We start from the raw sequence: 144,179 nt of genomic DNA on the forward strand, positions 1-144,179 counted from the left end.
TGTTCCATTTCAATGCAGTTCAGGATTTTACAGTTTTTCAGTCTAATCTGACCCCTGCTAAAAACACACTGACCAAACTGTGCCTGTGCATTTAACCGCATGTTGGAAAGCACTGCGTGTATACCAATCACTATTGATTTCAAGGTGATTTTTAGAGGATGTCAGTTCCCTTCCAGTTCACACAAGTGTCAGATTACCCCTCAGGTTGCATTCGGGTCATTTTGACCCGGGGAGAGTTTTCTTTCTCCCTGAAAATATAATGTTATCACATTAGACTAAGATTAACTGACTTTGTTCACACAGGGCATTAAGTACTTCCATCACAAAATGTTTGACATTTTTTTAAAACATGTTTTATGTTATTTTAACCTTGTTACACTTGTGGTGTTCCCAGTCAAAAATGACCGGCCTTCAAAAAAATATCTTATAAATCTCTTGTTATGCAGTATTATCACCTAATATTGGTATCAATCTTTCTGTCAGCCTGTTTTCTTTCAATTAGGACTGGTTTGGGGTTTATATTTGGAACTTATTCATCATAGGCCTCATTAATCTGAATTGAAAAAAGAATTATTTGTGGATAATTTTGTCAATATATATATATAAAAAAATGAACAAAGAAATTGCACTGTTCTTCCAAAAATTGCACTGTTTAATGTTTAATCAAGAAATTTGTTTTGAAAGGCTTATATCTTGTAACAAATATATAAAAAATAAAAGCACAAAGAACATGTGGTGTTCCTGGTCAAAAATTACCATCCTACAAAAAATTGCTTATAAATCTGTTGTTGTTCTATATTATCCCCAGAAACAGGATTCATCTTTTTGTCAACTAGTTTCCTTTCAATAAGGATGGTTGCGTATTAAATTTTGATACTGACTGATTGCAGGCCTAATTGATCTTAGCTTTATTGGTCAAAAATGACTGTCCATTGAAAATGAATACGAGTGATTGGAAATCTGAGAAATATTTAGTGTTCAAAAGCTTATTGATCATGTTCATATTCACATATGTATTTGTGCCTCCAAAATGATTGAAATTATCTTTTGTATATGATTGTATATATCTTTATTTATATACAATCTATATGTGATAACAGATCAACACACTGAGGGCTGGATTCAAAATCTAAAGTTACAGGCTGATCCAACTAGCATGAAGTTCATCACAGCAGCATCGGATGCTCCAATACAAGACGTTCTCAACTGGATTCAAATCTGGGGAATGTGAGGGCTACTCAATGGCATCAGTGCTATTGTCTTCTAAAAACTGCACACTCTACACATTGAGGCCAGGCATTATCATGCACCAGGAGGAACCCAGGACCCACTGTATCAGTGTAAGGTCTGACAGTGGCTCAGAGGATTTCATCCGGTACCTAACAGCAGTAAGCAAACCATTGCCTGACATGGAGGTCTGTGCAATCCTCCACGGATATTCCTCCCCAGACCATTACTGACCCACCGCCAAACCAGTCATGTTGGATGATGTTGCATGCAAAATAATGTTCCCCATGGCATCTCCAAAATCTTTCACATCTGACACTTGCTCAGTATGAACCTGCTCTCATCTATGAAGAGAACAGGACTGCTGAGAACATGGCTGACCTACCAGATCTGGTGTTCTTTGGAAAATGCCAATCGATATTACAATTTCAAAGAACTGTTTTCTATTTAAATATAACATTTTAATATACTCCTGTGATGTTAAAAATGAATTTTAAATGGCCATTTTTTGCCTTCAATGTAGCATAATCAAATGTAAAAGTTTTGACCAATTTAATAAATCCTCACTGAAGAAAAGTATTAACTAACTTTTGAACTTTTGGTGTTCATTATATGTATCTAATAGTGATCATATATGCTTACCATAATCTATCAATATTTTACATTGTAAATAATATATAATATCAATTAAATTAATGTAAGGTTGCTTAAGATGCAACCAGAAAGGTCTAATTTACATCTTAAGCACACACACCCTTCTCACATTGATACACAAGCACACTGAATCTCACCCCCTCCATCTGAATTATCTGCTCAGCCTCTCCTGATTTTAGACTGAGCTTTTAGATTGTCTCTGAGGGAATGACGCGCTCCCTCAGCCAACTTGATATTAAAAGCTCAACCATCCCCGCAGGCGTGTATCCAGAGAGAAACCCCACTATGGCAGAGCTGTTTGCTATCCCTGGCACGTGCTTCTCTCACAACACAAATCTAGAAGTCATCCCCTGGCATTACCAAAAACAGACCCTCCCTAGCTTGAGAACATTTGTCTCTGTTTTCCGCTTTCAATTATCACAGAATTATGACGGGGCGTATCTCATGCAACGTTAAGCAAATTTCCACCTTGGTTTTCATTACCATATAGCAAAAAAAAAAAAAAAAAAAAAATACAATACATATATACTGTGAAGTAAAAAAAAAAAAAATGACATTTAATATGTAAAATGGTATCATTCCTTGTATTACCATGTACTGCTTTGAATAATAGAATACAATAACTGTATTATATATTTTTTTCTGTAAAGCAGTCACAGTTCAGTTAAAATCAGAATTGTGGCATGATGCAAAAAGTTGAAATTATCAGGGTAGAGGGATGAGGCAAGTAGTCCATACTGAAGAGAGAAGGGCTCTTTATTAATAATAAAATAAAATAGACTAAACTACCCCATAGGGGAAACAGACAGGAACTTGACTGACAAGGCAGGCTATGAGGAGCACAGACATACATTGGACAACGAACTCACACAAGACTGCAAACACAAGGAGAATAAATAGGGAGCTAATGAGGGAACACACGTGGGGCAAATTAAATCAATAATCAGGTAACACGATGGGTGGTGTCAAGACAATTGGCATGAGAGCACATGGCACACAGTAACTAAGACAAAAGCCATGTGCTCACACAAAACAAAAACACAAGCACATGGTCAGCAAACCAATCACAAGCCATGTGCTTGAACAAGACACAAGCATGCAGCTAATTGAGCAGTCTCGAAGCCACGTGCTAACATGAAAACAATGACATGACGGGAGTGTCAGGGCTCTGTCACAAAACCATGAATAACACTAGACTGAAGTGACAGAACCCTGACACTAATATTATATTATATTATATTATATTATATTATATTATATTATATTATATTATATTATATTATATTATATTATATTATATTATATTATATTAATTATATTATAAAGTTTGGGCTCTGTAAGATTTTTTTTATGTTTTATGTTATTGTAATGAATTAAAACTTCCTAATCATCGGGAAGAAGGAGGCGGGAACTGGCGGACAATCAAAATGAAACATTAATTACAAAATAAACACAAAACAGCGCACCAGCCCCTCACGGACGACTGATGCGCACAAAATAAAACCAAAACCTAAAATAACGGCCAGGCCTGGTCCTCTCTCGTCCTTCACTGTCGTCGCTCCAGTTTTATATCCTTTGATCTGACTGGGAGATTTTTGCAAACAGAGTAGTGTTTGATTTTTGGTTTTGGGCCATCACTTCTGGGACATTAGGCCATCTTCTTCTGTTAATAAAACTTTTTTTTTCAGCCTTATCCGCTCTTGGGTCCTTATCTATCCTGACACGGAGTCTCTTGTGCTCAACTGCATTTCTTTTATCAACACAGTAAAAACAATAATGATGTTAAATATTATTACAATTTAGAATAGCTATGTTATTTATTTTTGCGATAGAAAAGCTTATTTTAGCAGATTTGGTGCTCTAGTAATATTTCTTGTTATTATCAATGTTAAAAAACACTTTAAATATAATTTTTTTTTGTTGATTTTAGGACAAACTGTGATGTTTTCTTGTAAGACAGTTTTCTTGTATATCAGCTGAAATACATAATACAATTTGTTAATTGGTTTTAAATAAGCAAATAAACTTCAGTCAGGTTAGAACTCAAACTGTTGAGTTTTTTTCTACTGAAATTTATTGTCCGTTATCTCTTTCTCTCTCTCACTCATTGAAAAACGTTTATTCAGCTGAATAATTGGCATATTGGTGAACAATAGTATGATCCACTGAACACATTGTATTTCTACCAATAAAGACTCAGAAAGCAGCAAATGTTTGCAATGATTTTATTATGACTAAAATAATTAAATCAAGATCCTCGATTAGGGTTATAACGATTCTTTGGCATAGGCCCCGTCCATCGTCTAAGTCTTTCTGGCAGGTCCTGCCTGGTGACGCAGGCTGGGGTTGAGCCTACCCGCTAGACAAAAGGATAGGAATCAAACCTGGTGGTGGCGGGGAGGATGGAGGGGAACTTTGTCTACAAAACCAACAGATAGTGAAATGAGAGAGGTCAGTCTTTATATTTAGGTCAGGATGTGATTGGTTAAGTAGATCATTGAAAATGGGCCACGTGGCATTTGGGTCTGTCTGGTAGTATTTACGCTTCCACTTTGATTTCTGCCCATTAAAGCCTTGTTATCATTCCTGTCAAAAATTTAATATTTTACAACCCTGACATAGCAGGGAAACCTTCAAGGTGGAAATGAGAATTGCACCTAGCTCAACTTTTCCAGTTTCCAAGTTAAAAACACTCTCACTCTCTTTTTCAATGTTGAAATGGCAATTTTAAATTAACAAGACAAATACAATTCACAAATGCAATACCAGTGCACCTTGGGTTTTTTTGGTAGTAGCGTTCCTTAAGCACACAAAAGTGAGGCTGTCAGTTGTCCTTTGTGATAATTGTGTTCCAGCCCAATGCTCAGCCTCCATTCCTCTGTGCCTCCGCATATGAGCCCTGGAGACTCTGCTTTGATCTTTTCATGTTGTGGCTGTTACACATGGGAGCAAACCTTTAATTCATCATTTAAACTGAGCGTTGATGACTGAAACTTTACTGTGAGGAAAGACAGAAAGAAAATTTGGTATAAGCAATACCAAAGAACTTGGACCTGTAAGTGAATCTGTTAAGTGTTGCAATTCAAAGTTTTTTAAGTTGCTGCATTTTTTGGGTTATCATCACCAAGTTTTCCTGGTTGCTTTTCTTTATCACATGACTTAAAGTGAAATACTGTGTGTTTTGTTCTTGGGAGCATAAAGGTACTTCTAGCATTAGGTTAAAGAGGGAAACGTATTTGACCCCTTTAACCTCTTAAAAGTAAAAAACTGTTTAATGTTTTCAAACAACTGAAATAATTTAATAACAATTATAAAATTTTCAGTTGTTTCATTAAGTATGAGCAGATTAATTAAAAGTATGTTCAGGTTCTGATGACTGAATCATAAAATCAACTGTAGAAATTCGCAAAAGGCTGAAGAGAAAATAGCTGTTTATCACAGCCAGCTCTGGGGGTGGAGAGTAGGGATGCTGATTATGTGGGTTGAGCTGACACAGAAGAGAAAAAGTGCAAATGTCAGTGAAACTGTCTGCTTCATTTACCCTGAACCAAAAAAAGTGGCTCATTACAAAAGACTGATTGAGGATTGAGCATTCAGGAGACCTTGAGGATCTGCAATGAATACAACAGGACTTCATACCCATAGAATAATCTCTTTTTTCTTTTTTCTTTATTTCTTTAATTTTTTTGACCTAAAGCTTAGTGGTACTGAAGAAAATAACGGATATAAAGGGCAGATATTAAATGACTAGTTCACAAAAAGAAAGAAAGAAAGAAAGAAAGAAAGAAAGAAAGAAAGAAAGAAAGAAAGAAAGAAAGAAAAGAAAGATCATGACACATGACGCCTTTCCTGTATGTCATCATTCTGTATGACTACGTTATGTCATATGAATCAGTAAATAGACTGAAATCTCACAAACGTAAAATAAACACCACAGTAACAGTTCTTGGGTTTGGTTTAAATCGGACATAACTGAAAAATGATTTACATGACTCTCTTGCTGTAACATCATTCTACGACTCCTTTCATGCTGTGTACTCTGTTATAGCTCTGAATGATGCACTGACTGAGTGAGGCTGATTCAAACATCAAACTCACAAACAAGTTTGAGAACAAATTGTGAATAATTTTTCAAATAATTTTAATCAGTGTGCCAGCGGCAGGTAAATACACTTGCGTCATGTGTGGACCGGCTCACTCGGTTGCCTAGGAAATCAATATCACTCCGCTGCTGCTGTCGACAAGGCTTATGATTACAGGGAACAAATTATAACTAATGCAATGTGATGAAAGGTAAGTTTGATTTCTAACATTGTTCTATCAACGGACATTTGCATCGATAGTCTAGTGTTATAATTGATTTGCGTTTGGTGCACTGTGGAGCGGGTAAAACGTTTTTTAATGGCTGGCTAACATATACCCATTGACTCGCGCTAGCCTAGCATCGGCTATCTATCCAAATATAAAGACTGGATCATTTTTAAAAAAAAAATGTCTCCACTGATGAATAACAACCAGGCTGACTTAAAAATGAGGTCCGATGTCAAAAATCCCGAACCACCCCTTTAATCTACCTAAATATTCATCTACAATGGAAAAATCTTCAAACCAAATTATACCTGTGAGAAACCTGCATGTGCCATTATGGATCTCCCAACAGTTTTAGGAGTTTGCAACAGATGTGGACCAACAGTGTACTTAGGCTTTCCTCAGACATAAACCCTTCTTGGTGGAGAAAAGATGATGCATCACACCATATTGGGCAATGTGATTTTGCACTTTGGATTTGAATGTAAGCAATTTGTTGAATGGTAGCACTGCCACAAATTCCCCAACTCCATGATGTTGACAGTGACAGTTTGAGATTTGGATGATTAGGATCACAAAACAGCTGGGTCTGTGAATTTGAAAGTATCTGAAAACTTCTGTGGAAATACAACATCAGTCCTATGACATGGGTGTGTTTTGTTTATGTATGTGAGCTTCAACTTGAGACCTGCATTCTTTCTTTTTCACTTAATTTATTTATTGCCATAAATAATTTCATTTAATTTATTTTTATTTATTTACTTTTTTTTTTCTTTTTTTTTTTGTATGTGCTTTTCATGTGTTGTTTTGTAACTGATGCAACTACTGTACAGTTTTAGCATCACCTTTTTGCCTCTGGTCCTTCATGTGGTTTTGAAAACTCATGTCATTGTGCTAATTGTCACACCTCTTCCATTGCTCACAAACACTACTAATTGGCATTTTGACTTAACTTTGCTTGCCAGGTTACAGATATCAAATCTCTGAATTTTTATACTGTTTTATTACAGCCATTTGGAGCAAGTAAATACATACATTAGAAGAGCTGTGTATTCCACTTTTGTGTGTTGCCTGTTGAACAGTATTACTTTTAGATGAACACAATTTACTGACTACAACATCTACATATATTTTCCACTATTTCTTTCTTTTCTTTTTTCTTTTTTTTATGTGTTTTGTACATTCGTGGGTATCAAGTAGCCATACATTTAAGAAATTTCACACTCACAATTCTGTAAACAAGAAGTCAACATTGAATAACTTACATTTTAGACCCAATATTGCCAGTATATTACATTGTTACAACGCCAACGAAAACAAAACCAAAGTGTGACGGATGGGTCAATGTGTCTGCAAAACATATTATTGGTGTTTCATGAATTAATCAGTGTTTTAATTGAATTAGTTGAACGATTAATTCAATGACTCACTCATAAACTCTGTAGCTTGTTTCAGTGATGAATGAATCAGTGTTTTGAACTAGCCAGTTGAGTGAGTGATTCAATGAAATGATTCATCATTGATGAATAAGTTCATATTTTATAAGTCATTTGAATGAATGGTTCAGTTAGAAGGGCAGTTATTTGTAGTCACCTACTGCTGTAGTAATGTTACCTGCAGAGAAAACCCCTACCAATTATACAATCTGTCTGGAACGTGCAGTCAAAAGGAGTATTCCAAATTCCCAGAGCTGTCTGCGGACTGACTATTAATGCTGAAAGAAGAAAAGTGCTACCTGAAGGAGTGACATTAGTTGTTATTCTAATTGTTCTGGGCATTAACAAAGAGGTTGTAAGTTCAGTCCCAAATTGGTGTGAACCCAGGACTTAAGTTAATGAGATCACAATCCTTCTCCATCACGACTGTGCCCTTCGCACTCATTTAACCCCAGGTTACTCCAAGAAGACTGCCAGTGAAATCAGTATACTGCCAATGTCAACATAGCCAGAAATAGAACAATAGCTACACATTTGTGTATCAAAAGATAGAAAAATTCAAACCTTAACAATTTTGTAACACATATAGTATATCAAAGGCCGAAGGTTTTTTTTTTTTCAGACGATACTAACTAAGAACCAAGACAGAATATACTTACAAGCCACAATTAGATTATGTTAAGTTAGTTTATGTTTCCATGGACTTTTAGGTTCTATTCTTTAACTCCTTTATTCCTTTGTTTGATTTTCCCGATTGTCCTTGTGTTTCTGTGGTTACAGTTATAAGTTTGTCCGGTTCAGCTGTGTTTCAATAATTACCTTATTTGCTTTATCACGGTTCATTAGTTCGAGGTCTGGTCTACATTTGAGTTGCATGTGTTTGCTGCAACATCTCCTCCAACCAATACCCCCTCATAGGTTGTCTGTCAAAATCCTTGAAATATGACCCATCAGAGCGTATACTACAATTGCACCCCTATCAACAACAAGACACTTTGAAATGAATGCTTTTTACTCTTTTATTTGTGTCATGATTAGGCTTTTGTATAGCTTAGTTGGTAGAGCATTGCGTTTCAAGACAATAAGCAATCATGTGATCATGGGTTTAATCCCAGAAAACGCATGTGCTCAAAAAATTAATATCCATTGTAAATCGTGATTTTGCATGATTTCTTAAAAGGGTAGGTTTAGGGGCGGTGTTAGGTGTTGTCATTCATACAAATTCATATGAATTTGCAATGTAGTAAAATATCTAAAAATTGTCGTGAGATCGGGTTGGACCATGTAAAAAACTTTGCAAATTGCATTTTGATTGGTAATTATAGTCATACGTAATTTCATGATGACAGTTGCAACACAACACTGTCCTTATTTTTACACCCGCTAGAGAGCACTAAACTTTAAGACGTAAATCTAGGTCGTAATAAGGTGTTTGCACAACCTATACACAGCAAAAAACGTTGGGTTGTTTTTTTAACCCAACTGTTGGGTTACACATATTGGGTCAATGTGTTGGGTTATCTTAAAATTTGTTGGGTAATTTTTTTTTCGTCATTGCGTTATTTTTAGTTATAACCCAACTGTTGGGTTAAATATGTTTCCCGCTTCACTCCTGTTCAAATTTTAACGGTCCAGTCAGAGACTCGTGGACATCAGTGGCAGTCTGCCTGATTATGAAGGGTAAGTAACTGTTAATATAATCGTATGATGTATATAACTGTCATAACATTAAGTAATGTGTCTGATACGTTAATTCTTGTTTTTTTATACGTTAAAAAAGTTTTAATTCCCTTTAGTCTGTTTGTTTCCCCCAGATAATCAGATCGACTGTAAATGAATGCTATTCCTGTTTGTTCGCCAGTATTAATACACTAAAAGATTAGCTGCAAAAAAATGTTTAGACAAGTATTATTAAAGTTAATAAAAATGTTAGAAAAGCCGCACGGACCATTTATCGGATCGGACCAGTGAAAGAAGCTGCTCGAGCTGAGCTCACACATCAGTCATGTGACAGACAGCAGACTCTGCGAGAATTGTTTGAATGAACCTGCAATTTTCTGTTATAAAAGTTCAAAACCCAGACGAAAGAAAAGCGCGTCGTGAGGTAATCCGCTCTTTCAGCGAAAATTTATACCAGTGCCCCAAATTTACATAACGTTAACGTTACTCCTACAACAAACCTTTAAGAAGGGAGTGTAAAACAGAAGCCATATTCGTCTTAGCGCACCAGCACTAATTAATTGTACTGTAAAAGTGTTTTTATGATTTATTCATATTGAATGTTGTTATGCATCTATTGGAATACCCTATAATTACAGCAGTTTCTCTTATGAAGCTAGATTGATTGACATGTTTTTTAAATGTGTTGTACTAAATGTGTTTATACTTATGTTTTAGACAATGGACTTTTTCGTGAAGGAAAAAATGCAACAATAGAATTTCTGCCTGTTAACTGAAATATTTCAAGGTTAGTAACCTATTTAAATTAATGATACATAGGCCTACGTTTTCAATTTTACTTAGACCTATTACTTCCAAAAATTATGAAAAAGGACAAATGAGGTGAAATAAGTGTATTGTTGCATTCTGTCCAACAAAGCTTCCTTTCATTTACAGTGTACTTTTGTTCCTCCCTACAAGTCCAAATCAGTCAAAGGGTAAAGGGTGGGAAAATTAACTCACATTAGCCGCAAATATAGCCAAATTTTCTGGAGGGAGTGAAAACTGGTTTAGTCGGTCTCTTAGTGCACATGACGAAAAAAAAAAATGATGACAGAATTTTCATTTTTGGGTGAATTATCACTTTAACCAATTTAAATTCGCTATAGCTTTTAACTCACTCATTTGTAAAGTGAGTGTATCAATGAAATATCATCACAATGCATGTTAACTGAACTTTTTTTTTTAAAATTCTTTTAAGGTTGGCACTAATTAGTGCTGTACTTGAATCATGAGACAAGCCAGAATCCACATGTCCTGGTGCTTGGTGACAAGAAAAACTCCTCCCAAGTTTTTATTATTTTAAACAGGGAGGTGATGGAACAGGAGACGATACTACAAGCAGTCAATTTGTGTTTCAAACATTTCTTTGTATATGAAATCTACTACCCAAAGCCCTCTGCTCATATTTGAGAGTTTTTGTAACACACAGTCTTTAATAGTTTCTTCTGCACACTGTCTCCTCCTTAAAAACTTTGTATTTAGTAATCAGTAAAAAACTTTTTTATTTTATTGATCATCAGTAGGTCCAGCAGTATATTTTTTATTATTATTACTTGATTTTATGATTATTTTTGTTTTATTATATGTTATGTTCATTTTATTTGAAAGTAGTCATATTTGCCAAGTGTGGTAACCCATATTCGGAATTGGTGCTCTGCATTTAACCCGTCCAAGTGCACACACACAGCAGTGAGAAGTGAATACACACCTGGAGCAGGGGGCAACTATATATCCAGCACCCAGGGAGCAACTGGGGGTTCAGTACCTTGCTCAAGGGCACTTCAGCCATGAGTATTGAGGGTGGAAGAGAGCGCTGTTCATTCACTCCCTCCACCTACAACTCCTGCCAGCACCGAGACTCAAACCTGTGACTTTTGGGTTACAGGTCCAACTCTAACCATTAGGCTACAGCTATGAACTGTATTAGCACATTTGTGTGTTTTGATATGAATATAAATTGACACATTTGTACATCTTGAAAATGTCAGTTGTATTTTTACATGTTCTTGTACATTTAAATAAAATATTTTAAAATATATTTGTAAATGTGTTACTTGCATATTAAAATAAAAGCTGTAAGTTACAACAAAGTAGTTTCAAAATATGGTTGTATTAAGTAATTTTTAATAAAAATACTGATGTTAATTAATATAAATAATTAACTCACCTGTTGGGTAACTTTTAACCCAACAGGATTTTGACCCAATGGGTTGGGTTGAAATAACCCACAGATGGGAAGGTGCTATACCAACCCATAGTTGGGTTACAGGTTGGGTTATTTTTAACCCAACATTTTTTAGTGTGCAGGGTCTTTTTTTGTTGGAGGACAGTCTGGTTTGCTGCTCTCTTATGTGTTTGTTTTATTTGGATTCTTGTTAAATAAGAATCCAAAGAATCCTTTGGAACATCATTCATCTGCCTTAACTTCAGTCTGTGCTCACACGTGTGACAGAAGACCTGGACAATAAATTGAATATGCAGCCAAGTTTACTGCTGTGGCTCAAATCAGCCACAAATTACTGGACTATAAGGAGTACATTTGCTGTCTCACTGCCAACTGCCCCTACGATGACGAGATCCTTGTTCTGGATCAGGGCAAACTATCACCATTCCGTTGACCTCCCAGACACCTCAGGACTTGACTGGAGGGAGACTGTCATCAGGTGTCTGGAAAGCGTCTATCCCCAGTCCAGAACACAGCCAGACCCAAAGCCTAGCACATCAACACTCTTGACCGCAGAGACTGCTAGAGCCCCCCACAGACAGATAGTGACCGCCCTCCATGCTGAGTGAGCCAGATCCCGAGGAGAAGAGGACAGTGCCGGCCATTTCCCCAGAACCAAAGCCCCAGAGTAAGTCTGACCACGGGTATGAGCCAGTGACATCAGCAGCCGAGGGAATCTTGATTTTGAATTGGTTACTTAGGACTGGCTGATAGATCTGGACATGTACTAAAGTACTACCTCACACCCTATCCCACCCGGAATTATATGTCTGTTTGTCTTCATCGCTGTTTCTATACATCAATGAACCTGGCAGCAGGAATTACCATTATGGATCACATTAGATTTCCCTCTGTCACCCTCTCCACAGTGTTAAACCAGTCTTCCACCCCTGCCTCTGCTGGATGCTTGCAGCTCTTCATCTTCCCCAACTTTCTGTGATGTGAAGCCTCAGGTCCTGCAACCACCAGCCTCGTCTGAGCAAGAGACCTGTACAGCTGTCAGCTCCACCTTGGTTCCCTCCACCCTCGTCTCTACTCTAGCTTGGCTCATCGGCTCCTTCTTGGTTAGTCGTAACTCTTCCTTCCCTTCAGCTGTCTCCTGGGTCACACCAGCTCCGCCTCAGTCTTCGGGCACCTGAGCTCCAACTCAAATGCTTGTCACCGTGTCTCCACCTCGGTCTCCAGTGCCAGCAGTGTCGCTCTGTACCATTGGCTTTCTGTATGCACCCTGGAATCCATTGGCTCCTTCTCTATAGGTCATATCCAGGATGCCATCAGCCACAGCGACTACACCTTGGCTGCTCCCTACTTCAAGAAGAGGGCTGCAGCCAAGGTGGGCTGTAATCCCTGCTTTGCTCTGGGTCTGTGTCAACGCTGGGGGTTTTGTTGTCCCCCTGTCACCATCCCTTTGCCTGCTTCTCTTGCCATCCCTTTCCCATCATCTCTGCATCCACTTCCAAAGCCCCCATCTTCCCTCCCACATCTGATTTTTTTGTTTTGTTTTGTTTTTTGTTATCGCTCGAGGTCACACTTTCAAAGGGAGGATTTAATACTTGTAAAAAAGTATTAAAGTGATCCATTAAAAGTTTAAATGTTAGTATTTTCCCAATGTCAAGTAAAACATTTCAAGGTTCATTGTTATATACTGACTAAAGCTGAGTTCAGACTGCACGATTTTAGCCCAGTTTTTGGCTCGCCGACAGGTTTTGAGAAATCACCGACAAATGCCCCAAATCACAGGCAAATCTGTGCTCGTTCACGTGAGTGACAATCACGCAGTTTGAATGAGCAAAGATGCTATCTGAGAGAATCGCAGATGAGTCGCCGATGCCCGTGAGATATTTGGCATGCTAAATATCTGGACCTGTCGGCGATACAAAATCATGCTGTCTGAAAAGTGTTCTGACTGAAAACTACATCGGCGATGACCGACAGCCAATGAGAGAGCAAGATACAGAAAAGCGGGGAGTTCGGCGAGGAGTTATAGACCACAATATCAGCAAGCATGGCTTCATTTCAGAAAAAGGCTTTCTTCTCTGTCTATTTGGACCGATGAAATGGAAGATAAATTAGTACAAATTTAGCAGGAGCATCCGTGTTTGTTTAACGTTTCATCTGAGCTATCGCAGTCTCACGTGAAAACTCCGGTTGCACGTGCGATATCGCGTTGTTTCCTTGTCACATCTCGCGGGTGTTTGGTTGTGAAACGTAGTTTGCGTGCCAGACAGACAGTGTTGGGAAAGTTCACTTTCTACATGAACTAGTTCAAAGTTCAATTCACAAATTTTAAAATGAACTAGTTCAGTTCATAGTTCAAACTACAAAATTTTGAACTAAGTTCACTAAGTTCCAAAAATGAACTAGTTCATAGTTCTTTTTTTTCCATATGTTGCCGCGAGCTATTATTTTTCAAAATTATTGCCACAGCCCATATAGAATCACAGACAGCAATTATTTTATCAGTTTTAACAATGATATATGCGTCAGATTTAATCTTCATATCCAATTTTAAATCCTTATCCAACCAGGGTTTACATTAGCATTGAGGGGACAGCATTTCCCCATTGTTGCTTTAATGCTTTGTCTCCCATTCTCACCGACCTTGTCATAAAAATCATAAAATTATTTTAAATGATCATACGCCTTCTTGCTACATGCTGCTGTCACCTCCGTTTTTTTTTTTTTTTTTTGATGACGCGTCACGCATGCGGCGGACGGCGGTGCGACACTGGTGGTGTTGCCAGATTGGGTGTTTTTCCGCTACATATCAAGACCCGTTTACGGTGTGTTTTAGCCGGGTTTTCGCCTGGAAGGCTCTATAGAAATCTGGCACCCTATTGAACGAAGTTAACCTGAGAGAGCGTGCCGTTCACAGACACCAGATTGAACGAGATGACAGTAACGTTCATCAGGCAGTAATACAGCAAGTTCAGTTCACATTCGCCCAAAATATGAACGAGTTCATGAACTATCGTTCAATGAACGCGTTCAGGCACAACACAGAGTTGTCGGCGATTCTTCCTATTGTAAAGTCATGCAGTGTGAAACCTTCTGTCGCCGATCCATCGTGCAGTGTGAACACAGCAGTGACTGAATGCTGGCTAAGATAGTCATGCAGTGTGAAAAGAACAGTGACCCCGACTACTTTGAAAATCGTGCAGTCTGAACTCGGCTTAAGCAGTATACCAGCAAACTATAAATGCGGGGAAAAAAAGGATAGTCTCAGAACAGCACTTGGATCCGGCTTTGATTAAAATGAATTTTGCATAAGCTGCCCCATTTTTAAGTGACGTGACATTCAGCCAAGTATGGTGACCCATACTCAGAATTCGTGCTCTGCATTTAACCCATCCAGAGTGCACACACACAGAGCAGTGAACACACACACACACACACACACACACACACTGTGAACACACACCCAGAGCAGTGGGCAGCCATTTATGCAGCGGCGCCCGGGGAGCAGTTGGGTGTTTGATGCCTTGCTCAAGGGCACCTAAGGGTGGAGAGAGTACTGTACATGCACTCCCCCCACCCACAATTCCTGCCGGCCCGGGACTCGAACTCACAACCCTTCGATTAGGAGTCCGACTCTATAACCATTAGGTCACGACTTCCCCACTATTCATTAAATGAATAAAAATGAATGTTTAAAAATGAGACCCTTTTTTGTGGATGTTTCCCACGTCCTTTTACCCTTTCTGGAGCATGATGAAGATAAAGTTAGAGAGCGGAAGAAGAAAATTGCAAATTATTGCTGCAGAGTCACTGATGAACGTGCGGCTGCATGTCTGCTGATATCCCACTGGAGAAATATACATCCAAGCACCATTAATGGAGGAATTGTGCCAATAGCCAAGTCATTTAATGATTTACACAGCAGTATAATGTTTAAAAATGAGACCCTGGATAGTTGTTCATATTTATGGTTACATTGTGTAAACATCACAGACATATACAGATCTCATAAACCTAAAAATATTCGAGACATTACACACTGTGTCATCTGAATAGCTGCACAAGCAAAAGTGACAGACAGTTTAATTAAGTTGTATTTTTCATACTCAACACAGAGACATTCAAAATGACACAGATCTGTCTTGCATTTGCAGGTTGCTGAAAAGTTTGTGTAGCTGAAAAATATTCTGTTGAGGCTAATGACAGTAAAAAAAAGAACAAAACAGATTAGTTATAGAGAATAGTTTTTAATCTAACGATGTGGTAAATTCATCATGCATCAGAATTCATCCAACAGCAGTACTATGAAAAGAATATGTTTCATGGACAACAGCACAGTTCTCTGGGATCTTCAGCTCTGACTAATTTTGAACTATCCAAAGGAATATCACATTTCTTTAACATTTGTCTTTATGTAGCTCAGGAGAATTAATACAATCTCAATTACGTGTCTTTAAAATATCAACTTTTTCTGAGATGTTTAGACCTGTTTTTATACAGTCTATGGTTTAGACTCAAATAAGACAATTGTTGACATACAGTAAGACTATAGAGCTGATTATGTATTAGACGAATCTGATGAGAAGCGTAGTACCTTTTGATAACAGTTTCAGTATCTTGGCAAACCAGAGCTCAATGTGAGACAATATTGATCTTCTCTCTAACTCTAAAGGTGAGTCTTTTTCTCAGGAGAAAAGTATGAGAGGCAGATTTATGCAAATCATTTGTTCCACTTCCACTTGTACTCTATTTAATCTAACTGCTGGTGCATTAGAGAAATAAGATATTTCATTGGTGATTTTTATTCCCTAAGGGTTCAGCTTACTGAATCGTTTAAAATGAGAGAATATTTTGTATATCTGTCAATTGTGCAATTGTAAGTCCATGGACCATTTTCCTCCATGCATATAAGAAGCCATTCATAAAGAACATATTTTTGTGTTTTGTTTTAAACACATTTCTTTATATTGTTTTGACTTGTTTGCCACATTATACGAACACAGTGTCATGCAAGATGCAATGGTCAAGCGTGACTGTCTTCTGCTGGTTTACATAGAAGAACAATAGTGCAAAACAGTGGAATAACACAAAAATGCCAATAAACACAGAGTTAACATTTCTCAGCAAAGCATAATGTACAGAGTTTGAGACAAAGGGGGTCTACATGAAGAATTCATGATTAATTCGATGAATTTGATTATAATTCATCTCCCATTCATCTCAATGTCTCAATGGCAGTTGCTTGGCTGATGCAGCCTTTTAGAAGTATGCAGTCTGCAGATGTCTGTATCAAGTATCATCGTATTTATTAAAGTAGTAATTAAGAGTGGGGAATGTTCTTTAAGCCCAGAGTTTCTGATTTGGGGGTGCGTGAGCAAGAAAACATATCTGTATTGACAGTAAATTTGTTGAAATTAATTTTAAAAAAAAAATCATTTACAATAAAATTAATTTGCATATACAAAATGCCATAATATTTGACAGTGAATACAGAACATATAAAGATTTAGTTGACAAAACCGTCATAAATTGAATAAAAACATAACAAAAACACTCTGATGTGCATTCTTTATTCATCATTTTGTACTAGTAAGAAAATCCAGCATATTTTTATTTTTATTTTTATTTTTTTATAAATACATTGTCATCTTGCTTGATCAAAGTGGTTTGAATGCACCTGACATCGTTATAATGACTTCCAACTTGTAAATGTGATCTTATCAATACTTGAAGGCACTATCTGTTCTAAGCAGGTTTATAAACCAATCACCTGAGGTTTAAATGTAATGTGACTAATCACCCAGATCAATGACATCATAACAAATCGATTGGCTGATGGCACAGCAAGTCCCATGTTTCCTCAATAGAAACTATAGGTGTGATGTGGAAAATATACATTTTATACAAGTCCATTTTCATTTTTAGAATCAGTCTGGCACTAGTAAAATAAATATTATAATAAAATATATGTAATGCATAAAATATGTTGCTCTTTTTTTTTTTTTTCGGAACAGCCATCAATGGATTCTTCTGTCCCCTTAATGATTTATTTATCGGCACAGGTTGACTGGTCCAGGCTAACCATGTAAATCTAGCCCATGAATGCATACTGAAATGTTATAACATGTTATGCAATTTTAAATTGCATTCTCCTCAAACAGCAAATGTAACCCTAGCAAACAGGAGAAATTCTCTCTCTGTACCAAGAAAAGTGGAGAGATCTTTAGAAGCTGACTCCTGAAATCCAAGGCTCAAGTGATATTGCCAGTGCTAGTGCTGCATTTTTGTGTTAAACCCTGCTGTAGGCAACCATACAAAAACTCAATGCCAGTCTCTAACACCTGGCCGTCAGACAGAATTTAAGTTTAAAGCTGTATCCATGCCAAATAAAGGTCATGTAACCTGTAAAGTCAATGTTACTGTGCTTGAAATGGGATTAGCTACCACAGCTCAGACAGATAAAACCTTTAAAGAAGAACACAAAATGTTTTTTTTAGTGTGTAGTTAAGTTTTAAGAGTAATATTTAGCATTCTCAATATAGTTTTTAGGAAACCGTGAATGGCTGGGTTTATTTGTGTACACATGCCTTGATTCAAGATGCTTTCCAGTGTGGAATAAATAGTACAACGAACAGTCATAAACCAAAAGTCACACACCACCATCTGCTGTTCATGTTTTGGTACTTCAGGTAGGTCTAATACAATGACCGAAACCCTGTGCTCAATCCTTCCAAAAAAATAAAAATAAAAAATAAATCTGAAAGTGAACAAGTGCATTAATGTCTTCGAGTGACTCTATTATTAGATGAGAGAATGACAAAGTGTAGCTGACAAAGCAATTTCTCTCTCCTTTAACACAGACCTCCCATCTGAATGAGATGACAAGACAATTATGGCGCCAAGATTGATCTTTCAAAAGGCTCTTCACTTCTTCGGTAATTACATACTTGATATAAGGTCTAATGAAGATGGTGTCAAGTTTGCAATGTAGTTAACATGGGAAAAGAAGGAAGAAAGAAACTCTTCTCACAATTTCTTTGAACTATCCCTTTAACATATATATATATATATATATATATATATATATATATATATATATATTTTTTTTTTTTTTTTTTTTTTTTGTAATCTACAGAAGATTCTATTGAATCTTTTGTGCAGTGAAAAGGTTTGATGCATGTTAAAGGTTCTTCATGGAACCATTGGTGCTGATTCAGTGCAAGTGCATTTGTTGTCATTGTCAATGAATAAGAGCCTTCTGTCTCGCATCTGTGAGCTTCGCATTCATTACACAGCATTCTTTCGTAATTCAGAGGGGATTTTTTTCCTCTCTACCGCTTCTGTGATTTTACATATGGGATCGTTCGAGAGATTAATACGCATACACTGGCTTTATGTGTGAAAATGTCAGCTGCGACTGCAGACCTGACTGAACAAATAAGTCACATTTCCATATTTCATCAGTGTGTGGTGTAGCCTACCTGCAGTGGCGTCAGGCATTATTGGAATTTTATGTCTCTGGCTTTAAAAAAAATTAAAAAATAAAAATTCTGATGCCACATACAGCATCACTGCCAGAGTCACATTAGGAGTGAATGCAAATGCACTTCCAACCTGTTACAGCTTTGTTGGTGGGAGTTGGATGGGCTCTAATGAAGTACAGCGTAGGAGAGGCACTTTCATTGACTACATGAATGGCACTTTATGTCTTTATCTCATTCATCTTTAACCAAAAAACATGGGAAAATAATGACAATTTACCACATATATACGCAGAGAAATCCGCTATGATGGACGAGGGAAGTATGAGAGCTGGTCCGAGGAGTTATTGCACTGCCAGGTAGATTAATGACCGTGGATGAAAACAAATCAGGTAGCTGTGGTATCAGCTGGATAAAGGTTCAGCGTCATGGTGTCCTGTCAGCTGTACCCATAAGCTCAGGGTCATTATGTTAAGTTATTAAGTTATTAAGGCAAAATCAATAGAGGATGAAAACAAAAGTAACCAAAAACAAAACTAGCAAGAAAAAAAAGGGTGTGGAGATGGTTCATTTTGAATGCTACTTGTTACTTTGAACATTATTTATGAACAAAAAGTAACAGATCTTATTTGAAAGCCTCAAAATTCTCAACATCATGGTCAAAACATGGTACAAAAAACCTGTTGTACACAGTCATCTGACAGATAGATCTGATAGTATTTTTTCAGCAAATTAAGTAATTATATAAATGTATCTTAGGTAGTAAATAAAATAACTATGTAACTGAAGCAACATAGGTTTACTTGATCCATATACTTTTTTCATGCAAAAATGTGTTAATCAAATATGATACACTGATCTCAAAATCATCAATGTACTGCATTGCATTGTATGTTTTCACCTTATTTTTGGGGTTTAATAAACCTTTTTTTTTTTTTTAAATAAACTTTCTGACTATTATTGCACATATCAGGTTTTGCAGTTCCTTCATGATGATTTATTAGCAATAGGCCCTGAGTATGGGCTGAAGTCTCATTTGTATTTGCAGGTTGCCATTTATTTATTTATGAAAATAGTATCTTCATTTTATTTTTACAGTAATATAGTAATGGTTATTTCCCAAGTCAAGAAAGAGTGTGAGGGATTCAATTTATACTCCCGTTTCAAGGTATATTACATTTATATTACAAAAGGTTAAATAAAGCTAAATCCAGTTTCTAAAAAGTGAAAGTGGAATCAAATGATTAATGTAGGATAGGTGGCATTCATTGTACTGCACTCTACAACAGTGTGATTGTCAGTAGATTAGGCTACATACATTTATCAATGTACAAGACCTTACAGCTAAAAAAAATAAATAATACTTTATTCCAAAACATCTTTACATACAAGTATGGCTTCTACTTTCAGTTTAATGACACCTGAACTAAAATCAATCGATGCATTTTGAAGGCTTACAGCGCCTCCTTTAGGAAGTACATTGCAATGTATCACGTATATTCTCATAATTTCAAATTTGTGTATCTCACAATTGTGACCCTTTCTATTAGATTTAAGATTTGATATTTTTAATTGACATTAATAGACTTATAAATACACAATATATAATCGATATTACAACCTCACACGCGTCAGTCACCAATCACCATTCACAATAATAAAAGTGAAAGGTGACTGGAAACTTTACCGTATAATTTTACTAAGGCACCTTATTATTTTGCATGCAGCGGGCACTGTATGACAGAATGATCACTATATGACATCAAATTACCGCGAGAGCGATTCGAATGCTATGGATCCTATGGATGCTATGTGCTCTCTTATCGCTCTCGCGGTACTTTGATGTAATGAGGTGATCATTCTGTGCAGCGCTGCTTCAAAGTCGAACGCGCCTAAAAACACAGCATTCGAAAAATAGAACACTGCTTTCATTATGTTGATAGATTAAAAACAAGAACACTGACAGTTTTTAGGTAGTGCTTTTTGAAAGTGAATCAGAATTATAATGTGTGCGTGTTTTCATTATTATGACGGAGTTTTAAAGGTTTGCGTCATATACAGGGAAAAACGAAGGATTTGTTTGATTTTTTTTTTTATCTTGATTTCAGAGCAGTTCCACAATGTACTTAAGATATAAAAATGCTAATAGGGTTGCTGAATGACGATTATTGTTGGTGAAATTGAAGTGCCTCATCCAGTGCTGGGAAAGCAGTGTCACTGGCTGATGCAAGTCATTTAAAAGATCTGTCTGAACCTGTCTACCTCACACCTGTCTTTGACCAGCAGGATTTGTGTATTCATTTAATGGGCCCATATAAAGGAGTAAAATTAGAAATGAAGTGGCATCGCTTATTGGAAAAAAAAAAAAAACAGGGGGAAGGTATTACTGACTGGTTTTATGCAGTGATTGAGTGTCTCAGAAATTGTAATTGTCAAACCTCTAATTGAAATTCTGTGAACTTGCATGCATGCGGGCAGGCATAAAGCAATGGAAAACGGCACTTTAAGACACTGAGAATGTTAATTTAATGTCAAATAAATTGTATTTAATTATATCAAATTCAAAATAAACATTCAATGTGAAGCCTTAAACACGTGGAACATGCATATAAAAAAGAATAAGACATTTAAATGTTGGAGTAAAAATAAAATTGATTAAATAAATGGATAAAACCCAATAAAAGCTGATTACTGGATAAACTTTAAACATATGATGAGAACGGTTGACACTCATTAAAACTGTTATGCACATAATATGTCTTTACAAGACTCAGTGGTTCATGTAGATTGTCTGCAAACCGGAAGGTTGGTGGTTCGATCCCCGGCTCCACCTGACCAAGTGTCGAGGTGTCCTTGAGCAAGACACCTAACCCCAGCTGCTCCCGACGAGCTGGATGGCGCCTTGAATGGCTGACACCGCAGTCGGTGTGTGAATGTGAGGCAAATTGTAAAGCGCTTTGGATGGCCAGGTGGTCTGTTGAAAGCGCTATATAAATGCAGTCCATTTTGTGGGAAGTCGTGGCCTAATGGTTAGAGAGTCGGACTCCCAATCGAAAGGTTGTGAGTTTGAGTCCCGGGCCGGCAGGAATTGTGGGTGGGGGGAGTGCATGTACAGTTCTCTCTCCACCCTCAATACCACGACTTAGGTGCCCTTGAGCAAGGCATCGAACCCCCAACTGCTCCCCGGGCGCCGCAGCATAAATGGCTGCCCACTGCTCTGGGTTTGTGCTCACAGTGTGTGTGTGTGTTCACTGCTCTGTGTGTGTGCATTTCGGATGGGTTAAATGCAGAGCACAAATTCTGAGTATGGGTCACCATACTTGGCTGAATGTCACTTCACTTTCAAATAACTTTTTCAAGGGAAAATGCACCACACATTTTTGGGTAAGTGCAGAAAATATACATTTTTATGTATATATAATTGACTTCTGCATTAAGTTGACTAAAAATAAGATAAATATTTTTAATGAAGGTTTCTTGGCAGTGAACTAGATAAACCACATAAATGCTTTGCAAAGCAAGCAAGCAAGCACAGAATCTAGATGGACCTGTTTGATCAGTTTGTTTTCGTTTTAGTATCTCATAATTTAACATTAAAATGAAAGCATGTCTGTTTCTGTTTCCTTTGAAACTGTACTCTTTTATGTTTTCAGCTCACTCAACCTCACGCCTGATCACGATTAAAAAATAATTAAAAGTGCATGCTATTATGACAGTTTGGTTACATCAGTTTAAGGAAACGATTGTTGGCATAAATATGTTGTTCACAAATCATTTAATTTTTGTAGTGTATTTGTATGTATGTGCACAATAATATTGGTTAAAAAAGGGGGATTTGGAAATCAGTGATCGAATGCAGGAACGTGCCATTTTCATTTTAGAGTTGAATAAGATTTGCATTGAAGGGTTTCTCTGTAATTCACCTCTCTGCCTGTAGGGGCGCTGTTGACTGCTGAGCATGTGAAGAACAGCGTCAATCTCTCTATAGAGGGCAAAGACACCATGCTCACCATTCAGCTCAGTGGGCAGCAAATGGGCAAGCAAGATCTCTGCCATCAAAGCCACTGTGAGTATATTACTTAGTTAGAATTTTAAAGTTTGAGTCAACGTGGCAAAACATTGAACATGGATCTTTATATTACTGAACCTTATATTAACATGGACCTTATATGAATTAAGTTGTTAATTTGTCCCAAACTATGTTTTTAGCCTGTGGAGAAGGAAAAAAGCAGGATTTGGGAAAGTTTGTGGAGCTCCCTGGTACTGAGTTGGGCAAAGTAGTGGTGCGTTTCCCCCCTGAGGCTAGTGGTAAAGTAGAGTTGTCTATACAATGTACCTCAGTCACAATAAATATAGTACTTTTGCTCACCAAGACTGCGTTTATTTGATGAAAATAAAGTAATTTAAAGTATTTATCATTCCAACTCCTCAGATACCTGCACATCGGTCATGCCAAGGCAGCTCTACTCAGTCAGCACTACCAGCTCAATTTCAAGGGCAAGCTCATCCTGCGAAATTCATATAGGTCTGGAACAACAGAATTTTCATTTTTCAGAATTTAATTTTGATGGAACTATCCCTGTAATGGCTTTTGAATATTCAGCTTAATTACCTCAGTTATTGCATTTTAAAAGATGTAAAAAAAATAAATGCATACTTTTTACTGTGGATAATTGGAATGACATAATATAATGTTATATTTGGACTAGGGCTGGGACAACGCATCGAGGTTATCGATGACGTCGTCGACGCAAAAAATACGTCGACGCAAAATATGCGCATCGATTCGTTGACCTGTTTTTATTTCTCTAAAAAACGTTTGCAAAACGTTTACCTTATGTGCGCTGAATATACGCGATGGCCGGATCAATATTCTGTCCAACGTTATATAACCAATCCAGGGGTTTTTCTACATTGATCTTTTTTTTTTAGCCTTTTTGATCGGTGAGTGATGTGAATGACTGCTGCGCCTGACAGGCAGTGTTGCCAGATTCAGATTGGGCGGCTTTTAATTTGATTGTGCGGGTAAAAATTGTCTTGGGCGGGTGGACAAAATTTGGGCTGGTTTGGGGTCAGTTTGGCGGTTTTCAAAAATATAAATTGTATAGGCTAATTGGCTAACAAACAAGCTCAAGTGTGCATATACTGCATCCGAACAGTCATCACGTTGTTATAAACTGCAGTGCAGAGGTGCTGATGAGGACATCGCGGCCGTACTTTTAGCCAATCACTAGTTATCTACAGACACACGTCATGATTCATGAGCAATAACAGATCTAATTTTAAATGTATGAACTGTATGAGTGATCATAATGCCTAAATATATGTTACATGGATGGTAAAGAGTGGGAGAGTGTTTTAACACTCAAAACGTGAATTACACCTATTGAGGGAAAGATGACACCAAGACTCTAATATTACTGCAACTCCTAAAATAGAGCATAGTTAAATTATTTAATTTATAACATCATCTATTTATATCTAATCTATATCTAAACGATCTTGTCTTTTATCTTTTAAACAGTACAGATTGGTATATCTTCTTAGTTTTGACTGTGCAAATGTAATGTTCTACAATATGAACTTCACAAAAGACTAAAGCCCCTATTAGGGCAGTATCGTTTCTCATGTGGACCGCTGTGAAAATAAATTTACATATCACCTCAGTGATAAACTCATGGATTCGGATGGCGATTATTATTGTTGTTGTTAATTTTCATACAGTATTTATCAATGAATGACAACACAGTTTTGACTGTTATATGTGTGCATAAACAAGTGTGAAATACGTAATTACGTTGCTTTTTCCTATCACTTATACTGGACACTTATGCATTTAAATTCTGACTGTTGACATTGAAAATGATGCATATGTTTTTTCGAGGGTATCGGTAAATCAATTGTAAATCAATCAAATGTTTTGACGGTGACTGCTTGCATAACCTATTTTAATCATATTCCATAATTGTCTTTAATGTAGCTATTTGCCACCATTTGATCCATGGGAAATTTATCTAACGTTACTATTTATTATTTAGTTTTAAGGAGTTAAAATGGCTCTTAACACCTTTGACTGACATGTTGTATCACATTATTTTGTTAGTTAAAGTTTTGGGTGGTTTTTTGTTGGAGTGGGCGGGTTTTTGTGAGCTTTTGGGCTGGAAATCGTCCATCCAATCTGGCAACACTGCTGACAGGGCGCGTATGAGAGAGAGCCCCGGCTGTGCGCGCACACTCACAGTCTTCAAACAACACCAGCGCTTCTTGCTCTCTCTCTCCCTCGTGCATATTAATCAAAATCATTAAACACGATAGAAAAAGAAACACCAAAGTTTCACGCGCGCTTGCGCACTCACAGTCTTCAAACTACACGAGCACTGTCTTGCTCTCTTTCTCTCTCTCTCTCTCTCTCTCCCTCGTGCATATTAACCAAAATCATTAGACACGATAGAAAAAGGGCGGAACTCCAAAGTTTCACGTGGAGCATTCGGCGATTTTTTTTTTCTCCATGACAGGCTGCTTGCACCCACTGTAAATTTTTTTTTTTTTTTTGGAAAAGCACTCTCTGTATTAGCTTAAAGCCCTCAAGTTTACATTGGTTACTGTATTCTTTCAATTGCTCTAAACAAGTATTTTGGGTGACCTTTTTTATTGAATGCTAGACATCAAGTTGTTGTTATTCTCATCTGTAAGGAGAACTTTTTTTCAGTAAGCTAGGCCCTATGTGTTCAGTAAGCTTGTTTCAGTAAGCTATGTGTTTTCAAGGCTTCAAGGTTTTATTGAATGCTATCTCTATACAAGTGCAAAGTTATGCATTCTTAGTCTTTTATTTTGTAATTTTAAGAGCAATAAACATATTGGTGACCAGCTGCAGCTGTATCTTAAATAGACTTTATCTTCATCTGTTTAATGAATTCAATTTCTTCTTTTATTGATGCAGTGATGTATCCTGCCTATGCCAAGTGGGTCACACAGAGATCTTCCAATCAAACTCAACCAGTGGTGCAACGTTGTGGTCCGTTTAAGCCTCAGATGTAAACTTTTGCAGACACCTCTAAATTAAGAGCCCCTGTCTTCATTCTGCTTTTTGCTTTTCTTAGCGTTGGGAGTTCAAACACCCCCAGCCCTTCCTGAGGACCAGAGAGTTCCTTTGGCAGGAGGGACACACAGCATTTGCCACTAAAGAGGAAGCTACAGAGAAGGTCAGATCTGATCCATCACACCTCACTCACAACTTACTATTTACACCCAAATCCAGAAGTAATTTGTACCATGTTCTGACCCTCCCGCTCTGTCATGTGTGCAGGTTCTGCAGATTCTGGACCTGTATGCTCGGGTGTACGAGGAGCTGATGGCCATCCCTGTGGTCAAGGGCAAGAAAACGGAGAAGGAGAAGTTTGCAGGAGGAGACTACACTACCACTGTTGAGGCTTACATCTCAGCAAGCGGCCAAGTCTTTGGTTTGCAAAACATCCAGATAATCTTATTTTTACAGTCTTTGTTTGGTGTGCTTAACTGCTTAAAATTATTAATTAATTATATGAGGTCACTTTAAAATAAGAAACAGAGTAGAGCTGGGTAATGTTTAATGTGCATCTCAGAAAATGCTTTATTTAAAACCCCAACCGAATGGCACTTAAATGCACTTAATTCATCTGTCAACTTTGTCATTGTTCACAGTACAAGTACAGACAGAGAAACAATGGGTAATAGTTAAGTTTATTTTTGATGTATGCATTGCATTCTATGCATTTAAAAAAAAAAAAATCTAAAGAAGGAAACTTAGTTGTTCATTTTAAGAGACGCAGGAGTCTTATTTTCTCTTGCATAATTAATATTGCACTTATTAAGCAAAAACACATATCCGATTACTCGATTAATCGATGGAATTTTTGGTAGAATACTTGATTACTAAAATATTCGATAGCTACAGCCCTACTGAATACACAAAACACTCTCACACACAGATATCCCTACCGTAGATGTGATTTCCATTAACACTGTTGTTTTCTGTGTCCTCAGGGATCAAGACCTGGAGCCTGGTGCATCTTCAATGGGAGCCAAGAGTCTGTGTATCCCCTTCGAGCCCTTGAAGAAACTGCAGGCCGGTCAGATGTGTGTCAGCGGCAAAGAGCCTGCGCAGTTCTACACGCTGTTTGGTCGCAGCTACTGAGACTGTTTATCATGCCTAAAATAAAGACTGCCCTTGTCAAATGCAGAATAACAGAATAACGAAGACTTCTGTCATCTCTTCTATTTACTCAAAATACTGCTTTTTACTGTATTTTAGAGGAATCCCCTCTATTTTTCTTGTCACAGGTTTACTAGCTGACAGGCAGAGTTTTAGGGTGAAATTAGATGTTCTATGCAGCTATACTTAACCTTTGCACATCATTGTCCTAAATAAATGTCTAAACCATTAACTAAATAAATATTATCTGTAATAAATGGATTCTTAATTTCTATCATTTTTTTTGAGCTTGTCATGTCTTTTGTATCGTTTTGTATTTGGATTGTGTTCATGGGGATCGGAGATTAAGATGTTTTCTGAAAAAAATCTAACACATACAAAGGTATTTTACTAGATACTGTAGATATATATATATATATATATATATATATATATATATATATATATATATATATATATAGATTTCCTATATTTAGAGTATCAAATATGAATACTGACTTTATGCAGTCGTACTTCAGTAAACAATGTTGGGATATAACATGCATGAATCGGAAATCTATTCTCTACGTTTCATTCTGTTACTGCGCGATTAAAATCCCGATGATTCTCGCGAGAGTGTCGCACCATGACGGTAAACTTCTAGACACGTGCTGGGCGTGCTGTCAAACGCACAGGTGTCACCGCTAGCTCCTCCTTCTCGTGGCACGTCAGATTTCCGACAGAAAATTGCGGAAGGAATACGTGGATAAACTGGTTTAGGTTATCAGCGTTTCATCACACCTGTCGAGGTTTGTTTATGACGGTATAAGTGGGATATTGTCGTTTTATTGCCTTACAAGTCTATTTAAACACGACGTTTATTGCGGTTCAGAGTATGTATGTAAGTAAAAAGGTTTATTTACATCCAGTTTTCTGTTATTATGACCTCTACATCGTTGAAAAGGCAAAGCAACGTACATTTCTTTAGATCTGCTATACCTGTTCGTTTAAAAAGGCTTATATGTTTGTCATATATTTGTGTCAAGAGACAACTTTTTGTAATGCATGATCTTATACATTTGTACTGAATACTCTAACAATTGTACTGAATATAATTACTGCTATAAAAGATTATGAATAAAATGGTGTTTATGTAAAATTGGAATGTTAGAAAATAGATTAAAATTTAAATGTATGACTTTTAGCTGTAGATGACAGAATATAAATTCAAACTACAAACTGCATATCTAAATAGTTTTGTTTACGTTTACTTAATGTAATTTTTACTTTTCTATTATTTTCATACTTTTTCCCCTCAATTCTTCCTGTCTGTAACTACAAATATCTCATTTGTCATTTTCCTATAGGGCATAAAGTCTTAATAAAATATAATGTTTATGTAAAATGTAATATTTCTCATGTTTCTCCCTCTCTTCAGATTCCCTGGTCCTCTTCCTGGTAATCGAAGTAAAGCAACAGAGGAAATGTCTTTGGAAGGAAGTATGTATGTGTGTCATGTAACCTGCCTCTGAAACACAATGGAAACTCCCTGCCTCCTGTGGGACACCAGAGAACAAACTGTTAACTGCAAAAAGTGTAGCTACAACAACATCATTTAGGTCAATAGGGATAAAAACATGGTAACCCTGCTGATCGTGCTATAGTTTTATAAAACGAATAGATGTACGGTAGACAGGACAATAGTAGACTCTCGGGTGTAATTGGATAACGTTACTGTGTGTAATGGGGGAGTGTATGCTCGACCGTTATGGTGAAGATGGCTTTCCAAGTTGTGAAGGGTTTGACGATTGGTCCACGTTCAGTTCTGCCAACTGGACAGAACCCCAGCAAGATGGCAATGGGTTTTCAGACTGGGGTGCATTCCAGGACAGACCCAGAGAAGAGGAATCATCAACCCTATCTGTGGCAGGAGCAGGAACTTCTGAGTTTCCTGAAAACGTATGTTTTGACCTACCTTCAAACTGTTAGGTCTGTGTTGAAGTGTTATTGTAGTATTTAATGCTGTTGTTTCACAGACAGAAAATGGTGATAAAGGGAATCCCTGGTTTATTTTTAATGACTGCTTTCAAGTTGAGGATGCCGAGAAAGATCCTGTCATGATGGAAATCCCTACATTGTCTCTGCTACAGCAGAGCACATTAGACAAGCCCTCTCAGTCTTCAGCGATATCAAGGTATAGTCTATGGCTTTTCTATTGTTCATTATGAAATAATGAACCCGGTTTGGCGGTATGATGCTTTGGATATAGTCAACTAGTTCTTACTGGAGTAGCTAGGTCATTAATCAGCCATCCTGGTAATGACTTTCTTTGCTCAATCTATGATTATTATTATTATTTTTCATAAAATCAATTATGAATGATTTTCATACATACAATGACTTGAATATTACTTTTCTAACTTTCTCTAATGAATTATTATTACAATTATTTTTTAGGAAAAAAACAAACAAACAGGTGAAGTAGTTTTTGTTAATGCATTATAAATAATGATTATTTATTTTTATTTAGTAGTAGCAGTAGTGTTCATACACCTGTACTCTCAAAGTTAAGGTGTGTGTGTATATGTATATATATATATATTAATTGATTATCAATTAACAATAACTGAAATAAAATATACAAATAACTAAACTAAAACTAAGAAATAAAAAGACTTATTACTTATTTAAAATAAGTAATAAAAATGAAAAAAAAAAAACACTTGAAAGTGAAAACAGAAAATCTTGAGAATCTTGAAAAAAAACTTGAAAGTGAAATCTAACCTCGTATAGTTGCCTTACATTATTTATTTTTAATTAAATGTAAACTTTTATTTGGAACAACCTGAATGCATGGGATATGTTTCTAAAAACACCAGATTAGTATATTGTCCCTCTTTCTTTATCTTAGTAACTTTTATTAATGATTGACTCTGAACAGGACAGTAAAAGACTGAAATCTCCAGTGTGTGTACATTGTCAATATATATGATTACAATGTGCTCAAACAACGTTACACAGTAAAATTGTTTGGTTTTTTTATTCAAAAAACTGCACAATTCCATTTGAATTGATGGAGTGTAAATGAAGTGTCCATCATTTTCAGAAGTTCCTCTCCTGCTCTCTCTCTCTCTCATTAGTGAAGCTGCAAATTTCTGGTGTCATCTACAGTCTGGGTCCAAAATTCTCAGACTGTCAGGTCCCAAACCCAAACTACACTCCCATGAAGGACTGCTCAAATCCCTCCAGCTCAGACAGACTGATGCAAGCGCTGACTCACAGGTGAGTACAGACTGAGTTTTAGAATTTGGCACATCACACACCATTTGAGCTACAGACATTGTTACCTCATTGTTACTTTTTTATTTTTATTTTTTTAGACCACTACTCTTTTAGATCTTGACCCAGAAGATCTGGAAGATCATCCTGGAGCACTTATTCAAACCAAGGTTTGTGTATGTGTGTTCTCAAACTGTGGTACATGTAGGATTCCAAGTTTGACTATACAGTGTGTGTATTGTATGTAAACAAACATTGTTTGATGGTTTATTTATATAGCACAGTTTAATACAACTCTATTGTGTGTGTGTGTGTGTGTGAATATATATATATACTGTACATATACAGTACAGACCAAAAGTTTGGAAACATTACTATTTTTAATGTTTTTGAAAAGTTTCTTCTGCTCATCATTCAAAAAGTTTGCTGCTAAACTGCTTTTAGATCTTTGTTTCAATTGTTTCTGTGATGTACTGAAAAATAATTACAAGCACTTCATACGTTTCAAAGGCTTTTATCGACAATTACATGACATTTCTGCAAAGAGTCAGTTTTTGCAGTGTTGGCCCTTCTTTTTCAGGACCTCTGCAATTCGACTGGGCATGCTCTCAATCAACTTCTGGGCCAAATCCTTACTGATAGCAACCCATTCTTTCATAATCACTTCTTGCAGTTTGTCAGAATTAGTGGGTTTTTGTTTGTCCACCCGCCTCTTGAGGATTGACCACAAGTTCTCAACGGGATTAAGATCTGGGGAGTTTCAAGGCCATGGACCCAAAATTTCAACATTCTGGTCCCCGAGCCACTTAGTTCTCACTTTTGCCTTATGGCACGGTGCTCCATCGTGCTGGAAAATGCATTGTTCTTCACCAAACTGTTGTTGGATTGTTGGAAGAAGTTGCTGTTGGAGGGTGTTTTGGTACCATTCTTTATCCATGACTGTGTTTTTGGGCAGAATTGTGAGTGAGCCCACTCCCTTGGATGAGAAGCAACCCCACACATGAATGGTGTCAGGATGCTTTACTGTTGGCATGACACAGGACTGATGGTAGCGCTCACCTTTTCTTCTCCGGACAAGCCTTTTTCCAGATGCCCCAAACAATCGGAAAGGGGCTTCATCGGAGAATATGACTTTGCCCCAGTCCTCAGCGGTCCATTCACTATACTTTCTGCAGAAGATCAATCTGTCCCTGATGTTTTTTTTTGGAGAGAAGTGGCTTCTTTGCTGCCCTTCTTGACACCAGGCCATCTTCCAAAAGTCTTCGCCTCACTGTGCGTGCAGATGCGCTCACACCTGCCTGCTGCCATTCCTGAGCAAGCTCTGCACTGGTGGCACTCCGATCCCGCAGCTGAATCCTCTTTAGGAGACGATCCTGGCGCTTGCTGGACTTTCTTGGACACCCTGAAGCCTTCTTTACAAGAATTGAACCTCTTTCCTTGAAGTTCTTGATGATCCTATAAATTGTTGATTTAGGTGCAATCTTAGTAGCCACAATATCCTTGCCTGTGAAGCCATTTTTATGCAACGCAATGATGGCTGCACGCGTTTCTTTGCTGGTCACCATGGTTAACAATGGAGGAACAATGATTTCAAGCATCACCCTCCTTTTAACATGTCAAGTCTGCCATTCTAACCCAATCAGCCTGACATAATGATCTCCAGCCTTGTGCTCGTCAACATTCTCACCTGAGTTAACAAGACGATTACTGAAATGATCTCAGCAGGTCCTTTAATGACAGCAATGAAATGCAGTGGAAAGATTTTTTTTGGGATTAAGTTAATTTTCATGGCAAAGAAGGACTATGCAATTCATCTGATCACTCTTCATATCATTCTGGAGTATATGCAAATTGCTATTATAAAAACTTAAGCAGCAACTTTTCCAATTTTCAATATTTATGTAATTCTCAAAACTTTTGGCCACGACTGTATATATTCCTGCCGGCCCAGAGACTCAAAGCCACAACCTTCGGGTTACAAGTCTGACTCTCTAACCATTGAGCCATGACTGCCCTTTCTTATTTTTAGGTTTTACTTTAGATATACAGCAGGATATATACCAAAGAGGATTTATACACTCCTAGAAATGTTCACCCCATATTGAAAACTGTCATTATTTACTCAGCCCCATGTTTTTCAAACTGTGAATGCCTAACCCTAACCTAAGTGGGTTCACTGACCTCTTTGTTTTGTTTTTTTTGCCAGCTGATGCCATCATCGCAGTGTCGGAATGCACCAGGATTCTTTTATCAGATCTCACGCCAGTGGCTCAGCCAGTACAACTTGAACCTGCTGCCCTACCAGAACAAGAAAGATCCTCTGCAATAATCAACATCACATGTGTACACACACACACACACACACACACACACACTCTTACAGTTGCACTGACACACATTATTTCAGAAAACCAATCCTGCAAGGTTTGTAATTTATTCGTAAATTTTTTTTTTTTTTCATCATTTTCTCAGCTGGTTGTTCCAAACACATTATAAATGCACTGAATTGAGCTACTAGTGCATTCTTCAGAACATCTCAGAAAATCATACAGGTTTGGAAGTAACCAAAATGATGACTTAATACTACTGCTTGCATTCATGAATGTGTATGGAAACAAGCACAGGCAATGTTTTCCATGCACGTTCACAAATACATCCAAGTCTGTTACAAAGCATGCTTGCCAAAAGTTCCTGTATGCACACTAGCTCAGGATGGAATTCCTAACTTACTTGATTTACACACTTTGCCACTGATCTAACATTAAAAGGGAGGCTTTTAACATAAGCAGAACAAAACTAATAAGTGCCTAAAAAGAACAAAACCACTGTAAACTTCAAGTACAGGAAGTTAATGCAGCCATATACTTATAAATTCCACTGTCTGCTGCTGCTGCCTAAGCTCACGCCTTACTGTTCTTAAAGCTACATTGTTTTTATTGTGAACTGACAACTGAAATCTTTGAATGCATTTGGTATATTTATGTTGGAAATATTTAAATGATAGTATTTGAATAATATATGAATATACAGCTAAAGGTTTGTGTCCTGCAGTTTTTTTTTTAATTCCAAAAAAAAGGTAATTCAAAATCTAATAAAAGGAGAAGTTCAAAGCTCTCCAAAAGCATACCACTATTGCTTTATTTGTTTGTTTGGCCCTTATGGCTTCTAGGGTACACTGTAAACAATGTGGAGTAGGATTTACTTGAAAAAAGCTTGGAAAGTTTTTTCACTCAGAAAAGGCTAGTAAATTTACAAACATTTGCCAAGTTAAAGCCTAAACATAATTATTATTAGGTTTAATTAGACATTTTTAAGTGAAGTTTACTTGGAAATTCCCAGTTTATTTTGTTGATGTTCACATTATGTAATGCTTATCACTATAAAAAAAAGTTTTAAAAAAATTTCATTCTTTTGCTAATTTTGCACTCACATATTTTAAGTAAAACTTTAGCATTGATTTAATAAAATGTGTGAGTTTATACAAGTTACTTTAACAAGGTAACAGTGGTAAACCACCATGCTATTACAGCATGTGGTTCACTTGCAAACATGCAAGTAAGCATGTAGACAGGCTGTTATCCTTTTAAGATAATATGCCCACTCAAAATAAAATGAATAGTCAAATGAACACAGACACCTCAATACTTGGTACACCATACACAATGACAGTAACAATCAGTTTGAGTATGAATGGGTCATTTTGAGTAGAAAATAAACTCCAGGTGTCACAAAACAGTATGTTACTAACAACTAAACTAAACAACTAACACCAAAAGCAATCATAAAACATTTTTAATTATTCATGCCCCATTGCATGATGGGAAATATGGGATCATTACTTTGATATTTACTTAAAGAACCTTTGTAAACATAACAAACGATTCCAAGTAAAATATACTTATGAGTTTTAACTTTAATTTCTGCTTGGGCAGTTCCATTTGAATTAACTTATGTATTTAAGTACAATAAATGAAAACGAAACCTCAAGTAGCTTATTGAATTAAACTTGACATTTTGAAGTAAAAAGACAAAATAGTATTTAAGTATTTTAGTATTTTGTTATAAATGTACTTAACTGATGCTATCTTTATTTACAAGTAAAAAAAAAAAATAACTTTTTACAGTGTAAATGCAATTACAAAAAAATAAATGAATACATAAAATAAATACGTGTAAAAAAAAAGCAGCAGGATCAGTAATAACTAATTGAACTATTTATTTATTAAATTTTTTTGATAGAAAGTGTAAAGTAATCTTATAAGGCAATTTAAGGGGTTAATTTGATATCAAGACCATTTAATTATATCAACATAATTTTTCTGCAAATTTTGCCTGATTTAGTTTGCTAGACACCTTCAGCTTGACTTAAAAATGTAAAGATTGGTACATATAGCTTTATGTGTCAGTCTTGGGTTATGTGAACAAACGTTGATTCTGTCAAACTTCCTGTCATTTAGTGTGAGCGCGTTCAAACTAAAAACAGAACTATTCTACATTTTATTACAACCTAGCAAACAGGAAGTTCACCATTTAAGGTCATGGAAAGTTCAAGTTACAAACACACATTTTAGCATCCGTTCTCATGCTCAAAGTCCTCACCACAACTAAACATTTTAAGCTCTAAGATCTATTCAGAGAGAACTGCTTATGTTCATACTTTACTTTTTCATCTGTATGAGCTAACAATGGCAAGGTCATGGTTTCATTTCTCAGGGAACATAAAGAACTGATCAAATATATTGCAAATGCTCTGTAACCTGCTTTGGATAAAACTATCTGCCAAATGCATAAAATTCTAATAATAAGATTTCATTTAATGGTAATGGTATGGTTTTTTTTTTTTTATTATCATCAGTGTTGCATTCCTAGAGAAACCTGAGAAAATGGTTGTGGCCAAAAATGAAAAATCTTCAAAACCCTTATTGCTGTCTGTGGGTAGTGGTGAGTAGAGGTACAGAAATGCAAAAGGTAACACATTGTTCATTTATGTGTACCAACATTGTAACAATAAAAAGCTGGTTTAAAATCAGTGAACTTACCCTTTAAATGATAATAATAATATTAATAATAATAATAATCCTATATCAAGCACATTTGTATGTAACTACGTGTCCTTATGCAGGCACAATATATGAACTTGTCTAGACTGTCAACTGCAAGCAGAAAAACAACCGTTTTCACACCTCGTTTAGCCTCTAACCATTTCCTCTATACGTTTTTGTGGCTTCTTGCATCAATTTCACATCAAACTCAAAAACGTCTCCTGATTTCACACATGGACTTTGCTAAGATATAATATAAAATAGCAAATAGTACTCCTGAAAAAAAAAATACAATTTAGTTTAAAATGTTTCTTGTTTTCGTAAAGTTTTGTTTGTGTTATGACCGTTTAATTTGATATTTTAACAAAGCTCTGTACTTTATGTAATGAATTAAAAATGTTTTCCCTATTTTCATTATTTCCACCAAAAAAAAGTTAAGTGTATTTATTAATTTAATAAAGAAATAGCATGCATTAATTCCATTAAGTAATAAATAGTTTAAGTTGCACCACATTACATTTTACACTTCAATAAAAAAAGATCCAATTAACTTGCATTTCAAGAGATCTTAACCCATGAGGGTCTTTTTCTGTTATATAATTTCCTGTTTTATGTAAAAAAATAAAAAACATTGTATACAAAAAGTATCATAACGATTGCTTTTATATTATCAGTAATAGTAAGGCAAATATTATTATACTTTCTCGTTGGGCGTCAGCATTGAGCAAATATGCATTTATATCATTTAAACAAATCTTTGAATGACTAATGGACCTTTAATTTCACAAACCTTGCAAATTTAGTGGAATCCAGCTGTGAGATCTTGTGACATGTGCATTTTTATCCACCATGATCGCGTGTTCTCTGCATGACGGTCGTTCCATCTGAATTAAATGCTTTAAACTTTAAACTCATGATTTCAAATAGTGCTGCAATTTATGCATTTGCCCACTGTCATATTCATGTCATTTTTCACTGTGTGCTGTATGTAAAATGAGGGTTACCCTTGTTTTATTTGAAAAATATGATTCTCAACGCACACAAACTTCCCAGAAAACTGAGTGCCCTGTTGGTTACAATGTTTACTTTTCAATGATATTTTTATTAAATATTTGTGAAAAATACTTTGTCATCTAAAGTTGGTTTATTTAAAAAAAAAAAATTTAAACCATTGTCAAATGATTTCAAATTTCTTAAATATTACTAATAATAAAAAAGAAATTATATTTGCTATCGCCCCCCTGCTTTCCTATATATCGGCAGTCCAAAAAAAAAAAAAACAATATCGGTCAACCAGTAGTAAAATGGGGGGTTATGAATAAATCCGCCATATGTCACAAAATTGGTTTCACTAGAAGATAATGACAATTTCGATTAAAAATGACAAGGAAATATACATAAGCACAATAACATGCATTTAGAAAATATGGTTCTTGTAATGCTTTCCAAATGTTTGGAAGATTAAACAAGTATAACAGAGACAATTCCTATTTCAGTTTAAAACATTTAAATGTTGTACAGGCTACAGAAAAAGGAAAATAAGTCCCAGTTGAGAAAATGAAAGAAATCATGCAAAAGAAGGAGATCTCGAGCTGCTGCGTAACCTTCGCAGGCCTTTGTGGATCCTCTTATGAGCACTGTTGCTGCTAAGCACATAGAAAACAGGGTTTATGGCACTGTTGATGGTAGAAAGACCCAGAGAGATTGTATAGGGTGTGTAGATGCTTCTTTCAAAGTCACATTTCCCATTCGAAAAGTGGAAATTGATGGCACGTAGCAAAAGGATCACATGGTACGGCATGAAGCAGACCAGAAAGAACAAGATGACAGCATAGGCCAGGTGACGTATTTTGATTTTGGCCTGTGGTGTCAAACCTGTACTAGCTTGAACTTTAGAAATGATGGCCAAGTTGGTGAATATTAAAATGCACAGCGGGATGAAGAAACCGATGAGGAAGCGGGCATAGTTGAAGCCCGTCACTACGACAGAGGGGTCGCTTGGCTCGAAGCACCGCTTCTTTTCCATTTTCTCAGAGTCTCCCTCTGCCATGGTGAAAACCGGCACGTGTCCCACAGCAACGACCACCACAATCACAACAGCGATGATCACGGCATGCCTCATCCTTCTCAGACCACGAGACTCCATAGTGTAGACCACCGCGACAAAACGGTCCGCGGAAACGCAGCACATCAAGAAGATACTGATGTACATGTTGTTGAAGAACACATAGCCGGTGAACTTACAGGACAGAGAGCCCCACTCCCAGCTGTGACCCCTGTTGATGTAAATGGCCCAGAGTGGAAGTGTGCCAAGATACATCAGGTCACACACTGACAGGCTGAAGAGGTAGATCCCTAGGACGTTCTTCTGACACACTTCGAGGAACGTGAGGAAGACTGTGATCAGGTTAGCGGGCAGACCTAATGTGAGGACTGTGCTGTAGAGAACCACTAGTGGAAGTGGGTTTTCTTCCTCGTAAAGTGGTGCACAACTGTTTGTGTGGTTCGGGAGACTGATTGTTGTACTGGTTATGTTCATGGTCACTTGGAAGCTGATCCAAAATGATGGGGGAACAAAACATAATTCAGTTAAACTGGTGTTTCATTAAAAGAAACAGCATGGGGTTGATATGAAAAAAAGAAAAGAAAGGACCATCAAAAACAAAGCTAATTGTACTAGAAAAGCAAAAACCTTAACTGCTACTTTTACAAGTTTAGAAGTATATTGCTTTCTTTTCTATTCAGATTACATCTCCAAAGGCTAAGTCAAATATTATAAAACACGATATGGGTATTTTCTACTATTCAGAACATCAAATAGCCTTGTCTTACTAAATTAACTCCCCTTTTTTAGATGGGAATAAGATCACAATTAAGTGCACATCAGGATTAATTTTTGATTTAATTTGAAATATAAGTTGTGGCAATGTGGCAAACCCACACTATGAAAAATAAAACAGCTTTTATTAGGCTACTGTTGTGTGTATATTTTTATTTTTTTTATCAAAATGTAAACTTTTCATTTTCCCATCCATTTCTTCACACAATATTAAACATGGAAATTCATAAAAACATTCTGCACGGTTATATACATTTAGTGTAATCTAAACACACTTATTCACCAAGGTTCCATTTGTTAACATTAGTTAACCTGAAATAACAATGAAAAATACTTCTAAAGCATGTATTAATCCTGAAGGTAATATTAGCTTCAAAATTTTCTAATATTTTTTATCTGTAAATTAGTCAATGGATCTGAGCCTATATAAACTAACGTTAACAAAGATAGTTCATCATACTATAACAAGAGTATAATATTAGTTGAACTAGTAAAACTAACCTCAAGTGTTAACATTTTTTTTCATAGAATTTTAATACTGACAAACATGTGCGCTTGAATAAAAGTCTACTAAGTTAGCGGTTTCCCTTGCAAAAATAAATAATAATAATAATAATAATAATACTAAGTTTAAAATAGTTAAACCATGGTTACCTCAAATTAACCATGGCTTCACTATTCTATATGTGGTCACAAATGGTAGCCATTCTGCAAAAGAAACATGCTTGCTACACTTCTACTATAATAAAACCTTGGTCATTTCTCGGTTTGACTCTCAACAACTCAACAACAGCTCGTTGCCCTTGAAGTGGTAAGTTCTGATTCTACCTCCATGTTGTACATAATCAAACGAATAAAACAGTTACCTCATATCCCAGATGATTGCGGAAACCTTATTCAATATAACAGTCCATGTCATCAATCTCAGTGCCTATTTGTAAAAAGCAGGGCCAAACTCTCTCTCTCCTTTTTTTTTTTTTATACCAGCAGACTTGGTAAAAGCTACACGCTCAGCTGCACACCTGCAGTGAAGGAAGTGAAGTGATGATGTGTTCATGCACGCGGTGTGAAAGAGGGGAAATAGTAGCGACGTCTGATCTTGCAAGACATTTTTGAGTGAAATGTAATAATTTACAAAGTGATATATATATATATATATATATATATATATATATATATATATATATATATATATATATATATATGGGTCAGTGACATATGTACCATAAAAAAGTGTTTTTTTCAAAAATTTCAAATAACAGGCATAAAAATGGTTGACTTTTGTTCTACCAACTCTCATCTTTATAGAAACATATGTTGTTTCAAAATTTTCAATTGGAATCAGAATTTATGTGACAATTTGTTGTATTAGTGCTTACAATCGTCATATGGTGTGACATGAAAATAATTGTATATAAACTGAAAATGGATTATACCTTTCTTAAGTTACTCACTTTATCAAAGTCATTCATCATAACTAAACTGTGATCCATTATAGTTTTGTGAAAATTAATTACATTTGTGTATTATTTTCTAAAACATTGCTCAATGTGAGACCTATACCGTCGGTCTTTCAACATATTTGAGGTTATCTGTCCATCTGATTTGAAAATATGAATTTGGGGCTTCATAATCGGCTGTGGGATGCTATCATGAAGGATGATACTTTTATTTAACAGAAATCCACAGTATGCTGAAGTCAATATTATTTACCATCCTTACCAAAGTGATCTATCTCCAGAGATATCCCCATCTTTTTTTCTTTTTCTGACAGATTAGTTCACATTTCAAAGATTTATAACATAAAAACCACACACAACACTGTTGACAAAATAACACAGTCAACAAGTAAGAATTAATTTAGTATCCATAAAGTGTTTTAAACACACACACACATTATAATATATATATTATATAATACATATGCTAAACAAGTCACTCCGCTGTATTGTGACTGGAAACACTTAACCACAAGTTGTTTTTTCGCGGAAGCTTTTTGTAAGAGCTAATAAAATATTTCATCTCAAGTCAATATTTTGTGGCTAATGTACTTGAGACAAGTAGCTGTGTAATTCTGTATTAAACCTATATAACATTATACTGTATATTGTATAGGTTGTTATCTCAGAATAAACCCCTTCAGTCTAATACAAGACCCCTCCGCTTCACGTCCTGATCCCCCTGTTGGGGTTCAATCTGAGATAACAACCGGCTGGATGTAGCTACATTATCCCAAAAGACAAATTACGTTTTATAATGCATCATGACACTTCAAGTTGTAAGGACTTACACAATAACATCCTAACAATTTATCAGTCATGACTAAGCAGAAAAAGATACAGGTCCTTCTCAAAAAAATAGCATATTGTGATAAAGTTCATTATTTTCCATAATGTAATGCTAAAAATTAAACTTTCATATATTTTAGATTCATTGCACACCAACTGAAATATTTCAGGTCTTTTATTGTTTTAATACTGATGATTTTGGCATAAAGCTCATGAAAACCCAAAATTCTTATCTCAAAAAATTTGCATATCATGAAAAGGTTCTCTAAACAAGCTATTAACCTAATCATCTGAATCAACTAATTAACTCTAGTTCAAGTCAAGTTCATTTATTTATATAGCACATTTAAACAGCCGCTAGACAGACCAAAGTGCTTTACAGAACAAGCATATAAAAATAAAAGCAGCAAAAACAGACATAAGCACATAGAGAACAACTAAGCTAAGATTAATTATAAAATCAAGAAGCAAATGTAAAATAATAAGAACAGTCTAAGATAAGTAATCAATATGCTAACGAGAATAGATAAGTTTTGACCAGAGACTTAAAAACAGAGAGGTTGGGAGCCGTTCTGATCTCTAGAGGCATGGTGTTCCACAGACGGGGCCCTGCCACCGCAAAAGCACGCTCCCCTCTACGCTTAAGTCTGACACGAGGGACTACCAGCAGCGCCTGGTCGTGGGATCTGAGACTTCTGGACGGAATGTACGGATGAATAAGTTCAGAGAGATAAACCGGTGCTAGGTTGTGTAAAGATTTGAAGACAAAGAGAAGAATTTTGAAATCTATTCTCTGCCGGACTGGTAACCAATGTAAAGATCTGAGGATGGGAGAGATATGATCATATTTGCGACAATTATGGATGAGTCTGGCCGCAGCATTTTGGACTAACTGAAGACGGGAGATTTGAGAATCTGATATACCGCAATATAGTGAGTTGCAATAATCCAGTCGACACGTGATGAAAGCATGAACTGCCATTTCCAGAGTTATTGGAGTGAGAAAGCCTTTGATTTTAGAAAGTAAGCGAAGTTGGTAGAAACCAGAACTGACTACAGATGAGATGTGTTTATCAAACTTTAAAGGCTGGTCAACAAGAACACCTAAGTTCCGCACTCCTGTAGATTTAAAGGGAGATAGATTCCCCAAGTCTGGGCATGTGCACTGGGACCTTTCACTCGGGCTGAAAACAATGACCTCGGTCTTATCATCATTAAGGGATAGGAAATTTTGAGCTAGCCATGCCTTCACCTCCTCTAAGCATAGATGAAGAGAGTTTAATGCTGCAGGATTAGTGCGCTTGATTGGAATGTAAATTTGGGTGTCATCTGCATAAAAGTGAAAAGATACACAGTGTTTCCTAAAAATTTTGCCCAGCGGTAGCATGTAAAGAGAAAATAGAGAGGGAGCCAAAATAGAGCCCTGTGGAAGACTAAAAATTTTCTGTCAGTAAGGTAAGACTGGAACCATGACAGGACAGAGCCTTTTATGCCCATCCACGTCTCCAGTCTAGCTAACAGAGTAGGATGGTCAACGGTGTCAAAAGCCGCCGACAGATCTAGGAGAACTAGAACCACAGTGTCTCCACAGTCAGTGGAGAGATAAATGTCATTTAGCACTCGCAGGAGGGCGGACTCAGTGCTGTGGGCGGTCCTAAACCCAGATTGAAAGACCTCATATATACAGTTATTTGACAAAAAGTGTTGGAACTGATCCAACACGATTTTCTCTAATAACTTGGAAATGAAAGGTAGGACAGAGATGGGCCGGTAATTTTTTAAAACAGAAGGATCCAGTGAAGGCTTCTTGAGCAAAGGAGTGACCGTAGCCACTTTAAGATTGGCCGGAACAGAGCCAGTGCTTAGACACTTGTTAATAAGGGATACCATACCTGGACCCACCGTGTTGGTGATTAATTTTAAAAATCTCGGGTGAATGATATCATTTGGGCAGAATGAAGGTTTGAGCTTGGCGCTCACATCCTTCAGTGTCTGGAGGTTAATGGGAACAAAAGCCTCCCAAACACAGGAGGTACGCGGCATAATAGGGGGGAGAATTAATTTAGGGCAGATACTGGTCCTTAATGTAGTGATTTTGTTAATAAAAAATCTCTGGAAGTCTTCACATAGAGCATCTGAGACAACAGACAATTTAGCAGATGGGTTTAAAACAGAATGAATGACAGAAAACAAGACCTTAGGGTTAGAGTGATTGGATTCAATTAAGTTTGAGAAGTATGCGGCTTTAGCTGATTTAACAGCGTTCTGGTATGCTATAAGTGAGTCTTTGAACATGCGAAAGGAGACACTGAGCCTGTCCCGTTTCCATTTGCGTTCGGCCTTTCTACATATTTGTCTTTGGAGACGAGTGTCAGAATTTTGCCACATATCTGATTTTGGTTTGGGTTTGTGAGGCTTAAGAGGAGCAGTAACTCTAAACACCTGCAAAAGATTCCTGAGGCTTTTAAAAACTCCCAGCATGGGTAAGACTGCCGACCTGACTGCTGTCCAGAAGGCCATCATTGACACCCTCAAGCGAGAGGGTAAGACACAGAAAGAAATTTCTGAATGAATAGGCTGTTCCCAGAGTGCTGTATCAAGGCACCTCAGTGGGAAGTTGTGGCAAAAAATGCTGCACAACGAGAAGAGGTGACCGGACCCTGAGGAAGATTGTGGAGAAGGACCGATTCCAGACCTTGGGGGACCTGCGGAAGCAGTGGACTGAGTCTGGAGTAGAAACACCCAGAGCCACCGTGCACAGGCGTGTGCAGGAAATGGGCTACAGGTGCCGCATTCTCCAGGTCAAGCCACTTTTGAACCAGAAACAGCGGCAGAAGCGCCTGGCCTGGGCTACAGAGAAGAGGCACTGGACTTTTGGACAAATTTTGCATGTCATTCGGAAATCAAGGTGCCAGAGTATGGAGGAAGACTGGGGAGAAGGAAATGCCAAAATACCTGAAGTCCAGTGTCAAGTACTCACAGTCAGTGATGGTCTGGGGTGCCATGTCAGCTGCTGGTGTTGGTCCACTGTGTTTTATCAAGGGCAGGGTCAATGCAACTAGTTATCAGGAGATTTTGGAGCACGTCATGCTTCCATCTGCTGAAAAGCTTTATGGAGATAAAGATTTCATTTTTCAGCAGGACCTGGCACCTGCCCACAGCGCCAAAACCACTAGTAAATGGTTTACTGACCATGTTATTACTGTGCTCAATTGGCCTGCCAACTCTCCTGACATGAACCCCATAGAGAATCTGTGGGATATTGTGAAGAGAAAGTTGAGAGACGCAAGACACAACACTCTGGATGAGCTCAAGGCCGCTATCGAAGCATCCTGGGCCTCCATAACACCTCAGCAGTGCCACAGGCTGATTGCCTCCATGCCACGCCGCATTGAAGCAGTCATTTCTGCAAAAGGATTCCCGACCAAGTATTGAGTGCATAACTGAACATAATTATTTGAAGGTTGACTTTTTTTGTATTAAAAACACTTTTCTTTTATTGGTCGGATGAAATATGCAAATCTTTTGAGACAGACATTTTGGGTTTTCATGAGCTGTATGCCAAAATCATCAGTATTAAAACAATAAAAGACCTGAAATATTTCAGTTGGTGTGCAATGAATCTAAAATATATGAAAGTTAAATTTTTATCATTACATTATGGAAAATAACGAACTTTATCACAATATGCTAATTTTTTGAGAAGGACCTGTATATGCCAAATCTATAATATTATATAGGTTTATGTCAGTCATGAGAAATTCTGAATGCCTTTCAACCCTTGACAAATGTGGATATAATGTGTATATAATAGGGATGCGGAGTGGCCGTGATTAGATCAGTTAAGTTTATCCATTGTTTTCCATGGTTTTAGGCAATTCCTATGTAATTTCTGTGTAATGACAATAGTTTGTGAATATTTTTTTTTATCAACAACACTCGCAGTGGGATGCAGTGGGAGCATAAATTGCCAGCATTGTCAACCGTGTTAATCCTTGTCATCTGTTGATGGGTAACACAGTTGACAGGTAACACAGTAGACATTTCGGCCTTTTTGGAGCCTTGTGCAAACTGCTGACCTTGGAATAGTTAGTACATTACCTTATTAACTTTTGTTTTTATGTTCTTTTGCTACATATCTGTATAACATCTGACGCAAGTTCCCCAGAACAAGCCAAAACATTGGCTAATTATAGAATGACTCATTCACAGGGGTTGCATAAACAGCTCTCTTTATAGACGGCTGGCTGCATTTATGGAAAAAAAACACCTAACTCTAAAAAAGTCAGCTGTTTTTTGTAGTATTAGGTGTACTTGATAACATACAAAAAGTTTACCAAAGTTTGACCACTAGAAAGGTGAGATTTTCAAGATGGTCTCCAAGATGGGCAGGGAGCCCTTAAAATATCCTAACTGCTTCATTATTTGACCTAGCCAAGTAATCTTGGTGTCTAACCCAATGTTTTCTGAGTCTATGAATCCATTGGAGATGTCTAAATTGCACTGACATGATTACATACTTATGCAATACATGATTTTGTGAGATTACTGTAAGGTTTTATCATTGTTTGGGGTTAAACAGAGATGTAAACAATTTAGCCTATGTCATGTAACTGCTACTCAGATGATCCAATGTTTTTGCACAACTGCCGAACACAACGGTGCAGTTGCAGGGCATATGGACTGCCATGCATGCATGCCTGCTTGTGGACCATGTCAATTTGGGAATTGTGAGAATCATTATAATCAACCTCTTTTGGAGGAAGAGTATGATGGTTAATGGGAAATATACATGTGCTGGTCATATAATTAGAATATCATCAAAAAGTTAATTTATTTCACTAATTCCATTCAAAAAGTGAACCTTGTATATTATATTCATTCATTACACACAGACTGATATATTTCAAATGTTTATTTATTTTAATTTTTATGATTATAACTGACAACTAAGAAAAATCCCAAATTCAGTATCTCAGAAAATTAGAATATTGTGAAAAGGTTCAATATTGAAGACACCTGGTGCCACACTCTAATCATCTAATTAATTCAAATCACCTGCAAAGGCCTTTAAATGGTCTCTCAGTCTAGTTCTGTAGGCTACACAATCATGGGGAAGACTGCTGACTTGACAGTTGTCCAAAAGACGACCATTGACACCTTGCACAAGGAGGCTGGCTGGCCAAGGCTGGCTGTTCACAGAGCTCTGTGTCCAAGCACATTAATAGAAAGGCGAAGGGAAGGAAAAGATGTGGTAGAAAAAAAGTGTACAAACAATAGTGATAACCGCACCCTGGAGAGGATTGTGAAACAAAACCCATTCAAAAATGTGGGGGAGATTCACAAAGAGTGGACTGCAGCTGGAGTCAGAGCTTCAAGAACCACTACACACAGACGTATGCAAGACATGGGTTTTAGCTGTCGCATTTCTTGTGTCAAGCCACTCTTGAACAACAGACAGCGTCAGAAGCGTCTCGCTTCAAACAGGACTGGACTGCTGCTGAGTGGTCCAAAGTTATGTTTTCTGATGAAAGTAAATTTTGCATTTCCTTTGGAAATCAGGGTCCCAGAGTTTGGAGGAAGAGAGGAGAGGCACACAATCCACGTTGCTTGAGGTCCAGTGTAAAGTTTACACAGTCAATGATGGTTTGGGGTGCCATGTCATCTGCTGGTGTTGGTCCACTGTGTTTTCTGAGGTCCAAGGTCAACACAGCCGTATACCAGGACGTTTTAGAGCACTTCATGCTTCCTGCTGCTGACCAACTTTATGTAGATGCAGATTTCATTTTCCAACAGGACTTGGCACCTGCACACAGTACCAAAGCTACCAGTACCTGGTTTAAGAACCATGGTATCCCTGTTCGTAATTGGCCAGCAAACATGCCTGGCCTTAACCCCATAGAAAATCTATGGGGTATTGTGAAGAGGAAGATGCGATATGCCAGACCCAACAATGCAGAAGAGCTGAAGGCCACTATCAGAGCAACCTGGCCTCTCATAACACCTGACCAGTGACACAGACTGATCGACTTCATGCCACGCCGCATTGCTGCAGTAATTCAGGCAAAAGGAGCCCCAAGTATTGAGTGCTGTACATGCTCATACTTTTCATGTTCATACTTTTCAGTTGGCCAAGATTTCTAAAAATCCTTTCTTTGTATTGGTCTTAAGTTATACTCAAATTTTCAGAGATACTGAATTTGGGATTTTCCTTAGTTGTCAGTTATAATCATCAAAACTAAAAGAAATAAACATTTGAAACATATCAGTCTGTGTGTAATGAATGAATATAATATACAAGTTTCACTGTTTGAATGGAATTAGTGAAATAAATCAACTTTTGATGATATTCTAATTATATGACCAGCATGTGAAGGTCAAAGTGCAGAAAGTATAAAAAAACTGAATAAGTGGAAACAACTGAAGAAAATAGAAAAAGATATGTATAAATGAGAAAAGTATTAAAAATATATAAAAAAAGAAAAGGCAAAAAATAAAAAAAATAAACGCATAATTAATAAATATATATTGTTTTGACTAAATTTACAGTACTACACAGTTCTAATGAACTTATTCTTTACTGGAATCAAAAGAATGGTTATGAACCACAGAAGGCACCAACACTAGGCAAAATGATATGAGAAAGGAGAAATATGCAGTTATTTAAAGGAAATTGTTTTAATATATAATTGTACTTGTAATCAATTATCTATCATGCAAATATGCTAATTAGAATATTACATGCCCAAAACATGTATCAGGCATCAGTATTCCTGGTCTAGGAAGAATACAAAGGAGTAATGGTAATTTTAAGGACCTGACGGCTGCCATTTTGAAAATGGGGCATTTCTTGGAGTCAAACTTTGGTAAACTTTTAGTATGTTTTTAAGTACATCTGATACTACTGTAAACCATTGAGAAACCTTTTGTTAGAATTTTTTGGGGTCAAGCCATATTTGCAGCTCACTACTATGTATTCATTTATTTACTTATTTATTTATCTGACCCTGTCTGTCACTGACGTTGTATTGAACAATGTATTTAAATTATTTCTTTGGCGTTTACTGTGGGTTCATATTATAAGACAGTCTCTCATTTTAAACCATAATAATAATAATAATAATAATAATAATAATAAAGTTATTTTCCTCCAGAGGGTGCTGCAGGGCTAAAAAGTATAAATACCGGTATATAGTTTACACAAAATAAAAATTCTGACATAATTTACTTACTCCTGAAGATCCCTAACAAATTACAGTAGCCTATGTTACAGTAAATAAATAAAATTACTCTGGTTACAGTCTGTTAGATTATAAATCATATAAATTATAAATCTTATTCCTGTCACTCTTACTCTTCAGGAACTAAGTTACTTGCTCACGTCTAAAACCTGATTAGTAATTAATTGGTAATTCTTTATAAATTGAAAGTTAACTTAAAGTTAATCTCAGTTGGTAGCTAATTATTGATTACTTGATTAGGAACTCTCTCTCTCTCTCTCGCCTAAATTCGCTATTACTTGTTTAATCATAGTTAATCTTGTTTCCGAAGTAGCTGAAGTCATAGACATGTATAGAAAGGCTAGATAGCTTACCGGCGCTGAGAGCCAATGGGACCCGACGACGTCACATGGCGGCCATCTTAGGACAGGACCGCTCGTCCAGTTATAACATTAAAGTCTATTGTGCATGTAGTGCTGAAATAACTATATTTTGCTCAATTTTCAACCGATTTTCAAACGGCTTGGTGTGTCATAAACTTCAGGGATGCGGCTATTTAACTGCATACTTGTGAAAAATTATAGCCACGGAGTTTATTTAGAAAATAGTATATTAAGTAGACTAGACAGGTAAAGTACTAGGTATACCCATACACACACACAGTAATGATGTCAATATTTATAAGGTAAATGAAATATGAAATAGTGCAATTAAGTAATTTTTTACTTAGGTCCAAAGGCACACAATTAGAAAAAACTTACAAAAAAAATATACAAAATATACAAAAACATTAAGACACAATTGGACACAAAACTCTTTCCATCAATACAATATAATCAATACAGCTCCCTCCCTCTCCTCCTCTCATTTTCCACAAGCATAATCAGAAGTTCTGTAAACAAAAAACCAACAAAGTAATCCAAATGTAAAGATGTTTTTAAGAAACCAAACCACTTGGAAATCATGTGTAACTCAAAGCTATGTTGAAACAAAAGACTAACCCTGCCTCTCCCACCAATTTACAATTGCTTGGTGACTCACTTACGACCTCTTCACTGCTAGCCAGCAAATAAATACAACCACATCCACAAAATGACATTTAGACAAAATATTAGGCTGTCAAGAAACGTTGTTGGTCTCAGGAAACCTGTTAATAATTGAAAATGTGGACTGTGGTATCACTTTAGAGTAGAGGGCAGCCATGAAACACACAGCTACGCTGCAAAGTTAAGCGTTTCTCAAAACGTGAAGCTACAATTTTAACATCGGCATCAGCACAAATCATAGCCACGTTAATAAGGTTTGTAATAAACCAAACCGTTTGTAAATCCGTCAAGAATTCAGCAAGTTACGAGCATTTCAGTTGGCGTATGTCATTCACCTTCCGTCCACAGCAGCAGGGAGCAGCAGCGCAGTCTCCTGACCTAAGATGGCCGCCAAGTGACGACACAGCTGACTCCGCCTTGAGCCATCTAGCCTTTCTATACATGTCTATGGCTGAAGTGATGTAATTGCTGCTCATTTGTCCTCCATTACTCTTTTAAAGATTCAAATTATGAAAGGACCTCGATTCAATAACCTAAAACTTGTTTTGGTTTTATGTAATTGGCTGTTAACTCACTTCATTTTATGGCATTTTATTCATTGTGTTATGTAATGTATATGTATATGCACACGCTTTTACAATTTGACAATTATCTGTAATACCATTTATTTGAGTCCACCCGAAAGACTTTTAAACTGTTGCAAACCCGTCCTTGCTGTGTTGCTGTAGTGACGCTTGCTTTACGGCATTTGGATGATGGCGGAGTCGCTGAACGGGTTTCAGTTAAGCATGGTAATTATTTGGCTTTTAACCACTTCATACATAAATTCAGTCGCATGTCAGTTGCATGTGATGGTCGCATACATATGCGCCTGCAGTATATTATGTTTTAAGCAGGTTAAGGTATATGCAGTATATGCGTGGTAACGTTAGTCCTTTCAGTTCTATGTTACCTACGATTTAATGATGAGCACATTGCTAAGAGCCTAAATGTTTTGTTTACATGATTGTTAACATCTGACATGTGCACACGAGCAGATTTTTTATTTTATAATTTCGAGCTGATGCTTTTGAAAGTTGTTTGTTTACGGAAAAAGGCAAAATCTTCCATCTTTCATTTTCTTTTTCTTTGCATCTTTGAGAGACAACATTTTACCAGATGTTTTTTTTTTGCACCTTTTAATGCAGCCTCTTTGTACAGTTCAAGTATACAGATTCAGAATAGACCGTGTTTATTATTTATTAGCTATTACAGAATGTAGTCTTGTATAACCAAATGTAGTGTTTAACCATTGTTTATGCTTTTTTTTTCTTCATTTTTCATCTAACACTTTTTAGAAAAGTTTGATTGTGAAAGATTAGCTAGATTTGAAACGCTAGTATTAGTGTAAGATTTGCATTTTCAGAGACATTGGAGGGATGGAAATGTATTTCTCATGATTTTTCAACCTTAAAATAGATTAAATATTCCATTGTATAACACAGCCTCATTCATTACTCAGTTGACATTGGGAATATCCTTCACTTTGAAAGTAAGTTTCAGGACTGACTCTTTGACCGATCTGACTGCAGTCGGTTAGGTTAACCCAATCAGGCAGATGTAGAATTTATTTCAAACACATTTGGTTTTATTAGCATGAACAAGTGTGCAGCATGGGATCAAATATGCTTGCTATAGGGGTCAAAGGCGCTTTATTAGATGGCTTTTCTGTGCATTGAGAAGCTCTGAAACTTCTTGGTTTGATTGATGCAATTCATTACATTGCGCAAAATAAATGTACACTAAGAGCATCGATAAACAAAAACTCTAGCTTCAGTAGTAGGAGCCTGAAATGTCTTTTAGACCTTATATGCTGAGAAGATCCTGAATATTGACCAAACATTGCATGTTTTTCACCATGATGTGGCATTTCCTGTATATTAATGTTTAACCACCAATATTTACATGCATAATGGTTGCCCACTTATTTATTATTTTAATAATACATCTTAAAATGCTATATTAATATTCAATTATGAATGTTATTTAGATTAAATGATTTTCCCACCTCCCCCACGCCCTTAACAGTAATCAAATTTTTCACAAAATCAAAGGAATTGGAGAAATGAGGATAACAATCACTGAAAAGATCAGGCTCAGCATACAGTAGGCTAATTGTTGCCAAAAAAAGAAGTAAAAATCTCGTTAGACTAGTTGCCAGCAGGTTTGATCTTGAAATGCAGGGTTCAAAGTGTGTATTTTTATTGGCTGCTTCATGAAAAAATAAAATAAAATGGATTCTGTTACTAGTCACTTATTTCAGTGTAATTGCAATGAATGGAAACTAACGTTTCTTACAAACAAAAGCACTATAAAAGTAAACAAAAATGTAAAAAAAAATTCCATAATTCATATGACCCTTTAATGTGTTTGGTTAGTTTGTTATATTATGCTTTATCTCTTTTGCCACCAGAAATGGCAGGATGCTTCAAACAGAGAGGCTGCCATACTCTGCTATATGGGGGAGCAGGTCCCCCTTATTTACTGCCTGGAGGCGGAGCCACAACAAGGGGAGGAGGAGCAAAAGGTTGAGGAACGCCTCCTGTGTCCTCTGGAGTGCTTCCTTTTTGGGGAGGACCCCTGTGTCGGGCTGGAGAAGCTACAGCAACACAGCGGCAGCTCATCAGCTCAGCAGTGTGGACGTGTCTTTAAAGAGGGCGAGACCGTCTACTCCTGCAGGTTAGACCTGAGCCCCTTTGATAATATATACGGACACCATCAACTCCTATACAAGCTTGTAAAGAGTACATCAGCTAGACTGACTGAGGAGCTAGCATCTCATTGCGCATTGTTCATTGGACAGCCTTGTGAATGGAGAATGCACATTTTGTTTATTCAAAATCATATGGTCAAACAAACAAACAAATAAATAAATGCCTGAATGAATGTATAAATAAATATTATTAAAATGTAAAGTTTTGTCATTTAGGATTTAATATTGTGTGTGTGTGTATATATATATATATATATATATATATATATAATTTTCCATGTATAGCATAATTTTAAGTACTTAATTTACTTAACTACTATTATAAAATTCAGAAAATAGTAATAATAAAGAATGAATAGGTGTGTCCAAATCTTATTTGATTGATTTTAGTTAGTTACTTATTTTTTATTTTTATTTGACTACAAGTCTATATAAGCACATTCAAAGCCCTACTTCTATGAAGCTCTTCCGCTCATAAGAAACTCATAAGAAGCTCTGCTAGTTGTTTAGGTGTAAATGCATAGTGTCTCTGACACTTTAAAGCTCATCATGTATTGCTTTTGTCTTGATGTGTCCTTATATGTATTTCCAGGGATTGTGCAATAGATCCCACCTGTGTACTTTGCATAGAATGCTTCCAGAAGAGTGTGCACAAAAGTCATCGCTACAAGGTACATGCACTCGTACTAATAATTATTATAAATTTTTTAATTATTGTTATAATCCCCCCCCAAATCTCAACCCTGTTCTCTCTATAATTTTTTTATTTACTATAAATGACCTCCATCTAAAGTATTATTATATATTATTTATATATTATTATTTTCCTATTATAATTATGTCCATTGCAACTGCAGATGCATGCCTCAGCAGGAGGAGGTTTCTGCGACTGTGGAGACTTGGAGGCCTGGAAGACTGGACCCTGCTGCTCCCAACACGACCCTGGCACTTCGGTTAATATGGAAACGGTACAGTTTATTTTCTTGAAGCTTATTGATGTTGATCTTTTTTCTGTGAACACTATTGTTGAACTAACTTCCTGCCTTGAGGTCAGAGGAGCCGTTCTGTCCGCACGTTTGCTAACCCAAACCCTCCTTCTGTGGGAAAACATAAAGTGTGTGGGAAAGGGATGCAAACCCAGCTGGAATAAAAGCAGCAAGTAGAAGAAAAAGTAAAGTCGTTAGTCAGAGGGTTTTTTGTACAAGGAAATGAATTGAAATAGTTAGAATGAAAGTGAAAGACTATCAGTTGTAGAATTTTTGTGTTTAATGGCATAATAATTCATCTAAATCCCAGTGTTCCATAAACTGTACTGTTATCAGCTGTATTCATCACGGATTTCTTGCTGTACATGTTGGCCTGGGAAGCAGATCGTAGCTGATAACTCAATAGATCCACCGTGATGAGATCAGGCTCCAGATCCACACTCACTTATTTCATGGCCACTTTGTTGGAAAACAGCAGGTGCCTTTTCGTGCTTGACACCCTCTGGCGATATCTAAACATACACAAAATAAACACAACAGATGGACAGTTAAACCAAATCCGCAAATATCATATTGCGTTCAAAGGGCCTGTTGTGTTGTGTGTTTTATCTGTTTGGTGCTTGTACAGTCAAATTTTGTTAGCTGTGAGCTCTTTCGGTAGCTAGTTACTATTTTCGGTGTGACTGCATTTTAGGAGATGTTACAGATCGTGATCTTCTGGAGGAGTTGAGGATATTTAAAAAGTTACTGCAGTAGAACTTTGGGAGCCTGATTGAGTCAGATAACAGGCAAATATACATGAGAATAAACCGCAGTGAGTTCATGTGACATTGTGTTTTTGTGGTTTTCTCCTTGCAAGCCTGCTATCCCTAAAACAATAATAATAATAAAGCCATTTAAAGAATTTTCATTTTGGGAATGAATTATTCCTTTATATTAGGGTTGTGATGGTGAGGAAATTTTCTCACCGGTTAATCGATGTGCGACTACACCGGTAATACCGGTATCACCTCGGAGGCGGGGCGTTTCCTCATTTCCTCGCTTTTCTTCGCTTTTCTTTCTTTCACTTTTAAATAGTTTGTAAAAAATTTATATTGTTATTTGCGCATTTTGTTTTCACTTAGCGGCAAATAGTTGCAATTCAGCGTAAAGCAATTGTTCATTTGAATTTTCCCTCTTTTCCTTGCTTTTAAATTTTAAATTTATAAAACATTTATTAACAAAACAAATAAAAATACACCATGGCTATAGGGCAGGCTATATGCCTAATATAAAATAACAAATAAATGACATAAAATATAAATGGGTATAAAAACTGGAAGTAAACATGTATAATAACCAAATAAATAAGAAATGTGTAACATTTATTAGCAAAACGAATAAGAAAGCTTTGAGGCACGGCATTGGCCTACACCTTGATGTCAAATAAAATAAATGAATGACACAAAGTTTAAATAAAGTAAAAATCAGCAAACAATGTGGGACCAATTAAATAAGAAACAAATGTTTAAAATAAACTTCCAAAAACCCCTTTAGATATACGGCAAAAGTCAACAGGCTTTTCAAAATAAAATTTCCAAACACGTGTTTTTGGTCTTTGCCGCGGTGGGCAAGTGACATGCCGCTGTTGCGGCTTAACACCGGTATCACGGTCAACACCGTCTATCGTGGCTAGCCGCCTTTATAATCCTCACATCATTTGTTGTTTCAGCCCCTTTTATTTTTGGTTACACTTTATTTTAAGGTGCCCTTGTTACAGTGTAATTATACATATAAGTACTGAGTAATTAACTATACTTAATATTATATAGTTAGGATTAGGGTTACTTGCATGTAATTATGCATAATTGTTATTATAACAATAAGTAGATGAAACCTGTGTAAAAGGGACACCTTAAAATAAAGTGTTACCTTATTTATTTTTTATTTGTTTTCTGGAGCTGTCTAGCTCTATAACAAAAATAAAGGTATTATAAAATATATAAAGGTAATACACATGACACGTACAGTATATTGCACATTTTGTCAAGTCATATGAGGAAAAGACCACAGTTTAAATGATTATTCACAGAAAATCTGCTCATCTGCTGTAGCTCTTTAAATTTCATACACAAGCACATATACCATATTTCAAAAGTATGAGGTCAGTCAAATCTGGTCTTAAAATCTGGGAACTAATATAATATTCACTGACATCAAACCTAATGCAGACTGCAGTGTATCTTGATTATTCATTTGTGTTGCTTTTATGTTGTTATCATTTAATAATAATAATAGTAGTATACGTATTGGTGTTATTATTATTATTTTTATAACGCTCAGTTTCAGTGCTTAACAGCTCCAGTCCCCTTTTACTTCCATTATATAGAAATTAGCAGCCTGGACATTTCATTAAATATCTCTTTTGGGTGAATTAATAAATAGACTTTTTTTCCAAGTAAAATTCTGTGAACAACTAAACTAAGTGGCTCTCGGTTTCAACTGCTGTTGTGTGTATCATAGGATGAGTGTGTGATGGATCCAGGCCTTCGGGAAAGGGCTCAGATGCTGTTCCACCTGCTGCTGCGGTACACAACAGACATGCTGGTTTGGGAAGATACCAACGAACTATCAGAGGAGCTGAAGCCAAAGTGAGATCTGCAGTTACTAAAGCCGCAAGCTGGAAAAAGTCCAATATAGGATTCATCCTTCATTTAAAAACGTAAACGCTGTTTAATATTGTTTTTAGAGTGAAGGAGGACATCTACTTCTGTGTGCTCTACAACGATGAACATCACTCATATGACCACGTCATCTACACACTTCAGCGCGCGATCGCCTGTGACCAGAATCAGGCCCAAATCTACACTGCACTTATTGACAAGGAAGTGAGTATTCTGAGCATCAGCTTTGCACATAGACTTACATGGTCAACATATAGACTTTTCATTCGTTGTGTTATGATTTCAGGGGCGGAAAGCCGTGAAGAGAGGTACTCTCGGATCCTGCCAGCAAGCCAAGGACAATATCAGGGTAAATATACTTGGTACACTCTTAAAACACAATTTTTTGTATTTTTTATGTAAGGCGTATGTAGATGACTTATTTAACCATCTTTGTATGTCCCCTGCAGCGTAACTCGGAGCACATTATCCAGAAACCTTTGCGGGTGGAGATTCTTCACACTGCTATAATGGCTCATCAGACCTTTGCCCTCAGACTTGGTGCATGGTTCCAAAAGATCTTTGGCTACTCAGGTAGATGATTAGGAGCAGAAAGTGAACAGAGATCTGGTGAATCGGTTGCATTTTTAAAACAATTGTTTATTTAATGACCATACTAAAATAGCTCTCCTGAATCTCTAGAGCAGACATATTTATAGTAGGGGTGTAACGGTACGTGTATTCGTACCGGACCGTTTCGGTACAGGGCTTTCAGTACGGTGCACGTGTGTACCGAATGCAATATTTTGTAGGCGGAACATAGGTAAATTTTTGTAGTTCCAAACGAACATATTAAGTGGCGGAAGTCTTCGCATTCAGCGCAAATCCCGCCCTGCAGCTGATTCTAAGGCTGGCGACACACTGCATGGGGCAGGTCGGGGCGGGTAAAGAAATTTTACTTTATTTGCGGGGCGGGCTGGGGCGGGCCAAATAATTTCAGAAAAGCGTAACGTGATTAATATTCATGAACCCATCCATACATGGTTACCAAGTTTTAATTCTAATTACTAAAGTTCTATCATTAAATAATGCTTGATTATCATAATATCATGTTTGCATTACACCAAACACACAAACAGAGAGAGAGAGAGAGAGAGAGAGAGAGATTTTCAAACAACACGAGCGCTGTCTTGCTCTCTCTCCGCGCATATTAATCAATTGACACGATGGTGTCGATGTTTAAATCATTTAAAATGAGAATGTAAATCTGCTCACCCCATTTTTGTTTGTAGAAAAAAAATTTGATTTCATATCGCAATATATATATCGCAGAAAAATAAAATATCGCAATGTCATTTTTTCCCAATATCGTGCAGCCCTACTGGTGATTAAACTAAAAAATGTACAAGCCAATGGCAATTCTATTGCCAAGGTGTGCGTAGAGGTTTGAGGATTCTTTGATCAATAGAAAGTTCAATGAACAGCATTATTTGAAATAGAAATATTGTGTAACCTTATAAATATCTTTACTGTATCTGTTGATAAATTTTATGCGTCATTGCTGAATAAAGGTGTGTGTCATACATACATATGTATGCACATGTGTGTGTGTGTGTGTGTGTGTGTATATATATATAAATTGGACGTTCTCTTTTACAGCAAAGCAATAAATTACACATTAAAATAGCTACTTTTAATTGCAATAATATTTCACAATATTGCTGTTTTTACTGATCAAATAAAAACATTGTCGGTGAACATAAGAGGCGTCTTAAACAGCATTTTTTTTTTTATTATTATTCCGTTCTCCTTTTTCCAATTATTCCTTATCTATTCTAACTTTTGACCAGTAGTATGTGTGTAAATATAATAATTTTGAGGTTTTGTGCTTGTCATTGGTTCTGTAGTTGGCCTCAGGGAGGTGTTCTGTCAGGTGGCTTTGGAGCCGGTCGCTGACAACAATAACCCCTGCCTGATCAGTCGACTCATGCTGCACGACGCCAAACTTTATAAAGGTCAATCTTTCAGGCTCTATCATTACATTATTCACTTTTAATACCCTGCAGACATTTCAAATCCGGTGAGATATGCTTAGTGCTATATCTAAACCTGATTTCCTGTAACTCCCTCAGGAGCCCGCAAGGTTGTGCACGAGTTAATTTTTAGTAGTTTACTGATGGACACAGAATATAAGAGGCAGTTTGCCATGAAATTCACAGAGGTACAATTTCACAGCTGCATATGATTTCACATATGTATCATTTTAATGTTAAAGTTGTTACATGCTTAGAATGAGTACAGTTAGCTGAGATGAGCTCTATCTCATTTCAGCACTACAAGCAACTTCAGGAAGACTTTATCTGTGATGACCATCAAAGGAACATCTCAATCACAGCCTTGTCTGTGCAAATCTTCACTGTTCCCACTTTGGTATGATGTACAGCTTGCAGAAATGACATCAAACATGTTTCTGTATCTTTTATAATCTCTAACTCAACCTAATTTTTAACTCATACTCTTGGCAGTCAGATACTGTTCCCTTTAATTATTAGTACTCTAATTTGGAAAAAAAAAAGTGAAAAAAAAGACAGTTCCTTTTCAAGCTTTGTTTACAGGTAATTACAAGAAATGTTGTATGTGTCAGCATGTGAGAATGCAGCACATATTTTATACGTTATGAACTGAATTCTGGCACATTTTGGAATAGGACAATTTTTCTACCTTAAAGCATTTGTACTTTTATACTGTATAGCATATGTTACAATTGACTTTACTGTACTGTAGCTACTTGTTCTTGGTCTTGATGATTTAAAGCGTCCCAATCTCTAACCTTTAAAGAGACAGTTCACCCAAAAGGGAAAATTCTGTCGTCATTTGTTTTATATGCTTTTCTTTCAGTGGAGCACAAAAGATTTTTTAAAAAGAAAGGTCTTTTTTCTTTTTCTTCCCAATATAATGAAAGTAAATATGAACTGTGGCTATCAAGATCTCAGTCATGAGGAATGAATCGGTTCATCTAGTTCACACAACTGTGGCATGAATAATAGCCACAATATACAAACGAACACTAGTCATAATATCTCCTTTTAATTTCAATGAAAGAAAGAGGGTCATACAAATTGGAACGATATGACGCAAGTAAATGATGGGAAGTAACTCTTAAATTCAATTTAAAGGTTAAAGGTCAATTTAAAGCTTTCCACCTCTCTTTTTTTTTCTCAGGCCAGGCAGTTGATAGATGAGGGCAGTGTCATCAAGGTCATTGTAGACACTGTAATGGATATGATGAGGGAACATCTGGACAGCAACCAACGCTTCCACTTCCAGGGCCACAACCCCGACAAGTTCTTCCGGGTTCAAGTTATCTTCCATGACCTCAGGTCTACACACAACCCTCGAATTATGGAAAATGACGACAGCTCTGTTTATTTTTATCAGTTGTCTCAATGTAGATTGGGTTTACTTTGTTGTTATCAGGTACATTTTAATCAGTAAGCCCTCTGTGTGGACTGAGACGTTGAGGGAGAAGTTCCTTGAAGGTTTACATGTCTTTCTTCACTTCCTATGTTGTATGCAGGTAATTTTTTCTCTTGTCAAAAGGATTTTAATTTGGTCTGATCTGTAGCCTAATTGAGTGTCCTTCTTTGATGGCAGGGGATGGAGGAGGTGAAGAGGCAGCTTGGTCAGCATGTTGAGGTGGAGCCCGAGTGGGAGGCAGGGTTTAGCCTCCAGATGCAGCTGCGCTATATTCTCGCCATGTTTCAGGACTGGTGCTCTTCTGACGTGAGTCATGGCTTGTCAGGGATATTGCTTTTTGGGGTTAAATGGCGCCCTTTATCTTACGGACCCGGTTTAATTCTGTAAGTTGCACCTTGATTTCAAAATATCCCAAATTGTGTGTTTTACCAAGTTCTGTTCTAAGATTTGAACATGTATACAGCAAAATATAGGAAATTTGCATCTGCAGACTGACTAAAATATGACAAGGTCCAGGCCAATCACAACCAAATGCACACTAAACTCAGTGTACTGTATGTAGTCTATGTATCAGTCTTCTTAGATTTTGACATTGCACTGCAAACTGGTAACTCCCACTTTACTCATAATTTATTAAATAATATTTAAAGGGGTCGTATGATGCAATTTCAGATTTTCCTTTCTCTTTGGAGTGTTACAAGCAGTTTGTGAATAGACAAGATCCCTAAAGTTGCAAAGACTAAAGTCTCAAACCCAAAGAGATAGTCTTTGTAAAAGTTAAGACTCGTCCACACTCTCCTAAAACGCCTCGTTTAAACAAGCCCCCCAAATGTCTACATCACTGTATGGGAAGATTTGCATGACAGCGCCTGAATGTTCACGCAAAGAAAGAAGGTGTAACTTTGATTCTTGTTATTGTCGCCGCCGTCATGTCGTGGAGATGCTGTTTGTTTCATTGTGAAAGTGTGTAAAAAGGTTAGAGAGTCGGACTCATAACCCAAAGGTTGCGGGCTCGAGTCTCGTAACTTCAGGAATTGTTGGTGGGGGAGTGAAGGTATAGCGCTCTCTTCCACCTTCAGTACCGTGAATGAGGTGCCCTTGAGCAAGGCACCGAACCCCCAACTGCTCCCCTGGCACTACAGCCAAAATTGGCTGCCCACTGCTCCAGGTGTGTGTGTTAACAGTTCATGTGTGTGTTCACTGCTGTGTGTATGCACTTTGGATGGGATAAATGCCGAGCACTGATTCCGAGTGTGGGTCACCATACTTTATGCCACATCACTTTATGCATTTTAAGGTTGTTCCACCTCTATCCCCCGCCTTCTAAAACGCGTCAAGTTTTACAAAGCTTATCGTTCTACAAAAAGGCAGATGTGCTCTGATTGGTCAGCTATCCAGTGTGTTGTGATTGGCCGAATACCTCAAGTGTTTGACTTACCATACTTACTTCACATGTCTCTTACCATACTCTAATGCCATGCCCTGGCGTGATGAGACAAAACCAATAAAACCCATTACAAATGAGCCATTTGTTGCATTCAGTGGGGACTTAATTACGGATTAGTTACGTTGCGTGTTGCACTGGGTAGACATAAAACCATGTCTGCATTTGTGTTTGGAGAAACAACAAGCTCTACTCTACACTGATCAAAACCCGCATTTGAATCATCAGTGGCAAATTCTTTAAATATGAAAACATACTTACAGGTTGTGAGTCAAAACAGTGGCATTGTAGGTTAAGGAAATAGTCCTCCGTTAAATGCGTTGCACACACCCGCATATTTGGTTTGAACTGTTCTGGAAGAGTGTTGTAAATACAACTTAACCACTGATTTCTAATTGTCTTTTGGAAAACCAAACAAAGCAGTTTAGCTTTCACAACGAAACGCACAGCGTCTCCACGACATGGTGGCAGCAGCAACAATACTGCAGCGAGAATCAAAGTTACGCCTTTCTTTGTGAACATTTGGGTGCTGCTATATAAAATCTTCCAACACAGTGACATAGACATGTGGAGGATTGTTTAAACGAGGCGTTTAAGGAGGGCCTGGATGAGTGTTAACGTTTATAAAGAAAATCTCTTTGGGTTTGAGACTTTATTCTTTGCAACTTTTGGGACATTATTTATTCATGAACAGCTTGTAACACACCAAAGAGAAAGGAAAACTTAAAATTGCATCATATGAAAAGAAAAATAGACAAGCATGTCTTGAATCCTGAAACAGGACAATGAGTGGATGGTCTCGTTTTAAATAACCATTTATTATTAGGTTATTATCAGTTTACAGAATGTCTCGGTGTAATGTTTAGACAAAGCACTTAAATAGACCACAGTCTACTTTAAAGCCATTACTGTTGCTTGATTGATTAGATTACAAATCTTGTTTATCCACTGGTTAATGAATGACCTGGAAATATGACACTGTTTGGACGTGTGTTGTGTTATTTTCCCACAGGAGAGAGTTCTGTTGTTGGCCTTTCAGGAGTGTCACAGAGCTCTAATGTCCTGCAACAACCAGCCCTTCTGCAGCGAGCCAACAGACAGCTACATGTGCAAGCAGATCCTCCACACACGGCTTTATAAAGTCTCCCAGGAGCCTGTCTCCATCCATCTGCCCATCTCCAGACTCCTGGCCGGTTAGAAGAATAGTTGAATTTCTGTATCAGAAGTCATAGTTATGAGATATTCTAGCTTGTTACTTTTCTAAAATGACATGTTACATGGTAATATGAAAAAGATTTACTTTTTTCAACTTTTTTTTAATTTCCCTCTAACATTCTTCACTTTTATGGTCGGCTAGCATTTGTTCACCCACTCAAGAAAGTGTACCAATGATTGTTTTTGTTTTTTGGTCACAGCAGTATTCTGTATCTGTTGTTTAAACCCAGTCTGTATCTGATCTCAGGTTTATATGTGCTGCTGTGCCAGACTGGAGCAATCCAATACCTCCCTGACTTTATGGATACTGTGAGTATATCATTAATTAATCAAATGAAGCTGTAGCGTGTGAATGTCCAGCACTGTGGGTCACAGGTGTGTATTTGGATGTGTTTCAGGTGCAGCTGAACTTCACTGAGCTGGCGGAGCAGCCTCTGCGCTGTGTTGTGCTGGCGGCTCAGGTGTGTGCTGACATGTGGCGCAGAAACGGTCTGTCGCTCGTCAGCCAGGTGAGAGCACCACCAATTGCACAATTTGTAAAAATAAAAAAAAATCTCTTAAACACGAAAGTAGAGAGATTTGTAAATACAATAATTTGCAATTCTCTGAAAAACCTGAATGTGAATCTAAACATAAAAAAGTCTCCAATTAAAAACTGTTGGATCATCAACTGATATTTCAAACACATCCATTATTTAATTTGAACATCTTGAAAACAACTGTTAGTGGTGTCAAATGGCTTATAATGATTATTGGTGCTGTCTTAGTTTTATTTATTTTGTGAAAGTATGAACGCATGAATTGTATATTGGAGGGGTGAAAAAAAACAACAACAACCATGTAACCGATTCTAAATGCGCAAATATTCATATTGTGTTGCGACATGAATATATTTTAACTTTTGCTGATATTTGCCTCTGTTAGGTGTATTACTATCAGGATCTTAAGTGCAGGGATGAAATGTTTGATAAGGATATTATCATGTTGCAGGTATGTCCTTAAAATCATAAATGTATATGAAATATAAAAATAATAATATAAAATAAATTATATAATTGCAAAATTCAAAATACTTTAATGCAATTAATGACATTTTCTGACCAACCACAGATTGCTGCTTCCAAAATGGACCCCAATCATTTCCTCATGCTTGTTCTTTTGAGATTTGAACTTTTCGATATTTTTAATGGCAACTCCTCCAGTAAAGATCAGGTTAGTAACAGAGGATGAAGTGAGATCACATGGAATATGTTTCATAACAGTTTCTCTAAAACTGATCAATACATGCATAACTAAATAATTTAAATTATTGAAATAATAAAGCAGTTATTTATAACTTTTTAATTGATTATGGTTGATTTTAATTGGTTTCTTTGCCCTGTTTCATCACACAGGAGGTACTGAAACAGTGGAATAGGTTAACAGAAGAGATGCTTTACCTGATTATCATCATTGTAGGTAAGTTTTCACATTGACCTTTTATGTGAAAGGCTTGGTCTGGCTGCCTTTAGCTGATGTGTTTTGTTGTTTCATGTAAGTGAGTTGACTGGAGGCACTGCCTTTTGTTTTGCCTCTGATATATATTTTGCATGTGAAATACACCAACTTGAATCTACAGGTGAATCTCAATAAATTAGAATGTCATGGAAAAGTTCATTTATTTCAGTAATTCAGCTCAAATTGTGAAGCTTGTGTATTAAATAAATTCAATCCACACAGACTGAAGTAGTTTATGATGATTGTGGCTCTCATTTAACAAAAACCCACCAATTCAATGTCTCAACAAATTAGAATACTTCATAAGACCAATGAAAAATATTAAAAAATCATTTGTAGTGAATTGTTGGGCTTCTGGAAAGTATGTCAATTTACTGTACAATGTACTCAATACTTGGTAGGGGCTTCCTTTTGCTTTAATTACCACCTCAATTCAGCGTGGCATGGAGGTGATCGGTTTGTGGCACTGCTGAGGTGGTATGGAGGCCCAGGATTCTTTGACAGTGGCCTTCAGCTCATCTGCATTTTTTGGTCTCTTGTTTCTCATTTTCCTCTTGACAATAGCTCATAGAATCTCTATGGGGTTCAGGTCTGGTGAGTTTGCTGGCCAGTCAAGCACACCAACACCATGGTCATTTAACCAACTTGTGGTGCTTTTGGCAGTGTGGGCAGGTGCCAATTCCTGCTGGAAAACGAAATGAGCATCTTCAAAAAGCTGGTCAGCAGAAGGAAGCATGAAGTGCTCCAAAATTTCTTGGTAAACGGGTGCAGTGCCTATGAGCTTCTCCACCCTTCCTCCAGACTCTAGGACCTCGGTTTCCAAATGTAATACAAAACTTGCTCTCATCTGAAAAGAGGACATTGGACCACTGGGCAACAGTCCAGTTCTTCTTCTCCTTAGCCCAGATAAGATGCCTCTGACATTGTCTGTGGTTCAGCAAATTCCTTGAAACGTCTGTGTGTGTTGGCTCTAGATGCCTTGACCCCAGCCTCAGTCCATTTCTTGTGAAGTTCACTCAAAGTCTTGATTCGATTTTGCTTGTCAATCGTCATAAGGCTGCGGTTCTCTCGGTTGGTTGTGCATCTGTTACTTCCACACTTTTTCCTTCCACTCAACTTTCTGTTAACATGATTGGATACAGCACTCTGTGAACAGCCAGCTTCTTTGGCAATGAATGTTTGTGGCTTACCCTCCTTGTGAAGGGTGTCAATTATTGTCTTCTGGACAACTATCAGATCAGCAGTCTTCCCCATGATTGTGTAGCCTAGTGAAACAAACTGAGAGACCGTTTTGAAGGCTCAGGAAACCTGTGCAAGAGTTAATTAGCTGATTGGCATGTCATCATATTTTAATTCGTTGAGATAGAGAATTGGTTGGTTTTTGTTAAATGTGAGCCAAAATCATCACAATTAAAAGAACCTAAGACTTAAACTACTTCCGTCTGTGTGCATTGAATTTATTTAATACATGAGTTTCACAATTTGAGTTGAATTACTGAAATAAATGAACTTTTCCTCAACATTCTAATTTATTGAGATGCACCTGTATATGCACAGCTGCCAAATTGTTTCTCTATTGTAATCATTATGATCACACTTGCAATAATCACTTTAATGACCTTCTGCCTGAAAAGCACTATACAAATCAATTTGAATTGAAATTGACAGGTGAGCGGTATGTACCTGGAATCAGTCATGTGACTAAGGAGGATGTGACTATGAGGGAGGTCATCCATCTGCTTTGTATTCAACCCATGGCTCATAGCAGCCTGGTTAAAAGCCTGCCTGAAAATGTAAGCCATTTAATGCTTTTTGTTTTGTTTTGCTTTCATTCATTTAGCATTGCAGTAAAATTGTGGCAGCCTGAGATTTACATACATTAACTGACCAATTTAAATGCATTATCTGAATGTTTGTAAATGAACTATACAGTCGTGGCCAAAAGTTTTGAGAATTACATAAATATGGCCTGGTGTCAAGAAGGGCAGCAAAGAAGCCACTTCTCTCCAAAAAAAACATCAGGGACAGATTGATCTTCTGCAGAAAGTATAGTGAATGGACCGCTGAGGACTGGGGCAAAGTCATATTCTCCGATGAAGCCCCTTTCCGATTGTTTGGGGCATCTGGAAAAAGGCTTGTCCGGTGAAGAAAAGGTGAGCGCTACCATCAGTCCTGTGTCATGCCAACAGTAAAGCATCCTGACACCATTCATGTGTGGGGTTGCTTCTCATCCAAGGGAGTGGGCTCACTCACAATTCTGCCCAAAAACACAGTCATGAATAAAGAATGGTACCAAAACACCCTCCAACAGCAACTTCTTCCAACACTGCAAATACTGACTCTTTGCATAAATGTCATGTAATTGTCGATTAAAAGCCTTTGAAACGTATGAAGTGCTTGTAATTATATTTCAGTACATCACAGAAACAACTGAAACAAAGATCTAAAAGCAGTTTAGCAGCAAACTTTTTGAAAACCAATATTTATGTAATTCTCAAAACTTTTGGCCACGACTGTACATAACATTGTTTTCTAACTTCATGAACTAAATTTTAAATTTTTTTGCATCACAGGAAAGCCATGAAACATGGCTTGAAACGGTCGTCCCTAAGGTTGCCATTTTCAAGTAAGTGCATTTCGCTAAAGGTTTAGTTGTTTATACCAGTTATGACATAGTTATTTCACAGTTGTTACACTCACGTCTCTATACAATGCGACATGTACTCTAAAATCTTTATTAAATTTTGTTTAGGAAACCAGGAGTGTCAGGCCATGGCTTGTATGAATTGAAGAAGGAATTTCTGAAAGAGTTTAACCCTTTCTTCTATCATTACTCCAGACCACAACATAGTAAAGTACGTGGCTCCCATTGTCTTCCTCATTATCTCATTAATATACACATTAGTCTTTAAACAGAGGGGAATGTTTATTTGTACATATTAGGCAGAAGAGGCTCAGAAGAAGAGGAGGACCCAAGAAGGCAGTGATAAAGGTATGCCGTTCTGCACTGTATCTGTTCTGATGTTTAATATAAGTTGCTTTGGTGTCACTGCACATTTCAAATGATAAAGAAAGCATGACGACTTATATTCTGGAAAATACTGTAAAAGTTAAACAAAAATGCAATATTGTGATTTTGAATGCATAAATAAAATAATGAAAATTAATGTGTTCCAGTTAAATGATAATTTGTATGATAATATAAGAGGTTTGTTGCTTTAAAGCTTTTACAGTTGTGGATTTTTGCACTGGAATGCTGTTTTAATCAATTAAAAGCCAGGGCTAGAACTGGCCGTTTTTTTGAAGTGTAAATAAGAATGTTTGACAAAAAAAAATGATGATGCACGGGGTGTGATATCTGCTGTTCCTCTATTTTAGCCCTGCGTCCCCCAGTGCCCCCTCCCTTCTGTCCAGGATTCTCAAACATAGTGTATCTGCTCTGCTGTGACATCTTCATCCATATTCTGAGGCGAATCTTCCAGAAAGCAGTGGAGGACCGTTCCAGCCGATGGACTGAACCCATGATCCAGAAGGTAACTCCACACCATTTCCATTAGTTCTTGTTCTGTTTCATTAACATAAATGTAGCAATTTTTATATATTTATTGCATTTGTATTTCTAAGAACATAATTGTATCCCATGGAATATCATTCATTAGCTGTTTCTATTTTCATGGTAAGTTCGATTTGATGTGGTATTTGAAAAATGTGTTTTTTTTTCCGTGCATGTATGACTTAAGGCACTGCACCTTGTAGGACAGGCTCTGCTGGAGGAAAAAACGCAGTTGGAAAGCAACAGTACTGAGGAAGTGACTTTTGACTTTAGTCTGAAAGCTCAAAGTAAGATCTCACCCTTTATTTTGAACTATCATTAACTCAAAAGCTAGCATGATACTTTGCATCCGTACATAGACAGCTGTCTTGTAAGGCAGTTTCCTAACTGCAGTAGTTGTTCTGCTTTAAACATTTCAAAGGCAGTTACTCTAGTTTGTGTCTGAGCTGTGCTGCTCAGTACACCATTAAGCATAAAAAAAGAGCACACACAAATATTGCATAAAACAGGATGTTTTTACTAGGTCTATCAGAATACTGTATGCTTAGGTTGTGGTTTACAGTAGGAGGCATGTGAAATGTGAAGAGTTGGGAGGCTCCAGGAATGTGGTTGGGAACTATGAGTTCATATTTTCAGTTCATATTCAGTATTTTATAAGCAATTGGCAGTCATTATAATGACAAATACGTTTCTTTTGCGTTCTTAAATATATGATAAAATAATATTTTAAAACCTTTATTGTTTTTTAAACAATCACTTTAAAGATTGACTTTTCATGGAGATGACATGGGGAATTTTTTTGCCAAAAATGTCTCGTGAAAAAAAAAAAAAACAAAGTTCATGACATTGATTCTTTAAAATTCACCCAAACTTGGGCGGTCCTTAGCTATTCAAAGCGGCCAAGCTTCCCAGACCTTCTGCTGTCACTGATTTGCAGTAGACAATCACTTGAAATCAAATGAGGCAAGCAAAGTGTTGAAGTCAGCAGCCTGGGGTTTTTCTAGGTGGATGTTGAAGTCACCGAGGTAGTACCAGAGTACCGTCCTCAGGGAAGTTTGAGAGTAAAGCTCCACCAGCTCCTCCAAGAAGTTACCCAGTTGACCTGGTGGACGATCAACAACTTGGATTTTAACAGGGTGGGTAATAGTAATTTGTGTGTAATTCAAATTAACTGTGTCCTGTAAGAGAAGGTAAAGGGTCAAATTTCCATTCATTTGAGATAACCAGACCAGTACTTCTGGGGAAAAAGTGAAATTAGTGGAGTGCCAGTGTCCTCAGATTTGATCAAGGTCTCAGTTAGGACCATGAGGTTGAGACTTGGCTGAGTAACAATAGTTGAAATAAAGTCTGCTTTGTTTACTTTCTTTTCCATTTGGTCTCTGGAACTGCCAGTCTGCAGTTAAGTGGTAGAGGACACAGGGACAACGTGTGAGTGTGATTTATGAGTGTTAGTAGTAATGGTAAGAGATTTGAAAGCAGGTAGTGAGTACAGTTGACTAAAACGAGGAGATGAGAACATGCTGTACAAAAAGTAAAGGGGGAAAAATGCAATACTCAAGTGTCTTGTCGGTGTCCTTGCTCAGTGGAGTCGCGCAGGTAGAGTCACTGGACTTTACACTAGATGGTCTTCACACAAGGGCTGCCGTGTTATTCTAACCAATTATACACTCGCCCTGTACAAATGCGACTTCAGCACACGTTTACCATGGTAGACACAGTAAAAAAAGTAAAGTTCCTAGCAATGACAGCCACGTTAAAATATAAAAAAAAGAAGCAAAACACTTACAAACTGCTGTCCTCTTCTGTTGCTCAACTGCTTCTTAGAATCTTTTGCTCAACTGTTTCTTCTCAACTGCTAGTAGAATAATCAAATAATAATGCATTACATGTTTTGAAAATTTTTTTAGATTTAATTTAAAAGCTAAGTTTTATCTGTAGAAGCTGGTAAATATATTCAGCCAAGGCAGACTTGCTGCTGTAGTTTTGTTACTCTGAATTTACTCTGTATCACTTGATGCAAGCCCTAAAACTACAAGGCATTGAAATGCAAGCATTGTTAAAGGGTCAGTTCCCCCAAATATGAAAATTACCCCATGATTTACTCACCCTCAAGCCATCCTAGGTGTATATGATATTCTTCTTTCAGACGAATACAATCAGAGTTATGTTAAATAATGGTTAATCCATGCTTTATAATGAGAGTGGATGGTTGCCCAAAATTTGAAGTCCAAAAAATGGCATCCATCCATTTTAAAAGAAGTCCGCATGGCTCCGGATGGTTAATAAAGGCCTTCTGAAGCGATGCGATGCATTGGTGTATGAAAAATATCCATACTTACAGCTTTATAAACCTTAATCTATTAACTTACGCAAACTGTCCTACGTGCGTTCACGAGAGAGTGACGTCCAGCTGTGACGAAAGACTTTGGCAAACATGTTGACGAACGTGGAAGCGCAGAGGGGAGAGCAAAAACAAAACACCAGTCATGAATTAGTAGTATAAAACGAGAATTTGTAAAGAAAAATGACGGAAGATTTTGATATAAACCAAGAGGACACTGGTTTTCTTTTGCTGTAAACAAAACTTGTTTCTCACGAGACTAGCATATTCTCACCGGAGCTTATCTTACGCCTTCGTCCTGCTTCACCCACTGGACTTCACTTCTCGTGAACATTTTTTAATACTTTTCTTTCTGTTTGGGTACTTTATTTTGTTCTTTCATTCTCACTTTCTTTCAATTTATTGGTTTCTTTTACTTTTAGTGTTATCTTTTTATCTTCATTTTGTTTACTTATCCTTGTTCTCTTCATTCCTGTTTCTTTCTTTTTACTTTGTCTTTGCTTTTCCTCCAAGTATTATTTTGTTTTCTTTCTCCACTCATTCTTTATTGCTCTTTAGTTTATTTTACTTGCTCTTCTACTTTCTTTCACCTTTTTTTTTCTGTTGTTGTTGTTTGTTCGGATTGATTGGGGTGCAGGGTTTGTGCTTAACTAACATTTTGGTTTACTTGATGCTTGCTACATATTCTTTTAATTGCTGAATAATTTACCAGGTCTAATAAAGTTTTCATTTGGTAAATAATTTGTATTTACATTGTTTATGAATAATTCTGCGCTCTCTCTCTTTCCATTTGTTTACATTAGTTAACTAAATTAATTAGCATTTACTTGCAATGGAAAAATGCTTCTAAATCATTAATGATTCTTAGATGTAAAGTTCAATATTTACTAAGACGTTTTTAAAATTATCTCCCGGTTTCGCAGACAAGGTTTAAGCCTAGTCCTAGACTAAAATGTAAATCTGAACGGTTTCAACTGAAAGAAACTTGCACTGACTGATCTTAAAACATCTCGGTGCCTTTGTTTTGTCTCAAGATGAACACCAGTAATGCTTTTTTCTAAGGCATGTTTATAAAAATAACTTGAATGTCCTAATTAAACTATAGCTTAATCCTGGTTTAGGCTAAGCCCTGTTTATGAAACCGGGCCCAATAGTTGTATCTGTCAATATTATTTGATCGACCTAAGCTCACATGAAATAACAATAAGCAGGATTTTTATTTATTGATGTTGACAAAGCAGAATAAATCTTGTAACTACAATTAGTTAATTCATTAACATTTAAATGTTTTTGCAGTTCAACTGTATGGGCTCTGAATCATATATTTGTTTAATTGCAGCTTTTGCACTAAGCCATATCACAGTTTTTATTTTATTTTGATATATCACACAGCCCTATTATTCATGCTTCATACAGATATGTTTGTATTTTCAGAAACTGGTTCTGAACATGGCAAATCTTTGTTCCACTTCCTGACAAAAATAAAGTCTTTACCTTCTCTGAAAGCTCAGAATGACATGATCACATGGAACTTACAGGTATGACGGTGATGATTTGATGTTTATTTGATTGTTTCATTTGTGGATTTGATATTTAAGATCTATGTCTCTCCTGCAAGATGTTTGAGGTGGTGAAGTGTCTTCGGGAGAAATCTGGTCCGGTAACTTCATTTTCTGTGGATCACAGCAAGATGGAGGAGGTAATGCTGTTCTCAGTCATAATGCTTCCGTGTCTTTGAGGTGCTTAAAGTGGTGGTGTCTGCTCAGAGTGTTCAGGATAAGGAGAAAGCCGAGCGGAAGAGGAAAGCTGAGGCTGCTAAAGCCCATAGGCAGAAGATCATGGCTCAGATGTCGGCCATGCAGAAGAACTTCATAGAGTCCAACAAGATGCTTTATGACAACGTGCCTGAGAGCTCGAGTCAGAGCGACACCGCCGCGTCTGTGGAGAGGTCTTATTCTGTCTTTCGCTTTTTACTTTTCTTTCTTTTTGTGACTTTTGAAACTGCTTTTTATTCTTTTGCACTTCGCTTCTTTTTTTGTGCATTTATTCATTATTGTACTGTCACTTTTATTTATTATTTTTTTGTGCTGTTATAATATAATTCCGTTCGTATCTTAACTTTCATTTTTTTCAGTTTCTCACATTTTCTTAAATTTATTTTTCAATTTTGTGCTTTATTTTACTTCTAGACCCTTTCATTGTTGTGGTCCTTTTTCTTTCTTGCTTTGCTTCCTTATGCTTCTTACCTTCACCCTTTTCCATGTTTATTTGTTTACCAGATATTACGTATTCTTTCTGTTGCTTTAAGTGTTTTTTTAATTTATTTTTTTTTACACTTGTATGCCTTTTTTAATTTTTTTTTTTTTTTGTTAATAACTGTATTTAATTCTCCTTGTTCTTATGTCACTGTCTTTTCTTTCAGTTTTTTCATGGTTTTTTCATGATTTTATTGTTTTGTTCTTTTGTCCATCAAAGACTGAATATCTCAGGCATTTACAGTAATATAAATTCTGTGAACACCCTTCAAATGTCTGTATGTCTAAAGGACGGCCACGGTGTGTGTGTGTGTACAGCTTGGATGTGGATGAGAGCAGAGTGGCTGTGGGGCCTCAGCAGGGCGTTTGTTCCTCAGACTGGGGGGCTCAGATCTGCATCCTATGTCAGGAGGAACAGGAAGTTCAGGCTCAGGCACCAGCCATGGTCCTCACAGCATGTGTGCAGAGATCTACTGTTCTTACCCAGGACCGTGGAAAGACACTCTCCCCTGAAGGCAAATGATGCCTTATTTTACCACTCAAGTACCTTAATTGTGATGATAAACAGAAAGTGTATAAATTCATTGCACGTGTTATGACGATTTATTATGATTTAAGCATTACTGAAAGGAATTATGCTTGGCTACTGTGACGCTGAATCAGTTTTCTCTGTTTTCTTTTTTGCAAAACAGTAGGTTGTTATCCCTTGTTCATGCCCCCAGATTTGGCAGTGGGAACACACACTGGCAGCTGTGGACATGTGATGCACGCCACCTGCTGGCAAAAGTCAGTTAGTGCTTAAATATTTACATTGTAAAAACTATACATCTGCTGCCTTAAAATTTCATGACCACTTAAAATCACCATTTGAAATGCTTCTAGCAAACAGATCTGTCTTTTTGGCTGTTTGTAGGTACTTTGAAGCTGTGCAGAACACCACTCGGAATCGGCTGCATGCAGACCTGATCATAGACCTGGAGAACGGCGAGTACATGTGTCCACTCTGCAAGTCCCTCTGTAACACGGTCATCCCTCTGATCCCTGTGGAGCCCAGCAAGCTCAACTAGTATGGCACCATTACTAATGTTCTTTTTCAGGTGTTTACGCTGGGAAAAGTCAAATCTCATTTCTTTTTTTTTTTTCTTTTTTTTCTTTATTTATTGAATTTTTTCAGTGAGAGTGCCGAATTAGTTGGTCAGCATCTCACTCTCGAGCGCTGGGTTCAGATCATGTCTTCTCGAATCAGAGGGCTAAGAGGTACATGGGAAACAGGTGAGAGTCAAAACTGATGTGTGCCTCCTGAATCTGTCTTTTCAATGGCTTAATATCATTAAGATATTCTCTCTTTAATGTGTGTGTGTGTGTGTGTGTGATTTCAGACAAAAATTGTAAGGAAGCAGCGGAGGAAGCAATGGTACTTTTTGATGAGAGTCAAGCTGATTTCAGATCCATTCTCAGTTTTGGAGTTCAAGAGCCGTGAGTTTCTAAACAGACAAGCCTTTATTTAAGCCAATTTAAAATATGTGCTTCTGGTTCTATAGTGCGCAATATATGAGATCAAAGAATAAAAGTCAAAATGCTTCATTAACACATGGTGTATATATACACGTGTGTGTGTGTGTGTGTGTGTGTGTGTATATATATATATATATATATATATATATATATATATATATATATATATATATATATATATATATATATATATATACACACACACACACACACACACACACACAGAGAGATTAGCTTTTTTTAAATCCTGTTTTAACCTTCATGTTATTTCTGGATATGATGTAAACTCTGGGATTAGGCCGAAGTTCTCTCGGAGTATCACAGAGATGTTGGGGGTCTGTGCGACCACCGTGCACAGGGTGGGATTGCAGACCGCTCCCAATGACCTGTGCCCATACGTGCCTGTCATGTCCTGGAACACGTGTGCCTACACCATCCAGGCCATCGGTAATGCTCTCCTCCTATGAATTGCTCACTTAGGGCTTTGTCTTGCACTGTTATCTGTAAAGCACTTTAAGATGGTGGATATGTTCACACCGTCAGTTTTAAGTATCATCACTCATATTTACCTATAAGTGTCTTTCAAAATGTCCTGTATTGCTTAATTTGTTTAAACAGCAGAAATGTATTTTGGTGCTTTGTGAACATTGTCAGTCTGGTCATTTTGTCATGTGTTGCCTCATCTGATTTTTTCCTCCTCTCTTTCTCTAGAGAGCATGTTACAGGAAGAAGGAAAGGCTCTTTTTGGATCTCTCCAGAACAGACAGGTCTGGTTTGGCTCTGCTTATATAGATCATCGTGCTCACCATTTAATGTGGGATTGATTACTTGAATCATTTTCTTCTTCAGCTCTCTGGACTCAAAGCGTTAGTGCAGTTTTCAGCTTTTCAGAGGCTGAAGAGCAGAAAAGCAGTCATACAGAAGCATTTTGCTCATATGTTAGCAGGTATGTCACGTTTAGGCGAGGAATGATATGTTTGTTGGTTTTGTTCATGCAGTAATTCTGTCTCTTTCTAGTCCTGGTACCTGTTCCTACTGTAGTAAATGCACCATCAATATTAGAAGTGGACTTCTTTCATCTACTGGTGAGTGTTTATAAATAAATATAGGTGATAGATAGATGGATAGGGATAGCAAGATCTTGTGTGTGTGTGTGTGTATATGTGTGAAAGTGATGTATACTCAGAATTCGTGCTCTGCATTTAACCCATTCAAAGTGCACACACACACAGCAGTGAACACATCCTGAGCAGCTCAAGGGCACCTCAGTCGTGGTATTGCCGGCCTGAGACTCGAACCCACAACCTTAGGGTTAGGAGTCAAACTCTCTAACCACTAGGCCATGAAACTACCATTTTAAGGTTATTAATGTTGTTTTGCCATTCTCCTACAATAGGTTTACAAGCATGCAAGGTCAAAAAACGCTATCGTTTTTTTAAAATATGCATATAATATCACCTCATTTTCCAACGATTCTTAAATGATTAGCTTGAAGCAGTTGTAAGTTTCAGTCTCTCTAAACCCCTCCTTTCCGTGAGCCTACTGTGCTCTGATTGGTCAGATGGCCCAGTCTGTTCTGATTGGTGTACTATGTACTGCACGTGTCTGAAATGATGCACTCATTGCCATAGTTCCATATTTTGAACGCTCAATAGAAAATATAAACATTTATTATTTATCATACGTACAGGTTGTGATTCAATGGAGCCAGCTGGTCCAGATAAACAGGGTACTGAGCCGTCTTTAACAAGCAAGCGATTAGAGAATCCTGCATTGAACTTCATGAGATAATAGAAGTGGTCGTCAGTAAAATGACTGGAACATAAAACAAGATTGGGGTTGGACTGCTGTGGTTCAGTGGGAAAAATTAACATTAACCACTGATGCTTAGCAGCCCAATCTTTCGGAAGTGTAAATAAAATGAATTCACTTTCACAGCGTAAGAAACGGCGTCTTCTAGACATGTCAATCACACAAAGCTACGATGTTTGAGGGAGGGGTCAAGTTGTTTGCGGTCATCCAACGTAGAATGTATGCGGGCATTATGCAGATGTGTTACTCTGTGACGTGTAGCTGTGAGATTCAAATTAAAGGCGACTCATGTAGGCTGTTCAGAGTCGATTCTTTCTATTGGGAGACAATAACTTAATTTATTGTGCACTTTCGGCTTTACAACTTTGCAGTTTTAATTTTTACATTCACATACAGCTACATTACACTGCATAAAAAAAGCAATATTTGAAATCGCAAAATAGGGGCACTTTAATCACTTTTATTATTTATAAGAATAAATAAAACAATCTGCTTGCTGAAAGGCTAATTTATTTTTAATAAGCATGCATCAATCTACCTAATAAAAAAAATCTGTATAATTTGTTGCACTGAACTTGGACTGAACCCAAACCATTTCTAGAAACCGAATCAATTTTTTTTGTTGCTTCGGGTCAGTACGTAACCATCCAGAACACACATCTTCAAAAGCTGTTTTATGCACATAGACTTCAAGGAGCTAGTTAAGTTAATGGTAAGTTGGTTGAACATTCCTCATCCATTTCTAATCAGTCGGACTGTATGTGTGTTGTTCCACTCAGGTGGGGCTGGTTCTGTCCATCCCAGCGTTGTATCAGGAAGAGGCTGTAGACCTGCAGCCTTCAGCAGTCAGCACAGCATTCAATCACCTCTACCTGCTGCACCTGGTCACTATGGGACACATGCTGCAGGTCCTGCTGGCTTCACACGGTAAATGCACACTGCCATAGATGCAAACTTGACACTGAAGAATAACATTTTCTGCACAACACTTATTTTCAGTAATGTGTGTAGATTGTGCTGTAATAAGAGGGCCAGAGGAGGGCGATGAGGCCCATGCTGCAGCTGAACTCTTCTCTATTATGTCTCAACACACAGATGGGTGAGTTCATTTGCTTGTCATATAGGGAAAGACTTCCTGTTTCTTTCTCGTGGTCTCTCATCGTCTCTCTCTCTTTTCTTAGGTTGAGAGCTGGTGTGTCTGGTTTCAGTGTAGAGAGTGTAAAGAGAAGTGTTCTTCCCTTCCTGCGCTGTGCTGCACTGTTCTTTAATTGCCTTACAGGAGTGCCTCCTCCAGAGGAGCTGTCCGGTACTGCAGGTCGTTACACGTCACATGTTATAATTAGGTCTGGGCAAGTTAACACATTAATTGATTACCATATTTTTCCGGATTATAAGTCACTTCTTTTCATAGTTTGGCTGGTCCTGCGACTTACAGTCAGGTGCGACTTATTTATGAAAATTAATTTTACATGAACCAAGAGAAATGAACCAAGAGAAAACATTACCGTCTACAGCCGCCAGAGGGCGCTCTATGCTGCTCAGTGATCCTGTAGCCGACCCCTGAAAACATAGCGCCATCTCGCGGCTGTAGACGGTAATGTTTTCTCTTGGTTCCTGGTTCTAAATAAATGCGACTTTAGAATCAGAATCAGAATCAGAAAGAGCTTTATTGCCAAGTATGCTTGCGCATACAAGGAATTTGTTTTAGTGACATAAGCTTCCAGTAAACAGAGACAACAACACACAGACAAAAAAAAAAAAAAAAAAAAGATTTACAGGAGAATTACAAATTGGCAAATAAAGAAGTGTATAAACAATTGTGTCTTTATAGTCCAGTGCGACTTATATATGTTCTTTTTTTCCTCGTCATGATGTATTTTTGGACTGATGCGACTTATGCTTAGGTGCGACTTATAGTCCGAAAAATGTGGTAACTCCGGGTCCTGCGATCGTGCAGGTCTCTACTCAGAAAATGCCTGTTATAATGTTATGATCGAGGCTCTGGACTCTGAGCATAACTTCTTTTTCTATAACAAACTATAAAATGTTTTCTATAAAAACATTAATGTCCTGGCAGTGACAAATAGCTTGTTTTATATTTAATTACATTAATGTTATAAGTTAAGATTTACAAGAAATATTTTAACTGCTACTTTGTGAAAGGAATACTGCTATAAAAAGCACCTTATTTGTTTAGTGTTTGCAAACCTAATTTCATTGCACTTTTGTTCATATAGCAGTACTTTTAAATGGAAAAAAGTCCACAATACACTACTTTTGAATGCATTATTAGTTTTGTGCATAACAATGCGATTAATTGCGATTAATCACAGACAATCATACTGTTAATCACGATTTAACATTTTTTATCATTGCCAAGCACTGGTTATAATTAGACATGCCACTGCAATTACATGAAAACTTTTGAATAATCAAATGGCTGTAGGTTCAAATGACTAATAATGTCATAATAAGTACTTTTTAATTGTAATAAGTACTATTATCCAGGCTATTTTCTCTGTGGTATACAGTAAAATGCCAAGTATATGTGTATTTAATGTGTATGTGTATTTAATTTTCTGTCACTGTACACAGAGCAACAGGCTGCACAGTACTGTTTGCATATAAATTTAACCGTTATTAACCATAATTATTCTATGCAGAATCACCTGAAAGTCAGCTGCCTCTGCTGTGTAGTTACCTCTCCTTGCCCTCCAACCTGTTTCAACTGTTTCAGGAGCACAGGGATGTTGGAACCACCTTAATAAAGCGGTACAAATCAGATGATGTCTGACCTTTTACAGTATCCACTACAGTTGTACTAACAAACTTTATTACTTGGTATAATAATAAGTAATAGTAATAATAAGTATACAAGTATATAAGCAATTAAATAATAAGCAAAACATAATATTGTTGTTGCTGTATAGTTGTTGTTTATTATTATTAATAACAATCATTGTATTATAATATTTTGCTGCAGTTTAACTTTTCTTGTTTAGCTTATACTAATAATAATATAATATTTTTTGTTTAATTATTTACATTATACTATTTAATATAAATATTATATTACTTATAACAATTATAATAATTGTTGTTAATAATAATATATTGTAATTTTTTTTTTTTTTATTTATAATAAACAATAATATTTTTAAATTAAACTTAAAAATTACATGTATTATTATACATGTTATATTAAAAAAAAAGATCATCCTCCTTAAGAAAATGTATTTTTGGATTTCAAATTCCATAATTATACATAATTTCACACACAAACGAACAAAATAAGCTACAGTATGGGTTCAGTTTAGAAGAAGGATTTATCAGTAAACAGCTACAATTTTATTAAAATTAATCAATAAACAATTATTAATAATTAGTTATTTATTATTAGTAGTTAGATATTTATTTATTATTAAATATGTAAATCTATTTTCATGAATATTAATATGTTGTGGCTAGGGCTGTCACGATAACAAATTTAGCTGGAAGGTAAATTGTCCAAGAAATTATCGCAATAAATGATAATATTGTCGTTCTAAGACCAGTTTCAACAAATATAATGATAATGGCATAATAACGCAGGTAGGCTACACCTTTTCAAAGATAAATAAACTTTTATTTTATTTTATGGCAGATTCAGAGCAAGAAATACCAACATGTTGACTTTGTGTGCCTTAAAATTAATTAATTTTGTATGTTATATTATGTTTATATGCCAGTTAGGGATGCTCATATTGACCCTTTAACCGTTAACCGAAGGTAAACATTTTGACCGATGAAGGGGCCGTTCACATATCACGTCTTATTTTTGTGCTCAAGTTCGTTATTTCAAATGCGGTATGCGCGCTCATAATGGAAGAGATGTGGTGCGATGCGCTCGTTTTTTCCAGGCCCGTCCGCACCGCATCGAGTTAAAAAAAAATCTCAGCTTTTCAGAATGACACAAGCGCACCAGGTCCAACTCAAATCAGCTTCCTTCGAGGTGAAATTCACATTTTGAAAAATGGGATGCACCCAAACACTGCAGAGTTTTTTACTTCGAAAATAAATCTTGTAGCAGAGTTATTACAGCAAGGGTTTTTCGGTGGTGGAAATCCATTACTGAAATTTCCTTGTTGTAACGGAGATCGCAGCTGATGGATGCTTAGCAACGACAGACGCCTCAGGAGCGCAACTGCTCGAGCGTGTGTGTGTGTGTGTGTGTGTGTGTGTGAGAACTCACTGGGCGCGTTGACACATGCAACTACACGCCTACAGACATATTTAGCTGAGCAAGCCAAATGAAGCGAGCGAAAAGTAGGCCCATTTCGAAAGAAAGGGCAATGAAGTTACTTGCAAAATATGCTACGCAGTATTAAAATAAAGCAGTAGTGCAAGTACAATGCTGTATCAATTCAGTGCTGTATGCTGTATCAAAGCTGGCCACTCTAGTGAGACGTTATCTCTCTATTCCCGGGAAATCTGTGCTATCAGAGAGTGTGTTTTCTACCGCGAGCTGTCCACAGGCTGCGCTCCAGACTAACCCCACATCATGACATGTTACTTTTTTTTTTTATAAAATTTGAAAAAAGAAATTATCGTGGCCGAAAAAATTATCGAGCTCATTTTTTATTATTATTGTGCGATTTAATTGATTTATCAACTATCGCAACAGGCCTAGTTGTGTCTAATAATCTTAAGAACATCCCTTAATCATGGTCAAATCACTGAATCGTATGGCCTCTCATATCTTAGTGTTTTGAAATGAATTCAAATTCCATCCAATATTTTTACCTTTCCGTTCGCTTTGATTAGAAGCATTGTTTTGTTTCTGTGTGTCAGGTGGTGTGGGAACTCAGCCATATCCAAAGCCCTCAAAGGTGAAAGCCAAATCATCAGGTTAGATGACACTTAATTTCTCCTCTGTTTCATAGTAAGCTCACTTCCCCTTTATTTCAACAACAATTAAACTGAATTTCCCACCTGTTGGTCAGGTATCCTCGTAAGAGAAACAGGTTGATCGATCTTCCAGAGGACTATAGTGTGTTGCTCAACCAAGCTAGTCACTTTAAGTAAGTACTTTTAATAAAGATTTCCTACAATGTCCATTTAGAGAATTGAATGATGTTTCCTGTGACTTTCTCTCTTCGCCCGTAGATGCCCAAACTCATCAGACGATGAGCGAAAGCACCCGACTCTGTGTCTGCAGTGCGGGGTCACACTGTGTGCGCAGAGCCCCTGCTGTCAGCAGCAGCTGAACGGGGAGGAAGTGGGAGCGTGCACGGCTCACGCCGCCATCTGCGGGGCTGGAGTGGGAATGTTTCTCAGGTGAGAGGAAGATAAGACAACCAGCTACTATTTCCGATGAGATTCTGAAGTGTCACATCCAGTGCTAACTTCATTATCACAAGATGCCAGAGGAGAGGATTTGTGAATAGCAGTGAAGTGACGCAACTGACAATGACAATATGACAGATGTATGTCTAGATTGCATTCAAATTATATAGAACATACATTTTTAGCGGTGGTGACATAATTATTTATTCAAATGAAGTCGAGTATGTGATTTCCGACACAGCCTTATTCTACAAAAGAAATGTCTATTACACTGTGTGCACAATTATTAGGCAAGTGATTTATTTTTACCATATCATCATTTTATCCATAAGTTCCAAGTCCAAGCGGTATAAACTTGAATGCTTATTGGATTTAATGCATATCATGTGATGTGTATTTGTGTAACGAGGGAGGGTGTGGCCTAAGAAGATCAACACCTTATATGAAGGTGTGCATAATTATTAAGCAGATTCTTCTCCTCCGGAAAAATGGGCCAAAAAAGAGATTTAATTGACTCTGAAAAGTCAAAAATTGTAAAAAGTCTTTCACAGCACTTATCTAAGATATTGGGGCGTGATCACAGAACCATCAAACGTTTTGTAGCAAATAGTCAACAGAGTCGCAAGAAATATGTCGAGAAGAAAAGACGCAAATTAACCGCCAAAGATTTGAGAAGAATCAAACATGAAGCTACCAGGAACCCAATATCCTCCAGTGCTGCCATATTCCACAACTGCAACCTACCTGGAGTGTCAAGAAGTACGAGGTGTTCAGTTCTCAGAAACATGGCCAAGGTAAGAAAGGCTGAAACCCGACCACCTCTGAACAAGACACATTGTTGAAACGTCAAGACTGGGCCAAGAAATATCTGAAGACAGATTTTTCAAAGGTTTTGTGGACTTATGAGATGAGTGACTCTTGACGGATCAGATTAATTTTGGCTCGTGGTTGGGTCAGTAATGGACACAGAGCTCCACTTTGACTCGGATGCCAGCAAGGTGGAGGTGGGGTACTGTTATGGGCAGGTATTATTAAAGATGAGCTAGTTGTCCATTTTTGGGTTGAAAATGGACTCAAAATCAATTCTCAGACCTACTGCCGATTTTTAGAAGACACTTTCTTCAAGAAGTGGTACAGGAAAAAATCTTTCAAGAAGACTTAGATTTTTATGGAAGACAACGCTCCATCACATGCATCAAAGTACTCCACTGCATGGCTTGCCAGTAAAGGCCTTAAACATGAAAAACTAATGACATGGCCCCCTTCTTCACCTGACTTGTACCGTATTGAGAACTTTTGGGTCCTTAAGCATGAAATTTACAGTGAAGGTAAACCGTACACCTCTCTGAACAGTGTCTGGGAGGATGTGGTTGATTCTGACCAGATCAAGTAACTGACTGACTCTGTGAACGGAAGGCTTGTAACTGTTATTGAAAAGAAGGGTGGCTATATTGGTCACTGAGGTTTTCTTTTTGAAATTTCAGAAATGTTCATTTGTAAATTGAGTTTTTATTATTCTCAATTTAACAGGTGAAAATAAAAGTAAAAGTGAGATGGGAAAATTAATTCTGCACCCTAATAGTTGCCTAATAACGGTGTACATGTAGATATTCTCTTAAGAACGCCAAAACTTCTTGTTTGTGTCTTTCTGAACAGGGTTCGAGAGTGTGAGATCATCTTGATGGCCAGTAAGACACGGGGCAGTCCTCATCCAGCCCCTTACCTTGATGACTATGGAGAAACAGACCCTCAGCTTGGGTAAAGTTCACTGTTCACACCAGCTCATTGCAATAGAGTTCGGATGTTTGATGTCAGATGCCACTTATTGTTTGTCATCACTCTGAAAGTTTTATAGACATAATATTTTATCATATATATATATATATATATATAAATGAACAGTGTTAGGAAAAGTTCAAATAATTGCATTACTTAGTTAATTTTTATGAAAAGTAATGCATTACGTTACTTTTGTGTTACTTTGGTCACCTCGGCTGGGGTTTTTTTTTTTTTTTTTTTTTTAATAACAAAAAACCCAAAAGTTATATTTTTGGCATCTGTAAAGGCCCTTTCACTCCAAAAGTGAAAAGAATAAGCCTGAGGCTGGAGGAAGTGCTCCCAGTTTCTCTCAACATGGTGACAGGACAGGTGTGAGTGAATAAATGGGAAAATTAGCAAAAAGTAACTTGTTAGAAATGAAAGTAATGCGTTACTTTACTAGTTACTTGAAGAAAAGTAATCTGATTACATAGCTTGAGATTTATTAGACTTAGACTTATAATGCATCACCACCAACACTGGTAATTAAATGTTTGCATTTTACTATATTGTTAAATTATTATACCCTACTGTTCAGACACTTATGCTGACCAAGGCTGACTTTATTTTATAAAAAATCCAGTAAAAATAAAATCACAATTAAAACCTGTATTTTCTGTTCCAGTATATTTTAAAATGTCATTACTCCAGTCTTCGTTGTCACATGATCCTTCAGAAATCATTCTAATATACTGAACTGGTGTTCAAGCACCAATGAAAATAAAAATAAAGACAGAAAACTTTTTCTTGATTTATATTGATTTAGTGAAATACTACTGTAGTATTTGTTCATATTTTTAATTTTTTAATTTTAATTAAAGTTTTAGTAATTTTGTTGTGAGTTTTGGTAATTTTTAGCAGATTTTGTTAAATATGTATATGTAGATTTTATTCATTTTTTTAATTTCAGTTTTAGTTGTAATTTTTTTAGTACATGCATCATAAATACATCATAGAATGTTGCCTTGGCAACTAGCGAAAGTAAAGGTTTTTTAGTTAACTGTTGTTTCAAGTAAATAAAAAAAAAAGTTTTCTTATGGTTTGTTGTATTTAAATATAATTACACAGTGGGAAACGATAGATTTTATACTGAAGCGACTTTTATTACAAAATTTTCTTGAAATGTATTTGTATTCAATTTTAATTTACTCGCGGCAATGACTGGTTTGTCCAAATTATATTTCCTCTGATTGATATTTCCTCTAAATCACATCCAAAACATAATTAAGGATAATAAAATAAGAATTCTTCCTCCAGCTTTGGAAACACTGTACTGTCTCATCATTAAGCATGTGTGCTTTGTCAGTCTATTCTTTATTAGCAGAAATGCTGAGCTGTATTTGTTTGTGCTTTGCTAGGCGTGGGAACCCGCTGCACTTGTGTCCAGAGCGTTACCGCAAGTTGCTTCATATGTGGCAGCAGCACTGCGTCCTGGAGGAAATCGCTCGCAGTCTGGAGCTCCTCAACGTCATGTTCCCCTTTGAGTGGCAGATGCTTTGAGCTCTGAGGAGGACCAAGGAAGTGCATAACGCGAGTAGCAAGATACGCCGTGTTCGGTTAGCATGCACCTGACTGCAAGGAGTAATAAACTCCCTCACTTCTCTACATACTGCTGTCCGTGTTTTCCAGCAGCCAGTGCATTATGGGTAGTCACACTAAACAAGCCTATAATAGATATTCAATAACAGAATGTGTTCTCTCGGCTCTTTATTTAGCTTGGGTTGCAGATCTACACTCACTTTAGCAGTGCAGCTTTTGCTCATTGTGGTGTTTTTGCATTTGTTTTCAGGGTGTAAAGATTTATTGAGGGGCTTGTTTTTTTTGGTTTGTTTTTGTGACTTGTGTGAAATGCTAGTCCCCCCCCCCCCCCCCCAGCTACAGCCTTTTTGCTCTCTTTCATCTGTGTGAGAAGTGTATTCTTGTGAATATAATATATCTGTGTACTACTTTATTGTGTAAAGCCACCGTCAACACACACACACATATATATATATTCAGTGTTTCTGAGTGAGAGGCTGTTTTGCAAACTATGTTCTCAGGTGAATCTCACAAAAACATGTCCGGGTCACATGCTACACAAAAAAAAAAAAAAAAAGTAATATTTTCATAAACACAATTTGTCATTAACATTTTATATTTTCTTTTAAAATTCTCTGTATTATTATAGTAAATTACTAAATACTTTTTAAAATTAAATCCGTATAAATGAAAGCCAAAAAGACCACAACAAATAATAATAATGAAACAAAATTAATAATAACAGAATTAATTTAGAATTTTTCTTACAGTGATGACAGTGAGATTTGTTACAGTAATGAATTTGGGGGAAAATAATCTCGATGCAAGTTATGTTAATATTTCTATATATAGGCATAATTTAAGCACATTTTCTTGTTTCTTTTGATTTGGGGGTGAAATATGACCCAGGCATATTCTTGACAGATTTCATGAGATTCTCTCATGCTTTGGATGTCACATTAACATGGATGTAAACAATAATGTATAATTAGATGATGCTATTTTATTATAAGAATGCAACTGTGATTTAAAATAAGGAGAAAAAAAAGTCAATCATATAATCACATGCAACAATGTAAATTCCACTTGTCAATATTTGCTAAATTAAACACAAGAGCTTTTCATAAGTGTAAGTCCAGATATAATTTTTTTTATCCACACTCATGATCTGGTTTAAGGTGTAAGATCTTTTAATTTGCACTTGGTTTCTAATTTCTAATGCACATGAAATAAACTACTGAGTGACATTTTCTGATTGATCGGTTTCACTTTACATTCTGTAGTCCTGTTAAATTACTGTATTAACCCATTATCTGTACTTGATCATTTATTCAGGTTTTGAAATTATTTAAATTATTTCCTAACTGTGATGGGTGTTTCTGTCAGATATTAAAAACACACACACACACACACACACACAAAAACAAATGATTATATTGTGTATGTTTTGAGATATCCATTAAATAAAATAAAATAAAAAACACTTCGACTAGTAAACTTTTGTATAATGCAATTATAACAGATCGGCGCCCTTTTAAAAAAAATGCATTTAAAGCTGTTACCATCAATAGGTATTGTAACTGATTAAATATAATGCATTTGTATAATAAGGCACTGATGTACCTTTACAATGCATTCTGTAAATATAGATGCTTCAGCAGTGTTACCACAACATTGTGACATTCAAATTGTTCCTTCAGAATGGGTTTTCATCGTGCTTTACTTCTAACACTCTTTTAAAATAATAATATAGTTTATTTATTGGCTTATGGTTCCATGAAGAGCCTTTTTCATCCGAGGAACATTTCCATGGTTCTTTAGTGAAAGTGAAAGTGACATGACATTCAGCCAAGTATGGTGACCCATACTCAGAATTTGTGCTCTGCATTTAACCCATCCGATGTGCACACACACAGAGCAGTGAACACACACACACACACTGTGAGCACACACCCGGAGCAGTGGGAAGCCATTTATGCTGCGGCGCCCGGGGAGCAGTTGGGGGTTCGATGCCTTGCTCAAGGGCTCCTAAGTCGTGGTATTGAAGGTGGAGCGAGAACTGTACATGCACTCCCCCCACCTACAATTCCTGCCGGCCCGAGACTCGAACTCACAACCTTTCGATTGGGAGTCCGACTCTCTAACCATTAGGCCCACGACTTCACGACTTTCTTTATTGTGGAAAACATTATTTAGATTATTAAAAGATTCTTCACACTAAGAAATAATTTGTGCTTTTAAAAACTTTTCACTAAAATGTTTGGGGGAATTCGAAACCACTGTCAACACCTCCCTTTGAAACCTCTGTTTTTATTAAGAATAAATTTGCATATAATTAATAAATGCAAATGTTTGAATGAACTGCGGTACTCTTGAAACCAACACTTAAAGCTCTTTAATAATGTTTAAATGTAAATGTTGCATTTATGGTCATTACATATTCATCATGATTTTAGGCATGGGGGCATGGGTGTGCTTTGTAAAAAAATAGGTTTATAAATTGTACATCTTTGGAAAATGTGTTTTAGAGCCTGTTGGTATCATGTTTTTACCAGCGATTACAATACATGGCTTTAGGCACGAGACCAAGGCATGAAATAAGAAGTCTTAGTTGCTTGTTTTTGTATTAGGTATTAGATAAGATAACAATTCGTCAGACTTAAGCTGAGAGAGAGAGAGAGAGAGAGAGAGAGAGAGAGAGAGAGAGAGCAACCATATGTACTTTAAACTTGCACACCGGCAGAAGAGACGTTTGGGAGGATTGTGGGAAAGAAACAGTAGCTATTCGCCTTTTTCGAAGTCAGTGTAGCAGTGATTCTGGAACTAAAAAAAAAACTCATCAAGTTAATCTCTAATGAAAACCCTACAGTGAACAGTTTAGCTCCACTCAAACTATTCACAGGAGAATCTCTAAAACACAAAATAATTAAATGGTTGTATTCTTAATGAGATGCAGTTTAAAGATTTTAAGACTCTGAAGGCCCCATGATGCTTTGCCTTGTGTGTTAAAACAGCACTCGGTTCAGTTCTTACATCTTAAAGTACATCAGACCTCAAGTATGTTGTATGTTGTAATTTCACATTGTTTATACTTTGCAATGCCACCTCAATTTTCACTGAATCACATTCGTCATTTTTAAGTCATATAGCATCACAGTCCAGTCAGCTGTGGCTTATGTAATGTTTCTGTTCAGAAGGCCTAACTGGCCGTTGGGAGAGGCTTTGGAGGCACATTGTCTGGACCATAGTGTGCTGTAGGTGGTTTGTCAATGTTTGGATCTCCATTGCTTGATATCTGATTGAACTTGCCCAGGTGTTTGATGACGTTGAAATTAGAGCGAGCCGTCTCCACAAAGCTGTTCTCCAGGAGCCACCCGTCAGACTCACACTCAGGGTCCCCCTGCCGCAGCACGTTTTCCAGAGACGTCTGGAGGTAACGGACCCCCGTTAACACAGAGAGCTGTCAGAGGAGAAAACGATGCCTTATTCATGAGGTAGTTTCCACCGATAGCAGCTGACACTCTAAAGAAAAGTTAGGCCAGCTTAAACTATGGCACATGACTGCTTTAGATAAGACGTGAGGGACTGGTGCATAAAGCAGATTATAAAGTGAGTGGACAATCCCAGGTTTGGATTATGTCACGAAACCAGAGCAGAATTTTATTAAGACAATGCATTGCCCCTTGCTTTATAGTGTAGGGTTCCTGTTACAACTGCTAAAACAATGTTTTGGACAAAATTGGGTCAATATACAGTATATATATATATATATATATATATATATATATATGTATATATATATATATATATATGTATATGTGTGTGTGTGTGTTTTTTTTTTTTTTTTTAGCAAAATTACAATAATGCAAATTGTAGCAAGTCTTTGAGCGTTGTCAAGCAACTGCAGTATTGGTATTTTTATGGGTATATATTCAATTCATTTTTAATTTTTTTTTATATTTGCTTTTTTGCTTATTTGAGGCAAGAAGTATCCTATGCTGAGCAGTTAAGGAACTATTTACTATTATATTTAACATATAATTTAATTTAAGACATCCATGGTGATGTTTGTATGTTTAAGATATATATATATACCTTTAATAGAATTTATAGGTTTTCTAAAATGGCAATGAATAGAGTACCCATTAAAATGGTATTGCTAGCTAATAAAATGGTATTACTAGGTGGATCCATTTGAAGGCCCAATATGTATTGAATATATTCAGAACTTCCCAAACATATTGCCAAAGCAATAGACACAACCAACCTCAAAGAGCCAGATGATCAGAACCGTGAGGCCGATAGAATGCCCGATGTTGGTGTAATAATCTAGCAGAGCCTGGTGACATCCTCTCATCCACAGGTTGAGCTCCTCTGTCTGGTAGTAGTAATTAAAGTGGGCGGAGTTATTGGTGATTTGGTGCTGAATGCACGGCCGAGGGGAATTGACGTTGCAGCAGCTGAAGGGAACTCCATCCATTAAGTATTTTCCATCCACGTTGCTCCGTAGACGGCTAGAAAGTAAAATTTAGTAAATTTCATAGATAACATGACTTTGTCTAAATCTATTAAATATTTAAATATGAACTGTTTAAACAACTTTTTTTTTTTCAAGCCCAACTTACTCTACCACTTCCCGTTGAGACATATCCAAATATCGGTTGCTGACCCACTGGATCTGGAACCAGTCTCTGTAGCCCTCGTTCCCACAGCACTGGAACTGGATCTGCAGCAGGTCCACTGTGCGCTTCAGGAAGCAGCGGCCTGGTGTGGCCGTGTCCTTATAGTAACGCATAGCATCACGTAGCCCTACAGTTAGTGCTTCCTCCAGCTGCCCGTGCATGCTGTAGCACATCAAGGCACCCACGAGCACGCTCAGAGTGAAGAAAAACGTGCAAATGATGTATGGGAGCATCACCAACTTCCAGCGTAAGAACTTGTTGGTGTCCACACAGTCATAGCAGATCTTTCCTCCCAAAAAGTTAATCATGCAGGCTATAAGCCCCACAGCAATTAGCATGTTTGGCACAGATTGGAGCTGGCGCTCGCCCATTAGATCCTGCCGCTTGTTAATTTCAACTTTCAGAAAGATGCCCAAGCTAAAGAGGATGATACCTGTTACAATTGATACCCAGTTTAGTACCCACAGAACCTGGGCCAATTTGTCTCTCTTGGTTTTGGTGAATTTTATTGGCAGCACAGCCATTTTATCTAAGTTTCAGAGAACCCTTGATTTAACTGATCTTGTGGAAGTCTACTAGAGTTCCAAGTACCAAAATCAACTAAATAATTCAATATTAGTCAATGAGGTGTGCAAGGTTCCTATGGAAGATGACATGACTGGACTCATGCTTGACAGCAATTAACCTCTTAAGCTAGTGTGTATTAATCAATGGAAAGACCTTGAACCACAATCTCCACAAAGCATTCATGGAACTCATTCATTTAAAATGTGAGAAGAACTATATCAGAATAAAATCTTGGGAAAATCCAAACTGTTTATGTTTTTGTGGCTTCTCAGGTCTGTCAAACTGTTTGGAGATGCCATGAGAGGTCCTTTACAAACACAGTAAAGCTGAAATTATTTCAATTTGTGCAGATGTACACCTAAGAGGCAAAAGGAGAGAAAGAAAAAAAATCCCTAGCAACAGCCTAGACAATGGGTGGAGTCTGAAAAAATAAAGGATACTGACTCAATACATATGTGTGTATATATCTATATCTATCTAAATATCTATCTATCTATCTATAGATTCCACTCCAGTTAATTTAGGTCTTACAGTAGATTTTTAGTATTTACCTTTTTTATCATGCAAATATTTCTAGCCATATTCTGTTTCAATAAAGCTAAGACTACTCCTGCTCTGAGTGTCCAAAACTCAAAATAGCAGATGAAACCAAGTACGTTCACCTGAATGTGCAGACATTAACAGGCATGGAGAGAGAGATGATCCCAGCATAAGGGTAGTAATAAACAGCTTTTTACTCACCCCTTCATGTCTATCCATCGCTTAATGGCATCCCGCCCTATTCCCAAGTGAGTTTTCTCTTTCTCTACATCAGATGTTCTTGATTATTGTGAAACACTCTGAATGCATTGTTTGCTAATGAAAACTGATGTGTGTGTGTGTGTGTGTGTGTGTGTGTGTGTGTGTGTGTGTGTGTGTGTGTGTGTGTGTGTGTGTGTGTCTGTGTGTGTGTGTGTGTTAGTGTCTGCTGCAGACTCAGCCGTGACCTCTCTCATAATTCCTTTTAATCAGTAAGCAGCCCAGTTGGATTTGGAAGAGTACCTTCTGCCACAAATCTCACTGACTGGGATGTGTGTGTGTGTGTGTGTGTGTGTGTGTGTGTGTGTGTGTGTGTGTGTGTGTGTGTGTGTGTGTGTGTGTGTGTGTGCGTGCGTGCGTGTGTGTAAGTTAGAGAGCAAAGAAGGGGAAAGAGCCACTAAAATATATACTATTGAATAAAACTTGTATTTATAAGTAAAGCATCTCCTGACTCTGAGGCTGTTTGTTTTCTTGTATACCATGGGTATACTCCTTCTTTATATGAATGAGTCCAGATTTAATGTGCATTTCATGCAATACCACATGCACTGACAGCCAATGAAATCCCAAGGATTATTCAGGCCTAAAGGGGATTGAGTCAGTGGAAAACCCATTCAAACAAGTCAGCAGATCTGGAGACCAGCCGCCCCATATAGGCCACTGGATACTGAAAGGTGCTTTATCTGGTGAGTAGGCCTATACCACAATGTTTATGAGTAAAAGCATGGACAGTTTATCTCTAACTGTAAAGATGAATGAATGTTACAAGCTTTTATACTAACTATTTAGCATTTAAACACATTTTCAAGTTTAAACAGCACATTTTTTTCCCTTTCTTTGAATTTGTTTCAACTAAGGCCTTACCTTTAAAGCTACGATTTATATTCTTGGGTAGTTGATATCTTTCTCGGAAGGTTCCTTATGGAATATCAGGATGATGCTAAACACAGAAGACTCATGGAATAAAGCTTTAACAGACAACAATATCAAAGGCCTCATAGACTGCTCACGAGGCCTCTATACTGAAGGTAAGAATTCAGTGTCTTATATTGTACCTGTGCATAACTCTCAATCCAATATGGATCACAATGCTGTGACACTAATAATTTGATGTGCTGTTTCTCTGTAGGTGAAGGGGATGTGAGTGAACGTGTGGCCAGTTTTAACTGCTGGATTGAGAGATCAACAGAACTGGCCAAGAAGGAGCTGTTAATGCTCTGTGAGTAGGTGGAATCTTATTTAACACTGAGGTTTACATTTTTTGGGGGGGTGTTCAGATAAAGCTCACCTGGCTCTTCTCTGATTGTAGGTTCCGATCGATGTAAAGGCTTGTGGATGTGTTTGGATGAAAACTCTGTTGTTCTAGTCCATAAACTGCTCCTCAAGCTGAAGAACCTTCTTTCTCTGGTCCACCTAATACAGAAACACAGTAACGGCCTGCACTCTAAACATGGTCAGTGTGGAGACTTGTTCCATATTGAGCTCATATTCTAGATGGTGATGGAAAAAATATATGAGGACAGGAGGAAAAATTCTATTTGAATGTTTTTGCGTTTGTTCACAAAACTTTTGAGTCATCTGGCAAGCATATTGTGTTCTCCTAAAAACTCTGCATTCTCTCAAAAAAACATTAGCATTCTCTTGCAAATTCTTTGTGTTCCCATGGAAAACTTTGCATTTGTTTGCAAAACTATTGCGTTTCCCAGAAAAAGAAAAAGAAAAGAAAAATGTTGCATTCATGTCTAAAAGCACTGAAATATTAAAAAAAAGTTTTTTTTTTTATTTGTGTTTTTTTTTTTTACCATCACCATTTTCACATATGCTTTTTCCTTTCACTGACTTGATGATTTAAATATGCATTCACAGCTATAATAACTTTTCAAACAGTGAATTCAAGGCAGAGTGCTTATTAGATTTGTAAATTTTAAGATGCCTGTATAATAATAAACATAATGTGCAATAATTATTTTACAAATAAATGCAAATTGTGGAGACCTTTTATGGAAAGTAGTTGAGTATTTTTAAAAACAGCAGATTTTGCGGACCAATAATTTAATATAGTATATGTAATAATATACATGATGTATAATAATAAGTCTGTGTAATTAAGATCGCTTGATTGACTGATTGCACGTTGCTTGGAGTGCAACCAAATATTAAGATTTACCTTAAGAAAAAAAAAAAAGAAAAGGAAATGTTCTAACAAAATGGTTTTCACTCTCTGTTCATTGGTGTCCCATGTGGGATGTGTACACTAGGAGGCAGGGCTTCATATATGGGGTTGTTTGAAACAAGACCATCATGCAATCTGGCAACACATCCTGCTGGTGCAGTGGTGGAGCATCACAGGACTTCTGCACAAACACCCCGGTGAGGTTTTCTATGTTAAAATGGGAAAAAAGAGAAAGCATCTGATAATTTCACTTTTGAATGTTAAAATCAAGTACACTGTAATTAATTAAATCCTCATGTTTATTTGTGTCTTTTCAGAAGCCCATGAGATGAAGAGGATATCTCAGATGTGGCGTGAGATGGAGCAGAAACACAGGAGAACATGTCTGGAGTTGAGGTAATGACTACCTTTTCCACTCTAATCTACAAAACCATGTATTGATATTAGGATTTAATATAAATTTGAAATGTTGATAACCAATATGCTCTCCTCAGCGGTTATGCTGAGGATAAGTCCCGGTGGAGCTCTCTTATTCAGGGTATGGTGGCTCATATAGATAAACATGGGCCTGTATGGGTTTCAGAAGATTGTGCCTATCAAGCATACCCACCACCATCTCTAGAGGCTTTGCTAAAACTAGTGCTGCTGCCTGATACTGACATCCTGTCTGTCCAGGCCATTGTATCCTGCTTATTTTAACATTTAGTTATTATAGTATATTTATTTTAATAATTATTTACTTTTTTACACTTATTTTATGTTGACCTATAATGTTATTCATTTTATGTGCGGTACATTTCTGTTCCAGAATTATATCCCAGAATGGTAAAATATATTTGTATATATATATATATATATATATATATATATATATATATATATATATATATATATATATATATATATATATCACTCAGAGCAGGAGTATTCTTAGCTTTATTGAAACAGAATATGGCTAAAAATATTTGCATGATAAAAAAGGTAAATAGTTAACCCAAAAATCTACTGACCACAAAAATCTACTGACCTAAATTAACTGGAGTTAAATTTATGTGTATATATATATATATATATGTATGTATTTTTTCTGTTTATTTTTAGCTGAATAACCAGTAAATAGCCATAAAAAAAAATAATAATAATAATAAAAAATTCTGACAACCAGTGGCGACCATTGTTTATTAAATGTTACATTTAACTATATTTTTAAATATTAATTATATGAATTGTTTTACATTAACCTATTTACTGTATTGGTCAATCTTAAAACATATATATATATTTTTTTTATATATTTTAATATATTTATAATTGTTTCCTTCATCTTATTTTGTGACACTTGTTCATCACAATAACTTGTTTTACATTTAGTGGAATGTTCCATTAAATTTGGCAACTAAACTTGTCTAAATACTTTTTTTTTTTTTTTACAGCATATGCAATGTTTAATTATCTAAAAAACCAAACAAACTTTTTGTAAAATGAGTTGAACAGTCAGAATTGCGAGATGTACAATAAATTGTGAGAAAAATAATTACAGGATGTAAATAATTTGTATAAAAAATAAGAATTACTTGATGTAAACTAAAGAATTGCAAGAAAAAACACAATTGCATGATCTGAACTGAGAATTGCGAGATAAAAGTCAGAACGGCATGATCTAAACTCAGAATTTAAAGAAGTAGAAATCCCATGATTCTCACAGACATGAATGAAATATTTGAACAGGTGAACATCTTTAGTTTGGAGTCCTCTAATCAGAGCCCAGGCCTCAGAGATACATCTGAAACATAAAGCATTACCCATAATAATAACTGTATACTCCAATAGGCGACATTTACAAAACACCAAAGGAACTTTGGAACGCAGGTTGAATCGTAGAATCGTTGTGATTTACTTGTTGTGTATTGACACATCCACACAGAGTTTGATGTCTTGAATGTTCTCCATGATTGGTGGGATGCTGTAGAGATACTTCAGTGCTGCTCGGTTCTCTCCTGTCTTCAACAAGCTCCTCAGAACAGCATAATGGTGCCATGGCAGCATTGGAGGACAGGCTCTTGGGCTCAATAAGACATTCATTGAGTCCTGGGAATAACAATGTTCAGAGCTCAATGGGTTTACACCAATGTAATATGACACCATACAATTTGAGTGATGGTTTTGAAAACATCTCACTGTTACTAATCCGCGATCGAGAAGCCAGAATCCACAGATCTGTTGGGAGAATGCAGATGGGATACTGAAGACATGGCAGAATGACTGTAGGAGATCATCCTTACAGGGCAGGAAGTTAGACACATCCAAGTACATTATCTGGAGAGGATTTGTTAAAGAGAGTCATCCTCCAACCACAAGAGAGTAAACAAAGCTGAGAATGTGACTTATCTGTGAATGATGCATATCATTATATAATATATAATATATAATATACATACTTGTACATGTACACACAATACCATTCAAATTCAAATATCTGAGGTCAGTATGATTTTTCATCCCTTTAAAAAAAATCTCTTATGCTCAATCTTAAATATACATAAATAAATCAAAATCTTACTGACCCCAAACTTTTGAACGTAAGTATGAAATACAGCACTATCCTAAGAATTTCAATTGTATTAACTGACAAATGTATTAAGAAAAGGCACTGGCTGATGCTTAAACAAACAAACAAACAAACAAACAAAAAAGTTATATAAAAGTTTAATAATTTATACAACACATAATAATTATTCATTATTAATGGACAATTTGTTCTAAATAATAAATAAACACTTTAAAACATTATTTTGCTTTATTATTTGAATGATTTTAAACATAATATATTTATTTGAATGTATTAAATTTATGAATTAATAAAAAAAAAAAATTGACAGTTGATTCCTCCTTTTATATTTTAAGTGGTACTCCTTCCTTGTCCTTGATATTCTCTGATACGTGTGTCTAAATCAAACCACTGATTTAATAACCAATCCTCCTAGCGTCCTCTACAGAAAAATGGACATTCCCTGTCCTACGACATCCCCGACATCATGGGCTTGGAAGCTTCTTAGATTCTCCATCCAATCCAAGAATGGAAAAAGAGAGGTCAAACAGGTATGGCATGCTAATTTACCTCTGATTTGTATAACAGGCATTTCATTGAATTTACAGAAGATGTCCCAGACTTCTGACCACACAGTGGCAGTATAACATCAGGGAAGTGAGCTGATCTTTGCATCGCAGGTGTGCATTTCATAAACATTCAGCACCATCAATTGATTTCTAAAAGCTGCCTCTTTGTAATTTAGACCTCTAAAAATGGACACATGGAGGCTTTTCATAAACTTGGCCTAAATGGTTTGCCACTACACAGTGATAGTTGGTGAGAGTTTTACCAATCAGTTTCACAATCTCATTTTATGAAGATTAATTGGTTATATATTCTATTCTCTATGGTTACGATGCAACTTCCAACATGCTCTCAGTTTCTGTTAAAGTCGATATTTTATTCTATATAATCCGTCCACAAAGCAGCTTTTTTTATACAGTATATAACTTTTCAGTATTTCAGTGACCATAAAATGATTCCATCATTAATCCTGTCCAAGCCAGCACTTGTATCTGATTTATTAATGGACAGTGATAATTATTATTCTAGGAACTGCATGTACAGTATGAAAGTTATGCCAAATGATGAATAACTTTTTTCTTCCAACTGGACCATTTCCTGAAAATGCATTCTTAGCCTTTATCTGTGTGTGTGTTTTCCCCCTATTAGAGCATGCACCGATTAAGGCATGCAAATATTGATTCTCTCATTTTATTAACATAAACTCAAAGGAAATTAAGAGAAACAGTATAACAGCCCCATTTGATTTAATTCGATGCTTTTTTGTGTTCAGACAGTGAAAGATGAGGTAACAGGCCGGAGAGGATCTCTCAAAGTGACCATTGATCAGATTGATCATGGAGCAACTTCACATGAAGGCCATCGAGAAAAAAATGAGGAAACAAATCAAAAGAGCTTAAATCATAATAAATAAGTAAATGAATAAATAACAAATGGCGTTGGCATATGTAGGAGCCAGAATGAGTGTTGTAACATGGTGAGTTGTAATCATCAGTTTAACATATTATACATTAATTAAAGGGGTGAACACTTTGTCATATGTAAAAATTTAGTTGATCAAAAAATCACAATAAAGTCATGTACAAAACTTAAACTGATGGGGGAAAAATGTATGCTTGCATAATAGCACCCACATCTTATTATATATCTATATACATTTTTAATGATGTATCTGCTATTCAGTACTTTTTTATGCATAAGGTATATGAAAACAAAAGAATGTCATGTTTTTGCTATTATTGTTTATAAAACACTATATATAATTTCTTCTTGTCCTGTCCAATGATCTAACACAATATCGGTTATGTTATGATACACCGGCTGTATAATGACAGTGCCTAGAAGGTGTCATCATAACCATCCGTTTCAAATTTGCACTCATTGAATTCAAAGGACTTTCTGGCACTGGTTGTTACTCAAAGGTAAACGGACCCACATGCTGTAATTTCCTCAGCTTGTTGCTGTTCCGCAAGAATGGTTTCTTGGCTGCTCTGCGCCTTACAAAACCAATTCATAAAACATAGCTGAAGCGTGTAGAGTAGGCTATGTGGTGCGAGTGACTTCCAAATGCTGAGAAAGCAGCTGAGTGGATTTCCTTTTGCACTTTAGAAAGCTTTATGTACAGTATGTACTGTTACGCAGTACATTTTTCATTCCTTGGATAAGATATTACACTTATTATTATTATTATTATTGTTAAACCTAGCATAATCTGCATTTTATGACAACATAACAATTAAATAAGTGAAGTGAATGGGTGCCGTCAGAATGAGATTCCAAACAGCTGATAAAAACAAAATAATAATCCACAAGCAATCCACACAACTCCAGTGCATCATTTTAACATCGTGTGAAGCAAAAATCTGCATGCTTATAAGACACAAATCCATCATTAAGGTGTTTTTAACCTCAAACCGTTGCTTTTGGCTATATTACGAGTCCTGTCTTTCGACAATTGATATTTATAGAAACAGTAAAGCTGATTCAATAATTATTTAGTTTTTTTTTTTTTAAGAACATAGAAGCAAGAACTGTACTATTAGCAGAGTTTGTCATGTAAAAGGAACATCTGCTTCAGAACTGCACTAACAAACAGGTCTATGGAGAGTGCATAGCTTGAGTTTTGGTCTGTTGGTGTGTAGATTATGTGCATTTTTTATACACTTTTATTTTGCATACATTTCATTGTTATTTACAAAAAGTCAATTTTATTATTCAATGTATTATACAAATGAATTTTTATTTAATTTTTATTATTAAACACTACTGCAAAGCTGTAAAACATTCGTAGGCCTAAAAGCCCTACGCAAAAATAAAACAAACTTGACTATATTCTCCCTATTGCACTGATCTTTTAATGTTTGCTAATGAACTTCATTAAAAGTGTTACTCGCTTTTGAGCATTTCTGTGAATTAGCCCTCCATAAAACTAACAAAGAAGTGTTATGGTGTTCTGATGAGGATAAATTAATTGAGCTGTATGCTGCTCTGCTGCAAAGTGCGAGTGCGCAGCTGCAGCGCGCGCGAGAGCTCGAACCGCTCTGACAGCACAGCTCTGACCAAAATGCCAATGGATAATTTAATATTCGCGCAATGCATCCTTTATTTTTTAGCCTTCGTCTTTAGCTTTATAGCTATAGTACCTTTGTCGGAGAACACGGAGGATTTTCGCGGTAAATGTCTTCTTTTTACGCGGGGGATGTGGCAGAATGAGAACATCACGGTGTCTAAGCAGCGCTTCATCATTGAGGAATGGGGACCACAGTCTTCCTGCAGCTTCAGCACCGCCGTCGGCATCGCGTCGCTCTTCCTGTCCGCCGTACAAGCCTGGAGACTGCTGTGCTTCATCTGCAAAGGCCACGATGAGTGAGTGATTGTTGCTTTCATCGAATTGCTTGTGAATTTGATGTCTCATCTGTACTTGACCGGTGGCTGGGATGCGTTGACGCAGTTATGTCATATAGCAAGCACAGAGGAGCTACATTCGTATCATATTTCATTTTAAATACGATCTTATATGGGAAACATGTTTAGTAATAATAAACTGACACATATGTGATATTTGCATTGTTTTAAAGAAGAATGTGTGGCCTGACATAAAGTAAAAAGATCAGCTGGTATAATGGTTATACTGTGGTTTAGAACAGCCTTAATTCATGAGATTGATTAGTAATAATTGCTATATGATTCTAGTCTGTCCAGTCTGAAACTAAAGGTCAGTTTACATTAAATAGACATAAACACTAGATATTCTTCTCTTTTAATATTTTGAATATAAATAAACCACACATAATTCTCAGGTTAAGACACTACAAAAATAATCATAAGCAGTTATTATTTTGTTACTTCTGTTATAAAACTACTTTTATTTCCCCCCCCAATAAAATGAAAATTCCATACAATGAAAAAAAAAAAGTTACATACATGGTAAATAAATAAATACATACATAGAAATACTCTATGCATGCCAAAATATAAAAGTTGTAAAGTTATGAACTTTTCACTCACCGATTCACTGTAGCCTACTGATTTCATGATAAAATGTGACCTGGAACAAAAAAAAACTTCTTAAGTCTTAAACTTCTTAAGTCTTAAAAAAAGTCTTAAGTGTCAGTTTTTTTTTTTTAAATTGAGATTTATAAATAATAAATAATTAATAATTTATTGTTATTAATAAATAAGCTTTCCATTGATGTATGGTTTATTAGGATCGAACAATATTTGGCTGAGATACAACTAATTAAAAAAAAAAAAAAATCTAAATACTGAGAAAATCACCTTTAAAGTTGTCCAAATGAACAGCAATTCATATCACTGATCAAAAATTATGTTTAGTTCTATTTAGGGTAGGAAATTTACAAGTATCTTCATGGTCTTTACTTAATATCCTAATAAGTTTTGGCATAAATGAAAAAAATATTATTATTATTATAATTTTTTGGTTATTGCTATAAATATACCCCAGTGACTTAAGACTGGTTTTGTGGTCCAGGGTCACAAATATGATTTTCTCACATTTTTTTTTTCCCAAACAAAATGATATTTATGACTAATCATAAATGAACTGATGAATCGTCACATATTTATATTGATTTTTAAAGGCTCGGGTGCACTGTCACATCCATAATTAATAAAAAAAAAACTAGATAACTATACCCAGCCTTTCGGAGTATAAACAGTGTGTGAATTACTGTCACATTTAATGGAAAAGAGCAGCTCAGCATTCTCCAAAATATCTTCCACAGAAGAAAGACAATAGGATGGGTTTCGAATAGAATAAATCTCTCTTTTACCTTTCTTTATACAGCTCGATCTTCAATGCTTTCCTGAACCTGCTCATCAGCACGTTCGTAGTGTTTGCTGTGTTCCTGTCCAGTACAATAGTCAGTGTGGGATTCAATCTATGGTGCGATGCCATCACAGAGGGAGGCAGTATGCCCAGCAGGTAAGCATGACTCTCAGGTAACCCACTATTCTCTGCTTCTGCAATGTTTAAATGAACACTACGATGTATATAAAACATGTAAAAATGAAAAGAGCCACATTGAGATTGGCCGGAGGCATTTGGCTCAGTTCAGTCACTGTCCACATACTACAACGTTAATTGAATATAAACCTTGAATGTGTCATACAAGCAGCTTTGTTCTTCAAGTTTTTATGTGCAATGTTTATTTGATAAATGTCGATTCTTCAAGGGTTTGTGAATAATTTCTAACACTGACTACTGTTCATTTCTAGCTGTGAGGATCTACAGGACACTGATCTTGAACTAGGGTTGGACAACTCTGCTTTCTATGACCAGTTTGCCATAGCACAGGTTGGTCAGTTAAAACATATTAACTGTGTATGATAACTACACAAGTGCTTTATATCAATAGAGGTCATTAAGTTGGCAGTTCAACCAAAAATGAAAATTCTGTCATCATTTACTCACTCTCTTGCTCACACTTACTTTTGTTCTTCTAAGATTCACATAAGAAATAAATCCATACAGGTTTAAAGTGAGTAAATATAATATTCATTTTTGAGTGAACATTCCTTTTAACAAAATTCTGTTTAATCAGACATTTGAGAATATTAGTAAATATTCACCCTAGCAACTAATTAAGACTCCTATAAAAACTGAGATTTCTTCTTATATCAGACTGTTTAAATATTCTAACGAACCTTCACAAATCTCAAATAGAGTGCTGTAGTGATCAATCTGAAGGTTAGCATCACCCTTGTTCCCTCGACAAAACCCAAAAGTGTTCTTCCATTGGCCTTTTGCATTATTGCAGAAAATAAGCTCTGTGACCAACATGAGTTTAGAATTCGAACACGTTTTGTTCATCATGGTACTCTCCACAATTGAACACAATGAGTCTAAATATAATCGCCAGAATTAAAAAAAAAAAAGATAAATAGGCAATAAATGAACTACACCACAGTGTCTACTGCCAAAAATCACAAAGTAATGTACTGATGCGTTTTATGTCTTTGAATAAAACGTAAAAATATCTTGAGTTTTGTGTTCACCACCGACCTTATTCAAGCATTTATCCAAACACCCAATGACTTTGGGATGATGGAGTTGGAAGTACTAAAATGCTGACCTTCACATTGTTATTTATTCATCTTCACATTGTTGCAGACTTCCAGCATTCAGCATTTGTCTTGCTGATGTTTTCCTTTTTTAGGTTTTCTATCACACTGCTCATTACCAGGTTTCTCATGAATATAACAGTCAATCCTCCTCTGCTTCCTCTAGTTTGGGTTGTGGGCGGCCTGGCTGACTTGGCTTGGCATCACTGTCATGGCCTTTCTGAAGGTCTATCATAACTACCGTCAAGAGGATCTTGTCGACAGCTTGATCCACGAGAGAGAGTTCTTACTCAGACGCTCGTCACGCTGGCGCTCTGATGTGGTAGATGAGAAATGTGCCATGATATGATCAGCTTTGAAATGTACTGTCAAGTAAAATGTTTTTAAAAGCTTCTAAATTTGGCTCATTAGTTGGTTTTTCTCAACTTTTGATTGACCTCAGTTGAGCTTAACTGAGCCAAATGCTTCTGAATGATATTTTATTTGACAATTGACAATGACATTAATGTGCACTCACTTGTTCAGACAAAGGTCACACATCATTTATCACGACATTCTTTGATGTTAAGCTTGAAACACAAGACCCTGGACAAAATAAACATTGAACATCAAAAGCTTAAAGGGATAGTTCAAGAAAAGTTAAATTCTTTTATTAATTACTTCATGTTATCCCAAACTTGTAAGACTTTCAATCACATTCAAACCACAAAATTAAGATATTTTCAATTAAACCAGAGAGATTTCCATTGAAACCTGTTTCCACCACAGAATAAAAAAATAAATAAATAATTTAACTATGACATTTTATCTCACAATTCAGAGTTTTTTCTTACAGTTGCAAGTTTATTTCTCACAATTCAGACTTCTCAGAATTGCCAGTTTATATCTTGCAAATTCTTTGACTTTTTTTCTTAGAATTTAAAAACTCATAACTCAGAAATGCGACTTTATATCTAGCAATCCAGAGTTTATAGGCTTTCTTGCAACTCTTGACTTTATTTCTCACAATACTGAGTTTATATCTTGCAATTCAAACTTTTTTCTTAAAACTGCGATATAAACGCGCAATTGTGAGTTTCTGAACAAAATTGCGAGATAAAAAGTCACAATTCTTTTAAAATACTATTTATTTATTTTAAACAAGCTTCCTTAGATTTATGTCCCTTCAATGAAAGTCAGTTCTACAAAAGCTTTAAAAAAGTTCATACCATTGTAAATAATCCTTAAGAATTGAGCAATTTAATCCATGACTTCTGAAGAGTCATGGTAATATTATATGTGAAGAGCAGACTCAAATACATCTGCTTGAGTCCCAAGAACGATCATTGGTTCTCGTGCATCAAACAAGCATTAACTTTCCTGGGAGGGATTGAAATTTCTTAGGTTTCATTAAAAATATCTTCATTTGTGTTACACGATAACAAATTTGGAATGGCATGAGGGTAATTGATGAAAAAATATTCCATTCTGGGCAAACTATGCCTTTAAGGAAATGTGCTTAAATAATGTTCTTATAAATCCTGTGTGACATACAATCAACGTCTTATACCCAGTTATGTTTTTACTCAACCAAATGGTTCTTTCTTTCTAAAACCTATTTAAAGCAGGGCTAGAAATGAGCAGCAGTTTCTAGTCAGTCTCTATTCCATCAGTGCTCTACATTAGCTGAGGAGTTGGACTATTCACGTGCATACATTGTAGCTCATTGTATAAATGATCATTCCCTTCCAGTACTGCCTCTATACAGTATGTAAGCCATATATACTTATGTTTATGACTGTGGTAGTATCCTTCCTATGTAAAGGGATTGCTATTGAAAACATGCTTGCATGTACACATATATTAATTCAGACAGATGAAGAGGAAGTCTATGTTCTTTAAAGCTATTGAAGTGACAAATCTTCAGGAAATGACATCATAATTTGATGAGATTTGTGCTATTTGGAGGGATAGTTTAATGATTTGCTATATCTACAAAGTTTGTGTCATTACACTCCATATATAGTTCACTATGTTTTGAAATATTGTCTCTCACGTTGCAATAAAATTTAATGTATGCCTGTTTTGGTTTAAGCATCTTATGATAACACGTTTTACTGACTCTATTTCAGTTTTGCTAGTTTATGAGCATGAGTTGTGATTCCCCATTACTCTGTAACACACTCAGGCCCATGTTTCCGAGTATAAAACATTATGCATAGATTGTTTTGTGCATCATTTTATTTATTGTGTGATAGTGTGAAAGCATCTCTGTATCCTTTAACAGTCCATATTTGTTTTATTTAATAAAAGGAGTAATAGCAGTATGATGATGAAAATACAAAGCAATTGTTGATTTTTCTGATCATGAAACAAATAAAATCAGTCTTTAAACTTGTGACAATTTAGAGCTCTTTTTTGGTATTGAATATTTTAAACAAAGAAATGCATATGCCATAAAGCACCTCTATTGAAATACATATTACAGAAAGACTCAAAAAAGAGAATGTGTACTTGACCTGGGGCAACTTTATTGCTTCAGCGATCTGAATTCCCCTGAAATGGGTATACAGTAGGAACCAAGTGTGCTAATTAAATGGTGCATACATGTAATAATATAACATACAGTGCACAAATTATCTAACATTTTTGTCAGTTTTGTGTCTAACATTTTCAGATATTTCTATCTTGTAACTCACAGTGATTTGATGCAGGTCACATTAGTTTTGTAAATTATTTGCGCACCTTTAACTCATTTCTCTTAATCAATTGTATTGATGGGGATTAATCCAATTGCATTATTAGTAAATATTAAATATTTGGGGTCGGTATGATTTAAAAAAAAAAAGCTCTTATACTAACCAAAACTGCATTTATTTGTAAAATAAAATAAAAATAAAAATACAGTAAAATATTATATATATTACAACAATTTATAATATCAGTTTTAAATGTTAATATATGTTAACATGAATTTTATGCTGAATTTTCAGCATCATTAGCTACTCCGGTCTTCAGTGTCACATGATTCTTTATTCTCTTCTCTTCATTCTAATATACTGATTTGCTGCTCAAGAAAAAAGATGTTTTGCTTGATAGATTTTTTTTTTTTTTCAGGATTCTTTAATGAATAGAAGTTAAAAAGAACAGCATTAATTTGAAATAGAAATCTGTTGTAACATTAATAATGTCTTCACGGTTACTTTTGATCAATTAAAATAATCCGTTCTAAAAAAAAAATAAATAAAAATAAATCATACTGATCCCTAACTTTTGAACAGGTGCATGTGTGTATATAATATCTCTTCAGTTTTGGGTGTCCTGTCCCCTCCATTCAAGCAATACATGTCAAGTTGTGTGCTAATGGAGAAAATAAGCAAAGTCGTTGACACTAGAAACCAAAGACTGATATAATTTGATAGAAAATGCTTTCCCAAAAACTAGAAAAATAGATACTGAACAGCTGCTGATATAAAGTACGATTCAGAGACTAAAAGTGTAAAACTTGAGTGGAACAGTAAAAAAGACAAAAAAAGATGTTTTTTTAAAAACATAGTTAAACAAATGAATGCACCGTTATAAGGCTTAAGCCAAGATGCTGGTACAGGTTTATGTAAAATATAAACGTAACATCATAAAGCATTTAGCTATTTAAAATGGCATTCTTTCATTCGCCAGTTAAATCTGGCCATGCATGACACTAACCTACGACAGTCTTATATGTCTGAATTAGTTTCAGATGAAAATGTTTGTGCTTAACAGAACAGCTTTGCCCTTCATTTCTCATGAAGTAGTTAAATGCTAAAATTGTTGTCATTGTGCCAGTTCTTTTCTCATTTACATTGAAATATATTCGTTAACAATAATAAGTGTCATATACATGTTCGATAAATGCATAAAATGCATATTTGTATTCTAAACCTATTTGATTATTAGTAAAATAAATAGCATTGTCTTGCATTCCACAGACACATTCAACCACATTACTGTATGTACAGCAAGTGCATTCAAAGTAAAAGCACTGAATAAATGAAATATTCTCTGACATTAAAAAGCTCACATAATGTGATACATTGGTTCATAGAGAATACATTGTGCACATTCTGTAGAGCCCGACTGATTTTGGGTCTGATCTAATAATGAGTCAATGACATAAGCGTGTTCACGATATATATATATATATATATATATATATATATATATATATATATATATATATACATATATATATAAAATTAATTTAAAACGTGTCAAGTTCTTAGAAATGTAACATTCGTATTCATGTTGGTTCCATATGATTCTGAAAATTAAATGTCATTTTATATATATATATATATATATATATATATATATATATATATATATATATATATATATATATATAAATTTATAAGTAATAACCCATTTTCCTCATATGTGTACAACATTTTTCATTTTTTAAATAAAACAAAAATCATGAATTAATAATTCATTAAATATCACATTTCGGAGACCACCACATGATATTTTACAAACTACTTGTAACAAAAACATCTTTGTCTGAGGATAAACATATTTCCAACTTAATCCTGTCTTTATTTTAGTTCTATTTAATTCAGAAAGCCCTTATATCGCTATTTATATCATAAGACAAAAATAGTACTTTAGAAATGAATTTTTTTTGGTGCAAAACTTTGAGGTAAATATTATACGAAGCAAAGAACACACAGCACAGCACTAGCAGGAAATGATAAAGCCATGCCTTTAATCATTCTAGAAGCACAAGTGTTCTTAGGCACTAAAATGGAACTATTTGTGACAGTGCACATGGCATTATGCATGTGCTCACCGTTACACCTGGCTCTTTTCCATAATGCTTACGAAATACCAATAAAGGGATTCAGTATCTTGCATGCCTAATTTGACTGATGATACTGACCTACAAATATATCAGTCGGGCTCTACTTGTGGACGGAATTCATTCATTCATTTTCTGTATCGACAGTCCTGTATAATTTCAAGTGCTAAAAGTTTTTAATTAATATTGCTGCACAAGTATTCTTTGGAAAAGGATCAAAATATGCTTTAAAGAAACAGTTCAGCATAAAATAAAATAAAATAAAATAAAAGTTTGTTTCTTCATCGGAACAGTTTTGGAGAAACTTGCTCAACAGGGGAATGTCCACAGTGAATGGGTGCCGTAAAAATGAGAGTCCAAACAGATGATAAAAATGCCACATTAATTCACAAGCAAAAAGACAAAAAAAGTTTCTCACAGATACACAGCTTTTTTTTGCTTCACAGAACATTAACGGATGGACTGGAGTCATGTGAATTATGTTTGAGTCATTATGATGTTTTTATCAACTGTTTGGACTATCATTCTGACGGCACCCATTTACTACAGAGGATCCACTGCTGAGCCAAATCTGTTCTGATAAAGAACATCTTGGATGTCCTGAGGATGAGTCAATTTTTTTTTAAATGTTCATGTAATGTTCAACTATTCCTTCAAAAAAATATCACCCAGGATCACTACAAGAGGAAAAAGAGCTACATACAGAGATCTAAATATATATGGCTCCGTATAATGAGGATGTGTCATTAGCTACTGTATGCCACCATAAAGGGCAAAAAAGCACACCATCCCTTAATGGTGTGGAAAAGCACAAGGCCTTCAATCAACCACAAAATAAAAGAGTTGGATGTTGAACATCCTCAGAGACTTCGACTGGTGGCCAGTCTGATTAAAACAGTGAAAATTAAAGCAATAAAAAAACAAGAAGACCTTTATCTTTTTTTTTCTTTCTTACACAGTCCTTCAAAAAACATCCTGACCTTTTATGTTTTTTTTTTCTGCCCCCTGTGGTCAATTATGACATAGTCATTGCATGGTCAGCCAGATCCAGCAGGCCCAAACGATCTGTTTGAACTGAAGCAGGTACACAGCCAGTGCCGTATGCAGGTCTTCGCAGGCGCGCTGGGGTCTTCGGCGGTCTGTGCAGTACAGTGCTAGACCCAGAGCAGACAGAAGCAGGAACAGGCAGGTGAGCAGGGCCAGGTGCAAATGACTCTGGGGGGTGTCGTAGACTGAAACACAACATCCAAAAAGATTTGGGTTGAAATGCTAAACTTGTTGGCTGCGCAACAGTCGAAAACAGAGCCACACGACATGCAGACAAACACACATGGCCACAAATAAAAAATGAGTTTGTTTTAATAATTTGTTTTTTAATTGTATTAATTCATGGCTACGATTTACTATTTGTTCTCTTGTTTTAGTTAAATCATGGCCACAGATTAAAAATGAGTTCTCACTTATCAACTTATTAATTTGTTGTATAGTACTTGTGTTTGCGGCCATGGTGTACTAATTCTTTCCCTCATTTTGGTTTATTAAAACAAGGGAACTGTTACTAAGGAGACGTTTATACAACACCATTTTCAACTAAAAACAGAAAGCTTCTTGTGCATTTTGGCCAATCATTTACATGACAAAAGTGTTTTTTTTTCCTACATGTCATGTGTGGGGCTCCAGAGTAACTTTAAATGTGCTCTAAGCATTTTTTTTTAAATGTTTTTATTACTTTTATTATTTCAATCATTTTGCACATTGACAGGCCATCTTATACACTATACAGAGAAAAAGCTAACTGTTAGCATGCTAGTTAGCTGTTAGCTTGTCTTGTGAGAGGCTATTTTGTGAACGTTGCTTTAGATAACACTGATATTACGAATGAAAATAATCATTTGATGCATAATATATGTATTTTAGACAGCAAAAACAACCTTTATTTGACCAAAATTCCATAATTGTTAGCTGACAATCTAGATTAATGTATTGTTTATATGGTTTTCTAAGAAAGGGACACTACTTTTTATTCAAATGAATACTGACTCAATTATTTTCATACATTTTGGCTTTAATAAGATGCCGTAAACTCCCAAACTCATAGTTATGGACTTACAGAAGTGGGAAGAATGAAATTTCCAATATCGCACCAAAGTAGCATTATTTATTTTGGATAAGTCTAGGGAAATTCCACAAGGGCTAAAACTGCTAACTGCACTTTTAACCAAAATAAATAAATAAATAATAATAATAATAATAAAAAGGTCACTTTCTTTTGTTTGTACATGCATGGTATACCTCAATGAAATATTTCAAATAAGCAAAAGGCAAACAAATTGTAGCTCCATTCATGTAAACTTATAAAACCACAGCAAAGGGCTACTTTATAAAAGCTCAGGCTGTTACTGAGTCCCAGCTTTCATGCAAGAAAAGCATGCATCTTTTCATGCATTTTAGAGATCCACCTCACCATAACATATTTCTTTATCTACTTACCTCCTAAACATTCATAGTACGGAATGTCTAGAAACCCAACATAAAAGGTTTCATTAGTCAAAATCTTTGTAAAACCCATAACCATTCATATAACTAAAGGTGCAGGCACATTTACCGCTCCAGAAATTTCAGGCATTTTAATAGAAAACCACACAATCTGGAATTTCGCACGAGGGCAAAATATTTCCCTTATGCAAATTGGTCACACCTATTCAAATTGGTCGCAATCTGGCACATTGAAAAACAGAATGCTGCTTGGTTCATACATCACTACAACACTGACAACTGACAACGGACCTTTGCTTGTGAAATTTCACTAATGTGACCGCACTTAAATCTTTGGAGACACAGAAGCACATGGCCTTCATTCATACTGAGTTTTGCCATAAGCTCTTGGGAGAAAGACATTACATTACATTTATGCTTTTACCAGATGCTTTCATCCAAAGCGACTCAGGCTGAAAATGTTTTTTTTTTTTTTACCAGTATGTCTGTTCTCTGGGATTCGAACCCACGACCTTTTGCACTGCTAACGCAATGCTCTATTACTGAGCCACAAGAAAAAGAAAGACAAGCTGTGCATCTTAACAAACTACACTGGTGCCCTGAATTACGATCTTCCTTAATTCCTTAAATTAAATTCCTTGTTTCATTAACATAACAGTGTTGTTGGCACAGATTGCACACTAACTAATTTGCATGTATAATTAATCTGGAAAGTAAATCACTTAGGTTTGTGCATCCCTTTTTTTTTTACATGTTCCATTTACTTTACTATTTTCAAGTGCCAGCTCTTAATATTTCAGAGAACCACTTTAAAGAACAGTCAAAGAGTTTTAGGGACTTCTAGAGAAGGTTTGTTTGGACTCTCTCACCATGAACAGTGATCTCCGGCTCTCTGAAGCGAACCCGCCTCTCGCTTTTTTTTCGCTTGCGCGATGAGTCTGTCTCCACATGGGACCTTTTCAGAATAGAGGTGGGCAGTTTTTCATTTATGACCTGAAATCAGAAAAGACAAAACTATTGACTTCCAGAGTGTTTGACTGAGGTAATATAAAGACATTTGACTGCGGCAGTAGATTGCTATAACTTTACCTCTGATTCCTAAGACATTTTGACATTAACGCACATTTCACATGACAAATTTGTTTGCAATAAAATATGAAAAACATCAAAGTTAGACCATTCTTTCATATTAAACCAACATGAATGCAAAGAGTAAATTTCTAAAAAAAAAAAAAAAAGAACATTTTTCTTTTTCTTTATCATGGTGTCAGTATTACCTTCGTTTTAGGAGTTTCCTGTTCTATGTATGGCTCTTTTCTGCATCGCAGCTCAGCGTGTCTGTCCTTATGGCTATGAGAGATGCTACTCAGAGCATCGCTGAATGACTCAGTGGCCGAGAACCTTTTGGAAAGAGTCGACACACACTCTCCCAATGATTCTGTAACATAAAAAGCACTTCACAAACTGCAGAACAACATATTTGACATCACATCAGCAAAATGCAACACGCATATTTGTTTCTAGTCGAAACAGTTTGCATGATGAAACTAGTTTAGAAGAGAATAAATTAGCATTGCAACTATGACACAGTGGCACGCAGGTGGTATGTTGTGATGAAAGCATTTTCTCTCAGAGTTTGATATTCATGACACATTGCTGCCCAATACAATACATCTTTCATCGTCCAGGAAAAAGGCATTAGGGAAGACACAGAACGACCAGTCCCTCCAGAAAACTAGCTAAACATTCATGCTTACAAAAATTCCCTGGCCTCAAACTGTCAAAGACAAAACATGGCTTTTCTTCCCCAGATCTAAAACGCCATCAACTGCAGACAGAAAGTGCATGCTTGGAATAAATGTTTACTCATTCAGGCGATTTAGCTCTGCAGTTTTATTGCACAGAACTATGTACAGTAGACTTCCTTGCTTCCTCACTAAGTGGAAGGAGTAAATGGCTCTATATGAGTTACATTCTTAAAAGGGCTTTCACTAGAAGCTGCTTCCAAGCTACTGCTGTGAAAATCAGAACACTTTACTAAGAATATGAAACGCTGTCAGGTTGTATTGGCCTAGAATGTACAGTAAATTGCAAAGCAGAAGTGCTTAAATAAGCATTTAACAGATTTACCATATAGCAAATTACTGTGGTAACTTGGTCTGTAATTAGCCACTACTGTCATAAGGAAAATAATCAATTCTAAATAAATTCAATTCAATTATATAAATCGAATGTTTAAAAAGGGAATAACCAAAAATTAGCATTTGCTAAAAATTTCCATTCAAAATTTAGATTAGTTTAGATTTTTCATTGTTTTTTTTTCAATGGATCCCTTGCAGTGAATGGGTTCCGTCAGAATTAGAGTCTAAACAGCTGATAAAAAACATCACAATAATCCACAAGTAATCAACATGAATCCAGTCTATCAATTAATGTATTTTAAAGACAGTATAAAGTTGAAAACGTCTTAATGTGTTTGTTTCTTATTTACAAGCCATTCACTGACAGAGTGCAGTTGTGTGGATTCTGACGGCACCCATTCACTGTAGAGGATCCACTGGTGATCAAATGATACACAAACCTCAGTAATGATACATTTCTTCAAATCTGTTCAGATGAAAAAAAAAAAAAACTCATCTATATCTGGGATGGCCTGATGATGAGTACATTTTCAGCATTCTTTTAAGCATTTAGAGAAGAATCCAAAATATTTCATTATGAATTTACAACATTAACAATTCTTGTTAAAATCCTTCAAAAAATATGAAGGATTTTGTCAGAAAATATGCTTAAGGTACATTTTTTATAAGGACAATTAGCCTTCTGTAATTGATTTAATGTTTTCAAAACCCTGTTTTAGCTCCAATTTGATACTGAAGACATTTTCCTTGGTTACATTACTTGTATATTCTGTCTTGCCGATCTCAGCATAGACAGTGGCCAGCAGCTCCAGGCTCCGGGCTGTGATAGGGTGATCATTACCAAAAGCCCTCTGGTGGATTTTAGTGGCCTAAATGGGAATCAAATGGAGAAAATCCAATTACTTTGACATTTCTTCAGACTTTTCCTCTTTAAAAGCCTTCTGTCATATTGCATATAAACTATAAACTAAACACAGTGTACATACCTTGCCACTGTATTCTAAAGCAAGATGGGGTCTGAAAGCAATGGAGAGTGACACAAACATTATAAATTATGGTCCAAAAAGGAATTTTTTAAAACATAGAGATATTTTGCAAGTGTTAAATTGCTCTTGACATCAAATTCAAGAACCAATTTTATTTTAAAAAGAGAAAATCACAACTGTTATTATTTCTAGCTCCTCTATGACATTGGAAAAGAGCGGTCAAATGCATTGCATTGTGTGATACAATATTCCTTTGAGGTTGTTTCATGCATACGCAGTGTGCAATGTACAAAAGTGCATAAAAAACGCTGTAAAGCATGGAAGCATGTAGACATTACATGAACATTACTAGAGCATGTGGGAGAGAGATTCATGCACATGTTGTCTTTCATCAATCAGCAAATCTATATCATTGATTACACCTTCAGGACTTGGTTGACCTTTTTCTCTTACTGCAGTCGTAAAGAGTGAGAGAATAAGAGTGTATTTGCAAAGAAGCTCCAGTATAATATCACATGTTTCAATACAATTAGCAGACAGATCATTAATATTAATATGTGTTCTGTGAGAAACAGCAATGACAGTCCATCTAATGCAATACTGTACAGTATATAAGAGGAGATCAAAGCAAAGACCATAATACTTCCTGTACATGAGTATGAGTCTGTACAGTCTATATAAGCATGTTAAGATATAACTATAACCTTGATATCAAGTTTATTTTTTTGTCAAAACTATTACAGCAGGTCAGTATTTATAAAAGGAAGTGTGAATGAGAGAGAGAGAGACTGTCATGCAAACACTTGACATTCACTGGATCTCACACCTGGTATAAAACCTTAAATAACTGTCTTTACATACACATACACATCTTAAACAGTCATATGACATGCTAAAAAGAATGTTATTTGGCTTAATGCAATGTGTTTATACGGTTTATGGTTCAAAAAACACATTATTTTCCACCTAATGTATATTATTGTATATTATTGTATCACAGCTATGCCCCGCCTTTCTGAAACGCATTGATTTTTACAAAGCTCATCGTTCTGAAAAGCGAGGTGTGCTCTGATTGGCCAGCTATCCAGTGTGTTGTGATTGGCCGTATGCCTCAAGCATGTGAAGAAAAATGTTAGGCCCCTTACCATTCTTTCTTTCTTTCTTTCTTAATCACAGTTAATCGATTTGAGAGCATTTCCAATAAAACACATGATAAAAATCATGTTAACTTCAAACTTAAATAAAAATCCAATTTTGTGTAAAAAATATATAACTTAATCATAATGGAAATGGAAGGGCAGGATGCATATGTTGCATTGTGGGATACAGTATACAGCATGATCTTGTTCATACTTCAAAACTTACTTAATGTTGCATACTATACACTTTTTTGTGTATTGTTTTGAACATGCCCTTGTAGTGTAATGAAGAAAAAAAACTGCACTTATTTATTATGCCACTTAAAATAGAGTATAAAGAGAGCATAAGTTTTTTTAATAAAGTAAAAAAATGCACTCTGTAATGTCTAAATTGTTTTCTAAACTTAGTGCACAAAAAAACATGTTTTACTAATCTTTTCTTGTACACTTTTTTTTGTGTTGACATATTAAAGCACACATACTTGATTTTTTTATTTAATTTTAACATCTATAATTTAATTTTATATCATATGCAAAATATTTTATGTACTAAATGTCAACTTCACCATTGCAAACGTATAATAACAAATATATTTAAATGCATGACATACAAGTTTCAATAGAAATTACATTAAAGTAGTTTACCACAAATGCTTGTCAACAGATTCTGCAGTACACTTTAACCATTTTTTTATATAACCAATTATAAATCCTTTTCAACGAGGTTTTGCATCCAGAAGATTCACATACAGTATACATGAATGCATACTGTATTAATAGCATGAGGAGTGAATATGCCCCTCCTCCTGTAAGTCATCACATGGTAAACACATGACTCATAGTGTTCAGTACATATGAACAGAAGCCACAGGCTATGTATAAAACAAACACAGACAGATTTAAATAACAAAGACATGCATGATGAACAAGCCGGGAACAGTTTTGCATCCTTTCAATAAATCCTCTGTGACTCAGAGTCTATACCATATCTTATCCATATAGATTCTGTTCTGCTAATTATTTTTTTACAACAACTACAAATAGTATAGGGAAGCTGTTGTAAAAAAAAAAAAAAATCAATCAAAAGCAGGTCTGAGCACATAGGCATAAAGCTCCATTTGAGCCCATTGACCTGCATCTTTGCTTTAAGCGCAGATACAGAAACCCACAGCACAGTCAGGCTCGCCGAAGCATGCGGATGCATTACAGCACCCGTCACAACAAATCCGGGCACACGTTCACTGTGATTCTTACCGGAGCTAGTGGAAATGTGCCAGAGATATGGCACGCTCTTCTTTTTTGCTGGAACTCCTGGCATGTGTGTGAAGAACGGTGCGATTTGGATGGGCGACAGTTTGTCCTCAGGGTGTACATTGAGAAATTTCCTAGGGATTTCGGATGGAAGTTTTTCCTCATGTGGTCATTTAGCACCACATGGTCCTTACTGCAGCACTATGGTTTGATAAAATGACTTGTACTGTACTTTAATCATTTATTTATTAATTTTGTTTTGGATATAGGTTAGGAATTAAATATTGATTCCTTTTCATATTCTTAAAAGTTCTGAATGTCATGTTTTTATACTCTTCCTTACTTCTCTCTTGAATGTACAGCATGTTTTTTAAAGCCAATACATATGTCAGCGTGGTTATTATGGTGCTATGTTAATTAATAATGACTAGGTGTTGGTTTGCACTGTTTTAGATTGTCCCCAGGGGACATCTGATCGGGCACAACATGGCAAAGCTCTCAGCTACAAGAGCCCTTCCTGTCCTGACACTGAAAGATTCAAGGGGCTGAACACTCCATAGGGCTTGAGCTACATTTTGTGTCAGAACTATCAGACATTTAAAAATAAATGTATTTGTTACCTTAAAACATAAATACAACCACATTTTGGGTTATTGGGAAAAAAAATAAAAAAAAAATAAAATAAACAAATGGACATTAAATATTGATTTAAGAGTGTTCACTGTTCACGATAAAATATATAATAATTATTAATTACAAATTTGGGGAGTCAAACCACATGACATTTTAAAATCTGAACTAACCTTGTCTTGTCTTAAAATTGTAAGAGAATATTCATAATTTAATAATATCTTTAGAGACTTACTGACATTGATATTAGTAATGAGGGTTAATAGTCGTCATATCTTTGGTATCATTTCCTATTGCATGAATGTATTTATTTATCTATGTATTTATTTACCAATGTATTTATTTACCATTACCAATGACTTTTTGGTTGCACCGTATTACATTATTCTAAGAAAAAAAATATTACATTATGCAAAAATACTTCATAAGGTTTTCTGATCAAGAATTTAATTCTATAAATTATTTATTTCTTTATTAAATCATTTTTTTTTTCATTATGATATCAGAAGAGTTGATCAGAACTGTTTTTTTAGGACACGTTTTAGCTCTGTGCTTCCCAAAATATCAAATATCATGCGGTCGAACTAACACTCATAAAATGACCTTTGACTCTTGAGATGATATTGTTTAAATAATTGGAGACATAATGAGATTGTGTGATCTAATTGCATAGTTCCAAGGTGTTTTTAAGATGAAATACAACTTCAGCCATGACTGCTGTCCTAGCAGACCAACAGATCTTGACGATCTGCCCTGCTCAGGTTTCAACAGTTACTTGACCCAAAGAGTTTAAGGGATTACAAACAAATGGTGTGGATACCCCTATACAGTTCATTGTATTGTGAAACACCATCTAATTGGGGAAGCAATAAAACAGTCTCGTTCTCATTCAAGTTTAATGTCATCCTCTCTCCTGTGCTACCAGCAAGTCGTCTCCTTCCATGAGACAATCAGGTTAAATGCTTAAAGTCCCCAACCAGTGCCAACTGTGGGTCATAAATGTCCTCAAATGTATAGTGGCCTTACAAAAGAGCGCCTCATCATGTTAAGCCCCCGGAGGAAAGCAGACACCTCACTCAAAGTGTCCCAGTAACATTTGAAACCTTGAGAGTCACATAACACAAGTCACCTTTCTCTCTCTCTCTCTCTCTCTCTCTCTCTCTCTCATTTTTTAAAAGTAAAAACAGGCAGCATCTGCTTATAAATGAGATAATGGAATGTTATGTTGTCAAACTGTATATATTTATACATAATGTATATAAAATAAAATATACACACCCAGACAACAAAACATTCAAATAATTCAATATATAATAATCCATAATTAAAATAAGTTATATTATATTTAAAATGTATTATATATACATTATTTATATTATAATATTTGCATTAAAAAGGTATTTTAAAGGACAAATCAGTTAGAAAATATGCTTAGAAATAAACCTTTTTAAAAATATTTAAAACATTTCACTTTATGAAAATCAGTTATGTTAAATGTTATCATATGTAACAATTTTGTACTTGTTTATATTTAAATACTTATATTTACTTACTATATCTGGCATGCCAGTTTTGTCAAAATTAGTCTGCATGCTGGATATATGCAGTATCATTTTCACAGTCAGTTCAATCTCCTACCTTTTGCTCATGATGCAGAGCTGAGCCAGTCTCTCAAGATCCTGGGCCTGTGAAGCCTGTTCTGATAACTCCTCTTGAGACAGACATCCTGGCGTTCCCAGTATTCCGTCTTCCTGAGACCCTGATTCACACAAAGTCTGTCAGAAACTTCACAGCACTTACAGAGACTAACAAGTACAGAGACAACAAGACTGTGACAGGAGTGAAAAAGACAGAGAGGAAGGGAGGGAGGGAGGGTGTGAGAGGAGAGATGGCCGATCGCTGCCACCACACCTACAGATTCAAATGCTCTTACAAGGAAATGAGACGTATGAAAAACAGAAGACTAAGAAGACCAGCTGGAACAACCAGCTCGGATCATTCAAAGAAGACAATAAAACTGTCTGCCTGGCTTCCAATGAAGACCTGTTTCTGAAATCCAGCTTAATAAAGAGTAATTCCTTTCTCATTTTTTTTCTCCAACTTCATGTTTCCCAAACTTTCACGACATTTTTTGAACAAAAGGTAACATTGTTTTTTTAAATATACTGACCACTATTAAAAAGTAAAAATTCTCTAAAGTTACAAAACTAAATGCAAACTCCAAATCTTCTGAAGGCAAACTATCATTTTGTGTGAGGAAGAGGCTGAAATTTAAGCTGCTGATAATGAAATCGCGACATCCGCTAGTTCTCCCTGGCACATTCATGTGAGTGCCACAAATAGTGATGTCTCATGCGGAAATGAATGGTTCTTCTGTCTGAGTCATATCTTCAGTGTCAGAGTCAAAAAAAGAAAAGAAAAAAGAAAAGCATGTCACACAGGTTTGGAATGACATGAAGGCAAGTAAATCATTATTTTTGGGGGGTGTGCTAACATATTAATCAATGAAATTAAATGCATTTTAACTCAAGACTAGTGTAATAAAATCAGCGAGAAACCTTTTCTGTGCAAAGTTATATAAGTATCCAACTCCAGTCATGTAAACTAGTATCAGTTTTGCACAATATGCAGAACAATGCCAGAAAGAGACCATTATGCAACTTTTCTTAACTATTTAGACTTCCATTTTAATGTCCAACATTTGACTGTAATTTTAACTGGAATCTGGATTATTCGTTATTAATCCCATAAACTGGTAGAGAGCAATATTCTGAATCCAATTAACATCTCAGAACTACACAGTAAAATAATGCAGAAGTATACTTTGTTTTTATGTTTACAATAATGAATGCGTATGCTGAGCATGATACAAATTTTGTCTTTAACACAGTATGTGTGCACTGTGAACAGAACAGAATTACACTTTTGACCACTTCATACTGCAAAAGCTGAAAGACGTGAGCATATGCATGTTTACATAGAAACTAGTGCATGCTTACGTAGAAAAACAATATGTTTCTGTGTGAACGGCCCCTAAGAACCACATTATGTATTCAAACCCAACTTTATTAAAAAGGGTCTACACATCTGTTGAATGCAGCAGACACCATATCACTATATATACAAAGAAATTCTCAGTTTATCTCATGTATCCCGAGGGCATGATGGGAACTGAACGAGGTTAGGGCCAGAGGGAGGAAATCAAAGCAGCATTCGCCCAAACCGCTGAATCAGGCAGCGTTTCCAGGACACTCAACAGCTCTTCAATGAGGTAATGTATAGGCTGGTCATATATCTCCCTAGCCTCCTGTATCTCTGCCCATGCTAGAGATATATGCTGTCTCATCAGCCTGCAGACAGCCAGAGGAATGGCAGACGGGCACCATGGGAGGAGATCGATGGGTCTCCTTCATCCATAAATACTGGGGCATCTCAAGGCAAATAAAGATGGACCTCTGTTAAATATATTACTGCTCTCCCACGGGACCTTGGGGACAGTTTTGTTGGGTCAGTTTTCAGTGTTTTGTGGAAGAAGACTTGAAGCCTTGCTATTTATTTGCTGCAAACTTGTGGTTAATCTGTGGCACATTTGTGCCAATGTTTGCAGGAAGTTTGCCACAGGGATATGTCACCTTTGCCAAGGAACTAAGGTTTGGAATGGACAGAGATGCTGATTTAATGAATTTTATCAAAAGTATGCTGGATACATTGCTATGCCAGTAAGTGACTAGGTGTCATCACTAATAATTTTGTGAAGTATTTAGTATTTGTATGCATAGGAGAACTGGCATACATATGCTAATAAAAAATCTTGCATTATTAACCACACATGCGCAAGTACATACATTTGTTCTTAGCCTTGTTCTAATGATAATGAATTTGGAGCATTACAGATGAGCCTGATGCAAGTATAATTTACGCTTTAATTAGTATAATTTCTACTATAATTTATATGCCCAAACCATCTCAATATCAGGGCTTTCTGCAAAACATTTTTGTCACTTTCATTACTTGTAGCAAACTACCAAATTGTTGTCCTCAAAACCATTTTAAACACAAAATACAGAGCTCTCATTAGCCAACTGTACAAACATGTATCTGATAATGATGCTTTCCTTATGCTTTCACTGTATATGATGACATTTATTTGTTATTTATTATTATTTTAAAGCTATTTTATGCAATTTGCATTGCCCTTTGAACTGAACGTTTACATTCCCTTCTAACTGGAATATCGCTTCAAATGGCAGAATACCCTATAAAGACCTAAAGTCCTATAAAGAAGGGTTCGATTGGAACGTACCTACTATCTTTATGAGTAAGCCATTGAATCATTCACTGAACCGATTTGTTCATAAACACAGACTCTTTCTGCAATGAAAGACCAGCACTGTCTACTTCGTTGACTTCGCTTTTGATTAGTTTGGAACTTTTTCACTGACGGAGGAAAATTACACAAAGTAACTGGAAATATTACTGTGTCTGTAATGTAAGTTACTCTCTATTAACTTCTTGTTTGTTGAACCACTGTATAAAGTAGATGTATAAAACACACTCTGAATCAAGCTGCTGTTCAGAATGTCTTGTTTGTGTGGTATCGCCTAAATACATTATTGTGCACAGCTATGATGAAAATGTCTAATATATTATGATGCATACTGACCAAAGAGTCACATGTCCACTCAACAGTGCCATAAAATAAGCATTTAAGTAAATCCATAAAAAGTGGACTTGCCTGTGCTAGACTGCAGCGAGGTGAGCTCGATCAATGCCACTTCGTAGAACATCTTCTCCGCCTGAATGAACTGCAGAGCTTTCCCATCTGATTTTATACGGGTGAAGGATTAGACATGCTTGTCATCAGGAATAATCTCTTGTTATGATCGCACACATCACCCAGTTACTCAAGCTCAGTGAAATCCTGATTCGTTCAGATGCTAGCCACACAAGACAATATAAAACACTAGTGTACACTGAACCATTAATGTATCACCTTAAAAAAACAGTCAAACACAAAATCACCATTCTAGCTCAAGGCCTGTGTGATATTTTGATTGGTTGGTGCTTGTGTCACATTTCTCTTTTTAGCTTTATAGAAAGACACAAAGCTTGTGGCCGTTCTATAAATAGTGACTAAAGAGTTCGTTCAGTGTTTTCAAAGGCATGCCATTACAATCTCAGTGTAAGAAGAAAATGTTTGCTCTTAACAAGTGTCATTATGTGAACCTGACCAGCAAGGAAAGAGTTCTTAAAATAGCCGTGAATGACCTAGATAATGGCAGGATTTGTTATTTGTACGTGCGGGAACTTGCTGATGTTTCTATTTTGGTATCATAAAGCACAGCTGGACCTCTTGTTAGAATGTGAAAAGTGACAAATATGCTTTAGCTACTAAATTTATCAAACAAATAAACAAACAAAAAAAGTATGGTTATATATGCTACCATTTGGTATAGAGTCAGATGTATTTATTTGATTTTATTATTTATATATTTTTGAAAGAAATGTATATATTAAAAGCAACAGTAAAGACATTCACATTTAGTCACTTAGCAGACGCTTTTATCCAAAGCGACTTATAAATGAGGAGAATAGAAGCAATCAAAAAACAACAGAAGAGCAATAATATCTAAGGGTTGTGACAAGTCTCAGTTAGTCTAACACAGTACATGTAGCAAGTTTATATATATATATATATATAATAAAAAGTAAACAAGTTGAAAGAATAGAAAAAGAATAGAGAACGCTAGTATTAGAGGGTTATTTTTTATAATAAATAAAAATAAAACAAGTAGAGGGCATGCTAGTTTTAGAGGGTCTTTAACAATAAAAATAAAAAAAGACATTCATAACGTTACAAAAGTTTTTTTATTTTAAATAAATGATGAACTGAATTTTTCAAAGAATCCTGAAATAAATTATCACGACTTCCACAAATGTTCAGTATGCACAACAACAAATTGCACAAATGTTTTCAACAAATTAAATATTAAATGATTCTTGAGCAGCAAATCAGCATATTAGAATGATTTCCGAAGGATCATGTGACACTGAAGACTGGAGAAATGATTCAGAAAATTCTGCTTTGCATCACAGAAATGAATTACACTTTAAAAATATATCAAAATAGAAAACAATTATTTTAAATAATAATATTTCAGAATATAGCTGTTTCTTTTAAAAAATGTTATATATATATATATATATATATGCACATACTGTACACACACACACATTTACTGATGAAAATGTGGCTTGTTATAGTCTATGCAAATATGTTGACATGCAGTTGCTAGGGTTTTCAGAGTTGTTTTTAGTGATTTCCTGTGTGGTTTCTAAAGTATTCTGTGTGATTGTTTAGTCTCTAATCATGGCTCTGTGAGATTTCACCCATTTTAAAAAGCGTAAATCACTTCGTAAAGTAGAAGCACACTGGTATCACTTATGCCAGTGCCACAAACTGAGCAGGATGAATGGCATACCTAACTTTAATACAATATGAAAAACAGTGATATTTTTATTTTGAGATGAACTACCTCTTTCATGTGTTTTACAGTATGTTATATAGAGTGTGATTGCGATGTTTGATCTGCTGTGCATCTCACTGTAAACAATGCTAAGTAACAGAATGATGCCCTTATTAATTTGATCTTTTCCACGAATGAGCAGCATATTCCCAGGTGTCCCAAGTACATTTTTAGATCCCAGCTGGCTGAGGAACATCTGAATTTGCTGGCTAACAGCATGAGGATCAGTTTGAAAGTGATAAATCTATTTGTGGTTCATGTGATGCTAACCCCTGAATTAGCTGTGGAGGACAGACCAGGAACTAATGTATTCTGCATTGATTTTGTAATCATTTTTGCTATTCAGTTAGCATTGCCTTTCGCTCCATCTGATTAAAAGCCTGTGTCCTAATGCTTCATATATATATATTATATATATCATTCTCTGTGTACAGTACAGTATGACTCAAAAGAGGTGAATACTAGGTGTGGCAACTCTAAGTTTATATCTGTCAATTATGCAGCTTCAAATCTCAGATATGCAGCACAGCAATTTTAAAGAGCAGCAACTAAAAGTAAGTTGTGGATGCTAGGAATACAGAGTGCTCTGACATTTTTCTTAATGCACTGCAATGGCAAAGCAGATATGTGCATTAATAATCACTAAACCAGGTCTGGTGCATTAGAGGAAATATGGATGCAGCACTTATATAACTGTCCTTCTGCTTGGCATGTATATTTCTTAGCATGACTATGGAAGAAATTTCTACATTTGTATTTCTCGTTGATCTTGCCGGCTCAGAAGTGTCAATCACAGTATGATCACAACCATTGTCAGAAAATGAGTACAGGATGAATGCTTTGTTCATTTCATCTTCTTCTTAAGCAAAGAGCTCAATCCATCATACATGTCACTGAACAGATATGACAGCCTGGTGTCATAAAATATAAATAATATGCTTTTAAGTGGGTTTTGAGAAATTACTGAGTTCACTGTTCTCTATATGAGTGCTTTGGAGGAAGAACATTCACTAGATTTACCACAATTTGCAGCATTAAATCTTTCTATTTACAGTTTGTTTACTTATTTAAGATTTCTCCTGCTCACCAAGGCTGCATTTATTGGATCAAAAATACAGTAAACACAACAATATTGTGAAATATTACTACAAAATGTTTTCAACGTCATGTATTTTAATTTTGTTTTTATAATATTTAACTTTTTTTTTAATAAAGCTGAATTTTTAAGTAGCAATCACTCCATCATAAACACAATCCATATTTTGCAGTATTTATATATATGTATATCTACATCAATTATTTCTGTTTTACGTAATTACACAGAGATCACCAAGTCCCACCACTATTTACTAGCAAACTGGTTAAGATCAGCGCAAATGTGTTAAAACCAATTCACATGCAATTGGAAAAGAGGTAATGAATGATCTTTGTTAATGACTTAGGTCATGTAAATGACCCGTCTGAGCTGAAACTGCTGGTCTTGAACCCATTTAAACTCTATGCTTTAGTAATTGAGAGGCCATGGGTTTAAGAGGGAATGTATGTCACGTAACACTAGCCTGCTGTTAACGACAGTCCATAGATGAATAGTGACAGTGGGGCTCGTGCTGGCTCTATGCAGGTTAATTAGCTGTGATGCTCTTTCAGCTGACATATAAGTGCCCACGAATCCTCTTAGGAAAAAGACCACACTCAAGAAGCTCCAGCTGAAAAAGCCCTGCGATAACACAACTACACAACTTCTTTGCACAGACAATATGAAATGTCAAACTGAAGTTTCACTACATGCATATTTGTGCAGATTAAAAGGATTTATTATTTTGTTCATTACACAATTTGGAGTGAAAGCTGATGCTTCACTGAAAAGGATACAATTCTTGACGTCAATGTAGAGTTCAGCAATCTGTATGGAGGAAAAAAAGAGAGAATGTTGTCTAAAAAAAATGCAAACCTGAAAGTGCTTCACAAAATAAAAGACAATCTCAAACAAATGTCATGGAGATAATGATTAATCACAAAAAAGGTAAATAAATTAAAGTAAAAAGGAAATAATACAAATTAAAAAAAGAAATAAATACCTAAAAAAAACTCAGGTGTTTCACAAAGATAAAACCTCATAAAACATGTTCAGGAAATTTAACCCCCCATAAAAAAAATAAAAATAAAAATATTTTAATTTTTAAAAGACCATTAGAATGGAAGATTTTTCATATCGACAGTATTTTTCTAATATATATATATATATATATATATATATATATATATATACATTTTTTCACATTACAATAATACATGTTTAAGCAATTAAGTAATGTAGAAATGTAGAATGTGCTTAAATATAACATGAAAATTATTGTACAATACAAAAAAAAAAAAGTTCCTAAAATTAAAATAATTGAAATATTAATTTTCTTTAAGCACAACATAGTTTTATTTTTCATTTTTTATTTGGGCTGAAATATGACCTATAGTAAACATGATTTTAACTGTGGTTGCTCACGCAGATTCACTCAAAAAGTAACATTCGGTTTCTTATAACTTTCAAATATGGAATGTTACAGTTAATGCTAGTAATAAATATTAGCAAATTCTAAATATGTTCTTTTATTTTATTTTGTAAGGTCAGGAGCAACTCTGTCTGGCCAATGTCATACCACACATTCCAGTACTGTTGTGTTAGAGCCACTGTTTATATTCTGGACACTGCCTGGGACCCTTGTGAATTTCTGAGAGTTTAAAGGGGTCATATGATGCGATTTAAATTTTTCCTTTCTCTTTGGAGTGTTACAAGCTCTTGGTGCATAAAGAAGATCTGTAAAGTTTCAAAGACTAAAGTTCCTTCATCAAATCCAGGGGTCGCGCGTTCTCAAGCCCACCAGTCGCCGCTCACTCAAGTCGAAGTTGAAATATCTTTAATGTCCCCAAGGGGCAATTTGGTTCACAACAAGTAGCCAACACATACACATTCGCACAAAACACATAAAACCATAAGGAATAGGTAAATAAAAACATAAATACACATGTACCTATAGTTTGTTGAGAAACCCAACAGCTAATGGTACAAATGATTTCAAATATCAGTTGGATCTGGCACGTTTTCGGGAAGGTATACCTCCTTCCTGATGGTAGGAGGCAAAATTCAGAGTGTAGTGGGTGAGTGATGTTAACCAAAATGGCCATTGCCCTCTGTGTAGCTCTGGCCTCATATATATGCTCAATGCTGTTAAGATCAATGCCAATTATTTTCCGACATATGCTTACATTTCTCCCCAATCTATTTTTGTTAGTTACGCTCAAATTGCCAAACCAGCAGATCATAGCAAAGGTTAAAATTGATTCAACAAAGGATGAATAAAAAGCTTTCAGAAGTGATCTATCAACATTAAACCCATTCAACTTTCTTAAGAAAAAAAGTCTCTGATTAGCTTTTTTACATATATAGTCTGTATTGGTGTCAAAATTCAATTTGTCATCTACAATGACACCCAAATACTTGTATTGGCTTACCACATCAACCGCTATGCCATCAATCAAAGTTGAAGCTGTGGTTGAAGGCTTACGGCGAAAGTCAATACACATATCTTTAGTTTTAGAGACGTTGAGGTGGAGATATGAGTCCTTGCACCATGAGATAAAATTGTCCAAAACTGGTCCATGACCCTCCTCGTGATCCTGCAGAAGACTAATTATCACAGTATCATCAGCATACTTAATGATATGCCTTGATTCAAACATACTCTGACAGTCATTGGTGTAGAGCACAAATAAAAGTGGTGACAAAACACACCCTTGAGGTGACCCCGTTGAACACATGAGGACCTTAGATAAAGTGTTGTTTACCCGGGTTTTCTGTGGCCTCAAGATTAAAAAATCCACCAGCCAGCAAATTGTACCAAAGTCAATATCAGGAAATTGCAAGAGTCCGTTCCTCAGTTCCAACTTTGCAAGGACAGTATGGCACTTCTGACTCACATCCTGCAAGTACGTTTTTTTATATTTAAAGAATGTCACTGATGATTCAAACACGAGTTTTGAGCAGCATAGAATAACGCTTGTTGTTTGTCGTTTCTCCAGACATGGTATTTTGTTTACGCAGTGCGATATGCAACGCATAAAAAGACGGTATAACTCATTATAATTAGTAATTATGTCCCCACTGGATGCAACAAATGCCCCGTTTATAATGTTTTTTTTTCTTGTCACTTCGGTTAGGGGGCACAACATTTCTGTCACACAAGGTATTCAGCCAATCACAAGGCACTGATAGCTGGCCAATCACCTCGCTGTTCAGAATGATGAGCTTTGTCAAAATCAAAGCATTTCAGAAAGGCAGGGCATAGAGGAGAAACAATAATATACATTATGTGGAAAATAATGTGTTTTTAACCTTAAAATGCATAAACAGATTGCATTACACCAAATACACAACATACTAATGTTCTTTTTAGCAACGCCATTTGACCCCTTTAACAGGGTAACCCAGGACGAGTAAGCAGGGCTGAGGGTTTTTATCTGATAGACTGTCACTGAATCGAGTCCATGATTAGACAAAAGTAGTGCACACATAAGAAAAAGAAACATCAGTGGACATAGGATAAACTGCTCTGATTATTCATGTAAACACATGATGGAAACCAAATGGTTATTGCAACACAGCGATAAACAAGCTTGCTTAGGACCATCTCAAGCATGTATCATGCTGTGCACAGGAAACCAAATGTGATTGTGAACACAGACTCTTTGCAAAGGTTGGTGTGCCATCAAAACATTAATCCACATGCGCAACCAAGAGAGAATGAGTGTTGCATGCATTACTTGTACATGCTGTCATTTAATCTACCTACTCAATTTGCATGTAAATGACCCTATCTTAAATGTAAAGCCAATTTGAATAGGTTAGATCCCATAATGCAGCGCTCGATCCTGCAGGGCTCACCTGATGCAGGCAGTTGGGAAGCGATTGGAAGCTCTGCATGTGCGTGAGTCCCAGCAGGCAGCTCAAAAAGCAGTGCAGAGCAGCTTGGGAGTCTCCCTCCTGCTGGAGCTGCCTGCCCAGTTCAAACAAACCCTCACGGCTCCCGTTCAGCATCCCGTGCTTGGGATGGCCCGCCAGAGAGACCTGCCTCGCGCGTTCAGGTGCCAGACAGCAGCTGCTGCACTTACTTCTCCCATCTGTGCTGCGGCACGAGCATTAAGAAACAGTCCGGAGGGATGGCGCGCTAGACACACAGTCGGGGGCAGAGGTATCGGTCACTGCGACCTCAAAACAGGAACAGAATACGGCTTCTACTGTCCGTCCTCCTACGATACGTAAGAGTAAAGAGCAGGAGGGTGCGTGGGAGGGATTGTGGAGACGGGACCGCGCATCGCGAAGAGCAGAGGAGGCAGTCAGGACTTGAGAGGATTTGGATTTGTCGGTTGAGTGACGTTTCCCGCGGCCAATTGTTTTACAGATGGTGGACTCTTTTTTTTCCAGGTTGGTCACTTCACACTGCAAGTGGTGACACTAAAGAGGACGTATTTACAGATGTTATTTTGGGAGATTAAAGGGATAGTAAAGCAAAAAAAAAAAAAAAAGATAAAAAACTTTATAAGTTAAAGTCCGATCATTGTTTATTCAGTGATGTCATCGTCCAACTTCAAGTTCAGTTCTCTATAGATAGTGTCAGTTTATTTCCAGAAATTGTATCCCCAACTTAGCAAGCCAAAGTTGTTCTACTCTGGCCAGTAGAACAGTAAAAAAGATTTTAAGCTGAAACCGTGGTCCTTGGTGATTCATTAAATGCATTTCAGCAGCTACCAGGACTTAAAGAGTAAAAAAAAAAAAAAAAACCCTCCAAGGCAGGATAAAATTAATACAGTGTCTCCTGATGATGGTCTTATTAAGCGAAGCAATAGGGCTTTGCAAGAAACTGATAATTATGTAGGCCTACCACAGAGGTAAGCAAGTTCGGTCCTAGAGAGCCGCAGTCCTGCACAGTTCAGCTCCAACCCTGAGAAAAACCCTCACCTGCCTGTACCTTAGTAATCCTGAATGGACTGATGAGCTTGTTCAGGTGTGTTTGATTAGGGTTGATGCTGAACTCTGTAGGTCTGCGACTCTCTAGGACCGAACTTGCCTACCACTGGCCTACCACATCATTACCTGTAATCTACAGCCTCAGTTGTTTCAATTAACTGGTTCATATAACTGATTTACAATTCATTTACATAATCACACAATAATAATAATACACTTTATTTTCTACAGTGCCTTTAAAAAGTAGCATCTCAAAGTGCTTCACAAGAATTAGATTAATACAATTATACAAAAAAGCTTTAAGGGAAGATTTACAAAGAGTAAAGGACCCAGCTTGCCTAATTTCAGAGGGGTATTAAACAAAAGTTGGAGCAATCGAAGAAAACGCCCAATCGCCCATAGATTTTAAATGAGTAAGCAGAAGATTTAAAAGGCCAACTTCCGAGGAGCAGAGATCACCAACTGGTGTGTAGGGGACTAAAAACATTATCTCATAGGGATAATGGGGAATCAAACCATGCAAAGCCTTAAAAGCATATGAATTTAAAAATCTACACAAAATCAGACAGGAGTGCTGTGATCTCTTATCCTGTTTTCAGACAGGATTTAAGCAGCTGAATTTTTAACCAGCTGTAATTTAATTAGGATAGTTTTTTAAAAACCCAGCCTTATGATAGCTTTTAAAAACCCAGCCAGCAAAGCATTGCAATAATTAAGTCATGACAGTTTTCTGAACATGGGGAACAAATGTTAAATGAGCATCAAATATCACCCCCAAATTTTTTACTATATATATATATATATAGTAAAAAATTTTAATCAAAACGACCCACCTTCCTACTCAATTATCATATATATATATATATATATATATATATATATATATATATATATATATATATATTTTTTTTTTTTTTTTGTGTGTGAAATTCCAGTGTAGAGCCATTTACACTTTAAATGTTATAGACCCAGCCATGTGTGAGCATTAACTCTGTCTTGTCACTGTTCAAACAAAGTTTCTAGACATCCACATACAATTGATTTATAATGTTTATAAAGACAAACTTTAAAATGCATTTTACATGCAAGCTACATAGAACATGTTTGAAAACAAAAAGTTGAAAATGAAAAAGCATAAACCAAGAAATGTATAAAATAATCATAAAAAATTTAGCATAATTTAAAAAAGGCACACAAAGCATGACATGTGTATCTATGTGTGTGTGTGTGTGTGTGTGTACTGTGTTGTACGTAGGTGACAGAGTCTTTTACTGTCTAAACAAGGACATCTAATATTTATTTACACGGATGAGGTGACTTCAGTGTTTACTGTTCTCTCACAGTCTGGTTATAAAGGTTGAGCTTCAGTCATTATGTCCTCTAGAACTTATGCAGATGATAGTCTTGTGTCCATAAACCATAATCGCTTCCTATCTTACAGAAACAGGAGCAGTCAATGACATCACCCAGATTACTCAGCTACCGGACTCATCTGCTATTTAAGAAGAAGAAAAAAGAAAAAAAAAGCTTTCTCTGACTGATATTTTGTCTTTGTATATTTTACCATGGCTATCATCTCTCTGAAATAAAGTTTTAGTCCAGTTCGGCTGGACTTGAAATGACTTTTCCTGTTTGTTATATCCATCTGTCTGTACAGTTTGTTCTTCAAATCAACAGTCTCTCACATTTACTCTGTAAAACAGAAATTTCTGACATCCCGTTTACCATTTTCCATTGGTTTCCATTTTACATCTGGTCTTGGACATTTGTCAGCAGACAGAGTTGAACAAATCACTCTATGAATTTACATTATATTATTTTCTATAGCTATTTGAGTGTAGCTGTTGTGTAAAAAGTGAACAAGCACACATAATAGGTTCCAATTGTGACATCTTGCCCCATATGATGTACAGTAACCTGATATTTATTATAAACCTGAATTTTGCATTAAAACGCTCTTGTTGTACTTATGCCTTATTGTGAGGCAGACTAAAATGAATAAATAAATGGAATAGGTAATGTATGGTAAAAGTAATGTTAAACATTATCCATCGGACATTTCCATTAACCCTAATACACAACCCAATGCAGTGCAAAATACAGGTACATACACACAAACGTTATATATATATATATATATATATATATATATATATATATATATATATATATATATATATATATATATATATATATATATATAGTCCTAAAAAAAAAAAAAAAACTATATTGTCTTCGACAGACTCTATGAACTAAAGTTTGCTCTTTTCCTGCACTCTGGCACCCTCTGGTGGGACGTTTAAAAATCACGCTTAAATAAACTTGAGGTGAGGAGTAAAAACAAACAAACCTAGAATACCTGCATGTATGTATGTATTTATTTATTTATTTTTTTTATGTGGTTGCTTACAGGCCCAAATAATAATAATAAAGTTAGATCGCTTAGAAAAATAATGAGCAATAAAAATGATGCTTGCTTGAAATATTGATTAATTAAATTGAGTTTAAAACAGATGTTTTTCTAAATGTACTGAAAATAAAATACAAAATAATATAAAAAAGCTTCAAATAATAATCCTATAATCCAGGAGTTCACCCTCTATAGGTAATATTTGATAGGAATATGTTTGGAAGCAGCAAAACTCCTATTTTAAGTATGTTTCTTTCAGTATTGAATGGTGCGATGCTGATTTTTTTTTGGGCGAGTTCAATTTCTGAGGTCAATCAATTGGAAGGAGGCGTGGGATTTGACTGGGCCACTAATGGATGTTAACCTCTTTGATTTTAAGCCACTCTGTTAGCTGTATGTGGCTGCTCTCGGAAGATGAAACGTTTTCTATCTATCTGTCTATCTGTCTGTCTGTCTGTATACACTTGATTCTTTCTTTCTTTAAATTTTAGTCAATAAACTATATAAAGTACACAGTGATCATCATGCTTTCAACTAGGAAATCTTGTAGAGAGCCTGTTTGAGGCTTTAAATAAAAAAAATAAATTACCCCAGCCTACATTTTCTCAAATGTACAGGTTTCACTTGATAGGTGAATCCTTAATTGAAGGCAAATTATACATAACTTTAAAACAACTCTCTGAAGTGGCTCATGCATTGAAAGTCTTGCAATTGCAGCGGGAATTAACCCTCATTGCAATCGGATTGCAATAATGATTTTTTAGCTTGAGGGAATTTTCTTAGTCTTACTGTATGAAATTCTAGCAATCTCATTTTAATCAAAACGACCCGCCTTCCTACTCAATTATCATTAATCAGAATCAACAAAATTATGTTTCTGAACCTTATCCCATGTTACATTCTTCCACAGAAAATAAAAATCCTCTAATCATAATGCATTTGAAATCACCCGCTGATGCTAAAACCTTTGTAACAACTCAACAAGGCAAACGTAATAGGCAAAGACTGTAGTATGAGCTGAAATATCATGCTATAAATTTTTATGAGGTCTCATCATTTGCTTTCCGCTCTCTTTTTTTATTATGTCTCAGTCTTTTTTCTCACATGAGGATGAATGGATGTTAAATTTAATTAAGCAGAAAATTTGGTCAGTGCTTTCTCTATAATAAACGGGTCTTCTGAATTTAACAACCTAGAAACAGTCTCACTCATTATACATGTGAGTGGTTTAGCACTGTCCTACAGGACAGCTCTCAGCAGATGAGCGAACAGTGGCAAACAATATGTTTATTGATCCTGCAGGCTTCGCCATTTAATTTCCTTCCACCTTTTATATGGTTTATGCAAATTTTATAGATTGGCTTCATGGAAAAGTCATCAGACCAAAAAAAATGTGCTGATAAAGCAGTATATGCATTATTTATTAGCTTACTTAATAATATACTGTATTTGACATTCTGTTGTATAGATTAGCATTATAATATGAAATTTGTTTGTTTCATTCTCATGTCTGCCTTTTAATTCAAATTACACAAGTTGTTTTCTTGTATGCTCTTTACTGACCTTTTCCGGCAATTATCAGTAACATGAAGGAAATGCTTTAGCATGACCTCACGGTGATACCTTTCATCTTTATGTTCATTCTGTAATTCAGTTTTACAAGAAAAAGCTGCCTGAGCCCCCAACAGCTGCCTGACTTCCGCCGGCTAACAGTTAATGGGTAGTTGATGTGGCAGGTCTGTTAATTATGGCTAAATTAGATTCAGGGGTTATGCATAGGCCCACTGATCAGGTCTGATCTTAATAAAAACCAGTGTTTAAAGAAATGGTCACATGGATATAGATTATTAAAAAAAAAAAAAATGGGAAGATGTTTGGCTGGGCTCTGGGTCAGGAGTTGATCTGGCGAGATCATCCACTGGGCATATGGTGAGTGGCAATCAGTTTCTCGCCAGAGTCCACTCCATGAAGGCGGTGAAATCCTTTCGAGGACCATTTTCAAATGACAGCGCTCTGCTTGCGGTGTTCAGGCTTACATCATAAAATGAGCAGAGCGTGTTGTACGGGTTGCTGCTGGTGTTAGCTAGCAAGAGGAACAGTCTGGTATGCTCCTCGAGAGATAGACCCCCGTGATCCAGCAGGAGGAGGAGGAATTTGGGCCGGATGAGGGGATCCATGGGGCACAATGGAAAGAAAAAAAAAACACTGTGAGAAAACAAAAACAAAACAGAGGGGAAACACGCAATCTGTGTTAATGTTAGTTAATAAAAAGACAATTGTTCATTGTTTGTTCATGTTTTTGTTGCTGTTACGTGACGTTGCGGTGTCTGACTAGGGGCGAGATGTGGGCTGATGACGTCATCATTTCAGAAAATATACGGATTCGCTGTCCAACAAAAACGCAAAAAAATGTAAAAATTGATCCACTCTGGGACCCGGTTTCAAAAAATATCGGTTACACTCTTCCAAAACACTGGATCCGTGTGGACGAAATGCCTATCTGATAAAAAATGTGCGCGTATTCACAGAAACGCATCTCCGTGTGGATGGGGCCGAAGACAGACTGCACAGACTACTTCGTCAGGGCAATCAGGGGAACACAGGTGAACAGAATGACTAATTAACTAAACTAGGACACACGGGCTGCATCCGAAAAGTGAAAAATGCTGCCTTCTAAGGACGCATTCCAAGGTAGGAAGGCATCAAGGCATGTCCGAATTCAATGTTAGCTTCACTTCCTGTCCCCTGAGATGCCTTCATCTGGCCGGTTTTTGAAGGCAGCATAGATGTATCCTTCGCTGCCTTTGATATCCCACAATCCTGTGCGTTCCATTCTCTGACAGTTCAGCCAGAAAATAAAAATGGCATCTGAAAGTTGCAGTCGGTGGTCATTTTCTGTGTAAACACATGTTTCTGGTCAACGTTTTACACTCTTTATGTCATTTCTAGCGAGAAATTAATATTGCAGTAATAAAATATCCACTAAGCTATCACCAAAGCTCTCTATATTTTGCTGTAGATCATTAAACCATTACGCTGCCTCTGAAGCCTGTCCAAAATCAGTTTCGTGAGGTGCCTTCATGCAAAAACGCTGCCTGCAAAGTCATTACCTGATAGGACAGCGAGGCAGCAAGTCACCTTCCTAAGTTTTCGGATGCAGCCACAGAAACTGACACAGAACAGTCCAGGATCCTGACATGTCAAATGTCATAGTGTCAAGGGCAAGCATTTAATTAATGTCTTCCTTTACAAATTTTTCCCTTTTATATATTTGCTTTTCTCCATACTGAATGACATTGCATTCAAAGTATACATGTTATCAGTTACCTGGGGATCAAACCTACCTTAGTGTGGCTAATGCCAAGCTCAACTGTTTGAACTACAGGAACAAACCTATTGCTGCAAACTTTGCACTGACCGTAAACTTCTATTCTCGTCAGCCTGTCAACCTTCCTTCAGCATTTTCCCTTCAGAATTTCAGTAACAAGAATCTCTGTCTCTGTCTATTATGACAAACACTGCACAGATCCCCATGGAAATATAGTGCTCTGAGTGGTGAAGGTCCAGGTCATAACATGTGGACAGAGGAGGCAAAGTTTAGTTTTTCTGAGGTTATACATCTTTCCTGGTCGATAAACTTCCACTTCTGATTACTGGTCATGTTTGACGTTAATTAGAAATGAAAAAGAGTAACATGATGTTGAACAGTTTGTGCTTTCTTTGTTTTCATAAGTTTTGCCCACTGACATGAGGTACTCTCTGCATGTTATGCTTTTTTTTTTACTTTTCCCATATAATTTTCATCACTATCTAGTTAATAAAAACAACAACAACACATTATCATTCACAGACAACTAAAAATTAGCTGTGTATTCTCATGAAATTAAAACTAATTTTAAAACATATTTTATGTTAAAATTCTCATAAGAATATATATTTTATATACTGTATATTAGATTTAAGATACTGATACTGATATATTAGATACTGATATATTAGGGGTGTGATGAGACACTTATCCCACGAGACGAGACGAGACGAGACACGAGACCCTTGTTCACAAGAATGAGATGAGACAAGATTTTTTGACTTTTTTGAAGAAATCCTCAATGATGAAATATATATTATATTCAACTGAAAAACACAAAATGACAGCTTGTACTTTATGACAATAAACATCCATTTTTATAAAATTTATGCTGTAATAAACAACATAAACACTGCAAAATGTTTTGCCACAAAGTCAAATAACAGGCAAGTAATAGCACAAAATTTTTAATTAGTATAAATAATAAACATTTACATTTATGCATTTAGCAGACGCTTTTATCCAAAGCAAAATGTTTGTTTCATTTTAGTAGTAGCAGTAGTAGTAGTAGGCTACTGTATGGGTTGCCGTGAATACCTTTACAGTTCTGTGTATGAAATATGATGCTAGTTTTACTCAAATCAAACAGCAAAATATATATAATATACACACACAAACACACAGAAAAACAAGTAGATAGAATATAAAAAAATAGAAAGCTAGTGTTTTTTTTCATAAAATAAAAAAATAGAATTAAAATAGATATAAAGTGCTAGGGTTAGAGGGTCAAATAAAGATGAAACAGATGTATTTTTATTCATTTCTTAAAGATGGCTAAGGCCTCAGATGCTCAGACTGAGTTGGTCAGGTCCAGGGGCGAAAATCTCATCTAAATGTTGGGGGGGGGGGCAACAAACATAACATTTCTCACGAGCAAGTTTTGAAGGGGACACCAATAAAACAGGCAAAATTGTATGTCACACCCAGGGGCTGGCTATGCTTTAACTAAGCCACACCCCTTCTCAACTTCCACCTCGAGGAGGTCCCCAAACCCGACCCAATGGCCAAACAACACGAGAACAAGTAAGTGATAAAACAATCTTTATTTAAATATTTAAAAATAGGTTGGGGAATAGGGAAAGGGCAATTAAAACTAAACTCTGACTCGGCCCTCCAGATGGGCTATGGCCGGGAAGAGGTCAGGGAGCAAGGGGGCCACGGGGATCCGGGGCGTGGGGCTCGGGCCCCGGCCTGAGTCTTAGGTATCCGTAGCGCCCTCCTTCTTCCTCCTCTTCGCTGAATACAGCTCACGGTAAGTACTGGTTCACACAGTTCGTTCTCGAGGTGCCCACTCTCTTTCTCTTCCTCCACAGGCAACGGCTCTTCGCTGATTACAGCTCGCAGTAAGTACTGATTCACCCAGTTCGTTCCTTGGGTGCTCACGCTCTTTCTCTTTCTCCACAGGCAACGGCTGGGACACACAGGCACAGTTAGTTCAGCTTGGTTTTGCTCTCACCTCTTCGCTGATTACAGCTCACAGTAAGTACTGGTTCACACAGTTCGTTCCTTGGGTGCTCACTCGCTTTCTCTTTCTCCACAGGCAGCGGCTGGGACACACAGGCACAGTTAGTTCAGCTTGGTTTTGCTCTCACCTCTTCGCTGATTACAGCTCACAGTAAGTACTGGTTCACACAGTTCGTTCCTTGGGTGCTCACTCGCTTTCTCTTTCTCCACAGGCAGCGGCTGGGACACACAGGCACAGTTAGTTCAGCTTGGTTTTGCTCTCACCTCTTCGCTGATTACAGCTCACAGTAAGTACTGGTTCACACAGTTCGTTCCTTGGGTGCTCACTCGCTTTCTCTTTCTCCACAGGCAGCGGCGTAAGTACAGGTTTCCTCAGTCTCTCCTCGTGTTACCCACTCTCTCTCCTTTTCTCTCCACAGGTATCAACTTGGGCACAATAGCACAGTTAGTTTGCTTTGAATGGCTCTCACCTCTGGGCTGGACACAGCGTACTGTAAGTACAGGGTTCGCTCTATTCCTCCTCGTGTTATTCACTCTCTCTCTCCTTTTCTCTCCACAGGTATCAACTTGGGCACAATAGCACAGTTAGTTTGCTTTGAATGGCTCTCACCTCTGGGCTGAACACAGCGTACTGTAAGTACAGGTTTCCTCTGTTTCTCCTTGTGTTACTCACTCTCTTTCCTTTCCTCTCCACAGGTATCAACTTGGACACAAAACACAGTTACTCTGCTTTGGATGGCTTTCACCTCTGGGCTGGACACAGCGTACCGTGCTATCTCCGGAGATCTGAAGCACGCTCACAACATATACTGTACTGAACTAGGCTAGAACCAGCAATCTCCTTGTCCTCCCACGCCGAAGTGCGTGAAGGCGGGGGTTTATCTGACAGGACACACGGCAATACACAGCAGCCCACAGCAATATACAACACCACGTCAAAATTATAGGTTTTCACAGCACGAAGACTCACCCACCACACTCAGTGTACGGAAAGGACACCCGTCTTCCTTCACTTCGCTTGGTTCGGATCTGGCGATGGAATATGCGGCCTAGCTAGTGATGTCGTCGTTGCGACTACTTCAATAAGTATTCCTTCGGCTCTCCCACCACACTATATTAGGGGTAGGGCCACCCTCCTCCTCCTGGAGAGATCTACACAACGCCAGGTCAATATACAGGGCACTTTCGACTGGCTCTTAGTACTCACATCAATGCCACTTCCAATCCCCTTTTTCACGTCGTCTCAGTTCGCCGTATAATCTGTTCACTTCTCAACCTTTAAGGTTCGCGATGTCTTCACAATCATACAATTCCAGCCTGAGGGAGAGAGAGAGTTAGACAGCTACCAGCAGCGTACCAAGACGGGCACAACCCAGTGCTTCACACACACCAAAGAGAGCTTCCCAGACTGTGAAATAACTTGGCCTTAAGTACTGCCTTGTCCAGCGTATCCTCCAATCACCAACCGCTGTCCCTAACTAGGCACAGGTGCATCGAATTCCCTGATTTTCCTTCTTACGGCGCTACCGGAAGTTCCGGTGTTCTGTTTTTCCGGTCCGGGCGGAAACACTTCCGGGCGGAACCAAACTTCCCGAATTTTGGTTCCGCCCCTAAAGATCGTCACCTTGTGACATCCTCCCCCGCCAATCCGTTCTAGTCCCTAGAACGTCCTCGGGCTGTCCACTCCCCATAGCGGGCAGGGGGTCGGCCTCGGTTCTCTCGCTGGGATCGTCTCACTGGTGAATCGGGCTCAGCTTGTTCAGGGGCTGCTTCTGGTTCTCTCGGGGCGATCGGGGGTGGTGCCACCACGGGTCTCCCTGGTACCACAGCCCAACCTTCAATCCAGGGGGCCGCTGGTACAGGTTCCGTGGGGACTTCTTCCACGGCTTCAGGGTAGTTAGGGCATGGGCGAATCATGTTCCGGTGCACCACACGGTCGGGGCCTGACTTCCCTTCTGGCCGGATGGTATAGACCGGCTGCCCCGGCCTCTGCTGCCGGCAGACTACATAAGGGGTGGCCTCCCAACGGTCACTCAGTTTCCCCTTCCCCTGCCGCCGATTATCTCTCACCAACACCCTCTCTCCTGGCAGTAGAGGGGCTTCTCTAGCAGTCCGATCATACAACCGCTTACTTTTCTCTCCTGCCGTCTGTATCCTTTTCGACACCTGCTCGTAGGCGAAATGCAAGCGCTGGTGATGGCGCCCCACCCACTCCGTTACACTTGCTTCCTCTTGGTCGGCTATCACTCCTAGGACCAGGTCAGTAGGCATTCGTATGTGTCTGCCAAACATCAGGTAAGTGGGAGCGTAACCCGTAGTACTATGTATACTGTTGTTATAGGCCTGTAGGAGGTTTGGCAAGGCACTCACCCAATCGTCCTGCCGTTGTTGGTCCAAGGTCCCCAGCAGCCCCAATAGGGTCTGATTGAATCTCTCACAGCCGCCGTTCCCCTGAGGATGATACGAAGTGGTGTGAGTTTTCGTGCAACCGTACAACTGGCATAGTTCTCTAATTACCCTGGACTCAAAGTTGGCTCCTTGATCGGAGTGCAGAAACTCCGGGCATCCGAACGTCTGGAAGACGGCCCGCCATAAAACTGTAGCGGTGGTGGTTGCAGTCTGGTCGAGGGTGGGGATAGCCCAAGCGTACTTTGTGAACAAATCCGTTATTACCAAGATGTTCTGGTAGCGATCTCGTGGTCGGCCCAGTGTCAAGAAGTCCATAGCCATGATATGAAGGGGGGCCTTCGCATGGATGGGTACCATTGGCGCTCGGACCTCCCGTCTGGACTTAAACAATATGCATCTCGGGCAAGCTTGAATTAGGGCGTGCACCGATGCCTCTAGCCCGGGCCAAAAGAAGAATCTCCTAAGCAGGGACACGGTCCTCTCCTGTCCCTGATGCCCCAACTGGTTGTGGTACGCCGAAACTAAAGCCGTTACCTCATCTGCGGGTACCACGATCTGGCGTACTTCTTCGCCCAACTTCGGGTCACTGACCCTTCTGCACAAAACGCCATCTCTCAGCTCCAGCCTGTCCCATTGCCCCAGCAGCCTCCTCCCAGTATCCGTCTGGGCTAACCTCTCCGCTGGCGTCAGCCGTCGGCCCTGTTCCAGCCATTCTCTTACCAGCCGCACATCTTGATCCCTGGCCTGTCTCTCCCTCCACCGACGGGGATCCCATCCCCAGTTCTCAGGCACGGCCTCTTGTCTGCTGCCTGGTGCCTCTACTGCTCCTACCATATAGCCCTCCTCCGGGCTGGCCCCTCCGGGGCTTTCCGCTTCGGGCAGCCTTGAGAGGACGTCCGCGTTCGTGTGTTCACGCCCTGGTCGGTACTGTAGTTGATAGTCAAAGTTGGCCAGTTGGGCCACCCACCGCTGCTCCACGGCTCCCAGCTTCGCCGTCTGCAAGTGTACTAATGGGCTATTGTCTGTAATGATCGTCACCTTGGCACCCCAGAGGTAGTCTTTAAATTTCTCACTTAGGGCCCACTTCAACGCCAGCAGCTCCAATTTGAAAGAACTATAGTTCGCATCGTTCCTCTCGGCTGGGTGGAGGCTCCGGCTGGCGTACGCGATGACCCTCTCAACTCCGTCCTGCCGTTGAGCCAACACCGCTCCCAGCCCGAGATTGCTGGCATCTGTATACAAAAGGAATGGTTTTGTGAAATCTGCGTATGCCAAGATAGGGGCCTGTAGCAGCTCCTGCTTCAATGTCTGGAACGCCGACTCACAATTTGCATCCCAGTCTACGTTGGGCGACCCCCGGCCCCGGTTACGACCTGTGCCAACCAGCAACTGATTAAGGGGTTTAGCAATTTTTGAAAAGTCCTTTATGAAACGCCTATAGTATCCCACAAATCCTAAAAAGGATCGCACTTGCCTCACTGTCCTCGGGGCCTTCCAGTCCTTCACGGCCGATACCTTTCCAGGATCTACGGACACTCCAGCCGCACTGACCACGTGGCCCAGAAAGTTGACTTCTCTCCGTAGTAAGTGACACTTATTGGGCTGTAGTTTCAATCCGTACTTCTCCATGGCCCGAAAAACTTCCTCGAGGTGCCTCAGGTGTGAATCAAAATCTGGGGAATAGACAATCACATCATCCAGGTAAACTAATACTGACTCCATTAACTGACCTCCCAAGCACCGCTGCATCAGCCGCTGGAAGGTGGCCGGAGCGTTACAGAGCCCGAAAGGCATCCGGTCCCATTCAAATAGTCCAAACGGGGTTGTAAAGGCAGTCTTCTCCCGGTCTGCTTCGGCCACCTGCACCTGCCAGTAGCCACTGGCCAAATCTAGGGTAGAGTACCATGCCGACTGCGTGAGGCTGGCAAGCGAATCTTCGATCCGTGGCAAAGGGAAAGCGTCTTTCTTAGTCACGAGGTTCAGCTTACGGTAGTCCACGCAGAATCTCCAAGCCCCCGTCTTCTTTTGCACCAGCACTATGGGGGCCGCCCACGGGCTGCTGCTTTCCCTAACAACTCCTTGCTTCAGCATGCCTTGCAGGAGTGTACGTACCTCGGTATACAAAGTGGGCGGAATTGGGCGATACCTCTCCCGGCTGGGCCCTGCATCCCCGGTAGGTATATGATGTTGTACCACCTGGGTGCATCCGTAGTCTTCATCGTGGGTGGCAAACACATGCTGCCATCTCCGAAGGAGGGCCTGTAACTTCTGTGTCTGTGCCTGCTCTAAATCCTCCCCTTGTAACGACTCACCCGCCAGGTGGCTCGGCACACTCCTCTCCATACCACCCCATGGGGTGTCTACTTGTGTCAGGGCCACCTCGATGACAGTGGGGCACACCTGACGAAAACTAATATCCCTCTCTTCCCTTACTTGGTGGGATGTAACCGTTGTCAGACGGGCTAATCGTTGGTGCCGATGTAGTTGCACCGCGTATGGATGTACATTCCGTATCCTCACGGGGACTCTCCCCCGCCGGACCGTCGATAGTCCTCGTGCCACTTCCACTTGTGGACAATCCACATGGGGCTCCACCAGCACCCACTCTTCTGGGCCCGCTCTTCGGGGCGGTACTCGCGCCCACACAACAGCCTCACTTTTTGCGGGGACAGACAAAGCAAAACGACACATCACTCTTCCTACCTCTTCCTGTTCCCTGCGGACTTGGCTCATTTGCACCCTTCGACAGTCAGCTACCACACACTCCCACTTGGGCCTCTCTGCAGGTGGTATCTTCGATACGGGCCTAGCCCGAAATAGCTCTTCCCAGCAATCAGCGAGGACATTCATGCCCAACAGGGCTCGATGTGCACCCAGACAATGGTCTTGCACGATAATCACACCTTTCTGGGGGACCATCACTCCGTGAACCTCTAGGTCCGTCAATCGGTAGCCAATATATGGGATGTCGAGGCCGTTTGCGCCCTTCAGAGTAAGCCAGGGGGCCTCCGCCCCTGGTGCCCCTTGTTTCCCAAACACTTCTTCGGATAAACTCTCAGCAAACAACGTCACTTGGGAGCCTGTGTCTACCAGGCATTGAATCTCCTTGCCGCACACTCTCACCTTCGCCACGGGGCTACGCCCAATCATCTGGCTCCTAGAGCCATATCCTCTTCCAGGGTCTTCTCGAGGGGTCCCGGCCACACGACCCACAGTGGCCGGCCGACCTAAAAACCCCCTTCTGACGCCCTGCGGGGCCCACACTGGCGGCTATAGTGACCTGGTTTGCCACAGCGGTTGCAGATGGGTCGCCCTTGCTCGTCCCATTCGAAACGGGGCCGGTTAAAGTGGTTCGGGCGCCTGAACGGCTCTCGGCCTCCCTCTGAGTACACTCGGTCTCGGGGCGCCGGCCGTGGTTCCCCCCGCGCCCGTCCTTGGCGCAATTCTCCTACGAGGGCTTTAGACAGTTCAGACATCTGATCGCGGACATCTTTCAAAAGTTCAGCCTTCAGTGCTTGCTTCCAGTCAGGGCCTCCGGGTTGTGCTGGTGCTACTTCACTGACAACCGCACACACTGGGGAACCACTCACCTCAGTCTCATCACCTTCCAGGGCCAGTGCCTCTTTCTTCAGATCTTCGAACGTAAGACCCGGGTCCCTTCGAAACTGGATACGTAGGCTCTGTCTCACCGGACCCTCCTTCAACCCCAGAAGAAACTGGTCCCGCAATAGAGTCTCTCCATCTCCCAACCCGTGGTCCCGACGGGTCTGTAGTCGGGCGAATTGCTCTCGCAACCTCAGGGCGAAAGCTCTAATCGGTTGGCGGGGGCCCTGCTTACAATTAAAGAACTGGGAGCGAAGGACAGCTACGGGGGTGTGGTCACCATACTGTTCAGTGAGGAACTGGAACACGGTTTGGGCGTTGGCTCTAACGGCTTCGGGGGCGGCATGCACCTCTCGCCGCGCTTCTCCATCCAGGGAGTTTAACACAAATTGAAGCCGCTGGGCTGCACTAAGGCCCTGTAGGTCGGCCAAGTACTCTAGTTGAGCCTTCCATTCAGACAATCGTACCTCGGATTCTGTCCCCCCATATTTTTGAATCCAGGGGCTCCCCATAAAAACGGGCATGGCACGGGGTTGGGCTGAAAGCCCCGCGTTGTCGGTCATTGGACGACCTTGGTTACTCAACTCGAGGTGGAAATCCTGCCGACTACGCCAAATCTGTCACACCCAGGGGCTGGCTATGCTTTAACTAAGCCACACCCCTTCTCAACTTCCACCTCGAGGAGGTCCCCAAACCCGACCCAATGGCCAAACAACACGAGAACAAGTAAGTGATAAAACAATCTTTATTTAAATATTTAAAAATAGGTTGGGGAATAGGGAAAGGGCAATTAAAACTAAACTCTGACTCGGCCCTCCAGATGGGCTATGGCCGGGAAGAGGTCAGGGAGCAAGGGGGCCACGGGGATCCGGGGCGTGGGGCTCGGGCCCCGGCCTGAGTCTTAGGTATCCGTAGCGCCCTCCTTCTTCCTCCTCTTCGCTGAATACAGCTCACGGTAAGTACTGGTTCACACAGTTCGTTCTCGAGGTGCCCACTCTCTTTCTCTTCCTCCACAGGCAACGGCTCTTCGCTGATTACAGCTCGCAGTAAGTACTGATTCACCCAGTTCGTTCCTTGGGTGCTCACGCTCTTTCTCTTTCTCCACAGGCAACGGCTGGGACACACAGGCACAGTTAGTTCAGCTTGGTTTTGCTCTCACCTCTTCGCTGATTACAGCTCACAGTAAGTACTGGTTCACACAGTTCGTTCCTTGGGTGCTCACTCGCTTTCTCTTTCTCCACAGGCAGCGGCTGGGACACACAGGCACAGTTAGTTCAGCTTGGTTTTGCTCTCACCTCTTCGCTGATTACAGCTCACAGTAAGTACTGGTTCACACAGTTCGTTCCTTGGGTGCTCACTCGCTTTCTCTTTCTCCACAGGCAGCGGCTGGGACACACAGGCACAGTTAGTTCAGCTTGGTTTTGCTCTCACCTCTTCGCTGATTACAGCTCACAGTAAGTACTGGTTCACACAGTTCGTTCCTTGGGTGCTCACTCGCTTTCTCTTTCTCCACAGGCAGCGGCGTAAGTACAGGTTTCCTCAGTCTCTCCTCGTGTTACCCACTCTCTCTCCTTTTCTCTCCACAGGTATCAACTTGGGCACAATAGCACAGTTAGTTTGCTTTGAATGGCTCTCACCTCTGGGCTGGACACAGCGTACTGTAAGTACAGGGTTCGCTCTATTCCTCCTCGTGTTATTCACTCTCTCTCTCCTTTTCTCTCCACAGGTATCAACTTGGGCACAATAGCACAGTTAGTTTGCTTTGAATGGCTCTCACCTCTGGGCTGAACACAGCGTACTGTAAGTACAGGTTTCCTCTGTTTCTCCTTGTGTTACTCACTCTCTTTCCTTTCCTCTCCACAGGTATCAACTTGGACACAAAACACAGTTACTCTGCTTTGGATGGCTTTCACCTCTGGGCTGGACACAGCGTACCGTGCTATCTCCGGAGATCTGAAGCACGCTCACAACATATACTGTACTGAACTAGGCTAGGACCAGCAATCTCCTTGTCCTCCCACGCCGAAGTGCGTGAAGGCGGGGGTTTATCTGACAGGACACACGGCAATACACAGCAGCCCACAGCAATATACAACACCACGTCAAAATTATAGGTTTTCACAGCACGAAGACTCACCCACCACACTCAGTGTACGGAAAGGACACCCGTCTTCCTTCACTTCGCTTGGTTCGGATCTGGCGATGGAATATGCGGCCTAGCTAGTGATGTCGTCGTTGCGACTACTTCAATAAGTATTCCTTCGGCTCTCCCACCACACTATATTAGGGGTAGGGCCACCCTCCTCCTCCTGGAGAGATCTACACAACGCCAGGTCAATATACAGGGCACTTTCGACTGGCTCTTAGTACTCACATCAATGCCACTTCCAATCCCCTTTTTCACGTCGTCTCAGTTCGCCGTATAATCTGTTCACTTCTCAACCTTTAAGGTTCGCGATGTCTTCACAATCATACAATTCCAGCCTGAGGGAGAGAGAGAGTTAGACAGCTACCAGCAGCGTACCAAGACGGGCACAACCCAGTGCTTCACACACACCAAAGAGAGCTTCCCAGACTGTGAAATAACTTGGCCTTAAGTACTGCCTTGTCCAGCGTATCCTCCAATCACCAACCGCTGTCCCTAACTAGGCACAGGTGCATCGAATTCCCTGATTTTCCTTCTTACGGCGCTACCGGAAGTTCCGGTGTTCTGTTTTTCCGGTCCGGGCGGAAACACTTCCGGGCGGAACCAAACTTCCCGAATTTTGGTTCCGCCCCTAAAGATCGTCACCTTGTGACATGTACTTAAGGATATGTGTACAGAGAGGAAAGCTTTACTATTGCATGGTGACCATTCCATTATCCTTCTTCTCAAAGTTTCTTTCTGGTTCAGTAAAAAAAGCTGACTAAATTGACCAAAACATTCTTTCAACAATTCAACATTCAAAACAATTTTTTTTTTGCAATGTTGAAGTTGTTTACACAATCAAGCCACCAAAATACAATGGAATTTGAACTTGGAACTTCAACTTTTATTTATTTATATAGCACATTTAATAGCAGTGTTGTTGCTTCACAGTTATAATTAAAACATGCATATATAAAAACATTTGCCATGCCTAGCAAAATGAAGGCATACTAGACACACACCTTCACACAACTGTATAGTGAGATCCGTATAGACGTGAAATAGAGGGGAAAAAACAAAAAATAATTATTTATTACGTCAATGACTGATTTTTTCAAAAAGTGGATTCATTCAGTTAGGAAACACCTCCTTCAGTGTGTTTCTCAAAGATGCAATTAGTGCTGTTACTGCTGTAGCTTAGTTTTCAACTTTTTTCGTTGTTGAAATAGAGCTAAAACAGGCAATATGGTGCCTAAAATGCACTTAATATTAACTTCTTGTTTATTCAATTTTTATAAAAATCTAAATCACATTTGTTATGCTAATATCTGGAGAACAACTGCACTCTTAGTATGATGTTATATTAGATTAACTATATTAAATGAAATAAACCGACCAGTGGCGGCTGGTGGATTTTAAAATAGAGGAGGCAAACTAGTTGTATTGGTCTGGGGATCCCTGCAGATTGTTATTATTATTATTTGCTTAACCACTTTAAAATGCCTTTTTGGTGGCTTTTAGTCAGAAACCGTAAAGAAAATATATTCAATATCGATACTCATTATAAATACTTGGTAAATTATCAGCCCAGCCGCTCCGGGAGACATTCAAACCATAGACTGTATAAAACAGGTTCAAACTTATAGCACGTAACGATTTAATTTACTTCTCTATGATGGTTGGTTGATATACCAGAAGCACTCCTCAGCGCTGAAAGTGAACACTCGATGCTGATTGGTTCCCCTGGCCTCCCCCTCCCCTTCCCCTTCTCTTTCACTTAGCGGTGTAATTACATCAGCAGATTCGGCACATTCACGATAGAAAAGCGGAGCTTTCATGTAATGGTATTACAACTGTGAAATTACAAACAAAAATATATACATTCTGAGACATCAACTGAAATGAATAGTGAATTTTATTAACATTAAATCTTCCTCATTTTCACCTCAAAATTTGGGGGAAACTGTGCCTCCCCTGCCTCACCCAACGAGCCGCCACTGAAACCGACTAAATCATAGTGAACGCGGGAAAATCTAAATGAGCACCCGCACTAATCCAATCTAACGTACAAGACTTGTATATGCGTACACTATGGGTGTGTGTAAGACGTTATTAAACAAGCTAGGTAAACGCCTGTATAAAACAAGGTTAAACTTTATAATCGCTAACAGCGCAGACTACATCGGTGACAAAAGTAAATTGGTACAAAAGTAATATTTTTTGGACACGATTTATTAATGACTCAGCATCATCTATATTAAAGAGAATATAATCATGTCATCTGATGTTTAATGTGAATAAAGTAAGCTTGACTAGTTCCACAACTACTG

The 144,179-nt window shown here is 37.3% G+C and overlaps 8 protein-coding genes and 1 long non-coding RNA gene across 11 annotated transcripts; 4 read left to right on the forward strand and 5 right to left on the reverse strand.

Annotated features, from left to right (window-relative positions):
• Positions 1 to 25,876: 25,876 nt before the first annotated feature.
• LOC132111938 (bifunctional glutamate/proline--tRNA ligase-like) lies at positions 25,877 to 27,183 on the forward strand. Its single transcript, XM_059519546.1, has 4 exons — positions 25,877 to 26,025; positions 26,111 to 26,212; positions 26,317 to 26,504; positions 27,033 to 27,183. The coding sequence occupies exons 1-4, from the start codon at positions 25,966 to 25,968 to the stop codon at positions 27,181 to 27,183; spliced, it is 501 nt and encodes a 166-aa protein (XP_059375529.1). The 5' UTR covers positions 25,877 to 25,965.
• A 686-nt stretch (positions 27,184 to 27,869) lies between these two features.
• On the forward strand, positions 27,870 to 33,520 carry si:dkey-229e3.2 (uncharacterized). 2 transcript variants are annotated; one of them, XM_059519278.1, is made up of 6 exons: positions 27,870 to 28,003; positions 28,619 to 29,139; positions 29,217 to 29,374; positions 30,321 to 30,462; positions 30,561 to 30,629; positions 32,666 to 33,520. In XM_059519278.1, the coding sequence occupies exons 2-6, from the start codon at positions 28,924 to 28,926 to the stop codon at positions 32,786 to 32,788; spliced, it is 708 nt and encodes a 235-aa protein (XP_059375261.1). In that variant the 5' UTR covers positions 27,870 to 28,003; positions 28,619 to 28,923; the 3' UTR covers positions 32,789 to 33,520. The 2 variants fall into 2 exon arrangements, with proteins under 2 accessions (XP_059375261.1, XP_059375262.1); XM_059519279.1 differs by lacking the exon at positions 27,870 to 28,003 and adding an exon at positions 28,062 to 28,081.
• A 3,050-nt stretch (positions 33,521 to 36,570) lies between these two features.
• LOC132112115 (probable G-protein coupled receptor 132) lies at positions 36,571 to 39,283 on the reverse strand. The gene is made up of 2 exons (XM_059519695.1): positions 39,207 to 39,283; positions 36,571 to 38,053 (listed from the first exon to the last, which is right to left on the reverse strand). The coding sequence occupies exons 1-2, from the start codon at positions 39,257 to 39,259 to the stop codon at positions 37,069 to 37,071; spliced, it is 1,038 nt and encodes a 345-aa protein (XP_059375678.1). The 5' UTR covers positions 39,260 to 39,283; the 3' UTR covers positions 36,571 to 37,068.
• Positions 39,284 to 49,429: 10,146 nt separating this feature from the next.
• LOC132111718 (E3 ubiquitin-protein ligase UBR1-like) lies at positions 49,430 to 83,771 on the forward strand. The gene is made up of 47 exons (XM_059519280.1): positions 49,430 to 49,685; positions 51,347 to 51,612; positions 52,239 to 52,317; positions 52,504 to 52,614; positions 55,135 to 55,262; positions 55,361 to 55,499; positions 55,582 to 55,644; positions 55,745 to 55,868; positions 57,182 to 57,289; positions 57,407 to 57,495; positions 57,606 to 57,704; positions 58,497 to 58,654; positions 58,752 to 58,851; positions 58,929 to 59,057; positions 61,208 to 61,388; positions 61,658 to 61,719; positions 61,809 to 61,919; positions 62,335 to 62,400; positions 62,521 to 62,622; positions 62,805 to 62,868; positions 64,576 to 64,700; positions 65,481 to 65,533; positions 65,660 to 65,762; positions 65,851 to 65,899; positions 66,286 to 66,440; positions 66,648 to 66,747; positions 70,236 to 70,339; positions 70,420 to 70,500; positions 70,568 to 70,749; positions 71,375 to 71,571; positions 71,752 to 71,842; positions 71,970 to 72,122; positions 72,231 to 72,313; positions 72,436 to 72,532; positions 72,870 to 73,018; positions 73,283 to 73,338; positions 73,421 to 73,517; positions 73,589 to 73,656; positions 75,163 to 75,310; positions 75,395 to 75,482; positions 75,565 to 75,689; positions 77,047 to 77,155; positions 79,214 to 79,270; positions 79,366 to 79,443; positions 79,529 to 79,699; positions 81,365 to 81,466; positions 82,885 to 83,771. The coding sequence occupies exons 1-47, from the start codon at positions 49,647 to 49,649 to the stop codon at positions 83,024 to 83,026; spliced, it is 5,181 nt and encodes a 1,726-aa protein (XP_059375263.1). The 5' UTR covers positions 49,430 to 49,646; the 3' UTR covers positions 83,027 to 83,771.
• A 1,969-nt stretch (positions 83,772 to 85,740) lies between these two features.
• Positions 85,741 to 89,188, reverse strand: LOC132112116 (photoreceptor outer segment membrane glycoprotein 2-like). The gene is made up of 4 exons (XM_059519696.1): positions 89,035 to 89,188; positions 87,670 to 88,651; positions 87,312 to 87,558; positions 85,741 to 86,504 (listed from the first exon to the last, which is right to left on the reverse strand). Exons 2-4 carry the CDS (start codon positions 88,248 to 88,250, stop codon positions 86,244 to 86,246), a joined length of 1,089 nt encoding a protein of 362 aa, XP_059375679.1. The 5' UTR covers positions 88,251 to 88,651; positions 89,035 to 89,188; the 3' UTR covers positions 85,741 to 86,243.
• A 7,675-nt stretch (positions 89,189 to 96,863) lies between these two features.
• LOC132111720 (transmembrane protein 179-like) lies at positions 96,864 to 100,756 on the forward strand. The gene is made up of 4 exons (XM_059519281.1): positions 96,864 to 97,244; positions 98,686 to 98,823; positions 99,117 to 99,195; positions 100,129 to 100,756. The coding sequence occupies exons 1-4, from the start codon at positions 96,943 to 96,945 to the stop codon at positions 100,309 to 100,311; spliced, it is 702 nt and encodes a 233-aa protein (XP_059375264.1). The 5' UTR covers positions 96,864 to 96,942; the 3' UTR covers positions 100,312 to 100,756.
• Positions 100,757 to 105,128: 4,372 nt separating this feature from the next.
• LOC132111721 (nutritionally-regulated adipose and cardiac-enriched protein-like) lies at positions 105,129 to 115,300 on the reverse strand. Of its 2 annotated transcripts, XM_059519282.1 has the most exons (7): positions 115,060 to 115,298; positions 110,402 to 110,432; positions 110,176 to 110,284; positions 108,552 to 108,712; positions 108,144 to 108,267; positions 107,269 to 107,295; positions 105,129 to 106,010 (listed from the first exon to the last, which is right to left on the reverse strand). In XM_059519282.1, exons 1-7 carry the CDS (start codon positions 115,068 to 115,070, stop codon positions 105,805 to 105,807), a joined length of 669 nt encoding a protein of 222 aa, XP_059375265.1. In that variant the 5' UTR covers positions 115,071 to 115,298; the 3' UTR covers positions 105,129 to 105,804. The 2 variants fall into 2 exon arrangements, with proteins under 2 accessions (XP_059375265.1, XP_059375266.1); XM_059519283.1 differs by lacking the exon at positions 107,269 to 107,295 and having other exon boundaries at positions 115,060 to 115,300.
• Positions 115,301 to 117,797: 2,497 nt separating this feature from the next.
• LOC132112117 (consortin-like) lies at positions 117,798 to 125,395 on the reverse strand. The gene is made up of 3 exons (XM_059519698.1): positions 124,885 to 125,395; positions 121,821 to 121,851; positions 117,798 to 118,243 (listed from the first exon to the last, which is right to left on the reverse strand). Exons 1-3 carry the CDS (start codon positions 125,035 to 125,037, stop codon positions 118,128 to 118,130), a joined length of 300 nt encoding a protein of 99 aa, XP_059375681.1. The 5' UTR covers positions 125,038 to 125,395; the 3' UTR covers positions 117,798 to 118,127.
• Positions 125,396 to 133,464: 8,069 nt separating this feature from the next.
• Positions 133,465 to 135,057, reverse strand: LOC132112118 (uncharacterized). Its single transcript, XR_009424896.1, has 3 exons — positions 134,456 to 135,057; positions 134,037 to 134,319; positions 133,465 to 133,565 (listed from the first exon to the last, which is right to left on the reverse strand). It is a non-coding gene; the product is annotated as an uncharacterized LOC132112118 (long non-coding RNA).
• Between the last annotated feature and the right edge of the window lie 9,122 nt (positions 135,058 to 144,179).

This window comes from Carassius carassius, chromosome 31 (assembly GCF_963082965.1).
Source record: "Carassius carassius chromosome 31, fCarCar2.1, whole genome shotgun sequence".
In the NCBI taxonomy this organism is placed as follows: domain Eukaryota; kingdom Metazoa; phylum Chordata; class Actinopteri; order Cypriniformes; family Cyprinidae; genus Carassius; species Carassius carassius.

Excerpts from the sequence above, each read along its gene's own strand:
- si:dkey-229e3.2 (XM_059519278.1), top strand. The coding sequence starts at position 28,924 with ATGGGGGAGTGTATGCTCGACCGTTATGGTGAAGATGGCTTTCCAAGT. Across the intron at positions 29,375-30,320 it reads CAGTCTTCAGCGATATCAAG|TGAAGCTGCAAATTTCTGGT; the intron begins GTATAGTCTATG and ends CTCTCTCATTAG. Across the intron at positions 30,630-32,665 it reads GAGCACTTATTCAAACCAAG|CTGATGCCATCATCGCAGTG; the intron begins GTTTGTGTATGT and ends TTTTTTTGCCAG.
- LOC132112116 (XM_059519696.1), bottom strand. The coding sequence starts at position 88,250 with ATGGCTGTGCTGCCAATAAAATTCACCAAAACCAAGAGAGACAAATTG. Across the intron at positions 87,559-87,669 it reads TCTCAACGGGAAGTGGTAGA|CCGTCTACGGAGCAACGTGG; the intron begins GTAAGTTGGGCT and ends TTTACTTTCTAG. Across the intron at positions 86,505-87,311 it reads TGATCATCTGGCTCTTTGAG|CTCTCTGTGTTAACGGGGGT; the intron begins GTTGGTTGTGTC and ends CTCCTCTGACAG.
- LOC132112117 (XM_059519698.1), bottom strand. The coding sequence starts at position 125,037 with ATGCTGAACGGGAGCCGTGAGGGTTTGTTTGAACTGGGCAGGCAGCTC. Across the intron at positions 121,852-124,884 it reads TTCCCAACTGCCTGCATCAG|ATTGCTGAACTCTACATTGA; the intron begins GTGAGCCCTGCA and ends TCCTCCATACAG. Across the intron at positions 118,244-121,820 it reads CTACATTGACGTCAAGAATT|ATGGGAAAGCTCTGCAGTTC; the intron begins GTATCCTTTTCA and ends GTATAAAATCAG.
- LOC132111938 (XM_059519546.1), top strand. The coding sequence starts at position 25,966 with ATGCCAAGTGGGTCACACAGAGATCTTCCAATCAAACTCAACCAGTGG. Across the intron at positions 26,213-26,316 it reads AAGAGGAAGCTACAGAGAAG|GTTCTGCAGATTCTGGACCT; the intron begins GTCAGATCTGAT and ends TCATGTGTGCAG. Across the intron at positions 26,505-27,032 it reads CAGATAATCTTATTTTTACA|GGATCAAGACCTGGAGCCTG; the intron begins GTCTTTGTTTGG and ends CTGTGTCCTCAG.
- LOC132111720 (XM_059519281.1), top strand. The coding sequence starts at position 96,943 with ATGCCAATGGATAATTTAATATTCGCGCAATGCATCCTTTATTTTTTA. Across the intron at positions 97,245-98,685 it reads ATCTGCAAAGGCCACGATGA|CTCGATCTTCAATGCTTTCC; the intron begins GTGAGTGATTGT and ends TTCTTTATACAG. Across the intron at positions 98,824-99,116 it reads GGAGGCAGTATGCCCAGCAG|CTGTGAGGATCTACAGGACA; the intron begins GTAAGCATGACT and ends GTTCATTTCTAG.
- LOC132112115 (XM_059519695.1), bottom strand. The coding sequence starts at position 39,259 with ATGACATGGACTGTTATATTGAATAAGGTTTCCGCAATCATCTGGGAT. Across the intron at positions 38,054-39,206 it reads GCAATCATCTGGGATATGAG|CTTCCAAGTGACCATGAACA; the intron begins GTAACTGTTTTA and ends ATTTTGGATCAG.
- LOC132111721 (XM_059519282.1), bottom strand. Across the intron at positions 108,268-108,551 it reads AGGAAACTCCTAAAACGAAG|GTCATAAATGAAAAACTGCC; the intron begins GTAATACTGACA and ends TTCTGATTTCAG. Across the intron at positions 107,296-108,143 it reads GCCGGAGATCACTGTTCATG|ACATTCCGTACTATGAATGT; the intron begins GTGAGAGAGTCC and ends TTGGGTTTCTAG.
- LOC132111718 (XM_059519280.1), top strand. The coding sequence starts at position 49,647 with ATGATGGCGGAGTCGCTGAACGGGTTTCAGTTAAGCATG. Across the intron at positions 61,720-61,808 it reads TCCCTGACTTTATGGATACT|GTGCAGCTGAACTTCACTGA; the intron begins GTGAGTATATCA and ends GATGTGTTTCAG. Across the intron at positions 79,700-81,364 it reads GGAGTGGGAATGTTTCTCAG|GGTTCGAGAGTGTGAGATCA; the intron begins GTGAGAGGAAGA and ends CTTTCTGAACAG.